Raw genomic sequence first — 128659 nt, forward strand, 5'->3', positions numbered from 1 at the left:
GCTCTCATAATCACGTTTCTACTCCATAAGATTGCAAAGAAAGTGTGAGGATTTTTTTTCCCAGCAAACGGCAACGTGTTCCTTGGTGGGGGCTCTGCTGCCCGGGCTGCTGTTCCCATGTGGGCAGCAGAGCCCCCAGATCCTGTTTATTTTTACTTTCTAACCAGAAAGAGGAGGGTTTTATTTTAGATTGAGAGAAGCAAGAAATCCAATATAATAGCAAAAGTACAAGATACTAGTTCCTCATGTGATTCATCTTGTGACACAAAATAGCGGTTTATTGGTTAATGGCCGTCAATTTTTCGTTTGACAAATATGCTTCGGTCAATTTTTCTTTTGATTATTCATTAATAGGTTGCTAAACTTATCAAAGTTGAGGTTCACAATGATCACTTTTAGTCCATAATCAAAATAAAGGGTCCACAATAATTTCACACACTCTTTCCCCCTTTGTTTCCCACCATTCACTTCTCTTCATTTACATTTGTTTTGGGTAAAAATATATCGATTCCCGCCCTTAATTTTGGAAAAAAATCGGTGACTTCCTTCCCTCCTATTATGATTTTTTTTTGGGGGAATTAGAAATGGGAAAGAAGATCCGGCGACGATATGTTGAATGGTAGATGATCGAGAGATATGAACTTCACTTTTGGAGGGGAAAGAAAGATAAATAGTTTGTGGGTAAAGTGGAGAAGATATAGAGTTGGCGAAGAAGACAAGAAGAAAATATCAATTGAAACATGCTTGTATACAAATTTTGAAACTAGTTAACTTATGTGATGTGGGGTCGACAGATTTTGATTATTGAAAAATGTTGTTAGTTTTGGTTATTCAAAGCTTAAAATTTAATTATTTCTAAGAATGTTGCTAAGTTTGATTATACCATTGTGAGCCATCTTTTGTACAAATATTGTTAACTTTAAAAACAATTGACTTTTGATTATACCACTGTGAATGGCATTATAGATCACTTCATATTAGGGTCTCTGATCCAAATAAGTCCAGCAAATTGATGAGTTGAGTTTTGTTCACCCACCCTCTACTTAAGAGGGTGAACATTACCAAGATCTTCCTATTACTTGAAATAGTGCGGATTCTACCACAAAGTAATTTCATGCTTACCAAAAAGTGTATTGCAAAGGTGTGACCTACACTATTTCAACCAATAAAAAAGAGGATAATGTTAACCCTTCCATTTTTAAGGAGGGTGAACAAAATTGCACTCGCCACAAATTTAAAATGAAAAAAAAAGAGAGGATACATTTGATAATTCTATCATTTTCAAAAATGGAAACATGTTTTAAAATTGGGTAATTTTTCTTGTTTGTTTTCTTTTGCTGAAAAATATTAGTATTTCATCTTCTTGTTTTTTGTCAAAAGTGAGAAGATTGTATTGATAAAAGCTCAAGTGACACTTACAAAATGAGAATCATTACAAAAAATTTGAATAAAACCAAACTAATTGTCTAAAAGTATAAATTAGAGGGTTGTTTAGAACCATAACCAATAGGGCAAGGATTCTCTCCGAACCAAGTTTTTGACAAGACGGAACAATCCTAATCTAGATCATCTCTATCTCTATTATAAAACGAGAAATGCTAGGTGCAAAGAAAATGGGCAAAGAAAATACCCTTAAAGTGTATATGAACGGTTCAGATTCATTGTGCAGTGCATCTGAGCCGTTCATGTACACTTTAAGGGTATTTTCTTTGCCAAATTTTTTTATCCCTAGCACTCCTCTTATAAAACAGAAAGGTGTGGGGACAAATTGTTGGAACGGCTTAGATTCATTTGATCCAAAGGCTGTCGTGCATTCTCCCACTTTTCGGTAAAGTGCCCATGGTTTTCACCTAAATCACACAACTGCCATCACCTTCAAACCGGGATGCGTAGTGCCATAGGCACGTGTTAGCACTAGTATATTGATATAGGAATACTTTATGGGTCGGATTAGCTCAGAATCCCTTACCGGTCATAGTATTTGAGAAAATCTGAATCATTAATTACAACCATAGATATGCGGATTTCATTTAGTTCAAATTCCCGGACCGGGGAAGATCTACTTGCTTTAAGCAAAAATTCCCATTTAAATTTATCCTTTGCTGTAGAACCCCAAAGTGGTGCATCTGAGTTGTCTTAAAATGTTATGGACTGTTCAAATTCAAATGGATGTTTAAAAAAAATTAAAAATACTTTCTTTAAATTTGAACCGTTCAAAACACTTTTGGACTGCTCGGATACATCCAAATGGACAAGTGATCTGGAGCAAATGGACTGGATCCGCTATGTCAAAACGTCCGTAAATCCAAAGGTTTTTCGCAAGAACCGGAGGATGAGACAACAAAGACCAAGAAAGTCAAAATATTCTTTACTTTGTTTTTTGGAACCTTTTGTTTATCTTGGACCCAATGCCCCTCCCACCTGTCCCTCTCTTCAAATAAACGTTTTCACAAAAACAAGGGAGTCCACTTTCCAAAACTCTCATTTAAGAGGGACCATTTTCCAAACAATATGGGATTTTTGTTGGGGCGATAAATTGAATGTTTTGATGATATGGCCCATCTCGTAAAATAAAAAATAAATATTTAAAAAATAAAAATATTAACGGAACGGAGCTTATAAATTAGCTAGAATACACTACCCCACCCTTCAAAACCAACCACAAGTAAATATATCAAATGGGCCAGGGTCTCTCTTTTCTTTTCTTTTTTCTCCTTCAAAACTCTCAAGACAAATCTGCTTTTGGAAATGGTGGCCCAACAGGGAAGTTTCCCAAGGTCCCATGAAAATGAAAATATAAACACAAAAAAATGTAATACTCCTTTTTATGAAGGAAAAACAAATAGAGGAGAGATTATTCAATGCCCTTGGGACATTAAGTGGTGGTGTTCTAAACCTCTCTTCACCACACATTTTTAAAGAATTCTCATACTTAGTCTCGAACTCTAAAAAATGTGTAACCAATGGGAGACCTGAAACATTGAGTGACGGTGTCCTCGGAGCATTGAATAATTTGTCGAGAAGGACCTCTCCCACCCTCTCTGCCTCTGAATCTGAAACAGCCAGACCTAGTTTCAGCACTCCAATAGATAAAAGGGAGTAAAAAAGAAAAGAAAAAAGAAAAAGTGAAGGAAACAGAGAATACGTCACGTGACTGTAACGGCAATCGAAACGGCACGAGCGCCTGCCGTCATCTACCCCTCCCTCCCATACTTTTAGAACTCTGCACCCATCCTAAATATTCTCATTTCTCAATTTGTACTTACACACATTTTAAATCCATAAAATGTCCCCACTGTTTCCTCCAGAGAAACCGAGGAGACAGAAAGCCTTTGCTTTTAAATTGTTTCCGTTATTAAATTTCACGTACACAAAAATTCAAATACAAATTGTATTCAGAATCGTTCGAAAAAAGTAAGTCTTGAACTGCGCACTTGAAAATTCAACAACATCAAACGATTATAGACACAGTAAAATTGTGAGATGAAATGTTTCTGTTTACCCTCACCGAAATCTCACGTTTGGTGATGCTAACTTTACCTACGTTAGTTGCAGTGTCGTGGGTACGGTTTCCTTGAATGAAATCGTTCATTACGGTATGAATTCCGACGTCTCTATCAGTAACAATATTGGATTAACTTTCATTATCGCAACGATGATAGATGCCTAATGTAGATTCTTACATATCCCAGGGGGAAAAAAAAACGGAGAAAAAAGGAATATCGGTTTATCCGAAATCCTGGTTATATATAATTTTTTTATCTTCAAAATATACTCCATTTTTGTACCTCGAAAAAAAAAATCCAAAACTTTTTATTCTCTCTCTCCGAGTAGAGAAGCCAGTCCGGTGACGACCCTGGTTCCTCTCTTCTCACAGCACTTCCGTTCAATCGCCGGAGGCTGCCACGCGTACTTCTTGTCCTTACCTGAATTCTCCACCGCCGACGCAGTCGCGCTCCCGGCGGCGCCGATCTCCACCCACGACGACGTTTTCTCGCTAAAAATGAGTTCCAGATCACCGCATTCACAATCAACGCAACCACAATCACAAGCGACGGTGAAAGTCTTCACCTCCACGACGGCGTCGTTTGGGGGAGCAACGGAGGCGGTTCTGGCGTGGGGGGATAGCCATTTGGACCTCATGTACTCGGCCCGCCTCCACGGCGGAATATGCATTCCTTTCTTCCTCAAGCTCTGCCTGGCCGCCTCCGACACGACCGAAATGATCTGATGCAGCCGGTCGGATCCGCCGACGAAAACGTGCGGCAGGGACTGCAGGATCGATTTGTATCCTCCGGTCGACCGAGCGATCTCGAACTCCGATCGGAAATCGATGTCGATAAGGACTCTCTCTCCTCCTTCCACGATCACGTCTATGTACTCATATTCCCCTGTATAATTAAACAGCCGTATAAATAAAATGGGAGATTGTAACAATTTCCATCAAATTCACCTAAATTAATCCACAAATAATACGCAGAGACAACCTCCGTATTTTTATCAAATTATACACAAATGAATTTCAATCAAAGTAAATAGATTTCCGTTTTAAAGATTTTTCTCGTGAGCGTAATAAAGGCAAGCCGGCCTAACTGTGCAATAACGCAAGTAACTCATCAGAGCTTTAAAACCTAGAGTCAAGCTCTTTCCAATGTCGTTTCGATCCTTCCGGTGATCCCAGAACTCCCTTAAAATGGGATATAAGCCGCATTCTCCGTTCAAATTCTTTTTCAAACTAATCTCCCACCTTAATGCCTTTGGCTTGAATTCCTTCAGCCCGTCTCTCTCCTTCTTCCGTATTATTTTTATCAAATTCAGAATGTAAATAAAAATTGATGCGATCCATTTTTAATAAGCACCGCATCATTTTTTATCGATTTCACAAAAGTTGAGCTAAGAGAGAGGGGATTACCGGCGGGAAAGGAAGGAGATTTCTCCCAACGCGATTTGCAGATTGACGCGTCGTGACCGAGAAGCAAGAGGCCGTCGGTGACGATTTTCCTCACATCATCCTTTCGCTTGCAAGCCTTGTTCTTCTCGACGATCTTCGAAGTGTCTGCCAAGAGGTTTCTCTCGGCCACACTCGCACACGGAATCAAATCCTACAGAAACCAACAGATTTTTTTCAGACTAACCGCAAATAACGTGGATATGAGATGTCAACACAAGCACATCATATTCTAGTCTTCAGATTGTATTCCAAACATTACTCTAGAGAAAGATGCAGATTTTTCAAAATGTTTATCGTGTAGTGCCCGTTATAAATTGATTCACGTCGAGGATTTACCTTGAGCACATCCAGAGAATCGCCAGACGAAGGGGCCGAAACCGAGTCGCCGAAACAACTAGAGACATCGAATTCGTCGTCGGAGCTGTCGTTACTGTTCCCGTTGAAGCAATTGCAGCGGTTACGGCCGCACTTGACGGCCGATTGCTTCTCATTGCTCTCTTCAATGAAATTCTGCACCATCTTCGCCAAGCAAACCGAGCTCGGCTCGAACTCGGTCGCAACAACTCCGTCGTTCCCGTGATCGCCGGCGGCGGAAGTTTTATCCGCCGCCGACGACGAAGTCTTCAGGACCCCGTCGAAGAGCTTCTTCAAGCGCGATTTCAGCACGGGCTTGGCCGCCGCCGCCGCCGAGGCGTCGTTTCGGATGGATTCTCTGTAGGACTGAGGATCGAGAGGTTGAATCTTCATCGGGAAAGGCATTCTTCTACGGCGTCGTTTTCGTGTGCTGTTTTCTTTCAGTCAGTGCCGCTCCATTTGATTCAGAGCTATTAAAAACTCTCTGTTATTTTGTGAAGTCTTCAAAAATCAAAACTGCATGCTTTAATAATTTAAAAAAAAAATGCAAATTCTCTCTCAAAGCCCTCGCTCTGAACAAGATTAAAGCAATTTTCAGTTCTTGGAACAAATCCTCGTGAACAATTAACTAACACGATCTCAAATCACAGAACGATCACCGATTAAGAAAAGGATAAATCCGGTACAGACACCGAATCAAAAATTGCAAAAACTCTCTGCTTTGGAAAAGGATCGAAGAAATTCCTCGAAAAAAAAAGATGGAAATGGAAAAGGATTATTGTGTTTCCGACTGGGACTTTTCGTGGAAGACGTGACGGCGGTGGAGGGAGACGGCGTCATTTCTAGTTCGCAGGGGCGGGATGTTCATTTTCCGGGGGCCGGCGGTGGGGGCAGGTGTGTGTGTGTCTGAGAGAGAGAGAGAGAATATTATGCTATTGGATTTGGCGTGTAGTGTTTAGTTTCTGTGAGGAGTATAAATTATGGATTTGGTTATGGGGAATTTATATAGTAGTAGTAGGGGGAGTCGAATGGATCAGGTGATGACATGGACAGTGATTCCATGTAGTGTATGGCATGGCTAAAATAATTCACAAACAATTACTCCTATTATTATTCTTTTCTTTTCTTTTTTGTCAAGCGGAAATATTATACTCCAACACTAACGAAACCGAGTCATACTAAGGGAAACATATTAAATGTGTAATACGTGTGGGCCCAATGTAAATGTGAATGAATTTGTATAAATGTTTGTTTTACACATAGTTTCGGACATAATTGTATTTCATAAAATTATTTGTTTTACCCATAATTTCGGACATAATTGTATTTCATAAGGCACGGACAAATATTAATACATAGTAAAGCAAAAAGTGTTACGAAGATGAGTCTAGATACATATTAGTCCGAAAATCATTCCAGGTGTGTGAACCCTGTAGTTTATAATATCGCATATATATATATATATATATATATATTATATATATATATATATATCTGAAAACAAAAAAGTTAAGGACCTTAACATTCGTGCACATATCGGGATAAAATGTGTTGGAATCTCTGTTTGAAATGTGTGAACTCTGCGTTTTCTTTGTGAAAACCTTCGATCCAATGGTTTTGGATACGTCCGTGTCCGAATCAGATCTCTCTTAAAGTCTCAGGTGCTGTAACTTTTTGGAGCCAATTCATCCAGAAGTTTTGCTTTGATTTTTCCTTGAACCCCACGAGACAGTGAAATTGGTATTGTCGATTTTAATTGAGGTATGCATTAGTTGATCTGAACACCGACTAAATTATCAAACCAAAAAAATACAGTACATCGCAAGTCTTTTTCATTGCTGGGTGGGTAGCACATGGTGCCCGCTCGACGCACCCAGACAGTCTATTTCGATTTTAAAAGGCATGGATTTGAAGAGAAAAAAATGATAGAGAGAGAGTAGTGGGATGAGAGAAGAGAAAGAGTTTCAACTTGAACCGTCCAACAAACTTTTGAACTATCCGGATGAACTGCTCGGGTGCCACTTGGCACGGTTACGAGGTACCCACATGGTACCCAAAAGTTTCTCCTTGGTGGGACGAGACACGTGTTTCGTGGACCAACCGTTGGAGAAGTTGATTGGATAATTGTCGTTGAAATTACGCAACTACCCTTTAACTGTATTCGGGAGAGCGTCGAAACGAAAACGTTCAGTCTGTTGTGACCGTGGCATCGCCCCAAATTGGAAAGTTAGAAATTTTGGAACGTACTTGGAGTTAGGCCCCGCTTCAAAAAGGGACATGAGTATTTATTTTTTAAGTAGATAATTTCAAGTTTAAAATTTATATAATTATGTAAATAATTTTTCTATTAATATGAAAATTAATTGATAAATCTTATTGAGATATTTTATATGATGCAAAAAAAATTTAAATTTTTTTTATTTTCATTATTTTTAAATTTAAAAATGTGAAATAAGTATATATTTTTTAAGAAAATGTTCAGGAACAGAACCTTAGGACTATATGTAAAAATTTGGGGGCTAACCAAATCGTGCAAGGTAAGATAATCCTAGCCCATTTATATTTTTTCGCTGTTTCTGCAAATTTAGAGGTGGTTTGGCCTAATAATCTTAAGGATCATTTGTCATATAATCCAAAAAAAAAAAATTCGTATTTGTCAATTTTAAATATGTTAAAAGTTCGTGACAAAGAGAGGAATCTAAAATGTAAATAATCTGGGGACCCTGTTACTCTTAGGGGATAGCATGTGTGTTGGTTCCATTCAAACCGTTCATGTTCGGCAATGGAAGGCTCAAATTTTATTTCGGCTGAACGGCTAAGATCAATTAAGCCAAGATGAAATCTAAGTTGTCTATTACCGAGTATGGACAGTTCAGATGAGTATGGACAGTTCGGATGAGGCTAACACCCATGTCGTCTCTTATCCGAGGGTACTAACAAATGAACCAGTGCGAAGATATTTTAAAATTACACACATAAGTACTTTATGTTTTGATCCGAAATTGCAAGTATTTTCGTAGTGGACTATCAAGACCGAGACAGTACGATCTAACTCGAAGGTAAAGTCTGTTTTTTTTTTTTTAACACATTCAATTCATTTCATAACAAAGCCCGAAGGCAACACAGATTTCATCAAAAAATACAAGAATGTGCCAAAACTATTCAGACTTCGACACAGGCACCCCTTGCAGAAGCAAGACCGGCAAAATCGTCAAATGAGAACCAATCAAGGCCTAGATAGAGCACAAATATCATGCCATCGTAAGTTCGTAACATTCAATTTGGGTTTGCAATGACAAGATCTAACATTGGACGGTCTGTTGGAAAACAGTACTACCATTCAAAACAGTGGTGTATTTGTATTACATTTTCATTTTATTACTCCAAAAAGTACTTGTAAATATTAATGACAATAACTTCACATTATGCGAAATGGTCTTGCTATTGTTAGCCCACTAGGTTGACGATAAGCACACTAGAAGACAAGAAAAATATATATTTCTATATACTTTTTATACCCTTTAATACACATTCACATACTCACTATTGTCAGCCTATTAGGCTGATTTTAGAATTTTCCGCATAATAGCTTCAGATTTTGTACAAGTTATCAACCGATTTATTTTCAAAGCACCCAAAAAAAAAATGAATGGGGGATGGAGTTGGGCGCAACACCGTGTTGCGCACCTTCGAGCTGTCAGATCGTGCATCCGATGGCTTAGATCTCATTTCGGCAATGAACGGCTCTTGATCGTTAGTTGCCGATATGAGATCCGAACCGTCGGATGCACGATCCGACAGCTCGAAGGTGCGCACCTCACTGCTCAGCACAAACCCGAAGTCCAAAAAAAAGAGAGGTCAGTGGATAAAATTTTATGAATTGCAAAAACGGATTATTAGTCTTCTGTATAAATGGGTTTTTAATCATTATTTTATTTTTCCCCTTCCGAGGCTATTTTTGGATGGTTGTCTATTGAGTTCGTCTCGATTAATATAGATCTCGCATGATTGATGCGTATCCCGTTATCGCACGCCGTTGATTTTAATTACCATATAGCTTCATATCGAAACAAAACGTCCCAGAACGATCTCTATTAACGTGCCTCAAGTGTAACAAAAAAGTCCCACATTGACATTTTGTCACCTTTAAAATGTCGTATTCCGTTTTCTTTTGATGGACAAAAAAACTGTCGAAATCGCGGTTCGTTGTCTCTTTTAATTCTTCTAAACTTAGCGTAAATCCTGTAATTACGTACGTGAAAAAACGGGCAACCACATTTTTCAGAGTCTTGACTCAGACACTCACTTTTTCTTTGATGCAGAAGTTTCTCTCTTTTTTAGAAATGCTAGGGGTACAGCAGCTAAGTACAGATCTGTTTTGCGTTAGTCTCGGATCTCACAAATATGATTGAAGTCGCTCATTTTGCTCAAAATATGTTGTTTAAAGTCCTTGTAAAAACTCATTTCAATCCGATATCCGTAAGGGTATTTACGAATCATACAATTTTGCTTCAAAATTTCAGGCAAAAATCTTAAGCAAAGATGTATGATTCGTAAATACTCATAACGATATCGGATTGAGATAATTTTTTAAAGAAAGCTTAAACAACATATTATGAATAAAATGAGCGACTTCGATAATCTTTTTGGGATTCGAAATGGGCGCAAAATGAATCTGTACTTGCCTGTTGTACTTGGGCTGCTGTACCCTTTGCATTTCTCTTTAGTTTTCGAGATTTTTCCACACGGCAATCTCTCTCTCTCTTGACTGTTCATTGTCAATAATGCTCTCTCTTGCTTGCAAGCAGTTCCTACCTAGGTCGCGTCCTCTTTCGGAACAGTTGAACGTTTTTTAAAATTTTCGTTCTTAATTTTCAATTTAGAAATGATAATGGACCAGCGCGTACAATCTCTTCTTGAGCCTGTTTTGGGTCTCAAATCAATGATTGAAGTTGCTCATTTTGTTTAAAACGCTCTGTTTGTGATTCTTGCAAAAAAATAAACTCAATTCAGTATCGGTAAAGGCGTTTATGAAACATCTAACTTTGCCTTAGAATCCAAGCCTGAATTTTAAAAAACAGTTGGACGTTTCGTAGACATTCTAACCGATATCGGATTGACCTTATTTTTTTTAGAAACCGTAATAAAAATATTTTAAACAAAATGAGCGATTCCATTCATATTCTTGAGACCCAAAACAGACCCAAAGAGGGTATGTGCACACTGGTACAAATGTCATCTCTGTTTTCAATTTACGTTCTCGTTCTTGTTCGTTCTAAGGTATTTCAGGCTCCGTTCTGCTAAGAAAATAAGTACTTATTTCTTTTGAAATAAATGTGATGTATTATGAGAGAATGACTAAAATGAGAAATAAGTATTTAAAAAACAAAAACCTTAGCAGAACGGCTCTCGATCGTTGATTTTTGAAATGAGATTCGAGTCACCGAATACACGATTCAACAACTCAAAAGTGCGCAATATTTCACAGCACCAACTCAAAGTCCCGGGAAAATCCTAAACATGATCTCAAATAAATTTTATCTATCGATCCCTCCCTCCCTCCCCACTCATTACTTCCTCCCCACTCATTACTTCCCAATAAAAATTCCCAGGCCAGAAAGTTTAGGCAGGGGCCCTTGGTCCTACTCCTAGTAATTGCTACACAGAAGACGACAGTTTAGATAAAGAACCCCCAATCGTCAATTTCACAAAAACTCACATCAACTAATTACTGCACGGCAGATGTCCGTTGGGACCACCAAGGAGTTTGCTTTATGCGTGCGTCACACGTTCGGAGGAGAAAGCTCCATACACAATCGATCAGGATTTGATTGTTTAGACATACCAATTTTTTGGGTAAAAAAGAAAGAGAAATAATCCAAACTGTTCATTTCGGCAGAATTCTAAAACAAAGTTGAATGTATTGTAAACGCCAGTAATGACATCCGATTTAGTTGTTTTTTGCACGAACCCATAAAAAATATTTAAAACAAAACGAGCAACTTGGACCTTTTTTAGGGACTGAAAACTGGTATGTAAGCGTTGGTAAGGATACAAAATTGGTACCTTTATCCTTTTCTGTTGATTTTTGGGGTTATAAGTAGTAAGAACGTATATATTTCCTCTGTTTCAAAATAAATATTCCGCACACAAACATACACATTTAAAAAGATACATTTTTTTCGTTAAAAAAATCGCAAATCAACAGAAATCAATGAGTTCTTTTTTGTTGTGGAAAAAAAATTTGAATCTTTTGACGAAAAAAATAAATATTTTAAAAGTCTAAGATTGCGCACCGAAAATTTATTAGGGAACTAATGGAGTAATTTTTTGTGAATTCACTCGTCCCTGCGTTGATGAATTAACTGTTTTTGACCGGACTTGAAAAGGGATTAGTTGAACTGGCCCGGACACCCATTATAGGGTTAGGTAAGGTGTTTGTGCGTGCGGCTCCTGCACGTGGCGCACGAAAACCAGCAGGGCCAGACGATTCGTCGTCGCCACATATTCTTGACGCTGGGTGATGCTTCTTCCAATGGACTCTCGCCGCGTTTCCGGGGTCCGGTAAAGTTATTCAAACTGGTCCCTCTTTATTAAACCTGTGTTGAGGTCTTAATAATCTTCCTTAGGTCTTAAGTTAATCTGATTAAATTCGATTAGGGATAAGGTTAGTCGGTAAAAAGAGCACCACATTTTTCTACCGTCCTCTTGGGACTTGTTCAATTACGTGATACCAGGGGCAATGCCATCATTTTCGTACGTCGAGAGTAAATGTAGTCCAAGTGTTTTTAGAATCGGATGTACGGGTCAGCTTGCGCATATCTTGACTAATTTCGGGACTCACTCCGAAGGTAACAATTTGGCATAACTCTCAGGGGCCCCAAGATTTAGAATGTTTGACCTCCATGGAAATGGAACATGTGATTTTATCGACAGGGCCGGCACAAGGAATTTGAATGCCCAAGACTCAATTGTAGGGTGGTTCCATACGAATTTTCAAAATAAAACAACAATGATAGAAATATTTTTTGGAAATTAAATTCTACATTCCATTTTTTGACATCTACACTCTCTTTTTTGGATTTTAGTGTTGGAAGTGTATGAATTTTTTTGGTAGAAGACAAAAAAGAAGTGTATGTGTTAAAAAAAGGAGTGTAGAATTCAATTTCCTATTTCTTTATATAACTACTTTAGACTTTATAATGCATGTTAATTGCGTTGTCACTCACGGTTAAAGTGGCTGGCTTGAATTCTACTTGACTTGGTTTTGAAACCTGTCAGTTATAATAGAATTATTTTGGGGGAAATAACATTTCAAAAGAAAAAACTGCCCAAAAAATTCAAACTCAGACAATCCATATAGACTAAAATCAATTTACCACTAAGTTAGCAAAAACATTTGCGTTATACAACTAACAAATAACATACAGTATATACTAATTTACAAATAATACTGAAGTGTTCCTAAAATTAAAAAAAAAAATTGGATGCCCAAGGCCTAAGCCTCTCGAGCCGTGTACCTAGGCACAGTTTTTAATAAATCTTCTCTATCTATATCTCTCCACTCATTACTCTAAAAAAATCCCCCTCAAAACCCTAACCAAATAAAGCCACAATAATTATGCTATTTTATTATATACTCCGTAGTTAAAATTTCTAAAAAGAACTGAAAATTTGAGACGAAGGGCATAGTTTTCATGTTTAATTCAACTGATCATCACTCAGAGCCTCAGACCCTAAAATGCTACTAGTATAAGTATGAGAGTTTAATTGCAAAGCACTGGCGATTACAGCAGGGGAAAGTCTACAAAACACACCCTTTAAAAGGATGTACAATATGCACTTATTTTATGGTTTATTCATAACATTCTAGTATGTTTCATAACCTTTCAGCAGTATGATTCATAAACATTTTCAATATGATTTATATTTTGGTGTATTTTATAACATTTATACGATTCGTAACTTTTTAGCAATACAATTCATAATATTTTCTTTATAATTTATAAAATTTTAAGAGTGCATACGATACACACCCAATAAAAAGTTTATATTATAGTCTTTTCTTGGGACAGTAGATCAATAGATGTGTCTTAAAGAGTAGTACAGTAGTACAAAGGACTTTGACGGTTTAGGGTTTCCATTTTTGCATTAAAATCCAAAGGGTACCCTAGGTGGGGGCACTACTTTTAGGGCAGGGAAAGTTGGATAGCTGCTCATTTATGGTTAGACTGTTCCTTTGCATGCTTATCTTATCATAGTCCTTGACGATTACCCAAGCAAAGGACATTCCCACAGTTGTTTGTCTTTTTCTTGAAAATTATCCCCCACTTGATGGACTACCACAAAATGTCTTGTGAACTAGGTTTCGTTCACGTTAGTTATTAACTTATTAGAGTTAAAAATGCAAAGCGTTTTAAACACATGTAAAATGAATTGTGAAATTATTGACCTCTTTCGCCAACGAAACTGATTTATACGAAATTTTTTTTCTTAAATTAGGATCAAACATATTTTTTTCTTACCATTTTGTTTAGTTTACAAAAAAAAAACACACACACACCCAAAAAATTAAAATTGATCAACCGATAAAAAAAAAAATTTCTTACCATTTTGTTTAGTTTATGATCTACCTTGCACTAATTTTATACATGAAATTTTATTATTTTCTATCTTCCCATAACAAAAGAGAGTTGGGATAGGAAAAATTAGAAAAGATTTCATCTTGCTTCAGAGAGAGAGAGTGCCAATGTTTCAAAAATTGCTTTCCTTTCTTATTTTAAAATCCCGCTCTTTTTTTCGGCAATAAAATTTTATTGCTTTCTATATTTTCATAACAAAAGAGAGTTGAAATAGGAAATGTTAGAGAAGATTGAGAATAGGATTTTTCAACCCTAGGACTCTTCTAAGTCATAGGATTTATGAGGAATAAGTTTGGGCCATTAGATTTATGTACATAGGATTAAAATGCTAAGCGGTTTTATTATATAGATGAGTGAACTACAATTTTTTGATTGTCTTTATTCAATTTTTTTTTTGTGTTTGTTAATTTTACGACAAATTTTTATGTGATATGAGTTCTACTCAACTAGAGAAATCGAGGAAAAAAGTAAAAAAAATTGACTTTAAACAAGTATTTTGGGATATATCTAAGAAAAAGTCAAAAAATTGACTTTTTGAGCTTTTCTTTGTATATTTCCCAAAACACTTGCGTGAAAGTCATAATTTCTTATTTTTTCGATTACTCTCGTCGAGACGAATCAATATCACATAAAAGTTTGGCGTAAAACTAGAAAACGCAAAAAAAATAAAAATGAATAAGGACAAAACCAAAAAATGATGCTACATAAGTTAATCACTAGCGTAAACATCCGGTGCTGTAGTGCACCCCCGCACTACAGGTGTAGTGCAACCGATCGGCTCGGATTGTAATCCGAACAACGAACGGCTCAGATTTATATGAGATGCTCGGATTAAATCCGAACCGTTCGTGCCGTGATGAACGGCCAAATCGGCCACACTACACAACAACATTTCCCATTCCATTGGGCAGTTACATATATAGTAATACCCCAGCCTGCTCTAGTGCAAAAAAATATTATTGTACTTTGCATATGGTTCAAACGTTTTATGCACTACAATTTCTGATATAAACAAAAACAGTTTTTGGCATTAGTAATGCCCTAACTTTTTTAGAATGATTGATTTTCAAAATCAAAATTGTTTTGAAATCGCAACAAAAATCAAGTAAGCAGTTGATGAAAAATGAAAATGCATCAAGTTAATTTAGGCAAAATTTTACTACCATGCCTGTTTTCAAGTGGATCGACAATGGACTCATGGAAAAATCTCAATATTACAAAACAATAAAAATAAGTCAGTATGAGAACTCGCAAAATGTGCTGTGTGATTCTTCATAATTGGATTCATCTTCACCATTGATACAAGTAAATGTCTCATTCTGATTTTTAAAAAAGAAGAAAGAAAGAAAGAAAAGTGAATGGCTTTTTACTAGTTGGCAGGTTTAAAATTATGTTGAATGCACAATTATCAAAATGATGAAAGCCAATCTGTCTTTTTGCCTGCTATCAGTTCACTTTCTTCTTTAACTTAACCAAACGAAAGAAAGGGAAAGGAATTTACTCCTTCTTTTCCCTTACTATGGCCCGCTCTGCTATTTTTTTTTATTTTTTTTGATCGTACTTATTATTTACTGTACGAAGTAAGTCATTCTCTCATAATACAATGCTTTTAATTTAAAAAATAATAAGTACTTATTTTAGTTAATGGAACACATCTTCACCTATCTCCGAAGAGCAAATTCAATTGTTCTGGCCATTTTCTTGAGCTAAATCTATTTTTTAACCTGCTACGATACTACTTGGGCAAAATTTTGACTAAGTTTTTCCAGTGGTGTGGCAGCTATTTAGTAACAATCATATTTCTCATTCAATCACAACCATTGGATCATCGTCAAAATAGCAGAACTATAAAGACCGCCTAATGTACAAAATCAGTAGGTTGTTGCACAGAAAACATAATACAGTAGATTTTTGCACATAGAATTTGATGTGAGCCATTTCCTCAGCCATATTTAGCCAAAACATGGTCGAGGCTGTTAATTATCAATAGCGCATGATTGTAACACATTTATTGATCTTGAAAAAAGTTTCAATCCAACGAGTCAATTTTCTTTCGAGATAATATTGGTGCCCCGAAATAATCGATATCATATGAAGTATGATTTATTACTTGAAGAATGTTCTCGAGAAGCTTCAGAAGCTGAACGATTTTGATCAGTAAAAAAGACTTCAGAATAGCTCAGGAAAGTCTCGTGAACTAAAACCATCCAATCTTTTTATGAACCGGAGAGGATCCAATTTTTTTTTCATTTCTTTCCTTAAAACATTATCGTTGGATGCTTTTTCCACCTCTTTCTTTTGGGTTATGATGAATCATGGAAAGCAAAAGCCTAACAATTAGTGAAACCTAATTACAATCCATAGGTAAAAGATGTGTCGCTAATTTGTGAGTTTGCTTTTTAATTATTTTTACAACTTTAACCGAGACATGACTCTTGATGACACTTTAGTATATTTTCTTTTTCATGATTTTCCTTGGAATTATTGAATTACTTTAGCCAGTACTCATTTTTCACCTCTTTTGAGACTTTTGGGAACATGGGCTCGTTATAGGCTTTTGGTTCACCATGCTAACTTTTTCTGACTTTTAGACAAAGTTGCAGACTTTAAGGATTGCATTAGGGACCCCAGTCCCAACCTTTTCATAATTCGGTTTGGATAAAGGGAATAAATTCTAATCTTAACTTTGTTCTTAGCTGGAGTCAAGCTGAGAAATAAAAAAATTTCTTAGTGAATTTTGTAGTCTCGATGTGGATTTTCTTTAATTGGTTGGACTGGGGAGGAGATTTGTCTAATAACACATTATTTTGGGACTTAATTTCATCAAATAACTTAGCCCTTTGGATTTGTAGAAAAGAGAGTACCGTGTACAAGTTAACCAAATGAAAGATAATTTACCTTACATAATGAGAAAAATCAATAATATTATGTTCGAGCATACGAGATTTATGACCAAATTTGGGTTCGCGACAAAATTCTCAATTCTCTTATTATTCAGTTGATTAGGTGAATTGAAGAGGAAAATCATTGTGCTATAGATAAATGGAAGAAGTGATTAGATAGGTCATAAGGGTCACGTCAAATTTGTGAAAATTCAGGGTCCGTTTGATTAAAGTGAAAATGATAGAAAATACAACAAAGAAAAAAAAACATATAGAAGAAAATAAATTTTCTTGCCATTTTCTTTTCTTTTATTCCACTTTGTTTAATTTTCACTTTATGGCATACATTTCTTTCTAATCAAAAGGACCTGATTTGATTAATACACTTGTGTGGAATTTCCTTCCCTTTTCTCTGTTTTGTTTTTTTTTTTTTTGGGGGTTTTTTTTCTTAGGCAATAATTTGGTCCCTCATGAAGGGGATTTGCTTTGCCTAAATAGTGGTACTCCACTTTTTAATAAAGTTGAGGAAGTTTGGAAATGGATATTGATGGTGGGGCCATCTTCGTGTTTATTGCTGCTCGGCAGATGAGATGTCAAAATCCCAGTGGATAATCCCCACCATAGGGAGTATAATCTATGGGTACCGATTAAACCTGCACCAAGTATGTACAGTTCGCATTGTGAGTTTTTTGGATCTAACATAAATAATTCGAGCTGTTCATCAATTAAAAAATTAGCTCATTGGAGAGTTGCAAGTGTTTGATTGATCCAAGTGTCCAGCTTATGTATTTCAACATCAATGATCCTGAATTTTAAATGAAAAGTTGTATGATTGGATCAAGCATTTACAATTATCCGATCAAGCTGAAATTTCTAACGTATAGGCTAAAAATTATTCTAAAATCAATAAACGGCTTGGATCAATAAGTTTTGTGAAACCCAAGTCCCCCAATGAGATCTGTACACTATCGGTTGATCGATCGATACCGATAGTCGGATTCATAGTGATCCTGCGACTGTTCGAGTTTCCCTACAGAACTAAAAGAGATAAAAGGACTTATTTCTCTTTGTATTTTTTGTGAAAAAAATTAAGCCTTTTTAGTCCATAGGTAAATTCAACGTACTTATTCACGTTTCCCAACAACGTCACATGCTTTGGTCTTTGAATTATTGAGTACTAGAACAGCAATGGATATTAAGAGCAACTTGAATAAAATAGCATAAGGAAAAATTAATAGTGGCAAATGACATTTTTTCCTCACATTTAGTAGTCAATACGTGGGTTTTAGGGGTTTGCTCCCTCAAAGATTTCATGTTTGAAATCTCTCGATGCTACCAAGTCCTTTAGAGTCAGTTTACACAGAGCTTTGCTCTGACTTGAATTAAGTTTTGGTGGTTGTTTCTCTTTCTCTTTCTTTAAAAATTAGCCAATATGCGTGTAAGATGACTCTGACACCAGTAAAACCCTTGTACTTTCCTTGAGGCCTTTCTCTACCTGTAGTATATTCTTCGATGATTCGTTTGTACCATATACAAATGCTCATTTATTATTATGATCATAAAACAAAAGTAGATTATCACCACACTGACTGGACCATTGTGAAAAGTTGCACACCTATATTTGGGTGGTTTTGGTATTGATTCAGAATTGGGTACCCTCATCAACCCTTTAATGAGAATATAATCCTATTGGATAAGTGTGGTGGCCTACCAAAGTCCTTCGTTAGGACTTGTCTAGGGTAGGAACTTTAGACTTTTGGGACCTCAGGACCTATTCCAAAGCCTCATGACTCCATCCTAGTCCTACCTTTGTGAGGTCACTAATGCAACTTTGAGTTGGTTTTCAGTTTAACCTCGCAAAAAGGTCTTATCCCATTTGTCTCAATTTGTTTATCCAATTTCAACATACGTGATCTTCAAAAAATTGTATATATCTCACAATTCATAATGTATTATATAATTTCGAAAATATCATATTATAGACCTAATCGAGATCTATCAAATAAGATTCATATTAACTTGACTTTTTGTTATTCAAAAACAATTTGTATTTGTTCGTTTTGAGTGTATTAGTTTCAGTAAATCAATCTGTAATAGTAACTGGACAACTTGACTTTTTGTTGTCCTTATTCAAAATGTTAATTTATTGAAAATCTAATTGAGTGGTTACTTGAAGATCCTATAATGTATATTATTGGATCTTTCAAGAAAATTATATATTTTGCGAGACTATTCTAATTGATCCATAAAAAAAGAGTAAAATTTTATTTTCCCTCGTATTTGTCAAAAAATTCGAATTATAGTTGGTTTAATATTTTTAATATTAATTTTTTTTTGTGATGGTGACAACATTAATTTGTAGAACCAACAGTTAAAGACTTCGGTGTCAGAGGAATGTGGCCTACCTTTTTTATTTTATTTTATTTTTTCATAAGAATTTAAGATAATGCTATTGTAGTGTTTTTAAAGATAGAAAAAGCCATTTTTCTAAATCACTATAAATCTAACCCAACCATTAGTCCCATTAGGGCGAGAAACGATCCCCAATATTTCACAATCACTATAACACCCACATCAGGTAAGGAGATTCGAACTTTTGACTTTTTAAAGAGATGCAAGAGTCTTGACCGACTAAGTTAGTCCACGTAGGTTATCTTCCATTAATTTATATATCTTACAATAACAGTGTCAGTTCCAGTCCAATTATTTTATGGTCCAATCCGGTCCAATTTTGAGGCCGTAGAGGGGCCAACAACAAAGATTGAAATTGTTCATTTTGTAAAGCTCATCGAGTATGTCATCAACGCAAAAAATTAACTTGATCGAACATCAATAGGTATATAAAGAAAATATATATGTACAGGAAAAAAATGGGCAATTATTAGTTTTAACTTATTTTTTGTCATCTGTTTCGTTCATGTATCTATTGATGTTCGACGGGCTAATTTTTTGCATGAATGACATAATCAACGAGCTTTACAAAATGAACGATTCCAATTGTTGTTGTGAGCCCAAGAGGGACCCACAGTTGCCCAAAACTAAATCGGATTGGACCATAAAATAACTGAACTGGACCTGTACCTTACAATAACGATCACAATCTCATTGTCGTATGCTCCAGTGGGAAATTTATAGTATTAATTATAAACACAAATGAGATTCCTTAACATACAAATAAATATATTAAAGAAGATAATATTAATTGAGAAATTGTAGTGGAGTGTTGTCACCCACAAGAAAATCATGTAATCAATCCTTAATCTCTCCAATCAACCTGTGTGTACTGAATTAGTTCACCGACTAAATCCGAATCCATCTTTTAATTACTACTCCCTCCGTCACAAATTCTTTGTCCGGTCTGCAAAACGGAGTATTAAAAATAATGCAATTTTTTCAAGAAAAAATTCAATTTTTTCACAAATTAAAAATACGGGAAAATGACGATGACGGATATTAATTATCAAAATATATCTTTAGTCGTCATTTTCCCTAAAAATACTTATTGATTTTGGTACTCCTCCTTAGCAGTGCGCTTATCAATTTTGGATGTACCAAAATCACTCCTCTGGATAAAGGGGGAACCCTTTTTAATCTAAGCCGGTCACAATGTCTATCTTATGTACATCTGTTTTTCTTGTTACAATTTTGACCAAAAAAAAAAAAACAAAGAACAAAAAAGTCACAACGTAAAACACGACGAGTAAAATATCATGGGGTCGATTCTCTTCACATAATTTTTAACACAATTTTTGACACTATATCTCAACTATTAAAATGAATGGCTGAGATATTAAAATTGTACAGTCTCCCTTCTATCTTCATCTCACCTAATCTCTCTCTCTCTCCACCCTCACAGACACACCCCTGTTTTCTTACCACTCTGACGACACCATCGCCGGCGAACCCATCTCGGGCGAGCCAATCTCCAGCAACCTCTCTCTCTTTCTCTCTCCCACACACACACAAAAACAAAGAATCGACGAGAAGAAAATCTGGGTAAATTCGAGAGGCCAATGAGAAGAAAACCTAACAAAATTTGGGCAAATCTGTTCTGATTAAAAAAAGCTCGTTAATTTGTTCGCTGTCTTCTCCACAAATTGAAAATAAACAGGTTAATACCTACATGCATGAAAATCAATGGGTTCTTTCCTTTTTCTTCCAGATGCACAATCCACGGAAAACCCCTGCTGGAAACGATAAATACAAGAATATAAAAGAAGAAATTCCACATGAAAATGCGAAATTACAGTCACAATCCACGGAAAACAATGTAATCATGCGTTTTTTTACTGGTTGTGGATCTGTGTTTTTACATTTGTGTGTGTTGGAGAGCCGGGGGGGGGGGGGGGGGGGGGAGAGATAGAGGTCGCAGGAGAAGAAGGAGCCGGCCGGAGTTGGGCCTGGGAAAGGAGATCGGATCCCCTGTCCTACTCCCATCCGGATAGGGTTCTGTCGACTCTTCTCGGCCGTTGATCTCGCAAATCAACGGCTGAGATGAGCCGAACACTTTCTGCAGCAAAACGACGTCAAGTGTTCAGCTCATATCAGCCGTTGATTTGCGAGATCAACGGCCGAAAAGAGTCGGACAGGCCTCTGGCCGGATGAGAGTTGGATAGGGGATCTCCTTCGTTGGGAAAGGTCGGGGTGTGTGGTGGGGAAGGAGGGAGAGATTAGGTGAGGAGATAATGAGGGAGGTGAGAGAATACTCTAATCGGAGCCATTGAAATGAATGACAAAAAATATTGTGTCAAAAATTGTGTTAAAGATTGTGTGAGGAGAACCGACCCCAAATAGGAATCATTGTAGAAACTTAAATTGTCCCGGCATTTTTATTTCAGTGCCAAAACTACATTGCTATCGAACTAACGAACGACAATATAATTTTGAGATCGAATTCGAAATGAATTTCATTCGATCACATAGTTTACACGCATCTAATCGACCGACTTGACTTTTTTAAAAGCATTCAATCTACCCGTTGAGCTCTACAAATTAAATGCTTCGGATCAAAATTTTGAACGCAGGATGAATTTTGTTGTGGGAGCACAAACAAGGCCTGCTCTCTACTTAAATCACAATATTTGAAGAAAGAGGAATTCGAGTTTGTTCTCAAAATCTCTTTTTCTTCCATGGTTTTCAAGAATCTCACTCTTTTTCTCTCGTCTTTTTATCTCTGTCAATATCTATCTTCATTCATTACTTTAAAATTCGTCGTCAAAATCTTTACCAAACAACCTCAATTTCCAAAGGAGATAACAAATGAAGTCTGACCAATGAATTAAAGGGTTTTGTCATTTAATTAGGGGAAATTTCATACCAAGTCAGTTCCACTGCCAAATCTTCTTTCTTCTAGAACTCCCAATTTATAATGCCTACTCATCCGGGTCATCCTTAGGCTAAGTTCCGCTAGGGAATTTTTGTTTTGTTTTGTTTTTTTTTTCTTATTTTGTTTTTGTTTAATTTTTTTCGTATTTGTTAATTTTGTGATTAACTTTTGTTGATTATTGATTCATCTCGTTAGGATGAATCAAAAAAGGAAAAAATTATGACTTTTATTCAAATATTTTTGAAAATATGTAATTCGATAAAGCCAAAAAAATCAGAAAGCCAGCTTTTTGGATCCAAATATTTTCAGAAATATGCAATTAGATACGCCCCCCTCCCAAAAAAAAAACAAAAACCATACTTTTTGCACTTTATCTTGGATATTTTAAAAAATATTTGGGTAAAGGCTGCTGATTTTGTCACTCCATTTTTGTTAATACCACTCTCCTACAAGTGTAATTTTGCACCAAAAATACACCTGCAGGGGAGTGGCGTTAACAAAAAAGAGAGTGGCAAAATCATTTCCCTTGGGTAAAAGGTATAATTTTTAACTTTTCCGATTCGTCTTGATGAAACGAACAATAATCCATAAAAGTTAGGCACAAAATTGATAAATGCAAAAAAAATTTGAATAACAAAAAAGTTCAAAAATCTTAGCAAACCCTTGTTCATAGAAAAAGGTTAAAAGTAAAAACTGTTTCATTCATTACGAGGTGCTACCTTTCACAAAAATAAAAAAATAAAAATTGATGAGGTGCTGATAAATTGTATAGGTTTCTGAATTCAAGAATATAAGGCTTTGTTTGTTTGTATTGGTAACAACAATTAAAGTTGGTGTTTGAGACATTAAAAAGTGTTAAGCATCAAATTAAGAGAATGGCAAAATCAGCGGGCTAAATTAAATGGCAATAATGAGTGATGAGGACATAAAGGTGTTTGATAAGGATAGGTATTGTGAGATGACGGTACTCTTTTAATTCATCTCCCAATCATAAATAATATTATTGTACTATTTTATATTCACATTAATTATTTTACAAGAGAAATAATTTTCACTCCTGACAAATACAAGAAAACGAGTGTGTTTATAAAAAAAAAAAAAAAGAGAGTGTGAAAATAATTACCCTCGGTATGGATTTTGGTCAGCTACAAAACCTCGTGCCATTTCTAAAATAAATAAACAAAGCAAGTCCGTGAAATTATTTTTAAGATCTTTATATTTTATACGATTATACATGGGAGTACTTTATTTTAAAATTCAAAATTTACTTGTGCCATGGGACCAATGCCAGTGTCTTTGTTAACGTTGTTTTTTTCTCATTTGTTTTCTATTCGTGAAGTGTATTGTGGGAGAGATTTTTTAGTGCCGAGCGGATATATCCCACGTGGTGTCCGGTTCGTCACTTTCGAGACGTCCGATGCACTTTTGGATGGCTTAGATTAAAACATTCTGACGCGGCGGAATTCACGAGAGACTAGTTAGCATACTAGTCCAAACGAGATAAACAACTCGTCGCAACGAGCAATTCTTGCGCACAAGAAAGAAAGAGAAAATCTCTGTAATATTATTGATAAAAGTTTAAAAGTCTCTTAATTGAATAGGTTACAGCCCTTTTTATAAGACCCTAACCCTAGAAATCCTACTGTAAAAGAAATAATAAATCATGCCAAAACAAGCGGCATTAAATAAAAGATATTTCCTAATTAATTAAAATAAAATCCTAATTCTTGTAGACCAAGAATCCTAATAAAGGCAGAAATCAAAATCAAACTGAATACGGAAAGTTAATAATTCTAACCTAAATGAAAATATTCCTAGCTAAAATCTTATTCTAAAACAATAAAAATAAAATACAAAAACTCTCCATTTTTGTCCTACATCAGTCTCCTTTTCTTCAAAAGAACTCGCCCTCGAGTTCTCATTAGAAACTTGCCATCTGCCTTTCCAAATAAATAAATATTTGGAATACTTCAACTTCTCGCTCGTCTTCCAATAAAAGTACACTCGCCAAGATAGTTTTTTTGCACACTTCAATTGATTGACAATTTTCACAATACGAGAATTGAGTGAAAACTCAAACTGCTCCAACCCAAGAAAATCAATAAATTGAACGTCATGCAGAAATTCCAATTTCTCTTTATGTTGATCCATAGCAGAATTAATTGGTACATCATGTATGAATGATGTAGCATTAAGAGATCTTGTACCAAATTCACCATTGGGACCACTCATACTTCCGTGTGGCTCACAAGGCTCAATATTAGGGAAGACATCATCATGTCGAGAAATTATAGGTCCTGATTTATGACTTTCCTCTTCCTTTGGTTCTCGTACTTGATACAATGTTGCGATATTTTCATCCTTGCTTGCAATTACCTCATTGGTTGCACCTCCATCTAAATCCAACCGATGTTCGAGCATAGGGGCACTCAAACATTCCTCTTTGCCACCAACTTCTTCATCACCAGCTTCTTCTTCGTCACCAAGTTCAATCCGATCTCCCTCCTCTTTTGCAACTTCTTCAACATCTTTGACAATAATGGTTGTATTCTGTTGCTTTGGCCCATATTTTTCCTTCAGTAATTCCTCATAGTTCCAGGGCAAAAATCTCTCTACCAAAAGTTTTTTAATTCTCGACCATGCATGAATTCGATGCTTGCCCAATCGATCTCTTGACGATTGTAATTTTAACCACCATTGTAGCGCCGGGCCCGTAAGCTTCAATAATAAAAACCTCCACCTTTGTTCAAAAGGAGTTTTCGTATACTCAAAAAAATCATCAATGTCCAATATCCAATCCAAACGATCTTCAAAAAATTTAAGACCACTAAATTTTGGCAACTTATTGTAATACCTGAAATTTGCTTGTCGCTTTATCGACTGATAATCATCATGGCCCTCGAATAACTCGCCTTCAAATTCATTCCTACTATCGTAGTGATAATAAGAATATCCTCCGGAGACGTTTTGGTGAATAGGCTGGTTGCGGGCAAATCCCTCAACGCGGTTCCTATTCTGGTTAGGAGGTTGGCGATGGGCAAATCCCAAAGCGCAATCCTTCTCAACCCTTTCTGGCCTTTGGCGAATTTGTAGAGTCAACCCATGCAGTAAATCACGGATCTCTGCAAACTGAGTGCGAGTATCTTGACGGATTTCGGCTAACTGAGTGCTTCGATCCTGCATTTGTGTTCGGGTATCCTCCATCATCTTCCTTAGGTCAGTAAGCCCACGACCAACGTCAATGGGTGTGTCTTCAACTTTGTTTGGTAACATCGAACCAGGCAAAGCCTTGCTTTGATACCACTTGACGCGGCGGAATTCACGAGAGACTAGTTAGCATACTAGTCCAAACGAGATAAACAACTCGTCGCAACGAGCAATTCTTGCGCACAAGAAAAAAAGTGAAAATCTCTGTAATATTATTGATAAAAGTTTAAAAGTCTCTTAATTGAATAGGTTACAGCCCTTTTTATAAGACCCTAACCCTAGAAATCCTACTGTAAAAGAAATAATAAATCATGCCAAAACAAGCGGCATTAAATAAAAGATATTTCCTAATTAATTAAAATAAAATCCTAATTCTTGTAGACCAAGAATCCTAATAAAGGCAGAAATCAAAATCAAACTGAATACGGAAAGTTAATAATTCTAACCTAAATGAAAATATTCCTAGCTAAAATCTTATTCTAAAACAATAAAAATAAAATACAAAAACTCTCCATTTTTGTCCTACATCACATTCTCCCTCCTCTCATCCCTTCTCTTTCTCTCTCATTTTTTTTCTCTAAATCTGAGCTGTCCAAAATTGCATCGGACGGCTCGAATGTGTCGAGCAGGCACCACGTGGTACTCACCTGGCACTGAAAAATTTCTCGTATTGTGGGTTGAAGAAGTCTAGAGGCTGACGAAATGATGGGCCATGTTTGTGGGCTTTGTAGGTAAAGGGCCCATTGATAGTGATGGGGCACAGTTCATCAGGTGCTAAATCTCTCTCCCATAAATTTTTAAAACGAACGTCAAAAATTGCCGTTTGAGGTTTTCAAAGAAATTAAAACCCTTCTTTTTCGGAAATGCACTGTGTTCCAGGCTTATTTGTGTGTACATCGGACTAATCTCTATAAGCCCTCCTAATTTTACGCGCTTACGGGTGGAATGAGGCAGTCTTAATAGTTACTAATAAGAGTAATCGAACTTGAGACCTTACAAGCCTACCCCTTAGGATTCAAAGAAATTAAATTCACAACTTATTACTAATGCCAAAGGACCATTTATTTATTTGGGTTCGGACCCAATTTCACCAACAGGGTTTGAATTCCTGCCTCTTAATTCTACTCCCTGCGTTTAAGAAAGAATTTTTTTAAAGATTTCCTACCAATCTCATCAAGAATTATTCTAATACAAATTCGCGTTTTAGGGTTCTAACCGAAGAATGCAAAGTGATGATGCAAAGCTAGATTACACTCTTCGTGAAGGCAACAATGTTCGGGACAGTATGAAATAGTTAGGGACTGACCAAGGTACTCCGGTCATCCTCACTATTCCCCGAATTGAGATTGGAAGTAGTTCGCCGTGAATGTGTCGCTTTTGTTTGGGTCTCAGCCCTTTCTTTAGTTTTTGCTTATTTCCAATGTTTCCAACACATATTATGAAGAAAAATAGGAGCGATGTTTTTCCTCACTATTTAATCATCAACCCATATTCTTTTTCCTCACTATTTTTCACATCGAAATGAATACAAAATCAATATTATGATAAAAGCTAAACAAAGTTCACCTCCAATACACCTAGGGGTTGCCCAGTGGTTCGGGCGGATGCCCAGGCTTTGGGAGTACTCTTCAAGATCTCAGGTTTGATTCTCCACTGGGTGAGTACCCTGGGGGGGTGGTGGTTGGTGGTCGTGACTGGTGTTGGCTATGCTAGTTCCCTGGAGGTTTGAATTGCGCAGTTGGATCCTTGGGCCAGGCTGCAGCCTGTTCCTCCGTCCTCCAAAAAAATAAAAATAAATTCACCTCCAACAAAAATAAGTCACTTACAAAAGTATACAAAGTGAATTCAGTCTGGACTCGGAATTTGATATTAATTATTCGGAAAACCTATAGGTACCGACTGAAATGTAGGAAAATCGTACCGACGGCCGCTGCCGGGCCGTCTCCGACCACCGGACTGTCGATCCAAGCTGATCCAGTCCGAGATGGCCCGGCAGCGGTCGTCGGTACGATTTCCCTACATTTCAATCGGTACTGATAGTAGTACTCTTAATTATTAGACTCATAAACAATTTGAACTCTAATGTTTTCTAAGACATGTTTGATTAGAGGTACTTGCCATTCATGAAAATAGGAATTGTTTTTTTGGACTACATAATTAGTTGGTTTGGAAACTTTGGAGAGTAAAATAAAAAAAGAATTTTGCTTATATAAAAGAAATGAGCAAAACATGTTTTTCTCACCCATTAGTTTGAGAAAGTGTCCAAGGTCTACTACTTAATGAGTATTATAAAAGAGATAGTACGAGGTATCTCATGCATGTATGTTAATCGCTAATATTGATGCCGGCCATTACCTATTATCTTGTGAGATTCACAAAAGAGTTGTATCAAAAGTATTAGGACCGACTATATTATTAAGTTAGCATTTGATAAAGCGGACCATGTGGAACTTACACTATTAAACTTAAGATGCAATATCGAATTTAAACTTAAGATGCAATATCGAATTTTGCAAAGACAGTTTATTGGAAGACACAAACATTTAATATAGTGATTATATGAAGAAAGTACGAGACATATATAAAACCTTACAAATATCGTGATAAATCTTAGTCAGTGGCAGAGGCAATAGTCGGTAGCAATATACTAGTAAAATGGACGAACTAAAATATTTGACAAGTTCTTGGATGAACGAAGTACGACAAATACGATGGAAGGGTATGGATAAGATTGACACTTCAAAACATGTGACATAGCGTACGTGAAACTAAAATTTGCAATAAACAGTTGAACAAAAACACTTCAGAATAATGTGGAGGTGACCAACGATACTAGCTGTTGAGAGGGTTGACGACTTTAATATGCAAATATGATGCTTATCAACGATGGTATTGATGTAAATATAACGTAATTATAGTGAAAAAGAACGTATCGCGCGATGCTTAATATACACGTTGTTAGCGATAATTGGAGGTGATGTCGGATTTTAGCTACAACAAAACCATATTAATCTCTCTTTCTCTTGATTGTCAATAACAAAGGCAATGGAGAAGATATGCCAGATATCAATGACAATTAATTAAGGGGTGATTACACATTGGATAGTTTGACATTAATTAATTATCGTATGTATATTATGTGCAATATAAACATACTTCTGATTGTTTTTGTTTATTTAACCATGGTTGGTTTTACTTACGTATGACAACCAGCCTATACTTCCATTTCTTTTCACTTTCCTGGGATCACCCATTCTACGAGGCCTGTACTTCCATTGAAAATAAGGCCCCGTTTCACTAAAGAAAATAAGGTTCCGATTTGTTAAGGTTATTATTTTTTAAGTATTTATTTTTCGTTGTACGAGATAGATCATTCTCTCATAATATATCACCTTTAATTTAAAAAAATAAGCATTCATTTGAAAAATAAGTAGGCCTCATTCCGCTAAATTTTTTAAGTACTTATTTTTCGTTTTATGAGACAGGTCATTCTCTTACAATATATGACCTTTAATTCAAAAAATAACTACTTATTTGAAACCTTTGCGGAACGGGGCCTAAGTTTATAAAGGAAAAGAAAATATTTTTTTATAATTGCACTCCATAATCTATACAAGTTTACTTTAAAAAATATTTGCTTCATTTTAAATACTGAAAGTCAAATTGTAAAATATATATCTAAAAAAATATAGATTGTAAAAGTTATTCCTAAAAAACCCATAAAAGATGGAAAGCAACTGGATATAAAATGTCAAAAAAGTGACATGTCCATTACACTATGGCTGTCTTTATCCCCACCCCACACCAAAACACACTCTATCTTGGAATTATTGTGGTTGGATCATTGCTTGGAAAATGACTTTTTTTTCGTTCAACTTCTTGGAAAATCATTTTAGTAACTCCTTCTTATTCAAATATATATCGGGGCGGTTCCGGAGACCTTTCAACAAACCTTTAAAAAAAACCCCCACAAATCTTAATCTCATAGTTTCCAATCAAATTTTGATGATCCGAGCTGCTTAATGTGTTTAGAAAGTGATTTGAACAGTTTTTTATTGAACCCTTCAATAAAGTTCAATAAAAAACTGTTCGGATGAAGCCATTGTCAGTCATTTTTTTTGCTGATTTCTCGCGGGTACCCTTAAAATCACGTTCTGATTACATTGAGCAGCTCGGATCATCAAAATTCGACCGGGAACTTGAGGGGAGGAGGGGGTTAGAGATTTTTTTAAGAGTCCTCGGAACCGCTCAGTATATATATATATATATATATATATATATATATATATATACACACACACACACATAAAGGATATTCTTGTAATTTAAAACCAATTTCCTTATATATTTTTTTCCTTTGTGTTTTGTTTTCTTATCAATGATGCAATAGTCACTGTTTAATGCATCACACCACTGCTTTTAAGCCTTTTATGGGTGTCAACCAAGACAACAAGATAGTGTAGCATGTCATTCCGCTGCTTGAGGCGAACATGCGGGGCGTGGCTTTTGAGCGTTTCTAGTTTGTTTATTTTATTTCTATTGTATCCAAAAGAAAAAAAGAAAAAAAACTTTAATACATGGGTTGCAGTTGTCCAGATTGACAAACTGGTGGGCCATTTGTGGGCGTTAGGGTACTGCTGGGCCCAATAGGTTGATAATGGACATTTTGAAGATAATCCAGCTCAGATAAAAAAAAAAAGAAAAAAAAGATAATCCAGCTCATGTTTTCGATTAATTATTTAGTTGTGAACGGTCACGTGGTGGCCCAATGCCCTTCTACGTCATGCAATTCTGTAGGGCCCAATATATATATATATATATATATATATATATATATATTATAGATAATTCAGGTCAATTTTCTCGAGTAATCATTCAACGGTATTGGGGCACTGCCACGTGGTGGTCCAACACTCTTCTCCATCACACGTTCATGTTGGGCTTGATTTTTCGACTGTTTGAGAGCACTGACACGTAGTGCCACAACAACCCTTCTTTACCTCAGATTCCTGTGGATCCCAATTCCCCAAGACTGCTGAATAAGTTTTCAGTTTTCAGACCACACACAGATGATTATAAGTAAACATCACTTCCAAATGAATATATCAATTGGAAGTGTAATATATATATAATATATATATATATCCAAAGGCTTTCCCTCAGATTATTATGGCAAAGACTTATGTAATGAAGGGCCCACTGAATTATGAACTTCAACCCATCTTTGTGGCTTTTTGTGATTTTTTTTTTCCTTTCGTTTTCTTGTTTTTTGTTTTTGTGGCGAAAGAGTGTGGTGGTCCAGCTGAGTCATAATCCAAGTTGGGCTGATCATGGACTCATTAATGCCCCCAGACAAGACCCATTTGGAGATAGATTTTTTATCGTTTAGTTTCTTTCTGAGTGCCTTGAAAGATTTTTTTGAGAATGATTTTCGCACTCCTCTTTTCTCTTTCTGTGGTCGTTTCCTTGTAACGCGAAATGACAGCAATGCCATTCATATGTGAAAAGTGAATCAAACAATAAGGATTGTTTGGCAATTTCACGTGAAAAAACAAGAAAAGAAGTGCAAGAGGATGAAAGGGAAGTGCAAAAATAAATTCTCATCCAAATATCAGAGCTTCACGTCATTGTTGTAAGTAGGTAATCGATTCGACGTGTCTTTGACCTATACTAATTTTTTCTTAAAGACGGTAGATATTATTGATGCCAATCGATACAGGAGTCATTGAATTAATTGTAAATTGTCATTGTTTTGATTAACCTTAACGCGGTTTTGTGTAACGAAAAATTAGTCTCTTGACGAATATTAACCTTAATGCGGTTTTGTGTAACGAAAAATTAGCCTCTTGACGAATGGTTCAGGCTATTTTACCTATGTACAATATCTCTCAAATCATGTTTGAAGACCGATTAGTATTCTACCACTGCGAATATTCAAGACGGAAAAACCATAAACTGCGACACTTAAGCCTTAATAACAAACACTCAACTAATCTTCTAAATATCTCAGCTGCTTAATTACCATTTACTATCAATGGTATCTAGCCGTACCCGACAAATCTCCATTGTCCCAATATGCCCCCGTTCACTTGTTCAGTTAAAATGGTCAAGATCTTCCACAAGAAGTCCACAAAATTGGTATCTAGCTATACTTTTTTTTTTTTTTACTTACCAAAAATAAGAAAGAAAGTATACTCTTTTTTATTTTTATTTTTTATGCAGTACTCTCCTAGTATAATAAATATGGCAAATTAAACCACTCAAATGTGTCTTCCTCATACATGTCCTAATCTAATCTTCTAGATTGGACTGATAACCTTATCTGATGACTATACTACCAGCACATAATCGGGACTTCATTTTTTGTAAAATGCTAAGACTTGTGGCTTTCTTAAGAGTCCATTTAAGCTGAATTCAACATCAGGATTTCTTTCTTGTGAATAAAGTCATGACAGGATAAGAATACAAAGTGTAACTTAACAACAACAACAAAAAAAAAAAAAGGAAAGAAAAAAGAATTTAAGAGGATTTAACGCATTGTAAGTTTGACACGTGGTTTTATTACTTCAATATAGAATCATACAGTAATAATGATTTGGTCATTTTCGCACTTCTCTTTTCTCTGCGTTCATTTTCTTGTCTTTGTTCATGTGAAATGGCAATAATGCCCTTACTATGTGAAAAGTGAATTCAGAATAGTTAATTTGGTAATTTCACATGAATATAAAAAAGAAAAATTGAGTGCAAGAGGATAATGAAAATTTTATTTTCCACTCAAAAATAGAGTTCTCACTTCAATGGGGTGCGTAATCGATCCAAGATGTCTTTGACTAGACTCATTTTTTTACTCTTCTTCTATCCCCTTGCACTCAATTTTTTTGTCTTTATTCATGTGAAATGACAATAATGCCCTTCCTATATGAGAAGTGAATTCACAATTAAGAATAGTTTGGTAATTTTACATGAATATAGACAAGAAAATTGAGTGCAAGTGGATAAAAGGGGAGTGAAAAAGTCATTACCCAACCCAAAAATATAAGAGTTTTCAATTCGATGTGGTAAGTAATCGATCCAAGGTGTCTTTGACCTAGGCTCATTTGTTTTTTTATAGACAATAGGTATGATTGACGTCAATCATACCTTCATATGTTGAAGTCATTGGAATCCTAAATTGTCTTTGTTTTGTTTAAGCTTAACGCGGTTTCGAGTGACGAACGTTAACAAAAGGTAGAAATTACTTACATGTACCGTGTCACTCAAAATTGTGCTAAAGCTTAACGCGATTTTGAGTAACGTAACTCTTGACAAAAAGTAGAAGTACTAAAGACTATTTTACCTACGTACTATATCTCTCAAATCATGTTGAAGATCAGTTAGCGTTCTACCACTACGTATATTATACTACTTGAACGATGTAACCCGTACCCCAAGTCACACCAACAGCTGATTATTGAAAACGGAACTCAATTTGAACACAGCCAGTACTCCTATGGGCTTAAATATTCTCAGAGTTACGGGCCGGATTGAATGGGCCGGGCCAACCGCTTCCCTCACCCACACAAACAGGAATCTGCAATACTTAGGGCGTGTTTGATTGCAGATTTCGTTTTGAGGAGATTCGTAATAACGTGGGATTAGGATTGGGATTGAGAATGAGGTGGGATTATTAATGAGAAGATGAATTATTTATTCATGTTTGTTTTGCACGAGATTAGGATTGGGATTCGGATTGAGAATGGGAAGGGATTGTAAATAACATGTTTGTTTTGGTTAGGATTGGGATTGGGATTGGGATTGAAGTGTGTTTTTAAACATGTATTGCTCAATCCCATGGGGATGGGATTACTAGTAACACCACCCCCCCTCCCAATGGTATTGCTAATACCCCATTTTGGGGGATTAACAATCCCATGGGACAACTAGTCCCCCCTCCAAAAACCTAACCAAACGAGGAATTAATAGCCCCATGGGATTATTAATCCAATCATCCCCTCCCAAACCTCCTATCAAACACGCCCTTAAGGTTAAGAAGAGTGCTCCTGCAATGGAAGGTGCTGGGGCACCACGTATTCCACAACTACGCTCTGCTTTGTTTGGGTTGGAGTTTGAAATTTTTTTTGAAAAATAGTAAGAGTAATAAGTGGAGAGAGATAGAGAGAGAAATGTTGGAAGTAGGGAGAATCTAAGGGAAATTTTTTGAAAAATTCTTTTTGAATTGTGAAGAGAACAAAGAATAATCACTCCTATAGAACCTCGCTGTTTCAAGAGTACTTCAAGACCATTGAATAATCACTCCGATTGCATGGACACCATATACGTACTGTATCTTCATCATCTTCACTAAAGTTACTTTAATTTGACTTTTTTTGGCTCCCTTACGTGAGGCAACTTTGATGATTGAAATCGTTTATTCATATACGATTTGTCAGGAATATCAACCATATCTAAATTTATATTGATTGACAATCAGCAAATACATGATTGCAATTGTATTTATATTGACGCAAATGAGTTTTAAGAAAATGTGATTTTTTTTCCAACTAATATACCACTCAACTCTCAAAAATAACTTTCTAAAACCTCAACCAAACAAATAATTATCATCCTTTGATTAACCTAATGGTTACTATCATTGTCAAAAAGATTGTATAATCTGTAAAGCAAGAACTTAAAAAAGAATGCATCTTTTATTTGAAAAAAAAAACATTATTTCCAAATTAGAAGAATCTATATCTATCTTGTAAAAATAATTTGATTAGTTTTTAGAGAACGACAGTATTGTTTTGGAATTTAATTCCTGCTAATCATATTCCTATTTTTAGTCAATAAAATTCTTAATAATTATATTCATAGTAATCATATTTCTATTACTAATGAAAATTTCGGTCATCCAAACATAACCTAAGAATAATGATTTTCTTACTCGACTCCCTTAATTAAAGTACACATAACACAAGTACTAGTATTAAAAAAATAAATTGTAGAATTGCATTTTAAAAAAATGGGGTGCAAAAATCATTTTTCGCAAATTATACATATGTTTTGATCATTCATCGAACTTCCCAAAAAACCTCCCCAATAAATTATCTGAAACTTCACTCCTCGAGATTCTGTGTAATAAGACCTGGTCCGAATTTAGGGTTTTTCCACGGACTCCATCAGCTCCTCCCTTCTCCACCCGCCATCGGGGAACACACCCAGAAGTCCAATCGAATCCAAATCGACGCCGCCGGAAGAAAGCTTCGATCCTTTCCGCACAATAGTTTAATCCAAGGTCCGTTGTTTCTCCATCCAATGTCCTGTTTTATTTCGCCGCATCGCTGATCCGCTTTATAACATTTGTATTTGAGATTCAACCGATCCGTGACATATTTTACGAAGGCATGTGTATGTGCCGGTCTTGAATGCTGTTTAATCGTGTAGGTTTTGAGAGATTATCTGATAAATTTTAGGTGAAGGATGGGGGCATTGATGTCCAAGTTCTGGTTCATGTTGTTTCCTGCAAAGGAGTACAAGATTTGTGTTGTTGGATTGGACAACGCCGGTAAGACGACGACGCTTTACAAATTGCACTTGGGGGAGGTTGTCACTACGCACCCTACGGTTGGGAGCAACGTAGAGGAGCTTGTTTACAAGAATATACGATTCGAGGTGCGAAATAGCGAAACGATTACGTTATTGCTTCAGTGTTATTCTTATTGCTAAAATTGAACTATGCTTGATGAATTGTATCGAAGCCAGCCCGCCCTGCGTGGCCGCTTTAGGCCCCCGAAAATTTACAAATGTTAGGGGGCAGTCCAACAAATAAAAGGCTAGCACTTTTTGGGCATGGATGAGTTCATAGTGTTCGTATTATTTAGGGAAATTGGAAGGCTTTGTTGAAAGAAGAACTGGGTTTGATAGTTCTGAGATTTAATAAAACTAGTTGTTCGGGGGAGTGTAGGGCTGATTCAAGAATGGTTCGGGGTTAGAGGGGGTAGACGAAGACGGGATTTTCGGATTTTAATCCCCCTTCGTTTGCATAGATGGGAGTCGAGGTTTTGTAATCCCATGCTTGATTAATTTTGTTGACGTTATAGATATTCTTGGAGTATAGAGTATAGTATAGTTGGAGTATAGGGGTTCTTCCTATTTTTTTTTAGTATTGTTCTTGTATAGGACCTTTTATCCTTGGTTTTCTTTTTGTCTGGGGTTCTTCCTAATTTTCTTGAAGTGCACGGGTAAGTTTATTCCACTCAAACGTCCTACTGATTGCAATTGCCTCCTTTTGACTTAATTTCTTGGCTCTCTATTTGTATTTTACTGGCTCTGAGAACTTGTGCTATTTTTATTAAGTTATATATTTCATGTTTTGTGGAGGATTTTCAATCGCTGATTTTAGGTTTGCATTCTTACCATTCTTTTTTTCTTGTATCGTTTTGTTGAGATTTGACTCACTAATATAGTTGGGAAATGGGAGGTCCCTTTCTTCTGGGAGTGCACATTGTAGGGATAGTTGCACCATGGTGTTTCAATCTTTTGTGTTCTTTGTACTTTCTTGGTTTGCACCTGCACCTGTATGTTTGAATTTGTTTAGTGTTCCTTGTAACAAAGAAAGAAGTTAGATGGAAACTAATTATGGTGAATGGATAAGAATAGTCCATGCACGGACAGCCTTATGTGATTAGCATGTACTTTGATTCTGATTACTTGCAATTGAATAAATTACAAGAATGCCACAATAAAGTGGTTGTATCACGTGGGGATATTCGTAAAGGCCATTCCACTGTTGAACAGACACTGGTGCAAATTTTATGATGGAGTGTTGGTGATGAAGTATGTAGCTTTGCGAACCTGGAAAGAAGAGTAACTATAGATTTCTTCACAACTGGCCATCCTATCGAAGTAGATAACACATGTGGATGGGTCTATGGCACCCCTACAATAACAACCCTCCCACCGACAGGTCTGCTTATTAGGTCATACACATAATAGTAAGTAATACACATGGATGGCCAGACAGGTCAATGGCTTCAGAATGAGGTCTGCTTATTTTGTGCCCTCTATGCATAACAACCCTTTTATCTTCTGCTATATCCAATTAGATTTGAATAGCTTACAGTGAAATTAGATAGGAATGCAGAGTATATCTCATTCCGGCAAGAAAATTTGTAATATCAAGATATGCGATGTTAGTAGACACTTCAAAATTTTGATAGTAAAAGCCTGAATTAAGTTTCTTTTTGGATAAATGTGTTGCTATTAATGTGTTGGTCCCTTGAACATAATTTTGGATCCACCAGTGCACATAGTTATCTTCACAATTTCAATGACACGAAGTCATTGTGAAAGATTGCAATATCCAGGGGATTTTCTAGGGAAAACAGGAGAAGATTGGACATGGCGTACATATGTCAGGGAGCATTTTTTTTGTACCCCTTCAACCATCTCTTCACCACTCTTCCATGTAAAAGGAAGAAAGAAAGAGATGTTTGTTTGCTGTAGTTTTAAGTTTGACAACTTCTAAAGTCAATAACAAACCTATGTCTCTACATTCGGGGTGCTAATATGTCGTCCAAACAAATTTGGTCCCTGGAATATGATCATAAAGATTCAGATAATTAACCATGTTGCTCCAGTACCTATAGAACTAAAATACTATGTTTCCAAAAACGATCATTGTCTCAAAGTCATAAATTGCCTTTAGAGGCAGACCTTCAATAGAATCAATACTGGTGAAAATTTACACAGTTGGTGGTTGGAAAATTTCTGTTTCCCTCATTCGACTTTTGTGGTTCATTCTGTGTTAATTTGTGCATCAAACTTTGAATTGCTGTTACAAAACATTTTTTTGGAGGAATTTTCGCTTGTGGTTGCTGGATAGCGTTGTTATGTAGCTGACTGTAGCTCAGATGAATCATCTGTGCGTAATTTTGACTGTATCAGTTGGTTTTTATATCCGATGCACCGGCTTGCTGAAATTTTATATCCTCTTTTCTAGGACCATCATGGTCGTAGACTTGTAGGCTTTCCACCTTTTCATCTTTTGTAGAGGTGGAGATCTGGATTCTTAGATATTGAGAGGCCTTTTATGACCGTAAACATTCAGCCACTTAGATTTTATCAAGATGCTGCGCAGTCCTTTGAATGGCAAGTAATGAATGGATACTAAGAGCTTTTGAACTGATGAGTTACATTGTGGCTCAATATACAAGCCTTGTACCTTTTCTCCTGTAGTGAATGGTTGCTACGCAGTCCTTCGGAATTTTTGTTACCGAGTGACGGTAAAAAAGTGTGTCTCCAGAGTGATTCCAACTGCAAATTGACTAAAATGAGTGCGTGTTCTGCAAAAGGCAAGGTTTTGAGTAGTGATACACCCATGCATGTCAATTCCTTATTCTGCTCATTGAATGTTAGGACGCTGTCTAAGCCAATGCTGCATTTCACAAATATATAATGGTTTGAACTCTAGTTCTTTTGGGCATTTTAGTTGGATATAGCTTAATGTAAATGTGGGATGCAGAGTTATGATCCTCCATTTAGAGTTGTACCATGCATAGAAATATAGAAATAAACAAATTAATTTCAATCAAGCTACTCTGGTTCTTGAAACTTTTTTCTTCTTTCATTCAAAATTTTCTGCCCATTTCTTTTCTTATTAGACCAACAACTGAAGAAGTGTTACATTGATCATGTTTAATTTTGAAAGTTGTTCGTCTTGGTTTGGTTTCTGAATCCGTTTCCCTCATTATCTTCTCTCTGGGCGGTACTTGATTTAATCCAACTTTGTAATGTTTCTTCATCAGGTCTGGGATCTTGGTGGACAAGACAGACTTAGGACATCATGGGCGACATACTATCGTGGTACTCACGCTGTCATTGTAGTAATTGACAGCACAGATAGAGCCAGAATCGGCATTATGAAGGATGAACTGTTCCGGCTTCTCCCACACGAGGATCTTCAAAATTCTGTTGTACTTATTTTCGCAAACAAACAAGACATCAAGGACGCGATGACTCCCGCTGAGATAACCGATGCCCTTTCCCTTCATAGCATCAAGAACCAAGATTGGCACATTCAAGCTTGCTGTGCCCTCACCGGAGAGGGGCTTTACGATGGTTTGGGGTGGATCGCTCAGCGAGTCACTGGAAAAACACCGAGCTAGATATGGAAACATAAAAATGTATCTGTGTTTTGTGGATTTGAAGAATTGAAGATTGATGCGTCTTCCGTGTACCATTTAATCGTGTATACATTGGGAGGATCTTGATTCGTGTACATTGCATGTCAAGCGATTTGGCAATTGAGTTTTTATTTTCGGGACATGGCTTCTCAGCCGTCCACTTAAGTGGACTGCAATGTGTAATTGGTCCATTTGTAATTGGTCCATTTTGGGGCCTATCATGTTTTGGAACCGCTCGTCTTCTAGAACTCAGTTGAGAAAAGGAAGGGAAAAAAAAATCTATATTCTGCTCAAAAGGAGGATAACATATAAAATGCAAGAGTCAACCACATTAGGATAATATAACAAGATCTTTCTTTTTTTTTTGGTAATCGAGGAACAACCATGCAGCCGACCACTATTGGACCCGACTGCGCAATCCAAACTTCAGGGGAGACTAGTACAACAACTCACCGCCATGGCTCCCCTCTTAAATCATGGTTTGTTGCTAGCAAGTTATAACATTTCTTCCATTGTCGACTCTTATAAGCAAAGAAAAACTGTAGTTTTCTGCACAAAGGAGCATCATTTTATTTTACATTTGCCAAAAAAACGGTTACCATGTGGAAGCTACCAATACCTTTTGATTTCAACAAATGTGAATGGAAGTTGATTCTTTACCGGAAACCTGTCACAGAATACAGCATCTACAACCCTGCGAATGTTTCGGTCCTTCAAACCATCGATCCCAGGAAGGATCTGTTGGGCCATTTGTTCTGCCATACCAAAAAAAGGAATTCTTTCAGACATCAAAGATTGATGGAAAGGTGTAATTTCACATGAATGCAGATAGTGTGATAGAAGAGAGGACGTACACTGGAAGTAATGGATCTGGTTTTGTTTCGACGACAGCGATGATTCTGCATGCGTAAATTAGATACAATAAGAGAATTCCTAATGGTCCTAGATTCAGTCACACATCATTTTGTAAGTGCAAATGTTTTCAGGTACTTACTCTTTGCACAAAGCTGAGGCAGCCTCTGTTTTTTCAAGTTGTTCCAGCTCTTCCTGTATCAAGGGTTAGGTTAAGGAAAAGGATATCTGAAATTACCACAAACTAAACTTATCTGTGTGCCAGAAAAATCTGTACTGTCTAATCGAAGCATTTCATCGAAAACGCAACTTGATAGTAAGTATAATGGTTACTAATCCAGCAATCATGCTGGGATTAACGTTCTTCAAGAATAATAGTAAGTATAATGGTTACTAATCCAGCAATCATGCTGGGATTAACGTTCTTCAAGAATATAGAGCTGACAGGTTAGTTGGGTACCAAGTTCTCAACAAGACATAATCCAGGATTTTTCACAGTCGACAGTTTACCAGACAAAAAAGAAAATCTCCTCTTTCAGTGGGAAATACAGACTCAAGCCTAGGCCGATGAATTCTATCAAACTTTTGTGCTGATATAGTACTACTGCTAAACTACACTCAACAGGCCTTATCTTTTCATAACCCGTTTCGCAATGGGCTTTCATTACTAGTTGATTTGACTTAACTAGTTTTCCTTGCAGGATATCTGATTCCTATTAGTATTTCATCATGAATGTGCATACATGATCTTAACAGCTATGTCATGTGAACTCCGGTACAACAGATGTTCACGTGTCTGATCTTCCTAAAGTGAAATATCAATGATATGGAGATAAGACTCTAAAAGTTAGGTATGGGTGTGGGTAAACCTTCAGAACACTTGCTTGTAGTGTAATGTTTGTACAATATTTCTTTGATAAAATCGTCATAGATCATTCGAAAATAAGTAATAAAATCCACTAGGATTCTAGGAATAAGGAAAAATAGGAAAATTTATATTCTCCATACAGGTGAGGTTAGAAATGTGTATTTTCTAGCTGATGTGAGTATCTTTTCCTTCACCTATCATCAGTATATAAATCAGACGATGCAAGTGTCTAATGGGGTATGGGTGTTGGACACAAATCTCACACCCTTGTGCAAGCGTGACACAGGTGCTTAAATAGATTTAGAAGAGTCTACATAAAATAGATTCAGAGTTTTCGTGGTAACAACATGGCTTAGTCTTTATTCCTCACTAATGTTGGTGGACCTAATTGTACTGGTGAACATGATTTGCAAACAAAAGGTAACACTAAATCTCACCCAGCATCACAATTCGTTGAATTCAAACCTTCAGAAATAGAGGAAAATAACATTCAAGTAGGTACCATCAAATCGTAACAATTTACCCTCGAAATTTTGGGAGCTTCCAATTAAGATTTCAGCATAAGCTAAACCATTCATAGTAAACTTCCACTGTATACAGATGAGTAAAAAGCTCAATTAGAACTGAACATACAGCTGCGTTGGGGACATTTTTTTCTGATGAAACAATTGGTACAGCCACAAGAATTTACTTCCATTTGGACTTCATTGACTGCGCTTACTAATTTATTTTTGGTCTCTTTCCTAATCGAATTAAGTAGTTTGTCGTCTGGTAATTGTGACTTCTTGGCTATATTAGTCCTATATCTTCCATCAGCCCCTCGTAATTAAGGTTCAAAACCTTTTTAGTAACTGCTATTAGCAAAACCCATGTGAAGTTCCCAAGCCATATTACAAAAGACAACATGCTGCTTCCACAGGACCGCAGCTAAATCTCAACGAGATCCCACGTCTCTGTATCCTTTCAATACTGTCATTTTTTTTCCCCAGTCATTAGCTTCACACCATAATTTCTGCTTTTGTTTTCAAATGTTTCTGTATTTTCCTTCATTAACACTATCCCATGTAACTTTGCTCCTGCAAATTCTATTTTACCAAAAAATTCTATAATGGACAAGTGGCATCATCAGACTTGGAGAACATATGCACCTTTAGCCAAGGGAATGATGGTTTAATGGTGCACAGGCCACGTGCATGACTCAAGATTTATCGGGACCAAGGGGTATAGAATCCCAAACAAGGGGGTTAACAGAGACAACGGCTAACTTATGAAGCACAAAATCATCGGAACAGTAGTCGATGAAGAAGTCACTCTTGCGCCCCCTTAAAATCTCTGTTAAAAAACGAGACCCAATATATTAGGATGGAAAATCCACAAAACATTATAGCCAATCTTCCGATCATCCCTTGGTGTTCGCTAACACCATGGATAAGTTATAAGATTATTCCAAGATTCTAATATTTTTGGGAAGATGCAAGGTTCTAAATTGGCACAAGCAACTGTTGGGCTTGTGAAGCCTGATTCGATTTAGGTCCTGCTTCGCTGAAACCCTAGCTTATAAATAGTTGCTATACGCAACAACCAATGTATCTCGTACTCTTTTCATTTGAATTACGTAATGGAACTAGTGTGAGCCGTGGATTTCCTAAACTACACAGTTGGCAAACCACGTAACAATCTCGGTGTCTTGCGTTCTAGTTTTCTGTTCTTGATTATCTTTGCGCGTTGTGTGTTTGTTGGTTTGGCCGTACTCTCAAGTCTCAACAGCAACTACATCATCCTTATCCACCAATCGGATACAAGTTTTAGAAGCTCTGCATTCCCCCAGACCATTTGAGAGTACGAACATAATTGCTGTCATACTCAACCCTTAATTAGCACAATACATGAATAACCACTGGCCCACTCCTTCCTGTTAAAATATGAGAGAAGAAATGTTTTATTGAATTCGATAACACTATACAACGAGCTCCTCTATTTATAGAGGAGAGGGAGCCTAATTAAGGAAGGAAATCATACCAATTAACTATGGAAGAAAATCATCCTAATTACAATCAAATCTCAATCTCAATATTATGATATGGTCACAATATTATTTATTATATACATTTATTTTAACACTTCCTATCCAAGAGTCAATAAAATACACTGTAATCACAAACCAAACAAAACCAAGCCGTGTTTCCTATTCAACTCGGGTTGGCTACATGGATTCTCTTTCGCAATTCCGCTAACAAATACAAAGCAAATATCAGAAAGAATTGACCGTTCACAAAAAATGCCAACCCACTTCAAGACTCCAACTTTCCCTCCACAATCAATCAAATAGGTAAAAAAAACACATCAAGGCGAAAATCAACATATATTAGAAACCAGAACTTCAAAAAACCCATCAAAGTAGGAGAGCGAATTAACCTCCAAGAACCTAGTTTCCTGCTCAAGTCGCTTCAAATCAGCCGAAATTCGATGCTTCCCTCGTGTATCAGGCGCCGCCGCAGCCCACCGAAGCTGCTGGTTTCCCTGAACGGCTGAATCGGATTGCATGTCCATCTGCATAAACAGACCCACCAATTATATCTATCTATATGTGTCTATACGTGTAGAGATGTGGGTAACAATTAAAAACCAACCCTGGTCTATTGAATCTCCATTCCAAGAGCCAACAGCAAATCTTGTGTGTGTAGTGAGAGTGGGGGAGGGGGGGAATGGGATTCTCACTCTCCCTCTCTCTCTCTCACAGATTTTGGTGGGTATGCAAGATTTTGTAACTCCTGACTAGAGGGGGAAATGTAGAGGAGGGAATCTTGAGGGTGGATAGAGGGGTTGGTGGAAAATTATTCGGTGTCATGTGGCGGTGCCGGTTCTTTTTCTCGGGATCCGGGGTGCTATAGTGCACCCTGCACTACACGTGTCGTGCGGCTACCAATCCGAGCCGTCCGGCCGTCCATTTCGGTAATTGACGGCTCAGATTTTCATCAGAACAATGAACGATTTGAATTTGTAGGAATTCGGATTAAACTTGAGCACTTTATATCGAGATGGACAGTCGGATCTGTCGCACTTCAGCAACTCCCAATCCCTTTTTCTCACGGCACACCGTTGTGACTTGTGAGAGACAAAGACAAATGTGTACACCTCATACTGATATGGGGTTTAAAAAAAAAGGTAAAAATGCTAGGAACACAAATTCAAATACAATACTAGATATAACTTCTCACGTACATATGAGACCCATATGTATTAGTATGTGTGAATCTCATATGTATGTGAAATGTGTTTGGATTATTGAGTATGCAACACTTTTGAAAAAAAAGAGCTTGGGACCTCATTTCGAAATAAAAAGATGGAAATATTAAAAAAAGAGCTTTGGGCCTTTTTTTCACTGCACAATAATTGTCACCATAAATTTAAGCAGTCAACGAAGTAGTGAATTTTACGGCACATCACTCGGCCATATTCAACCACATCACTCTTACATACATGCGAGTTCCATAAATTTGATCATGGAATAGAATTTACACGTATATAAAAGTGATATGATTTGAATGTAGTGGAGTGATGTATCCGTAGCATTATTCATTTTTTTATGGCTACCTCGACATGAGAAATTTTTCAGTGTTGAGTGGGTACCACGTGGTGCTCGCCTGGTGCATCTAGATCGTCCATTTTGGTTTTGGACGACTTGGATTTGGAGAGAGAGAAAGAGAAGAGAGAGTATTTCAATCTGAACCGTTCAATATACTTTTGGACGTTTTGAATGTGTCCGCTTAGGTACCAAATCAGTCAGGTAACGAGGTACCCATCCGGCACCGGAAAATTTCTCCCCCGACATCCCTTCGGGCAGTATATTATTATTCTTACAAAAAGTTGTTATTCTTTCCTCCCCTTTGCTGTGTGCTTTTGTCTCTCTCTCATTCTTTCTGGTTTCTTTTTCCCATGCCTTTGTTCCCCATCAAACCAACACATTTTGTGGAGCGTGAAACACAATCATATACTCCAATATAAAGCCATCTCTCTCTCTGTCTCTGTCTCTGTCTCGAATTTGTGTTGAATTTTGTTTTAGAAAACTTTAAAGAGCAGAAGTAAAAGAAAATTAGTACTCCTCCATAAGACAAAAAACCAAAAGAAAAGAAATTGCTAAAAACCGCCGGACACAACAGGGCAATTGCGAGGTTAGATAATTATGATTAAGTTTTTTTTTTTTTAAATAACAGATAGGAGAGAGATCATTTACATCATATATGAAGGAGTACAAAGTACAAATTAAGACACTATATTTGTAAGAGTTATTGAGATAACAAAACCCAACAATTAAACCAATACAAGAAGTAAGTCTATCATAGTAAAAAATAAATAAAGAAAGAAAGGAATCCTATTTAGATAAGAACACCCACGTATAAATCAGGGCATTCGAACTCTTAACTTTTTTTGTAAGATGCAAAATTACTGCCAAGTTGATTAAATTATTATTAGTTGAGTATAGAACTCTCCACCTTTGGAGAAGATTGGAAGAGTGAATTACACTGCGTGTGGCTCCAACCAGGATTTAGGGGTGGTTGTATCGGGGCAAAATAATATCGTCCCGAGTCCAAAAACTTGATCTGAAACGTTCACTTGAAAGATCTTATCGCATAGTATAGTCTATGACCTTGCAAAAAAATTGAGTCTATTGAACATCGATAACCTAGTGAATGAATCTTTTGTTTAGTTATCAATGTCCAAATATTAAGCCAAAAATTAAGTAAAAAAGAGTGATTGGTTCACTAGTTTATCAATGTTCGATCTACGTACTTAATGTTTTGCAAGAAGCATAGTAAGCAATGAGATCTTTCAAGTGTACATTTCAGATCATGTTTTCGAGTTCGGGACAACATTGTTTTGAGCCCCCCAAATCCTTGTGCTTGTCGTGTGTGCGATTCAAGCTCTACTCTTAAAAATCAAGCTCAGGTTTTCGGTAGTAAATAAATTTTGTGGAAAAATTTATAGCAATCAAGTTGTTAGATATTTTCGATAGTGAATAAAGTTGTTAAGAAATGTCAAGTTATTTTCGGTTGTAAATAAATTGTAGATGAGTTTATGAGTAGAGTTACAGAAGTAAAAGAAAGTTTTTGTTGACAAAATTAGTTAACGTGAACAAGATGATAAAATTCCAAAAACCTATTAATCTGTGTAAACGACATGTTAAAAACTCTACCTTTTTTTCTCAAATTGCTATGGAAACATGGCCTAAAATCAAATTGGAGCCATTGGTTCAGTCGTGGGAGTTCTATCCCCTTGGCTTTTCTATCCTTTGTGCGATGATGAAGGCCTAATTTGATGTAATGGTTATCGATCGCTTTGTTATCAATAAAATCGGAAAATGATATTGCCACTACAATGCAGACATTTTAAAAAATAAAGAAAAGTGATTAGGAAATGACACTGATTTTGAAATATTTGTATTAATTTTTAGAATGGCAATATTATTTTTTATGAAATCTATCCCGAACTTTGGAAAAAAATAAAATAAATACGGCCACGTCCAGTGACGACGATTTCACAAGCGATCACACGTGTCATACAGGTGTCTTCTCCAGGGCACGTGTCATATTTGCAGCAATCTTGACATCTTGTTCTTTCTTGTAATGCTTCTGCTCCGCTCCACCGGCCGCACCAACATATACCCATCCTCTCTCTCCTCTCTCTCTCTCTCTCTCAAATTTTCCACTTTCATGGTGCTACCCAAGAGTCTAGCACGCTTCATCGCCATGTCCACTGCCTCTTCTTCAATCTCGTCAAACCTCAACAACTTCAAAATACCAATCCCATTTCATTCCTCTGCCAAGACCAAGGCCTTCTCACTGCTAAAGATGCCCCAAGCTCGTCAAACCCCCAAACCCATCTCCATTTCAGCCCACTGGGTCCCAAATCACCCGCCAGACCCGCCGGAGTTCCCTTCCCCGCGTCAAATAGATCCTCCTTCAATGCTGCTGGAGGTTCTCGCGCCTCCGAATATTCCGGATTTCGACCCAATTCCGCCGGCTGATCCTCCGCCGGTTTCGCCTGGGCCGAACCCCGGCCCAGATTTTCCGGGCCCACCGATGCCGTCGCCGCCTACTCCAGACGCTCCGCGACCGCCAATTCCCTCACCTCTGGGCCCGGACGTGTATCCCCCTAACCGGCCGGAGATTGGCCCCCCGCTGCCGATACAACCCGATATTCCCCCACCCTTTTAGTGCACAGATGTAGTTTTTCACTCCTTTTCTTTTCTATCTGGTTTATTTATCTTTAGACTTGTTGATATATGTATATATATATATATAGCCCGGCTTTTTTGTTCTTCAGTTACTAGTTAATTACTACTATAAAAGTAGAAGGGATTCTCTCTCTCTTTTTGCCCTTGCCTCTTGGATTGATGAGGTTGATAACTTGACACAGCATGTTCTAGTTTGCAAAGTCATGCATGACAAACCCTAAGGCTGGGTTGTTGTCAACTTTTTTATTTTTTTAAATTTTTTCGTTTTGTGTAGTTTGTTCGTAAATTTTTGTTAAATTTACGTCATATGTTTTGAATTAACTATCCATTTTGACTAGAAAAGTCGAAAAGGTAAGAAATTATGATTAGAAGCAAACAAAATTACGAAAAAAAAGACCAAACAAAAATTCACTTTAAACAAAAATTATTGATTCATATTTTTATATTTTACTAATTTATCTTTTATCTTGTTGAGATGGATGATTAATTTAAAAAATTATTACAAACATAGAACTCAAAAAGTTGCGAAAATGTACAAAAAAAAAGTTGCGAAAAAGTAAAAAAAATACTGAAAAAGTTTACAAGAACCCATCGTAAGGGTTTGGCTGAGTAGTTTTGGAGCATGGGCTTTTGTTGTTGTTGAAGTGGTTAATGTCATATCATCAAGAGATATGGGAGTGAACCAAAATTACTAAAATTTAGGCGCAAGCACCTACTGCAAAAGCAAATCGACGGGAACGTTAGACATTGGGAGTGAACCAAAATTACTAAAATTTAGGCGCAAACACCCATTGCAAAAGCAAACCGACGAAAACGTCCGACATAAGAACGAGTTAGGCGCAAGCACCTACTACAAAAGCAAATCGACGGGAACGTCAGACATTGGGAGTGAACCAAAATTATTAAAATCTAGGCGCAAACACCCATTCGACGGGAACGTCAGACATTGGGTGTGAACCAAAATTATTAAAATCTAGGCGCAAACACCCATTGCAAAAGCAAACCGACGAAAACGTCTGACATAAGAACGAATTGTAGAAAAACGAGTTGCAGAAAAGGTGATAGAGAATCTTACAAGAACATTCAATTCAAATCTTAAATCCTAAGAAAAAGTGATAGAGAATCTTACAAAGAACATCCAATTCAAATCTTAAATCCTAAAATAAGCCCGGATGAAATTTAGAACACGGTTGGAAAATGGATTTTTGCTAATTCATTTAACCAGGAAAATCTCTTTGCTCGCAGTCCCCTCCTTTCAAAAAATGGGTAGGAAAATTTGATTTTTCCCGGTTAACTCGTGATAATTGTGATTTCTTATATATGTCACTGTATTGAGAAAGCAAAAACGTCTCGAGTCTAAGAGCATACTCATTGTAATAAACAAATTGGTGTAGATAAGTAAATTTAACAACAATACTCTAAAAACACACCATATTGTAATAAGCAAAATTAAAAGTCTTTTAGCAAATAATCAAATTTCACTAATTTCATAATCAAACTTGACAATTTTTACCAATAACCAAACTCAAAAACACCATATATTGGAATTGTCTCATCGAGACGAATAATTTGGTGTGGTCAGGTGTGTGATTGGATTGCGATTAGACAAATGTGCATTGTGTATTGTGGGTTTTTTTTTTGTTAGGGATGCAAAAATAACTAATTAATGTGGAGGTAGAGGTTGTTAAGTTTGATTATGGACTAAATGAATAATTAAATGCTGACGTGACACATTTAGATTATTAATTTTGATTATTACCATTGCAAATGCTCTAATTATTTTTCTCACAGTAACTTTTTAATTTCTTATCTGTGTGAATACTCTTTAGCCTCCTCTCTCTTGATGCCGTTGGGTCAAAAGGATCTTGAATTAGGCTTCTTGGCAACTTTTCTTATAACTACATATTGAAATGAGTTCTTTCAGTTATTAATAGTACGGTAACCGTAATCTACAAGTCTAGATCTAAGCAAATTTTAGACCCGTTCTGTTTAATTTTTAGTATTTTTTGTGCGTGGAGATTTTGTTCTTATTCAAACAAAATTCGCGTTTGTTAATTTTGCGCTAAACTTTTGTGGATTATTATCGGAAAAGTAATTTTTTTAACTTATTTCTCAAAATATTTAGATGAAAGTAAAAAAAATTTACTTTGTCAATTCATCTCGTCGAGACAATTCAATATTTCAAAAAAGTTTGCCGCAAAACTAACGAACACAATTTTTTTTTAATAAGGACAAAACCTTCAAAAAAAATTTTTTTGCTTAGGCCCCGTTCCGGTACTCAAAAAAAGCCCTTATTTTTTAAGAAGGCAATTTCAAGTTCAAAAATGAGGGGCTTAGTGAAATCTAAAAATATGCACTATGGATCTTATTTGAAAGATCTCATTGAGATCTTTTATACGATGCAAAAAAAATTTAAAAATTATTTTTCATTTACATTATTTTTGAGTTTGAAAATGTGAAATAAGCTGCTTATTTTTTAAGAAGGTTTCTGGAACGGGGCCTTAGTGGAACTCCTCCACCTTACTTAGATTGTAATTTCTGAAAATATTTGAATAAAAGTAATTTTTATTTTTATTAAATTAATAATTTATAAAAATTAGACGCAAAACTATCCATAGTGATATTTTTTTTTGAATAAATACAAGAAAAAGCAAAAAAAATAAAAAACAAACTGTGGGACAAGGCCTCCCCAAAAACTAAGAGCAGAAAATTCCAAAATTGGTAAGCACACCCAAATGGCCTAATCCTGCCAACACACTCAACTCAAACGTGTGGTAGCAGACTAGCAGTAAGCCAGGAACCCTTCAGCTTCGGGGTGGCACAGAAACAACTCTATTTCCCTCTCGTCCACAACAAATTTTCTCTCAAGTCACTGTCAATCTACTTCTCCCAACCTCCACTTTCACTTCATTCAATTGGCAACTGGTAAGCCTATTTTCCTTCATATATATCCTTTCACTCACCTCACATCAAACTTGCATAGTACTGATCCACTGATATTGTCGAAACCCATCTCAATTTCACTCAATTCTCATGTGGGTTTGCTTCAGATAACAATTCACAGTAATTTCAAGGGGGTTTACTCTATATTTGTCGTTCAATGGCTTCTTCAATGATTAATGGTGCTGAAAATCTCAAACTTACCTGTGGCAAAGCTCCAATTGGGTTAGTTTTTCTAGGTTCTAATTTCCATAGAGGGTGCCTTCCCAATAAGGGTATTGTCTCTTTTGGTAGGATTTCATATGTGAAAACTTTAGCACCCAGATGCAGTTTGACTGCCTCAAGGCCTGCTTCTCAGCCTAGGTTTATACAACACAAGAAAGAGGCATTTTGGTTCTATAGGTTCTTATCCATAGTGTATGATCATGTCATAAACCCTGGGCATTGGACTGAGGATATGCGCGACGAGGCGCTCGAGCCTGCGGATCTCTATGACCGGAAGATGAGAGTGGTTGATGTGGGTGGGGGAACTGGGTTCACTACTCTTGGGATAGTGAAGCATGTTGATGCAAAAAACGTGACGATTCTTGACCAGTCGCCGCACCAGCTTGCCAAAGCAAAGCGGAAGGAGCCTTTGAAAGAATGCAAGATAATTGAGGGTGATGCAGAGGATCTACCATTCCCGACTGATTATGCTGATAGATATATCTCTGCTGGAAGGTAAGGAATACCCTAGAGTTCCTTGTCATGTATGCTCGACATGTTGTGATTGAGTTTTGCAGTCCCTAACAGAGTGCACACCATTTGTTGTGAACTAATTTTGTGTGTTTTTATTTGCTAGGAATGAATCTGACAACTTAAGTAATTAAAACATCAAAGTAGAATGCGTGGGTTAGGGCAGGTGGGCTGTGTTTGAAACCTTGGATGGTTGCTTCGCAGAGGGATTTTCTTGGGGGGAAACCGAGAAGGTAAGGACTAAAGAGATTTTGAAAGAGAAGAAACATGAAATGTTTTCTCTTGGTTGATCCGTTGGTGTTTATTGGTCGACATAAATACAAGTACAATTGGATACAACATTAAATGCCTACCAAGGATGCCTGCACTGAGGCTGGATTTGGCATTTGGGGAAGTGGTTCATAAGAATTGGATTTGGCATTTGGGAAAGTGGTGTTCGTGTAAGGCAAAAAGTATAAATAGGTTATTTACCATGTAAGAATGCTGAATTCTTCCATTTTTCGTTCCATGGATGAGATTTCCTAGGGAAATAGGTTTAACTAAGACTGCTCTCTCATGGTGGGCTCAATAGCTACATCCAGCTCACGCTGTATGATCTTGCACTTTCTTAATTGCCATTTCAGGTTGAATGCTTCATGAATTTTGATGTTTACATCGGAGTTTTGTTTTGACTCTGCTAATGTGACAAATGTTTACAATTTTACTTGTTATATAATATGAGTGTCTACTTCAGCATTGAGTACTGGCCAGATCCACAGCGTGGCATCAAGGAAGCATACAGGGTACTGAAAATAGGTGGAAAAGCCTGTGTAATTGGTCCGGTGTACCCGACTTTTTGGTTGTCTCGTTTTTTTGCTGATATGTGGATGCTTTTCCCAAAGGAGGAAGAGTATATAGCGTGGTTTCAGAAGGCAGGTTTCAAAGATGTTCAACTGAAAAGGATCGGTCCCAAATGGTACCGTGGTGTTCGCCGGCACGGCCTTATTATGGGCTGCTCTGTGACAGGTGTGAAGCCTTTAACGGGGGACTCTCCCCTTCAGGTAATATTTTTGTTACCCAAGAGATTGTACAAGGAAATCTTTTCATAGGTTAAAGCGAACTTTTGTTGTTTTTACTATTAATTTGACAGACACTTGGCTGACACATAGGCATTTTTTTGATTTTGTTACTATTTAACTGCAGTGTGAGTTTTAATGATGGCATTTCTCTTCTGTTGCTCACCATGCATCTGTAGTCGCTATGTTGTTGGGCACTATTGCATTTCTGCTTGTGCGCCTTATTTAGATCTGTAGTATGTACGATTGTATCTAACGCCAGGTGACGGCCAACTAGTGTAGGTTGTTGGACTTATTTTTTTTTTTCCTGGCAATTTAAGATTTTGGGTAACTACAAAAAAAGAAAGTCCATCTCAGATTCATGGTTTTCTGCGTTGAGCTTTATCGTAGTTGAGCTTTATCGTATGATTAGGCTTCTCGTGACCTCGTCTTATATAAACCCTGTCGTCCTAAAAAATATCAGAAACTGTACTTCCGGTTTTATAAGCCCAAAAACCATTTTCAGTAACATAAAACCTTCAAGCAAGTCCAAAAGGATTCACACTCTAATACATAAATCTTAAGATGTCAATGAAGGACCTCCTGTAATGGGAGCTATCATACCTTTTTAGAGCACTACTTGTATGAAAAGCTTAACCTATTGGGAAATCAACAAATAATGTATATCAGGCTATCTAACATGACAGCGGTTTTTCATATGTGATAATCACCTCAAGTGTAATATGGCAGCCAGGTGCTTGAGAATGAGGTGGTTACTAATTTGAGCTCATGAGACTGATAGATAACTTTTTCTTGCCTAAAACTTGTTAGAAATGCTCTCTAAGGGAATAAAGCGCCATTTCCAAATCGTTGCAATGTACTTGAATATAATCTTTTGGTGAGGGCACAAGAAATAGATCTTTGACAATGATGTTGAGAAATTGGCCAAACCACACCACACACAACACGCGAATAACAATCAAGCAAGAATCAAAGAACGCAAGACACAAAGATTTTACATGGTTCCCCAAACGTGCAATTGTGTACATCCACGGCTCCCGCCAGATTTTACTATGTATCTGAAGAGACTAGGGAGTGCAAGAGTTACATCGGTTGCTTTGTATAGCAACTATTTTTAACTTAGGGTTTACATCCCCAATCACCGTAATACTCCTGTCTAGATATCAGGTGCGCTACTCAGGCAGGTCGAACCTCAAAATAGTTAGCGAAGCGCAAGTGAAACAGAATCAGGAACTAACCCAACAACTGGCAACAATAGACTCCCAAAAACCATTGCTGAAAAAAATTGCATTACGTTTCCTCATGGCATAAGTTAGGCATGGTCTTGTGGCTTAAATAGTGCGTGGTTAGATGAAGCGTTTGAAGTGTCATTTTTCTCATGAGCTCCATGTTAGAGTTCTGACTTGCTGTATAGATATATGGGTTTGAAGATAAATTTCTGTGTACATTTTTTCCCGGCTTTGTTTATTCTCTCGAAAGACTGATAAACAGGTAGCTTACAATGAATAAAGAGCATCTTGGTTTTCTCACCAGTGTGGGCTAAAACGTTAACATTGGCCCTCACTTTTCCGTTCCTATTTCTTTTGATATCTCATCCGATAACCTTTTCAGTGGTTTTAGTCCTTACTCATAGTCATTTATGTGTTTGATGAAGTTAAGAAGTTAGGGAGTTGGATTAACTACTTTCAATGCTGTTGGCCGGATCAGTAAATAATAACCAGAAGTGTCCACATAGTATGTCGGAGATTGTGAGATGCGTATTCAATTTAGAAAATTAGAAGTGCCCGGTCTCTTTGGAGTTTGGTTGTGTGGGGAAATTGTGAAGCAATGATGGGAGGCAGCAGCCCTTTCTAGAGTTTGTTTGGCAAAATTGTTACCTGCAGTATAGAGGTTTTCAAGTTCGGATATTCAATACCATAGATTGAGGAGGATTTTTATGGACTTGGTATTTGACCCTTTTTATTTCTCATTTTTATGTGCAGCTTGGTCCAAAGGCAGAAGATGTGGAAAAGCCTGTAAATCCGTTCATGTTCTTCTTGCGCTTCATTCTTGGTGCAATTGCCGCAACTTACTTTGTTATTGTGCCAATTTACATGTGGCTCAAGGATCGAATTGTTCCAAACGGTATGCCTATCTGAAAAAAAAAAAAAAAAGAAAGCTGAAGGAGACCTCTTATTTCATCTCCGTGAGGTAAGCCAGCATCGACATTTCTCACGTGATACCCTCTAAATCGTTGGCAATTTAGAAACCTGTAAAATATGCCAGTAAGATGATTGTATTTTCTCAACTTGTATAACTATAGTCTGAGGCAAAAAGTTGGAATGCTATATTGTGCATGTAAGTAGTCAGGGATCGATAATCGGCATTTTCTAGATATAACAATTTGTCCACTTTAAAAAAAAAAAAAAGATATTACAATTTGTCGAATAGTTTTATGATGACTTGCTCGCATGGGTGGTTACGGAATTACACATGACAAATATGCCTCCATTGAAATACTTCTACGAGGTGCAAATTGTGCAGTAGTTCTCAACTCCTTGTAATGGGTAAAGAACGAGGACAATTTGCAGGGCTCTTTTGATTTCACATCAAATTTTATTGTTTGAGATCCCCATTCTGTTTGGGCTCCCATTTGGACCTCTCTGCGTGTATTGGTAGCTATTCGGCAGTTTGTTGTTTGGGCCAGCTAATTTTAGTAGTCACAGACCTCTCGGTGCATATATGCGTGTGCAAATAATTTTAGTAGTCACAGACTTCTTTTTTAGTCCTCTTAATATTTCTCATGTTGGACCCAATTTAATCCTTTAGTACAGAAACTTGTTGCATTTAGTATGTAGATGTACTACTAATTATGTGGCCTTACTACCAAAAATAGGGCACCCCACCTCAAACTCAAAGGGTGTGTCTGCCCCTGCTCTTAACACCACCATTGAGGTAGAAAATCGCATATGAGAAGTTGTAGGTCATACATCCTCCATAAGGTAAGGTTTCTCATTGGTTGGTGATACGGTAATGTAGCAGGTGACTTGGTGCCCGTAAATGCTTGACATGAGTTATTTTTGGGTGTTGTACATTGTTGGCATGACATCCACTCGTCTCACTCGCCTAACTCTGCCATAATGTGAGATTTCTTATCAGTTGGTGATACAGTAATGTAGTAGGTGCCCGTAAATGCTTGATGACATGAGTTCTTTTGGGTGTTATATGGAGTACATTGTTGGCATGACATCCATCTGTCTCACTTACAAATTACGCCATAATGTTGTTAGATTTCTCATTAGTTGGTGATACGGTAATGTAGTAGGTGCCCTTAAATGGTTGACATAAGTTCTTAGGGTATAATATGTTATAGATTCTTGGCAGGATTTTAAGCATTTCATGCATTAATTATGTCGCATTAGAAGCAAGTCCAACCACCAAAATTATATTATACTCCTTGGACATTGATGAAAGTTGAAGGGGGTGAGGCAGTGGTTGCTCTGGTGACAATAGAAGCTCGAGGTTCCAGCAGGATTATTCATGAAAACTGGTCACTTGCCTTGTTACTGGGACCCCTCCAGAAGGAAACAATGAATAAAACCAGTCTGGAAAAAACTACTCAGAATTCATATGCCAATCAGCACAAACTTGGTGTGCACCTTGTTTAGGCCAATGGTTAGGGCTGGGTTTTCCTAGGGATCTTTTACTACCTAATCTTTGACCGGTCCTATGCCCAACCTGTTGGTCTATTTTTGCAGTGTTTGTCGTTGAGTCTGGCTGGGCATTTAGATTTTAGTACTTTTGGTTCATTCCTGTATCTTGTGTGGAATCTTTGTAATGCCTCCGGACTTTTAAAAGGGAATTGCATCTTGTTCACAAAGGAATAATATCAAGTATTCAATAGAATATAGATGGCTACCATACAGAGTACAATGGAGGGGCGAGGACCTTTTTTCTTTTTTTTTTCTGGTGAGAAAAGCGTTCGGGTTAGGAATGGTAATGGGACGGGTGTGTGCGACCTATGAATCTCGAAAGTCATTTATACTTCCAAACCAGTGGGACCCTTGTCGGGTAATGTTTTGGGCACCCATTATCCGCTTCCCATGGGTTTCGGGTTCGAAAATACTAAGTCCATCGACAGGGGGAGTCGGTGGATGGCCACCGACTGGCGTGTGGGGCCCACTCCGGGTCTCGCACGGATAATCCAAGCCGTTCAATTTTTTTTTTTAAAAATTTGAGTGGCCTAGTGCAAGGATCGGCTCAATTTGATATGTGTAGACGCTCGATCCAAGCTTCCCATTCTTTGAAAAATTCGGAAAAAAGGAAAGAGTAGATTTTTCGATTTTCAAGAATGGGATGCTTGGATCTGGCATCTACACATATTGGATTGAACCGATTCTCACGTAGATCCACTCGGAATTTTTTTTCAAAATTTTTGAACGGCTTAGATCATCTATACGGGGTCCGGAGTAGGCCCGACACGCCCCCGTCGGTGGACGTAGTGTTACTGCTCTTTCGGGTTTCTCCCATCCCAACAATTCCAATTCCCAAAAATCGAAATTAACTTTTTGTTTTCATTTTTATGCACTGTTTGGTTAAAAAAGAATAACAGTAGCATTACATTTTGGCTTAATTGCAAGAACACCCCCTAAACTATCACTTTTTGGCAACTTTACCCCCTTAAGTTTAAATTCGTGCAACTTCACCTCCCTAACTACCAAATTCGAGCAACTTCACCCCCTCTCCCATTTCCCATCCAATTCTGTTAGGAATTTGAATGGAAAATTATAAAATTGGATGGAAAAGTAATTTAACATACCAAAATGCCCTATATACACCCATTATAGACCTCTCTCTCTCTCTCTCTCTCTCTCTCTCTCTCTCTCTCTCTCTCCTACACCTCTCCTCGATTGGAGATGGGAGGTGGGAGATGGGGAGATCGGTTCTAGGGTCTCGGTCGACCTCGACCCATGACGGAGAGAGAGACAGAGATGAAAAGGTGGTGGGAGTGATCAATCGTTCTTTTCTTCCAAGTATAAATAGTGTGTTTTTTTAAAACCTTAGGAGTACATTGGTCTTTTTATTTCAGTCCGTCCAAGAATTGGACGGAAAATGGGGGAGGGGGTGAAATTGCTCGAATTTGGTAGTTAGGAGGGTGAAGTTGCTCAAATTTAAACTTAAGGGGGTGAAGTTGCCAAAAAGTGATAGTTTAGGGGGTGTTCTTGCAATTAAGCCTTACATTTTTTACAACATAAGACTAAGATGAACAGATGCTAACATAGAGACTATTGTGAATTGTCTAGAGAGAATAGAGAGTACACATATCCTTGATATATCTTTGTCTCGTGTTCCTAATCCTTGTTTGCAGGTTTTGTTGATCGTGTCTTCAGCGTTGAAGGAATGCTTGTGTTTCTTTTGGCTCTTGTGAGGGTGTTACGTTTGGCTTTCTATTTGTTTAGTGGGTTTTTGTTTTGATTGTCGGATTGTTTTGGCTAGGGTTTTATGTATATGGTCTTGTTTGTATGAACAAATATGGATGTTCTTTCGTGTGATATAATGGGATGATTTCGTTTGTAAAAATAAAAAATAAAAAATTATCCTTGATATATACTTTTAATATAATTTTTTAAACATAATTACTTGTGAAAGATGGATGGATTCTGGCATACAAACCCCTGAATCCAAACCCATATTTTTTTCTTTCTTTTCTCGGAACTCAATCCTGAATTAAAATTTTATCGGGATCTGCCTCAATGGAGACGAAAGCGGAATAGAACGGGTTAAATTGTCATCCCTGCTTAGAATGAGCAACCAACACAAGAATTTTCTTTGGGCACGACCTCTGGCAGCAAAACCTTTCCAATAGTCCACCTACCCTCATGTTAATTTCCACAAAGAAAAGTCATAAGCCATATTAACTTGAGGCCTTGGACTCGTTTTGTGAATTTTTTCCTGTCATATGTTTCTGGTTTTCCGCGCTTCTTCTAGGGGTTGGAATTCCAATTAGTGGACCATGACCCAGCACAGTTTCTTGCTTCTGTGAATGTGACCTCTGTTTTGTTGCATATGTGACCTCTATTCTCGTTTTTTTAAAATTCGGGGTCAGCTTACGCGTACTTATATGTGACCTCTATTCTCGTTTTTTTTTAGTAACTTAGGGTCAGCTTACGTGCACTTCTACTAATTCTTGAAGACTAATCTTATTGCTTGCTAACAGGGAACCAAAGTAATTCTTTGGGGATTGGCCTGTTATTTGCAAATAAATTAAATCTGAACACATTTTTTAAACTTATAATGGAAAGTTTTTTCAAAACGATTCACTAGTCGGCATGATAGGCTTTATCATGCTCTTTAAAGAAAATCAAGCTACTTGAGTTCAACCTAACGAAAACTCGGTCAGATCGACGCGAGTGATAAACAACTAATCCTAAATATATTTTTCGTTTTGAAGATGATTCAGCTCTCAATTAATCCGAGGATTATACCTCGCAAGTGAGCGTTTCAAGAACTACCCTTTGTCCCCGTTTAAGCGTTGATATTTAAGAGCATCTTCAATCCATCTCTAAAAGTCCAAAATAAAGAATAGATGTGACATATTGGAGGAAAATTTTGTAATTTATTATCACTTTTTGCACTTTAAGAGGAAATTTAGGAGGGATCCATCCTACTTTTTAGATATTTTGGTCTCCAAATTGCCTTTGGTTCTCCAAATATGGAGATCCTACTCTCCCATTTTGGAGACAAAATCTCTAAAAGTACGATGAGTCCCTCCTATATTCTCTCATAAAGTGCAAAAAGTGAAAATAAATTACAAAATCTTCCTCCAATATGTCACATCTATTCTCCATTTTGAACTTTTAGAGATGGGTTGAAGATGCTCAAAGACATTGGTGGATTCACATATTACCCTTAGTGGCAGGAAGAAAAGCCGCGTTTGGACAGCCAAGCACATTTATTGAAGTGTGCCCCTTCTTGGTGGGAGTGTTCAGCTCATGCTTAGGCTGTCTTGATTTGAACTCTGTTTTCAGGAGTTTTTTTTTTACTAAGGTAGGCTGCAGGAATGTTTAACGACGGTGTATTTTTTTTTTTAATCGAAAAATGTGGGTGAATTTTTGAGCTAAAAGGGTTATTGGACTTGTTCAAGCTCATACATCATGTTTTGTGTTCGGAGTAAATAGGAGCGAGACTGGATCAACATAAAATCGGTTGTTCAACAAGAAAAATGAGAATTCGGCAAGGATAGGAGGTCCCTTAGCGTGCGTTGAACATGAATAGATTGGTGACGTAAAGCGAGCATGCCACGTAGTTTCACTGGTAGCGTTAAAATCCGTTTCTCTAACAAGAGAGTGAGAGACCATATTCAAAGAAAAATTGGTCATTTGAAAATTAATTCTACTTGGATCAATAGTAGTGTAGAAGTTTCTTCCAAATGGACACAGTGCGTGGCAGGAGCAAGCTTAATTGGATTTGTAAACAAAGTGGTCAAATGCCTGGAGTCACGTATGGTTTGGTTTCCTTAGTTTTAGCACTAAATTATTATTATTATTATTATTTTTTGGGTCAAACGGAAATTAAATTATGTGACGTTTGCCTGAAGGCAAATATGGAGACTTTACTAGAAGGAAAGGAGGGGTCAAATGTGTAAGATATGAATACAAAAAATGATTATTTTCAGGAGTTTTGCTTGGTTAATTTGGAGTATTTTTTTAGGAGATAATACCTCACAAACCTCAAAATTTAATTAATTAGCAGCCAAACTGTACTTTGCTATTTAAAAAAAAAAACACTTTCTATACTTTATTACTTTCTGAATATTTCTAATTTTGTTGATCTGCATGTTACATGTCTTTCACACTAATTTTTTTTCACCACTCTTTTTTATTGCTTAGTTCCTGTAACTGTTGAAGCACATAACAATGATAGAAACCTCTCTTGACATTTTTTTATATGGCTCCGCTCTCTCCTATTTTTTCTGAAAATCTAAAAACTTTCGCAAAGGTAAGTGAAATTTACCCTAAAGATTGTGTTACAGATTGAATATGTCATAGAATTTTAGCTAAACTGATACTCAGAGTTTGTTATAAACTTGATTTGGGGAGCAAGAACTTCTTTTCTTTTTTTTTTATAAGTAGGGGAGGAGCAAGAACTTGCCGTGGGAGAACCTCATAATGGGTTTGTCACCGGCTCTAGACATAAGCTTTTTTTTTTTTTTGGAATAACTTAGTGTCCGGATCAATTTATGCACACCCTTAGCTTTATTATATGGCATTTCGATTCTAATTACTTGTGTCCATTTCTACTAGCAGTACAATGTGAATCCAGTTCCAACTCATGTGTAATAAGCTTAGTTTGACCCTTCATTCTAATCTTGGTCAAATTAAATAAGGCATTTTGAAAGTATTTCGTATCCCCATGACTACTCCAATAAATACTACTACACCAGCCCAGCTTGGATTGAGCTATACCCACTCTCTCTCTCTCTCTCTCTCTCTCTCTCTCTCTCTAACTTTCAATTTCCATCTTCTCATCCCTCTTTTTAGTCTCAAGCAGAACCATGGCAGATGCATTGAATGAAGAACAGATTGTTGAGTTCCAAGAAGCTTTCAGTCTGTTTGACAAGGATGGAGATGGTACGCATTCTTTCTTTTAATCCTTGCTCATTTTTACATTCCAAAAAATGCACTCAACACACATACAAAGAGACACATTCACGTGTGTTGCTCTGTATATATCGAACTCTCTGTTTCACATTCTAACACTTTCAATGAGTAATTCTACAGACACAGAAACCGGCTACAGAGATTCCGTGCCGCGATGTGTAATTTTACCAATACAGCAACTTGCTACAAAACCCATGTCTAGGAAACCATGTATGTCTGTCAAACGGGTTGTGCCGTACCAGGCTGCCGGCCCAACCCGTTTATTTCCGTGCTTAAGGTGCTTCTTGCCATACCTAGTTCGGTACGTTTATTATCCGTGTCGTGTCCGTCTGTCAATTCCTGTGCCTGTTTCGCGTCATGTCCGTGCCTAATTGGATCTAATAAAGCCAACGAAAATAAAGTTGTGTTTGGTTGAGAGTTTAGTTTAGTTTAGTTTTGGTAGTGGGTGGAGAGAGAAATAGAGTAATGATTGAAGATAGGGGTAATGATTGGAGAGAGATAGAGAGAGATGGGAAAGTAATAATTGAAAAAATAGGGTAATGATTGGAAAAAGAAATAGGGTAATGATTGAAAATAAAACTAAAACTAAAACTAAACCGCGAACCGAACAAAGCCATTGTTTTTCAGTTTATCCATACACACTCTGTGTCTTGTTTTTTGTCCGTAAAACCACTCCTGGCATATGTGGAGGAAAATAAAAGTGTCAGGAATCACGTGACGGTATCCTAACACACTTGAATGAAAGTGTCAGGAATCACGTGACGGTATCTTAGGACACTTGAATAAGTTACTCGTTAACGACTGGTTGAATGGACAGGCTGCATAACAGTGGAGGAACTGGCGACGGTGATCCGGTCGTTGGACCAGAATCCAACGGAAGAGGAGCTTGAAGACATGATAACAGAAGTTGATGCCGATGGCAATGGCACCATAGAGTTCAAAGAGTTTTTGAACCTCATGGCCAATAAAATAAAGGTAAGAATACTAATTAATTGAAATCAATTTTCCACAATACTAGGTAATCTAAATACGAAATCTATCTCTTATTCAAACATGATTTCTTTGATATTATTAGGAGACTGATGCAGAAGAGGAGCTTAAAGAAGCGTTCAAAGTGTTTGACAAGGATCAAAATGGCTACATATCAGCCAATGAGGTAAGCCCACCTAATTAATCCCAAGTAATTTTGCCTATGGCCCACGCTTTTACTAAGTATTTTCTCCATCTACCAATATAAGTTGTTACTAATGCCTGGCGGCCGGTCAAAATGGTTTGTAATGTTTGTATACTTTTACACTCCAGTCTGTAACTAGACAGAATAAACCCATGGCCAGGCGGTCAAGACATGAAATTTAGGAGTTCGGGCCCTCCTAAAGTGTCTTATGCTTGAAAACTCAAAGGTGTTATCAAACCCTTTAAGGTCAGTTCATATGGGATTTTGCTCCGGTTTTAATTGGGCCATCTACTAATGGATGTGAGATTTTTCTTCCAAGATTAGTCAAGATACTGTACACATATGTTAGCCTGGATAGGGCCGACTCTATCATAGTTTGAGACCCGGGGTTCTAAAAATGGGCGTAAGAGTGTGAAATGACTGTAGGAGAGGCTACAAGATTCGTCTAAGGTGTGCGCAAACTGGTCCGACACACTTAGTATTTCCAAAAAAAAAGGTAAGAAATAGGAGTACTTAAAAAAGTAAGTCACAGATGTCCCACTTTGGGTCAATATTTTGAAGATGAGAGAGAGCGAGTTTGACATCACGTCTGTAGTAATGTGAACTAGGTTCCTTGACCTTTGACATTATCAACATTGCCAGGAGGGGTGTTTCTGTATTTTATTTTATAATCATGCACCATCGCATTGGGTGAGGCAAAACAGAGAGGTAAAAAAGTATGTGTATTAAATTAGTGATATCGAAATTAATGACATGTATTAATTCTTAATCAATATTCCTACAGTTGTTCTACAGTTGGACTACATCATAAAACCTGTTTCTAATCCAGTGAACACTGCCCAAAACATGAAACGCAACTGTATTTGGACTTTCTCTAATAGAAAAGAACCTAGAAAAGATTCTGCTTTTTCTTTCATGGATCGCACGTCAATGGTGTAGTGATCTTTCGGTTCTGTTGGTGTCAAACACCGCGATGGACCAACTACGATCCAGACCCTCCCTTGGCAGGCACTGGGGGGGACCAACCGATCATAAGTTTTCACCATCCCATCAAAGGTCAGTGGGACCAGCAAGGTGGTGGTCAGCAACTTGCTGCCTCTAGAACCCAAATCCATTAGAGTGACCTGTTTACCACTAAGCTACCACCCGGGGGTCTAAGAGATTCTAACTTAATTTATTTATTCGAATTTTCGCATTCTTGATTAATTTAATCTTGTGCAGCTGAGGCACGTAATGATCAACCTTGGGGAGAAACTAAGCGATGAAGAGGTGGAGCAGATGATCAAAGAGGCTGATCTGGATGGTGATGGTCAAGTTAATTTTGAAGAATTTGCGAAGATGATGATGAAAGTCTGATCTAAAACTACATAGGAAATTTGTTTACTCTGTTCTTAATTCCTAATTTGTTTGATTTATTCTTGTTGTAACGCAAAAAATGTGGCCATTTGATTTTTGGTAACCATATTTTCGTTTAAAGGAACCTTAGATTTGGGAAGAAACAATATTTTCATATCGATCAATACTTTCCCTGCATTATTTGCTTTATTTTCGTCTTGTGTAGTTTTTCCTGTAACACCCCGATTTTTCGGGAGCAAAATAAAATAATTTTCTTAAGAAAATTTGCTAAATAAATAAAATTTTCTAAATTAAAGTTTTGCTAATACAATCTCAAGAAAATTTACTGATTCAAAATACATTAACTTCAGAGCTGACTCTAGGCTTGATACGAATCCCGAGCATACTCGATCTCCGTTGCTGATATTCTTTTCGTGTCGAACTGCATCATCGTTGAATCCCCTCCATTGAATCCTGCGCCCACTGGCAAATTGATCGCCGAAGTAAACGATTTGTCAGCGTATCCGTGAGTGATAAATCAACCAATAGAATAATCTAACCCAACTACCCATCTTACTTTACAGCTAACAAGTAATCGGATAATAAGGATGCGACAAGTAAAACAGAGATTTTTTCATATAAACCAGTTATTACTATTCATTAACCTAATGTGAAATCTAAGATCTCTCCACGAGATCTTTCCTCCCCCAACCGCTAGCCATGCTCGGTTCCATGAGATCACTTCCCTTTGCTGTCGCAGATACACCTAAGTTATATACCGAGTGTGCACCCCAATAACTATAACAAGGGGAAAGTTTATCATGCCTGAACCACAACTAGGGTTCGCCTATCTTATACACCACTTCACAAATCACTTCACAATCATCATTGGACACACGCCAGTTTATCAATTCATCACTGGACACTCGCCAGTTTCAATCTCATCACATCTCAAAATCACGTCTGCAGGTAATCTAAGAATAAAACTTTCCAATTCATCCATTACCTAGCATCGTCTAGGTGAATTCTATTCGCATACCACCACATCTCTCTATGATCCAATCTAGCATATCAAGCAAGAGTTTGAACAATATGCATATTACCAAAATAATTATTAAAATAAACAAACAACAAGCGAGGCAATCACGTAACTTTTATAAACGGGCCGTTGCCCTTAGTCTTGTATGGTCAAAAGTTAATAACAATACAAGAAACTTTTATAATAAATAAATAAATACTAATTTTATTCAAATATTAGTAAGTCTATGCTTTTATTAGTCGATTTATGAAGTTAGATTACCATATTAGTGATAATATAACAGTGGGTCGAAACTGTACCGTTAACCATCTCGGGTTTAAAATTGCAATTTGTAAATAATGTATCATTAAATTTTGGACCAAAATAATACATTCAATAGCCTAAAGGGGTTAACTGTATTTTTAGGGTTAATTTTCAAAAACAATACGTCCAGGAACAGTGGGTTTTCGAAAAACAGGGGAAAAACGTCGGACTATATGATTTCGATTCGTGGGTTCGATTTTAGCAATTGAAACTTGTTAAAAATCCTCATGTAAAGAGTACATATACTTAGAGAGGAGTAGGAGAAGGATTAATCTACCTTTAATCCGGACAAAACGATTCGGTGGAGTCCGGTGGGTTTTTGTTTGGCGGCGAAAGATCGGTATTCTAGCAGCAACTTTGGACTGGAATAACTTGACCAAACCTCTGCCGTTTTGGGTGATTCTTGTGTCTAACGCGAAGATCTTGAAACGCCCTACAACTTTTGTGAAGAAGTCGAAGCCCGAAAACCATTCGAACTAGGAGAAAAGTGGGGGTTTTCATAAGTCCTGTTTGCTGTCTGGAAACAGAAATCCGAGAATTTCACTGATCTTTGGACAGCGATAATTCTATCAATCCTTGACCGTTTTGGGTAATTCTTGGGTCGAAATCAAAGCTCTCGACGCCCTCTACAACATTCGTGAAGAAACTTAGGCCTAAAAACGACAGAAACTAGGAAGAAACAGGCCGTGAACAGAGGGACGTGATGTGGACGAAAATTAAAAGGGTGTGATCCCTCTTTTCTTGTTTCTGTTTATGTAGTGGACTAGGAGTGTTGTATTGTGAGAGAGGAGTGGGGATTGGGGATAAGTATGGAGGTGGTGGAATGCGGAAGGAGAGAGAGATATAGTTTAGGGAGAGTTTGAAGGAGAGTGGAAGATTGGTTTTGATAGAATTTTGGTTAGATAGGATAAGAGATGAGTATGGATACTTATATATCTAAATTATAAATATACATCCTATATAAGTGTGAAAATAATATCAATTATACTCATAATAATGTATAATTAATAATTCAATCTAATTAGTTATTGAATTAAGAATTTAACATAATAAATTTGTAAAAAAAAAAGACAAAAAAAAAAATTTTCCGGGTCGTTACATTTCCTGTTCGGTTTGGATTTTGAGAGAAGTTTTTGAGAGTAATTAGTAGATAAAGATAAATACAAAAAATTTATTGGAGACCATTCACAGGGGTTTTGAGACCTCAAAACGAACAAGGGTTTACAAATCCATTTGACTAATTACGTAAATATTTGGTGTTGGTTATGAAATTTTCGTAAACTCTAGATACTTCATTGAGTTTTTACAGTTTTGTCCGTAAATTCTTGTATAAAAGTATACGTTCAAATCTTTAGGCTTTAATAACATCTCGTTGTAGTGGATCACGGACACACCATTTTCAAAACTATGACCAATACGTGCCCCTTTTGTAATAAAACCCTGGATTTGCCACTTACGGCTAAGTATGATTTCGAGAACAAATTTCAAGACAAATGTATCAATAGAATTTATAATCAATAAAATTTCATGCACTAAAGACAATTTGACGAGTCCACAAACATTAACTAATGACTATTTTGACGGCGAGATATGACCCAAAATAAAATTGCGCCAGGACCTATTATGCCGCCAGTCCTTAACTTGCCTGGTGCTTCTCTTTAAACTCACAGGTGTCTTTTACCCTTTTTTTTTATTTTTTGAACTTCACTAATTTAGAAAAAAAAAATTACTACAACTAAGCCTTGCTAGCCAAGGCATATTGACTTGAAATTTCATGATTTTTGGGAAAAAATTATTCGATGGGAAAAGATATTTAATGATTTTTGGTTGTTATTCTTGGCTTTGACTAAAAGATGAAGAATGGTTGGGAGTTGGGAGTTGGGAGATTTTGGAATATGAGTAGAAAGGACTTTTTGAATGAAGGAATTGGTCAACCGTTTCCCCTTCCATTGAAAACAGTACCTTAGCTGTCACGGTTTCTTTTCAGAACATTTTCCCTATTTTTATGTTACTTTGGGTAAGGGGTCACTTTAGATTACTTACCTTAATGGCTTTACTCTTTCAGTACCTCTCCACGCTTCTACATCCTAGTAATTTCTAAATTATGAAATACCTAAAACCAAACACAAAGTCTTTGCACACCGCTCAACCTTCACTGTTTCCCCTACCGTTTTCAATTTTACCGTCGAAAAGCATTTTAGACTGTTTGAATTATTGATTGTCGAGACGGACAGTGAAATATGAGCGGTGGGATAGTCATGCTGAAAACCAAAACCAAAACTAAGATAATAAAGTTGACAGTCCCCCTCAGAGTTATGTGTGCAATGACCATATCCTGTAGTATTTCACACGTAGTCAAAAGATTGGTCAGGTGGTTTGAAGAATTCCCTAACAACAGGGGAGGTTTGAAATGTGTACGGTTGTATTAAATAGAGTGAAAAATGTATTATTGATGTTTAGTGGGCTGAGCTGTCAATAGAAAGACCCTTTCCTTAAATTAGTACTTACTACTAGCATGGATCTACTCTTCGACTCTCGTTCCTTCTCGCTTCCATAATTTCTAAACTATGTGAAATATCTAAAACTAAAAGGCTGTTTGGGAGCTGGATTTTCTATTCCCATTATCATTTTTTTTTTCTATTTGGGAGTTCAATTGTGATAATGCATTCTCTCACAATGCATTTTGAAAACTACACTTTAGAGACACAATTCGAGAATTAGCCCCTGCATAATCTATTTTGAGCATCATTCTGCATTTTTAAAACTATACTTTTGAATTATCTTCCCGAATTCATAATATATTTTGAGCATTATTCTCAAAATACCATTCATAATCTATTTTGAGCATTATCTTTCCAAACACTACTCTGTTACAAAAATCTATCCCGCGCATATCTTCCAAACACTTTACCAGATTCATACTCTATTATGGCCGCTATCCGAAACCAATAACACACAATCCAAAATGCAAAAATAATTAGGCTCTCATACACGCCCCAAGTAAAAAAGATAAATTTAATTTGACAGTCCCTGTCAGAGATATGTGTGCAATGACACTTATTATCCTTTAATCTCGAAATAGGGGCAAAAGAAAGAAAGGTCAGGTTTGAACAAGTCCAGAGCCAACGCGGTAGGTTTGGAGTGCAAGCCCCCATAATCACCAACCGACAAGCCAATGTTTTTCCTGTCTCCGCGTAAACTGTATATAGTGCTTGTCAAAAAGTTCTCGTATGTGCTGACAAGCTTATTTGAAAGAAGATGTTTTTTTTTGAGACAACAAAAACTAGCACAACATATGACTTTAGAGGTGCCTCCTCGAAGCATAAGCTGCACACCAAAAGTTCTCGCAAACACGCCCGCTCATATAAGAAGCGTTTAATTAATGACCGGATTGAATCTGAAATGGGTTGGATTCGTGGAACATATGGCCTCGAAGCCAGAGGCGGGGGGACACTCGGGTATTTAAGCGTGGTCGGTTGATCCTGTGTCCTTTCGTTTTTCTAACATGACAATTTTTTGTCTTGTATTCGACATTTATCTACTCTGGCCCTACTTGAAGTCCTTAATTTGCCCCATGTTATTTCAGGGTCAGACATGTGATACTTGAAATTTGTGAGTGATACGTATGGACATCTCTAACTCCCGAATGCTTTCTTCTGGACCCAAATTAGACGCAAAACCCAAATCAGACTGAAAAGGCCCAAATTAGAATACCCATATCTAGCATATAACCCTCAAAATTTTGGAATGAAACACCCTCTTTGTTGTTTTTTAGGAAAATATGTGATTAATTTAGTGCATTATTTTAAAAAATACGAAAAGTCTCTAGGATCAATTGTAAAGAGAAGTAACCAACTGGGACTAGCTCAGTTGGCCAGAACTATTGCATCTCACTAGGAGGTCAGGAGTTCGAGTCTTCCTACCTGCGTGCGGGTGTTCCTTCCTTTGTATTTGTTGGGGTTATTTCTCCCCTTAATGGGGCTTGTAGTTGAGTTGGACTTATAGTGATTGTGGTATCTTTGATGGGCTTATTTATCATGTAGGTTCAATTGTTGGGCTTTGTTATTTCGTGGACTTCCATACAACGTGATTTGTACTTTGTACTGCATACATAATGTAATGATCTGTCCAACCGATTGGGCAAAAAAAAAAAATTGTAAAGAGAAGCTACATTGACCAACATATATACTCCATCGATCAATCTAATTGTTTCTCTTGATTGGCAAATAAGAAACTTAAGTCTCATATTGTTCTAGTTTTTGCCGCTACAATTCGAAATTTCTGACTTCATTCCGTGAAATTATTCAATAGTCTACAAGAATGTATGGTAGTGGAGTGGTCCGGAGAACCACATGGCGGTACTCCCCTCCATTCCTACTCACATCTTTCATTTCTTTAGTGTAGGGAAAGAATTCCTGTGAGGCGTGCAAGTAAAGCCCATTTTTATTGAACGGAAATACAGCACCGAAGCCCACTTTTGCTAAACACAGCCTGTACTCCTGTAGAATAGGCATCTGTAGTTATTTAAGCCCACATTCCTGAGAGGAACTTTTGTTGTGCAGGTATCCTCCCTTATATTTAACTCAAATTGGATTAAACAGCTTTGAATTTCCATTTGTAAATTTCTATTGTTCTCCGGCCGTGACTTCAAAAGATATCGAATGTAAGGTCTAGTGCTATAGTCTCTTTGTTGGCAAATTTCATGACAAAACACACATTTAATTGTATTTCTGTTTTCATGGCAACGTTTTTTAGAAAATTGCTTGAGCTACTCAGATAGGCTTCAGAGAGACTACAAAGTTGCTCGAGCAACTCATACAAATTCTGCAGCTTATAAATATGCTGCCTTTTAGATTTTTGCATCACAGATAGATGACATAGCCACCCCAAAACTTCTCATGAACTCGAAAAACATTGAAGGGGGTCTTTGACTTGAATCTTGGAGTAAAAAGAAGATCGATGGATCATCGAGCAACAAGCATGACTCCAAGAAGTTCTTACAAACTTTGATTCAACTCACCGAAAGTACAATTTTCCGTCCAATTGCCAAGCTCATACAGATTTTAGTCAATCAAACGAACAAACAATGAACACCAAAAGAACAACATGAAAGCAAGGAAAGTAAATTCCTCCCATAGATTCATAATTAGCAAACCTTAAACCACGTACTCATTTCTTTTGCTGCTCTCACCAATGTACTAACCATTGCAAAATGCTTAAAGCTAGCGAGACAAATGAACCAAAAAGTTTTTTAAAGCAAAATTGGAGATGTAAAATGGTACTTACTATTTCGATGAGTGTTTTTTAGTTGATTGCAGCAGCACGACGGATGCAGGCGAAGAGGAAGGGTCGGGGCTTACGCTTCCCACTCCCAATTATCAATGCAACTTCCTTACTTGTTACGGTCCAAGATTCTTCCACCCCTTTGTTTTCACAATCTTGTTTCTTTAGTTTTTCGGCGACATTTCCCTTTTCCTCGTCTGTCACCAAGAAAATCAGAAACGGAGCTCTTGACCTATCCAAATCGCTTCTTTCCACTCCTATGCTTTTGTCTTCTGCTGAAACTGCCTGATCCTGTATCGGGTTTCCAAAGCTGGTAGCACCATTGAGTATTGACAGGCTTCTGGTTCGAGTCTTGTTGTTGTGCAGTAAAGGACTTTGATCAGATTCTTCAAACCTTGCTTTCATTGAGAGATCAAAATTAAATCTTGGCGATGTTCTAAGCTCAGCAACAGCAATATCTACTGCTTCATTACCGGCACTCTGGAAAATTCCAGTGTCCAGTTTTGGTTTTTCTCTTGCTTCTGTGATAATTCCCACTGCCATAAAATTTTCCTTTTTCTCTTCTATTGCTTCGATGATTTTCTCCTCTGTTTGTTCTGTTTGTTCTTCTTCTTCTTCTTCATGGTTGCATTGTGTAGTAGGTAATTCTGTTGGCACTGTTTTCATAATAGGAGTTATTTCAGTTAACTCTCTACTTTCCACGCTTTCCTTTCCATTTCTACTATCATAGCCAACCATCACCAATTCAGATTGAGGAGAATTGACCTCATCGGTATTTGATTCACCAACAGCTTGTTTTGTGTCCTCATTTTCCGACTCACTCTCAATCGTTTCCTTGTTTTCGTTCCCTAGTGCTCTGATACCATTTGTTGCGGAAATAAGGATCAAACCAAAAAACACACAAAGAAACACACACACCCAATTGAACACAGAGACAACGGATTTACGTGGTTCCCCAAAATCGGGTACGTCCACGGGGGGGCAGCCAGATTATATTTAGGAGGAGGAGGATTACAAATCACTCAAACTCACACTCTCTCAAACTGATACAAAATCAGATACGTTTCTGATTTCCCACTCTCTGGTCTCTCACTCAAGAGAGATACTCTTGCAGAAAACCAAAGGCCTTCAATTTATAGGCCATTCAAAGACTTCCTATTCACAAGCCATGCCAGACATGGCAATTACTTTCAAACCCACGCCTGAGATTTTTTTTCTTCAGATTTTAGGCATGCCTTTTGAAGTCTACAAAGGCTGCCATCTTTATCCAATCTTTGACCAATGAGAGAATTGGAGCCACACTTCAGCAGCCCATGTGCTGATTTCAACAATCTCCACCTTGACGACAATTCTCCAAAGGTCTGATGCTGCCCCCAAATACAATCCAAAAACATAACAAACAGACTCTCTACAAACTCGAACAAACAAAGAGAGACAAGAGAGCAAACTATAGAAGCAAACAACAGTGCTCTCAAAACAGAACAAACAAACAGACTGACTGCAGATAACAGATGCTCTTAACAAATTCAGAATACCGGAACAAACCAACAGAAGAGCCAGATTTTTGAAGTCTTCGAGTAAACTTCAGAAAAGATTCAGACAAGTCGTGCGACAACTCAAAAGTCCCGGCAACAGATTCATATACAAATTCAGATGCTTGACCCACATCAAGCCAAATGCTCAACCTCGATTGAGCCCGGCGCCCCAGAGGCGCATGCACCCCGAAGGTGCTTAACATTGAATCAGGTGGACTGAGCTTGAACCACCATCAAACTCACTCCCAATAACTTCAGCGGACAGATCTGCAGTAGATTCAAAAACAAATTCCCCAATAACGGTGGCAGCTCCACCTTCAGCTTTACTCCCTTCAAGGAAGTATAGGTTGTTGCGTCGGATGCCTCTCATCACAACCAGATTCTTTGAACTAATCTCGAGAGCTCCACCTTGCACAGAAATCACTAAACCTGTGGACTCTAAAGCTCCCAAAGAGATGAGATTTTGCTTCAGGTTCGGGACATACCGAACATCAGACAAAACAAATACAGATTCATCATACAAAAACAAGCTGATTTTACCTATCCCCATAGTCTTACAGGCATGGCCATTGCCCATAATAATAGAATCTCCATCCAACTCCTTGAAGCTGGAGAACAAGTCCCTATTGGGACACATATGATAGGTACAACCAGAATCAAATATCCACTTATCAGGATGGATAGCTAGTGATGAACTGACAAGAGCAACATCTTCATCCTCCATAAAAATAAAGTTGGCGTTGGAATCCTCTGTGTCCTTCACTTTCTTTAGTGTTGGACAATCTGCCTTCCAATGCCCTTTCTGACGACAATACGCACATACATCTTTCGGAATGCGAAATTGAGGGGCTCCTCTCGATTGGGGCCGAGAGTTGCCTCTCACAATCAGAGCTTCAGTTGTCGTGTCCCTGTGAGTCTCCTTGTCTTTCCTGCGATACTCATTATTGATCAAAGCATTGGACACGATTTCAAACTTAATCTCTTCTTTACCATACAACAGAGTAGTGATCAGGTGATCATACTCATCAGGAAGAGAATTCAGCAGCAGCAGTGCCTTATCCTCGTCAAGGATATTGGCATCCAGATTCTGTAGATCAGCAAGTATCTTATTGAACTCATTTAAGTGTTCAATCATCGGGGTACCTGCACGGTGCTGGAAACGGAAGAGCTTCTTCTTCAGGTAGAGGCGGTTCTCTACGCTTTTGGTCATGAACTTATCCTCGAGCTTTTTCCATAATTCTTTAGCCCTCGTCTCCTTCATAACAGAATACTTCTGATCTTTTGCAAGACACAAACGGATTGTGCCACAAGCTTGGCGATTCAATCTATCCCAGTCTTTCTCCACCATATCATTGGGCTTATCCTCCAATGCAATATCCAACTCTTGTTGGATCAATACATCCTTCACCTCGCACTGCCACATGCCAAAGTTATTGGTGCCATCGAATTTCTCCACCTCGAACTTGGCATTGGACACCGTTGTCCTCCGCATAGAGCCTATAGAGGGCTCGGTGACAACTTTTTCAGATGCTTCGGCCATCGGGACTCCTTAGGAAAAATCCCCGAAAAAGAACCGTCGCTCAGAAACGCTAATAGCGTTTATAGGCTGCGTTGAACTATAGCAGCAACTTTTGGAGAGGAATCACGCAAAACAAAGTGTACGGTTGGATCTGGGACATCGAGATAGTCAAAAATTAACTACTCACACGCTGAAATCGGAATAAGAATGGCTCTGGAATCGCGAAAACAAAACGTAGTCGGCTGACTAGGTGCGGCTGACTGGACTGATCAAAACTAGCTGGTCAAAAAACGTCGAAGAGTAAATTGACCGGTCAAACGTCTTCTAATGAACCAACAAGCAGGTACAGGAAGCAGATTCAGCTTCTTCTTTAACCTTTGGACAAAGCGTGAACACACGCTAACTAGCCTTACACGCTCCACAATTGAACGGCGCGTGGGAGGTAGTTACTGCTCCGATTGAGATGGGTTTTACACCAATCTCTTCGTATCGACGATACGAACGGGATGAACAGATCAGATCAAGTTTTCAACCAGTTTCGAAAACCTGCAATTTCGGACAGAGAACAAAAATGGCGGTGGTTTCGCAAGTTTTGGTTCCCTAGTGCTCTGATACCATTTGTTGCGGAAATAAGGATCAAACCAAAAAACACACAAAGAAACACACACACCCAATTGAACACAGAGACAACGGATTTACGTGGTTCCCCAAAATCGGGTACGTCCACGGGGGGGCAGCCAGATTATATTTAGGAGGAGGAGGATTACAAATCACTCAAACTCACACTCTCTCAAACTGATACAAAATCAGATACGTTTCTGATTTCCCACTCTCTGGTCTCTCACTCAAGAGAGATACTCTTGCAGAAAACCAAAGGCCTTCAATTTATAGGCCATTCAAAGACTTCCTATTCACAAGCCATGCCAGACATGGCAATTACTTTCAAACCCACGCCTGAGATTTTTTTTCTTCAGATTTTAGGCATGCCTTTTGAAGTCTACAAAGGCTGCCATCTTTATCCAATCTTTGACCAATGAGAGAATTGGAGCCACACTTCAGCAGCCCATGTGCTGATTTCAACATGTCTTGTATTTGAGGAACTTTTTCAACGGTGTTTGATAAAGTTCCCTGATAAATGGCTTCTTCTTCAAGGATTTGTCTTTTATTTGAGGAACCATTCCTACTTAAATTCACCTCAATTGGAATTTCTTGACTGCATTTGCTGTCAAAGCCATTCTCCAACTCATCTTCAGTCCCAGTTTCGCATTGATCCTTGGTGATTCTTGTGCCTAGTAACTTTCCTTGGGATGTTGTTTGGTCGATATTAGCATCCGAAACAGAAGTTTCATCCAGATTTTGATTTTCTTCAGTTCCTAACAAATTTTCGTTGGCCTCTGTTGGACACGAGGGAGACCCCTCATGTCCTTGCAGTAGCTCCATTTGAGCTTCACTATGTTCATCTTGATTGTTGGACTTAGATTCAAGAGGTTCTGCAGTATGTGGCTCGGATTCTGTGGCCAAAGTTGTATTAATTCCCTCTACCTCCTTTGCTGCATGTTTTGAAAATCAAATTCAATGTACGAAATCATGTGGCATATGTTTAACTATGTCACTTCCACATGTCCTAGACCACATTTTGGAAGCAATGATGATGCAAATTTTCGCCTTCAGGTGAACTAGAAGAATAGCACTACACAAAAAAAAGAATCCGAACGCTCAATTCTTTGTTATTCTGCAAATTAGCATCGAGGTAGTGAAGTTTCATTCAACGTCCAAAGAAAATAATGAAATACTGTAAAGAACTAGAAAATTCGCCTTTGTTCAAACACTCATATTAATCTTTTCTTTTTTGTTTCTTTCATCTTCCTCAGTTGACTATCGACAGGTCACATGCAAGAGCGAAAGTGGAACACATCAAGAGTTAGGTGAATAGGGCAAGAGTACTGAAATACTAACCTTCGCCATCCAATGTTTGTTTGGCCACAGGCGGATTTCCACCCTCCGGTGAGTAATCGGAATACAACCCTTCAACTTTTTCATGAAAATCTTTCCCCTCACCTTCTTCATTTATTTGATCTTCTCCACATTCATCGTCTCCTTGATTGGCATGCTGGGATGAATCTTCTTGAGCTTTAACTGCTGTATTATTCTCTTCTTCTGGATCATATACCAACCACAATATGAAAGAAAATACAAGGATATAATACCATGCTTCAAATCACACCAAGATAAATAGAGTGAACAGAAGAATACACATGTCTATGCCTAAGCATCATACCTTTCATTCCAGAAACATTGATGTTGCCCATCTCATTTCCCATGTTCAGCCACTCAATCCCTGCAATATTTGTAAACAAAACCCGATTTACGGAGTCAAATACACTGGCTGCAAAACTCATTGTGCAACAAGTATGATTTTGTTGGAGTTTAGAACTAAAAATCTACCAAGTATAAAAAATTCCATGGTGATAATGATGTTCACTTTAGAGGACAGCTTGAGTTTATTTTGAGATTGCCAGACTGTTGAACACTTGATTAGTACTATTACCACTCTGATATTGTTTTAAGCATAGGCCTCATAAGGGGACACCATTCAGGCAAAATAGATGAACCAATAGAGATAATGGGTGGAACTCAAGGATGGAGCCAGGGGAACAAGTGGCGGCGGTCGCCATCACAACGATTTCAAAAGATGATGTGATTATATATAAAGTTAAAAAATTATCTTCAGATGGTAATAGGACCGTCACCACTAGATTTTTTTCATTACGTCTTTTATGTAGAAAGTCATTAATTAGTTCTTCAAGTTTTGTTTTAATAAAGAAGGACAAAAAAGAATAGTTGATGACCATATTTGACGGCCAGGCGACAAATTATGAAACATGAGGTCTAAAATGCGAATAAAAAAACTTCAAACTTCATTGGTATTAAGATGTTAGGTCAACACAAAAGGAAAGAAACCAAACACCAAACCAAAGAAAGGAAAAAACGTGCTTGATGTCCACAGGCTCTGATATGTATATATGATGACAAACATGGAAAAATCTATGGTATGTACACCACCTTGAAGAATCTTTGTGGCTCATTTTTATGAGTTTTTGTGGCTTAATTTATGAGTTTTTGTGACTCACTTTATGAAAGTGTGTATGGTGCACCCTCACGAATTTTGTGGCTTACTTTTATGAATTTTTGTGGCCCCATATATGAGATGTTGTGGTTGTTTATATATGTATTTTTGTGGTTACAATTATGAATTTTGTGGCTTACTTTTACGATTTTTGTGGTCCTCTTTTATGAATTTTTGTGGTGTTATTTACGATTTTTTGTGGTTCAAAATTCGAATTTTATGACTTATTCTTATGAAATTTTGTGGTTATTTATGAGATTTTGTGGCTCAAAATACAAAGGGCACACCGTACACCCTTTTTGGAGGTGTGTACCGTAGAAAATCTACAAATATTGTTTGTAATATTAGTAGTTTTTAGTATACTATTTTGAGTTTTATCCAAGGTCGATTACTATTCGTATCACAATTAATCTTTTCATTTTTTTAATACAAAAATTCGTTTCCGCTATGATAAAATCCTGGCTCCGTTCTTTAAATTGTATCTTTTTTGACATCATTAAGTGCATAGAGCACATGATATGGGATTTCCTGACCCAAAAAATCCTTGACCCGATAAATATCCTTTGTAAAGATTTGGTGAGATTTTTGCAAGTAGATTTGGTGAAGATAGGTATCCAATATGATCGGTATATATGTGAAGTCAACTACTATTGTAACATTGTTTCGGTGCTTTACCATACGTTGTAGATATGATATATATTTATTATGTGGTACCGATGATCACCCAGTTTTTTTTCTCTCAATGCAAGAGTCTAGTTCTCCAACAATATCGCTCTTTCTTCCTTTTCCTAGATTGGCCAAGTTGAATGACTTCGTCTAGGGGCTCAAACCTCAAGATAAGGGAGCCAGGTCGGGTTGAAGAATCAGTATACAAACCGAAGCCCAAGCCTTATGGAAATAACAAAAAGTACGTGTATTGTTTACACCGGCGGTGTAAAGAATTTATCCAAAATTACACATAACATGCACCAAAAACATGCGTTACCTTGGCGGAGCGCAAAAAAAAAACAGGCGTAACCTTTCGATGAGTGTTTTAGTTGATTACAAGTTTACAACACAACAGACGCAGGTGAAGAGGGAGGGTCGTGGATTACGCTTCCCTTTTCCCTTCGTTAACGCTACTAATTCCTCAATTCTTCCGGTCCAAGATTCGTCCACCCCTTTCTTTTCATAATCTTGTTCCTTTGATTTTATCGCGACATTTCCCTTTTCCTCGTCTTTCATCAAGAAAATCAGGAACGGATCTCCTGACTTATCCAAATCGCTTCTATCCACTTCTATGGTTTTCTCTTCTGCTGAAACCGCCTGATTCTGTACCGCGTTTCCAAAGCTAGCATCACCATCAAGCATCGACAGGCTTCTGGTTCGAGTCTTCTTGTTGTGCAGTGATGGTGCTTTAGACTTTGCTTCCTTCGAGAGATCAAAATTAAATCTCGGAGATATTCTAAGCTCATCAACAGCAATATCTATGGTTTTCTCTTCTGCGAAAACCATCGACAGGCTTCTGGTTCGAGTCTTCTTGTGGTGAAGTAATGGAGCTTGATCAGATTCTTCCGACTTTGCTTTCATTGAGAGATCAGAATTAAATCTCAGCGATTTTCTACGCTCGTCAACAGCAATATCTACTGCTTCATTACCAGCACCTTGAAAAATTCCAGTGTCCAGTTCTGGTTTTTCTATAGCTTCTGTGCTGATTCCCACTGTCGGAAAATTTTCCTTTTCCTCTTTGGTTCCTTCGATGATTTTCTCCTCTGTTTGTTCGGTTTCTTCTTCATTGTTGCATTCTGTGGTAGGTAATTCTGTTGGGACTGTTTCCATGATAGGAGTCATTTCAGTTAACTCTCTATTTTCGAAGTTTTCCTTTCCATTTCCACTGTCAGAACGAACCATCATTAGTTCAGATTGAGAAGAACTGACCCCATCGGTCTTTGATTCATTCACCGCTTGCATGATGTCCTCGTTTCCCGAAATGGTCTCAATTTCAGTCGCTGTCATGGATTTGTCTTGTGTTTGAGGAACTTGTTCAAATGTTTTTGATGAAGTTCCCGGAGAACTGGCTTCTTGTGCTGGTTTTGAGGAAACATTCTTACTGAAATTCACCTCCTCTTTAGTTTCAGTTTCTCGTCGATCATCGTTGATGCTCATGCCTAGTAACTCGGATTCTGTATCAGAAGTTGAATTACTTGCCTCTACCACCTCTTCTGCATGTTCTGGAAAATCAAATTCAATGTACGATAGCTGGTGGTGATCTTTGTATTAGACCAACTTTTAAAAGCAATGATGATGCAAATTTGCCCCAAGGAACTAGGAGAGTAACACTAAACAAACAGAAGAGAATTTAAACATGATGAATGATGTAGTACGTCTTGATTGCGCTGTCTTGACCAGTTGTATCACTGGATTCTACTGGAAGAAATTCTGTAGATTGTGAAGAAAGCTTGAACTCAGTGACATCTTGGTTTGAACAGACAAAACATAGAATAAGGGATCAATTTACTGGCAGACGCAGCGTTGAAGCGCAATATCATTCTAGTAAATGGATGGAATACATAACATTCTAGTGAAGTATTTTGCTAGATCCCGTCATCTTGCTTTGAACAAACAAAAGATCGAATCAATTTCAATTATTTTTGTCTTTATGAAATAATTTAGCTCATCCTAGCTAGGACCAACTGCGCTACACCCCTGAGGGCCATCTTGCTGTCAATGTTGGTAATGAGAATGTGGACGTGCGAACAACAGGAAGGCATAAATAAATAACAAAACAAAAAAGATGAAACAAAGAATATTTTGAAGGAATCTAGTTATAATGACTGGTATTGTTGGAGTTGTGAATGAAAAATGACTAGGTAAAACAGTCTTTTGAGGTTTTGGGCTATACCTTTTAGTCCAGAAACATTGCTGTTGCCCATCTCATATGCCATGTTCAGCCACTCAAACCCTGCAATATTTGTAAAAACCAACACTTCAGAGAGTCAATTACACTGTCTGCAAAATCTATTGTACAACAAGTATGATTTTGTTGGAGTTTAGAACTCAAAAATCTACCTAGTATAAAACTTTCCATGGTGATAATGTTGTTCACATAATCACATGCTATTAGCTCTGAATTTCAGAGAACATTTTGAACTCTGAGATTGCCAGAGTGTTGAACACTCTAATAATTCTTTGAGCATAAATCTCATCTGGGGACACCATTCAGCCAAAATAGATTAACCAGTACCAATAAAGGTGATTGGGTGGACCTTTTGCTTCACATCTTTCTTGACATCATCAACTTCATAGGAGCACAATACAAGATTCTCTCGACATCATCATTAATTTTATAAGAGCAGGATACATGGGGATACGGGATTCTCTCTCTCTTTAGCAACATGAACCTATCGAAACATTTGGAAGATTTTCGCAAGCAAATACGGTATTCGTCATGGAATGATACGCCTCTCGAAAACGATCGGTTTATATATTGAAGCGAATTACTATTGTGTTTGTGTTTTACCATACATTTCGGGCATGACCAATGATGATTGGTGTTGGGTACCACTTGGCACCATAATGTTCGTCATGATACTCATCTCGAATATGATCGGTTTGTATAGTGAATCCAAATGCCCGTTTTACCACAGATTTTGGTTATGACCAATGATGATTGGTGTTTGGCATCACTTGACATGGTCATGTGGTACCAGATGAGAACCTAAATATGTAAGTAGTGTTTTAATATTCCAACAATATCTTTCATGTGACTGAAAATATATAAGAAAGGGTGACATAAATTTTGAAAACAGAGAATTCATAATCTTACTTCCATTGAAGTTAAAGGTCGGCAATATATTGACTAAATTGCCTCAAATCTCAACTAGTTTATTGCGACCTTACGGGGGGGGGGGGGGGGGAAATACAGTCTTGGTAGCTAAATTTACAAGTTCCAATTACCAGAGCCAAAATAAACAAGACACTTTTATCCCCTTAGCTATTCAATTCCGGTCTAATTCATTCTTAATATATCAATCAAGCCTATTGAATCCTTAAACTAGCCTAATTAATGTCTAGTCTGAGAGTCTCCGTGAAGTTAGTAGACGGCAGCTTGTTGATTTGTTTTTGTGGTTGGCAGAATTCGATTTGTCACGGTGAAAGACTGAAAAACCCTAGTTAATACCCAACCAATCACCAAGCAATAAGTAGAAAGTAAGAAAAAATACGATGAACACCAGATATACGTGAAAAACCCTAGATGGGTAAAAAATCATGGGTAGAAATCAAACACTATAAAAAAATATAGTACGGTTACAATCGAACTTACTATACAATTGAGAATCCTCACAATTGACTCAAGAACGATAGCCGAATCCTTGCGCTTGATTGCCGCCACCTCGAATCCTCATGCCATCCGATTACCCTTCCAGAAATCCACCAGAGGCAACTCAACCGTAGAGAGATTGATTGTTGTATGAACGTCTTGGAGATTACTTGAGAGAGTATTGATTAAAGGTAGAACTCATTCTCTGTCTTTGAAAAAATAAGAACCAGGGTAAAGCAGTTTGACTGCTGTGTATGTATCTCGTTACCCCAGCAGCCCACAAAAAAAGGCTACTGTTTATATTAGTAATCAAAACGATTGATTACAAGATCGATCCATCGATCGATCTGTTTGCTCCCAGCTTTCGCACCCGATCAATCCGTTTGGTCCATCGATTCAATCCGTTTGAATTTTGAGTCTCAAACGGGCACGTAGATTCAAGGACGGATCGATGTAGCATTTTAACATTAGGTGGACGAACATTAATTTTTTATTTTTTTAACCACATATTGACGGTACATAATACAAATACAAAGGGAGTACTACAAAAACTTTTATACATATTTTCGAACAACTTATACAATTAAAAACAAATTAACACATATGATTGTAGATGGATACAATCTTGTACCACCATACCCATATCAAAACATAAAATATTAAACTGCGTTAAATTTCATGTGCATAATCTTAGGAGGACGATTTTTTTTTCAAATTCTTGGATGGCCGAGTGTTAGATTTTCTTTAAAAACCTTGGGCAAACTTCAATAATTTGAATGTTTTCAAGAAAAAACTACTATGATTCTAACTAGATTAATCTTCCTTTGATTAGCCCTCCTTATCTCAGTTCGAATTAAGCTCTCGCAAACCTTTTAGGCCACCATGACGCCAAATTGGTTGTTGGTAAAAACTTTCAGGCAGTCATGACAAAGATCTTTGTTGGTCTTTCGTTGGGCCAAAGAAAGATTAATCCTTGTTCATTGAGTTTGTTCTGCTAAGATACTATTGCATTGTTCTAGCATGATCTTTCTGGTATTTGGTAAAAAGATTGGCCTCTAGCTTTGGCCTTTTATTTTATCTGCAACTTCTAATCTAAAATGGCTCAAACCTTGAAAGTACTCTTTCTGCAGTCTATAGTCCTTGAACTTGTAATTGCGCATGCTTTTCAAAATACCATTCATCAAACAAACGATTCGTATCATCGTATACAACAGCATAACCAAACATTACAATCAAAGGCAGCGAAGCAACTGAAAATATGATTTCCTGTTCAGCTGCCCAACTTATACAGATTTTACTCAAACAAACAATGAAAATACCAAAATGATACCATGAAAACGAGGAAAAAGAATTCAACGGGTAGATGCATAATTGGCAAACTTATACTAATTACTAACCATTCCAAAATGCTTAAAGCTAACGAGTAACGAGACGAACCAAAATATCTTTGGAGGAAAATGGAGCTGCAGAAAGTTTCTTAGCATTTCGACGGGCTTTTAGTCGGTTCCAGCTGCACAACAGAGGAATTTCTTCAAGCGGGAAGGCCGGGGCTTTGGCTTACCACTCTCCTCGGCTAATTCAACCTCCTTACTTGTTCCAGTCCAAGATTCCTCCACTCCTTTCTTTTCACAATCTTGTTTCTGAGGTTCTACCGGGACATTTCCCTTCCCGTCATCTTCCTTCAAGAAATTCAGTAGAGTAGCTCTCGACCTATCCGAATCGCTCCTTGCAACTTCAATGGTTTTCTCTTCTGCGGAAACCGCCTCATTCTGTGTCAGGTTTTCTACACCATTAGAGCCATCGAACATCGATAGGCTTTTGGTTCGATTCTTCTTGTGGTGCAGCAATGGAGTTTGAACAGATTCTCCAGGCCTTGCTTCCGTTGAGAGATCAAAATCAAAGCTCGGTGATTTTTTAAGCTCAACAGCACCACTAACTTCTGCTTCATTACCAGCACTTGGGAAAGCTCCAGTGTCATGTTCTTGTTTTTCTATTGCTTCAATTACTTTCTCCTTTATTTCTTCTTCTTCTTCATTGTTGCATTCTGTGGCAGGTAATTCTGTTGGGACTGTTTCCATAACAGGAGTCGTTTCAGTTAACTCTCTATTTTCGACGTTTTCCTTTCCATCACAGCTATCAGAACCAACAATCACTAATCCAGATTGAGAAGAATCGACCTCATCGGTATTGGATTCGTTCACCGCTTGCTTTGCATCCTCGTTCTCGGATATATCCATCTTGTCCTTGTTTTCAGAGAGAGGCATGGATTTGTCTTGTGTATGAGGAGCTTCTTCAATGTTGTTTGATGAAGTTCCCAGAGAACTAGCTTCACTGCATTTGTTGTCAAACCCATTCTCCGCCTCATCTTTAGCTTCGGTTTCTTGTCGATCATCGGTGATGCTCGAGCCTAGTAACTCAGATCCTGTATCAGAAGTTGAATTACTTGCCTCTACAATGCATATGAAATCATGCGTTGTACTTGTCTTAGATCTCATTTTGAAAGCAATGATGATGCGAATTCGGCCCAAGGTAAACTAGAAGAGTAAGGGTCATTCGGGCTAACTTTTTGGCGTCGTATTGTCACGGTCTATTTTGTTGTTTTCTCTTAATTTATTGGGTTTGAGTTAAATTTGTAAGTCACCTTATTTGGCTTGATGAGAAGAATCGATAAAGTAGCCCAAAATTGAAAATAGTTCAAATAAGACTAAAAAAGACAATCTTTTAGTGCTGAGAAAAAAACTAAATTAACACAGTCTTCTAGTGTCTCTAGCGTTGATCTCCAGTAAATTTTTTCACCTCTAGTCTATATTTTTATACTTTACCAATTCCTTTTGTCTAACTGAACAACGTAAAGCAAGGCTTGGATCAGATTGAATGAGACCGATAGTGCTAAAATTTGAACCAAATTTTACAAAAAAAAAAAAAAATTAAGAGAAAAAATAAAGACCGTGCAAAAAAGATACTAAAAAAGTTAGCCGAAAGGGCCACTAACACCGCACAAACAAAAGAAATCAAACCGAAATGATTTACAGAACGACGTGGCAAGTTTTGATTTCATCACTTCAAAGCAAGGTATCAAGTCAATAGAGCCTAAAGCTTTCGTAAACGCCATTGCAATATCATTCTGATTAGGTATTCTCGAGGCGAGAGTAGGCTCTTGGGAAACAAAAAACTCAGTACTTGTCACCATAAGATTCTCCTCCAAATTTGGTTCTGTTTCTTTCTCAAGATGGTTAATTCATACCCGCAGGAGAAGCAGCAGGTTGGATTATGCTGTCTTGACTGGCTGCATCACTGGATTCTATTGGAACTGCTTCCGTAGATTGCGAAGAAAGCTTGAGCTTTGTCTCATCTTGCTCTGGACAAACAAAAGCTAGAATCAGTGACCAAGACAACAAAAAGAACTAGCAAATTCGACTTGTTCGAACATTCGTATCAATCTCTTATTTGTTGTTTCCGATCGCATTCTCTTCCGTTCGACATGATCAATTGGAGTGAAATAGTTTCGGCAGCATACGCCAAGAGTCGAGTGAGATTTACTAGTAAGAGTACTGAAAAACCAACCTTTGTCATCCGATGGTCGTTTGGCCACAGGCGGATCTCCACCCTTCGGTTGCTTATCAGAAGACAACCCTTCAACCTTTTCATGAAGATTTTTCCCCTCGCCTTCTCGATTTATTCGATTACTTCCGCGTACGTCGTCCCCGTGGTTGGCTTGTTGCGATGATTTGTTGTTGCCCATCTCATTTACCATGTTCAGCCACTCAAACCCTGCAATATTTGCAACACAGAACACTTCACAGAGTCAAGTACACTGGCTGCAAAATCTATTTTTCAACAAGAATGGTTTGTAAGACCGAGAAGATGGCTAGTGGTTGTGGCACTCCCTTATCAAGTAAAATGCCTAGGTTCGAGCCTTATCGTTTATCGCTGCGAATAGTAACATCCCTTTCCTCATCCCTCTTTATCGATTGGCAAAAACAACTATGATTTGTGTGGAGTTTAGAACTCACAATCTACCAAGTATAAAATTGCATAATACCCAAAAAAATAGGTGTAAAATTTCGTACCATGGTGATAATGATGTTCACATGCAATTTAGCTTTGAGCTTTAGAGGACAGCTTGAGCCCTTGAGATTGACAGAGTGTTTAAGTACTTGATTAGTGCTAATGCTACTCTGATATTGCTTTAAGCATAAGCCTCAGAAGGGGACACCATTCAGCCAAAATAGATGAACCAAATAAAGATATGGTCCCGCTAATAGGTGCCCTTGGGACATTAGTTTACGGTTTCTTAAATGCTCTAAGTGCAATAAATATTATTAATCCATGAGTTGTGTTTATGGGTACTCATAAATATTTTTTTTCACCACTGTTTTCTAAACTATCCATAAATGTTTGTAATATCATTTTTTTAATGATAATACTACCCGCATTTCCTTTCAGTAAAAATTAGGTAGGTGAAAGGTTTTCAATGCAAATAAAAAGATTACGTTCGATACAAAAGAATTCCTTATTTTTGGTCAGCTACAAGGAGAGGAAAATACTTTTCGATTTGGTGATACGAGAAAGATGCTCGATCAGTTGGGTCAACTACATCAAAACAATGATCGGAAAAAAAAACCTAACCTTGTCCGGACACGTCACGTAGTAATGGTTCAACCACTGTCTAATGGTTTTGAACAAGCCAAGAAGTCAGTAAAATCAATTTTTCACAAATTTACAAGAAGACTTTCGTAATTCGATACGCATATGAGCTTGACATCCACATTACAATGATAGTCTTTTACATTGTTCTTTGGAAGGGTCCATAATTTTCGAAGGCGTCTTTCCAAGTCTCGTCTTTTAACTTCTCCATTTTTTGTGATGAATCGGCCTTTTCGGATGGCAAAACTATTTCTATTGGCATAATTTTTATAAAAAACAACAGCCTCCTCTTCACTGAGAAAACATTGTCCGAGAAAAGGTTGAAAGCCATTTTCCACTAAATTGTTCGTCTCTTCGCTACTTTCACCGGAATTATAAAAGAAAAGAAAGATATGAAAATGAACATAAGAAAAAGTCCTTTGTAATGTCCTTAGGAAAAGAAATGCAATGATCTTGAGAACACAATTTGTAACAACTTGACCTTGAGAACACGGTAATTTTTTTTGGTTTGAAACCGGGGCTCCTAGGCCCACCCACTGCGGCCGGGTAACACCCGGTTTGGCACCAAAGGGAGGGACTAAAGATTGCTCCAATTACCTGCTGTTATAGAGAGAAACTGGCGCCAATTATCCTTCCGAATAACTTTCATATGAAGAGTCATATGTTGAACTAAAATTTCCCTCCAAAACAATAATTGTTTTTCTCACGTTAAAGAGTGAACGAAAATAAATCACATGGTCATTTTTGTCATTTACAATATTGTTTGACTTCTTTTAATGGAGTAGTTTATATTTTCAATGTCATTATTATTAGATGTTGGAATGGGTATTAAAAAATATACTTAAAGCATTTAAATTGCTTCAAACTAGTGCCCCAAACTTATGTCCCATGGGCACCTTGTAGCATTTGCCATAAAGATAAAGGTAATGTGGTGGAACATTCGCTTTACATCTTTCTTGACATCATTAACTTCATAGGAGTACAACACCGGGATATTCTCTGTACCCTAAAATCCTTGACCCCGAAAATATTTTAGAGATATGATCCTATCTAAAGATTTGGAGAGATTTTTTTTTGGCAAATTTGGTATTTCATCATACAAGGATACTCATCCTAAATATGATTGTTTTAAAGAGCGAACGTCGATTACTGTTGTCTTGGTATTTTACGTAAGCTGCGGGTATGACAAATGGTGATTGGTCTTGGATACCTCTTGGGTGCCATGTGGTAACCGATAAGCACCCAAAATTTGTTTTTTTTTTCTAAAGATGCAAGTGTTTTAATATTCGACGATTTGATCATGCGATTTAGAATATATTACAAAGGGATCGAGACATCAATTTTGGGAATAGAGAATACTTGGTCTCACTTAAAGGTCGGCAATATTTCGGCTAAAGTAGCTCGATTTCTTGCCGGCCTTACGGGAAAGACCAGTTAAAGCGAATGACCTCATTTTGGTCAAAAATAGGTTTAAATTGTATGGAAGAGGAATTTGGTAATTAAGTAAATTAAGCTCACAGGTGATTGTATATGATTATGTTTTGCCGGCCTCTTAATTTATCACTATTTTGTAAAGGCTAAAATCAATTTCCGCTAAGGATTGTGATATTAATTCTTTGTTTTGAGGAATATTTCGATTAGAGTGACAATGCCCCTTTTCTGGGCCAGCTATTTTGTAAGCGCGGCGCAGAACATAAGGGCACGGCGTGTTAATTGGTGTGGGACGCCTGTTGTCATGTTTTTTCAGGACATTCCTCCTTTTTCACATGAAACGTGTTGGGACCTGGTAGCCTTTTCTTTTCTTTTCTTTTCTTTTTTTCCCTCTCTCTAATTTTCATTAAGAAAATGATTCTTTTACTCCAGTTTTTTATCATCACGCTTCAAATTTTGTCCTTTAATGTGTGTGAAAAATTATTTTATGCTTATTTTAAACACTAAAAGACAAATATTAAAGTGTAATTATCAAAATATAGAGTGCCAAAATCATTTCCAATGAATATTCAAGAGTTTGCCAAAGGTCCACTAAAAAGAGTAGGGCTGTCCAAGAAAAATCGAGAACCGTGAAACCGGTCCGGACCGATCCGATTCGTGCTTTTTGGATTTTGTCTGTGGATTAATAGTCCGGACACGGATTTGAAAATTAAAAAACCTTGAGATACGGATTAGGATTGGATTTTCATTTCAAAACCGTGGATTAACCGAACCAGACCGTGAGATATTTAAAAAAAATAAAAATATAGATATATGTGTGTAATATATATAAATAATTATAATTTTACTAATTTGCTTGTTTGTTTTGAGAAACTAATTTGCTATTTTTTGTTTGGTTTTTATGGGATGTAATAAGTAGATCATGCTTTACCAGAATTTGTGTATTTTGGACAATGCTTAGTTTTATTTGGTTGCTGCTTCGCTGCCTTTACCATGTTTATTGCCTTAATGCCTTTACTACCTTTACAATTTGGACAATGTTTATGGAAATTAGTGTTTGCATTTTTATTTGGAATATGATCGTGGTAGTAGCATCATTTTATTTTTTTGGAAGGGAATTTGTGGATAAAATCGGGACCGAACTGTAAGACTTTTGGATTAGGATTGGATTGCATTTTCTAAAAACCGTGAGATACGGATTAGGATTGAATTCATACAAATCCGATCCGATCCGAATCGTGTACAGCCCTAAAAAAGAGAGAGAGGATCAGTTAGGGAGTGTTCTTGGGGAAGAATCCTAGACACAGATTATTTTAATGGTTATGCCCTTAAAATGACCCGAGATAGCTTGCACACATCATGGACTAATCTCTACAGTCTTTCCACAACTGTTTCACACGTTTACACGTGGGGGTGAGGTGGTTCCAAAAGTTGTTGGCAAAAAAAATCGAACTTGAGACCTTAAGATGGAGTAAAACACCTAAGTCTCAAGCTAAGAGCACTTGGCCAACCCCTTGGGTTTAGACACAAAGATTGTTTTGCTTGATTAGCCAAACTATTAATGAGATGATATAATAATTTTGGAAGATTTGAAATCTTCCCATCATCTGCACCAGTAATGATATAGTGTAGACTTACAAAATTTACAAACTTCTCTTACTCCTGTGAATTGTCAGGATAACCTGATTCTTGAGGAGTCCATTTCAGAAATGAAAAATGTATTACTAATTCATTTTTCCTTATGCAATGTTGTTGATTAAGAGAAAAACTTTTTTACGAAGGTTCCGTAAAAAAGTTATACGGAGAAGAATCGTGCGCATCCAAAAGTATTTTGAAGGGTACGGATTTTAATAAAAGAACTTTTCTGGGGTAAGAGTTTAAAAGAACTTCTCCGTAAAAGTTTTTTTTTAAAAATCTGGACCGTTGATTACCGAAACGGACGGATGAGATTTGCAGCATCAATGATCAACTTATTCACAATTCCTCCGTGAATAAGTATCTCTCCTTGATTAATTGGAAGCTCTAACATGTGGGGAGGAAAAAGACTAATCACGTCTCACCCATAGCAGACCCGGTGGTATAACCCGCCTCATTTGGACTTCCAATGGACAATATTGGAAAGTATATAATTTTATGAATACTAAAATAATAAACGGGTCTTAATCATGTCAAGTCGAATACGACACGATTTTTAAACACGTCAAAATATCTAAAAATTTGTGTTAATATGTACTATTTTGACATGAATCCGAAATGACACGAAACCTGAAATAATGCGGCACGATACAATACCCACCTCTATTCTTTAGTCAGAAATGATTCGTGCACAGCAAACTGTGCACAATAGTTTGTGTACGTAGCACAGCTCTTCTTTAGTAAATGCGATCGCAGTTTTATGGGTCACACTGGAGAAAGAGTCCAGAAGAAGGAAAACAAGCACTTCGTGACAAAGAAGAACGTCCAATCAAATCTACCTAGTATCATATCTCCTTCGATTCTATATTCTATTATATGTCTTCATGTACAAATATGCCGACGTAGGCATGCATATGCGTATCTTTCATTCAGGATTTAAGTTCCAGATCGGAGGTATTACACGGGTCAGGCCGGCACAGACACAACGCAAATACGACACTTTCAAGAGCGGCACGGCACGGCAAAATTCCAAAGGTGGGCCAGTTTGGGTCGCTGTTTCGGAGCACTGTCGCACGCGAGCAATCAAACAAAAAGTCATCGTAAAAAAATTTCGATCATCTTTGTAGAGGTAGCCAGGGTGGAAATGGGATGGAGAATTAATCTGAGTTTTGGTTAGTCTTTCACACGCACTCTTCTCCTCGGTCTTGCAGGCAAAATCAAGCCAAAAAACGTGATAAAAAAGAGAGTGTGAATATCAAATTTCTCTACAATATTCTTTATCCTATCATAATTAATGGGTGTGAAATTATGGTTTTCATAAGATCTTGCGAACGAGTGGGTCTAGTTCTACAAGTTTGAGTGGTGTTGAAGCTTGAGCTTTCTTGATTAACTGTGGGGGGGGGGAGAAATTTTTTAGTACTGGGTGGGTATTACGTGGTGTCCGTCCGGCGTATCTTAACCATCCATTTCGGTTTTGAACTGCTTAGATTTGAAGAGATAAAAAGGAGAGAGAAAGAGGAGAGAGGGTGGTGGGGTGACAGGAGGGAGAAGAATTCAATTTGAACGGTTCAATACACTTTTAGAAGGTCCGGATGAGCTGCTCAGGCATCCAGTGGTATTCATCCGGCACCAAAAAAAAATTCTCGTGGCTGAGAGATGTTCTTTTTTTCCAATGCTAAGGTCATCATTGATCGTGGCACTGCATTTTCTTTGGAACTTGGACCCTTCCACTGCTCTTTTTCTTTTTCTTTTTCAAAAGGAAAGGTCGTGGAAGTCCACTTTACCCTTTATAGTGGTAAGAACTTTACCCTTTTAGGGCTTCTTCGGTTAAAAAAGCCATTGGCTTTCCCACAAAAAATAAGCCAAACTAATTCACATAAAAACAAAAATAAGTCAATAAGCCACATTTTTCGTCTTTATTCAAAAAATATTGGATTTCGATCAAAATTTTATACTTTTTAGATTCCTCTCATCATAAAGATGCAATAATCTCCAAAAAAATGAGAATAAGCCGAGTGATACGAAAAAAATTTGAATAAAGACAAAAAATAAGCCACTTTGGCTTATTTGTCCGAACATCCAGAGCAAGTTTACTGTTCGTTTGCTAAAAAAACTCTTGAACAGTACACATTTTTTATTTTACATATTTATATTTCTTTTAACACTACACCAACACTATTTATTTAACATATTCTCTATTAAAATACAATTACTTTTAGAGAAAAAGAGTGAGTGAGAGACCATAAATAGTGTTATGAGTGAAAAAGAGGAGAAATAAACTAATTTTTTAATGGGTAGCAAATGAACAGATCTTCGGTAGAAATAGCTCACCACTGTTCACAAATGAGAAATACATGCCCTTTCCCTGAAGCAGCTGCAAGTGGGCTTTTTATACTTTTCTTAGGTAAAATAGCAAAATAGGAATTATAGATGTTCTGGTGTACTTGCTCTTATGGTACGGAGTAGAATTTAGCCCTTCACATGATTACATCAGATTTAAGGGTCATCATCGGGTCAGGCCGGGTCGATCGGGCTTTGTCTTTTTGGCCGGCCGGGTTACCTACCATAAATTGAAACCCAAGCCCGGCCCACGGGCTAACCCAAATGGCGGGGCGGGCCAAAAGCGGGGCGAGCCAACGGGCAGGCTTAAATTTCCTTAGGCAAAACTAAACCAAGGGAAAAAGAAAGGGTTTTGTGCGATTTTGGACTAATAGGCGGGCCCGTTGGTGGGCTTTTGGGCAGGTACCACCGGCGGGCCGAGTAAAAATTCATAGACCCGAGCCCGCCCATTACAAACTACGGGCTGGGCTAGCCCGCCCGTTTTACAGGCTCAGGCAGGATAATAGTCCGGCGGGCCGGGCAAACTTTGGACGAGTCGCGGGCCTTCGAACTAAATGATGACCCTTAATCAGATTGCATATAATAGGGGTTTTCTTTACCAAAATCCTTTCTAATCAAACCCGGATAAATAGAGGTCCAGGAAGAAAACGCTGTTCTTTTGTTATTTCACATGCAAAAAATCTTTTTAAGTTTCAGAATATACATTTTTATTTTTTATTTTTTTTAAACAGACCAAATTTCATACTAACCACTGACAAAATCGCAGTTAAGAGCAGCGGGTAAAGAAAAACATCTAACAAGGGTTAGGAGAGGCCACCAATGAGCGGTATTGTTAGCTTCTCTAGAAACCCAAGATACTTTTAATATCGAATCAAGATTAACCGAGTACTTAATACCGGTGCCGCAGAGAGATGTTTTTAAATCTCGCGTTAAAAACCTCCTCCTTTATTTTAATGTAATGCAATACAGAATGCTTTTCTGCTGCTGGTAAATCTGGACCTGAGCGGAAAGATAATTGCCTCTCTAGCAGCTGGAATTGGGTAAAATGAAATAGAGAGACGAAGCTCAGATGCAAGAGACCTGATATCTTGTATAATCACCCCACATTCCCATGGCGCAACAAGCTCAAAGACACAATGAGATGTAGATGTTTGAATATCTGAGAGTTGCAGAGACTTTGCCGTTGAACGCACTTCATGAAGGGCTAGAGCTTCATAGAGCAAAGCTGAAGGTGCTGAGATGTTTAACTCTTCTGCCATCTAAGAGCATGCTTGTGTGACTGCAAACTACAATTCCTGCAAATCCCATCTGGTAACTCGCCTTCCAAGATGCATCGCAATCTATTTTAACAGAGTTTGATGGATGGGGAGTCCAAGAGATACTGGGGGAGGAGGCCCTGGAACTAGACACTGACGAGGAGCAATCAGGACAGAGGACTCTGGACATCTCCATCCATTGGCTCTCAGCTTGAACTGCCACCGAAGAGGCTGTAGGGGGTGACTTTTGGAAAACCCGATCGTTCTCAGCTCTCCAAATACACCAACAAATGACAGCTAGCTTGCTCAGGCTCTCCATTGAAAACCCAGGAATGCCAGTGCCGATGCTTTGAGCAAAAACCAATGAAAAAATATGGACAAGATACCAAGATCATTCAGGATCTCAGGGGAATACTTCGCCAAACAAGCCGGAATCCATTTACATTCAGGCAACATATGCTCAACGGATTCAGATGCACCCCAAAACTGTTTTTTGCTTTTTCAAAAACACAAATCCACTATAACACATTGTGCACACAAATGCACTTGCAGAATTTCCATATACTGTCCTTGGATCTATAATTACAGGGTCGAGGCTAAAAACTTGTGTGTCTGTACACGCCTCAAATAATTCATCAGAGGTGGACAGAGAATCTTTAGAACAGAACATTGATATGTTTAGAGATTTATAAAAAGGGTTGAAGTTTCTCCAAAATGGGTGCAATACATGATTGAAGCAGCAAACCAATCTAAGCAGGCACCGGTTCAGGAACTTTGCCATTCATACTGGAAGCCACACTATCATAGTAATCCACCAAAACTTTCCAACCGCCGGGGCACATAAATCCATCCGGAGGATTCTCCCTGTTCTTAGCAAGCGTTCGCATCTGCAAAAGCAACCAATCAATCAGATGAGTCACAACTCACATGCTTGAATTATGACCATAATTGTAGTGCAGGTGTTTCAATTTCAGTCGTGTCAATAAAGGAAAAAGAAAAAAGTAGAGAATTTCCTCGTTCATAGTTTTCTTTCTTTGTCTTTCTTTTTTTAACAATTTTAGCTTAGTCTATCTGGCTTAAGAAAAGTTTGCAATACTTAGAGAAAATATATTTTACCTTGGTGCCCGAAATGAAGAGAAAATCATTAGGCCTAGAGGGATCAAAGAATGCCATCTTACTCTGAGTCTTATCATAAGCTGCCACCTGCAGTTGAACAAAATAGTATCAACAATGAACAATTTGGGTCTTAACCAATTTGGAGAATGAGTGATTATAAGGGCATGTAACTGTAAAATTGTAAGCATTACTCTTTTGTCTACCAGGTAAATTTACATAATTAGGCTTATTGGAGTTCTATCTGATGAATTTTCTATTTAGTTATCCTTCTACATTATGACAGGTCCTGGATTCAAGTGTCTGTTTGCAGTTTTCTCTAGTGTATTATGCTTATCTTATATCTCCAAAGCAAACAGGGTTGTGCACGTGAGGGAGACTATCAGATAGTTACAATATCGGGCCTATTTCCTAACAACTAAAGTTTAAAAAGTTATTGATGATCGAAAAGTATCAGCTAGAATGGTGTGTATACCCTGAATGGCAGGATATTTAGCCTCTCCAATCCAGGAGCCATGCTCAGCACCTTCTTTCCATGATCAGCATCATACAAGTCTCTTTTCTCAACCGGATGGCTCATGCCAGCTGGGTCTCGACCCACAATGTAAAAGTTGGCCCCAGCATTAATCCGAGCCTTCGCGTGCCACTGCACCTCAGTAGGGCCAGCATAGTGCATTGGTGATGGGAATATAGAAACCACCGTAGTCTCTGGATCAAGAACCCCATCTTCAAGTACCTGAGGAAAGAGTCCAATTATTAAGAAAAATCAATACTCATTGTATTAATTCTTGACCAAACAGTTTGTGACCAAAATTGGAACGTCTTTTCAGCGGTTTTCTACAAAATGCATAGTTTTCTAAAAAGTTGCCTGAAAAACAAGTTTTGAAACTTGCTCACCAGCAAGTTTCCTATGTTAATAAAACAGAAAACAGACAGGTTTCCTATGTTTTTTTTTTGCTCGGACAGGTTTCCTATGTTGTAGAACAGAAAAACTAAAACTAAAACTAAACCAAACAGGCTTCTGAGTTTTCCAAAACGCATAACGGGTGATGGGTCCCTACTAGGATATCCAAACCTCTAACTGGATTACACTATGCCATTCACCGAATTGAACCTTAGAAAAAACACCCATATTCTGATTCTTGCATCTCCACCCCTGGTGATGCGTGTTTAATTGCGCATCCAAACCAGGAAAAATGACCTAACTGTTGAAACCGTGAAAGAAAAATGTTGACATGGGTTTGTAAGCCAAGGTTAACCCTTGGCCCCCTAGTATTCTGTTTCTTGGATCTCCACCCTGGATTTCTCAAGTTAACTGAATCCAAACATGGACAAATGTGGTGATTGACGAAAGGTAGAGAAGTTACACAAACCTTTTCATGCTGCTGCATCCGCCAACTAAGTGGAACATCATCTGCCTTGGTGTATCCTCCCAAGGGATGAAGCAAGAGGACGGGGTTCTTATATCCCATCTCAAGAAGCCGGCGACGCGTGTCTGTCATCAACAAAGCATGACCATTGTGCACTGGATTCCGGAGCTGGAAAGCAAACACGGCATCAGCATTGCGCCTTGTAAATTCCTCGCGGAGTTCTGAAGGGGAGAGCCGGTATCGATCGAGACCATCGTTGTACTTGATTGGCTCTATAACCTCCAAATCACCCCCAATCAACCAGTTTCCAGCATTGGTTATGGCTTCCTCGACATAAGGTAAACCAGGGGCAGTAGTGCCCCAAGTTCTTGCTATTCGTTCTTCTTTGTTATGCTTGTAAATCTCTATACTGCAACAATTCATTGTGTAAAATGGGAACATATAAGAAACTCTAGGCAATCCATTGATTTAGGAGTTATAAACTAAATAAGACCTCGCACATATTGCAAAAAAGTTCATTAAAAAGCGGTGAAACCAAGGATTTGACAATTAATGACAGGTAAACACTGGCAATTTAGTTGAAAATGCCATAAATCATAGAAATCAACAGGACATATCAATCTAGTCACACAGTTATGGCACCCAACTAGTGAATCAGCTATGTGATTTATCCTGCCAATGAGCAATAGCTACATGTCTGATTAGACTGGAAGCGGATTCGACTGCCAATGCATCGTAACCAACGGGCTATAACCATAAAACTAAATCTGCTTAATATGAAATAAACACCAACTTCAGTGCTAAAAATATCTGGAGGAAAACTCAATCCTAGAGCTTGAGAAAGTCTTTGGAGTTCCAAGATTCATTCTTTATCAGCTTGTAAATTCTTCTCTTTGTAGAAAACCCAAAGCATAGTGAGCAACTGAGCATCAAAGACACATCCCAGCGTCAATGGATGGGGCGAGGACATTGTTTTCAGCAAACCAAGAAAACATGAAATTTCACATCTTGAACGAACTCATTTTAGAAAGTGAATCATACATCAAAAAGGTTTCAGAACAGAATCAAAACGTTGTGCTACCTTACATGTTCTCTTGTCATCAAGTATCTCTTGGGAGTGCACAATAACCAAGATAGGAATCTCTCCTAACAAATGAAATTGAAGAAAGCAACCAAAAACGCGAACTGGTGAAAGTTGCTCTTTTTGTAAAACAAGTTGCATGTTAAGTGAAAGATATTTGACATTCTAAACTAGGAATTTCCATATGGACTATGGTTTCCGAGGCCAAACTCAAACAAATGCAGAATACATGTTACATACTAACCAAACTTACCATACAGTACAGAATAAAATGACATCAAATCAATATCACACTTGTTCAAAGATAAAACTTAACTCTAAAAACTTAACTGCAAACTGACCGTTCTATGTCTCATTGGACCCATACCATCAAACAGAAGCTTAATTATTCCAGAAGCAAAACAAGGATCATTAGAAAAGTAAAAGCAACATCCACCTTACAGATACTCAGCGAAGGCAAAACCAAATGTACATCAAGGCATGTACGTCAAGTCATTAGAAGGTCATATTAAGCAATGGAGTCTAACACTTCTAGATGCTCAACTCAAACGTGTCTGGATTTGTCATGCTTTCACTGGTAGATGGATCATGTAGAATTTCATAGCTTTTGCATTAAAGCACTTCTCAATATTCTTGATATTCATGACTAATCCTACAGCTCAAGAAAATTTTGAACGGAGTAGAAATCTCATGAACTATTTCTAATTTATAACTTAAGCTCCAAAACCTACATTGAAAAAAAACAGTTCTTAACAACCTAACCTAAGAACTAAATGACCTTCATTGAGTATCAATCAAAACTTTCACTCAACCAGGTTGGTCTAGTGGGAGCAATACACCAAGTAAGGGTTATACTCGCAGATTCAACTCCCACCATTAGCAAAAAAAAAAACCCTTGTGGTCACTGGAGATTTGCTCTTAAAGTCACGACTGGGGATAAATTGTTAAATTACCAGTGCTTCCAAAAGCTTAAGCTGTTAGAAAATAGGCCCAACAATCTATATCAAGCCATCTAACACCCTCTCTCAGGTGCAACCCCTGTCTTGCACGTAGAGATGGAAATTCTCATAGATAGATCGAAACAGAATATGAAAGGGAGAAGCAAAATGCAAACGGGAAACAAATGCAAACAGATAAACTTGAACCCAAGACCTCACCCAGCCATAGCTCTGATACCATGAAAGTTACCAAAACTCCCAAAATCTTAAGTCGTTAGGGAATGGACCCAACAATCTATATCAAGCTATCTAACGTAAATAAGGGCAAAACTTAAAAAAACACAAATATGTACGTGCTCACAAACACTCTAAGGACCCACACACACTATGTAGTAGGCCGAATATGACGGTTCGGTCAAGGTCACTATGCTCTGCAAATGGCCGGGTCCAACCCCTTAATCCTGCCTAGAAGGGTCAAACAGGGTTCGACCACAGCAGAATTCAGACCGACGGTTGAGGGCTATTGATTCGTACAAAAAGAAGACTTGACCCTCTACGGGTCAGCCCAGTGTTCGGCCGAACACTACTGGGCATGGCCATGTTTCCCTTGGCAGCTTGTCCTGGTGCTCGTAACTAACTTATCCAGAGTGACGGGGATGACGTCACTCGAAGCGGTTATCATTGACGTCAAGCGTGACGTAGGCCAAGGGCGGTTACCTAAGCGTGCTTGGCACACGCCCCAGCTTGGGGAGCAAGTCTGGAGACCCTATATAAAGGAAAAGATGCAACCCTAAGAGGTCCACTCTCTGCCACCCACAAACCCTAGTACTTTCCTACTCCTCTCTGCACTTTCTGACTTGCTCCTCGGAGGGCCGTCCCGGTAGCCGGCCAGCGTGGTCTCTTAGACGTGCTTCGTTGTGCAAGTCAAGCGAGGAACCTAGGTGCGAACCACAGCTGAACTCGAGGCTAGACACAGGTGACCTAATCCAGATCTAGAGCCCCACACACTACACTTGCAAACACTTGGACTCGCATTGTTGTCAAACGGGTACACACATTGTTGTCAAACGGGTGTATGTAAGCTAGGCCGAACGCCGGATTATCACACATTCCACTTTGTCAACTCAATATACTCCGCAAGTCATCATGACATCATTAGAGAGTAAAAAAAAACATCATGGGTACCCAAAACCATCACATACCCATTACTATTTCAGACATGCATGCCCAAGTAGAATATCAAACCAAACTAATTCCAAATAGAAAGTGACCAAAATGCCCTTACTTGTTAAGAATCGCCACCGTGACGCCACTGGAATCCACAAGAGCCACCGCACTCGACTCCCCAATCCTTCCCTTCTGCGCGTCATTGACAGCCAAAACGATCGGCACTGACATGTTCACAACGCCGCCCTCAACTCGGAGCGAGTTGAAATGAAGAGTTTGGAGGAACTCCGACTCTCTCATGAACCCACGGAGCGGGCTGGCCCACCCCTCGCTTAGCACGTGGACCCACTCCAGGTCGATCCGGGTCAGCTCAATCTTGGGCATGGAATGGGCTTTCCTCCTCTTCTCGTACCTGTGGGGCTCCTTCACTATGAGGTTTACGAGCTTTCCCCCATCTGGGTCGATCAGCCCGCATGAGATTCTTTGGTGTTTTCTTGGGTCTGGGTTGGGAGAGAAGGAGATTTTGGTGGGTTTGGTGTATTGGGGTTTGTGGGTTTTGTGGGAGGAGAGAGATGGGGTTTGGGTGAAAAGAGCGGCCATTGATGCCATTGGAGGTGGGAAATGCTGAAGCTGTTTCTGGGTTTTGTTAATACTTAATTGGTTAAGTGTAATTCCAATTGGGTGAAGGGTATGAAATCTTTGATGAAATTTTGAATTTGTCCAGTTTAGACCGTATAGTTATGGTGAAGGTGGGAAGGGTGGGGATTTATAATGGAGTATTTATGTAGGTGATTGGATTGGATTCGGGTAGAGAAAGAATTAGACATTCTCTTCTCTTCCGTGCATTTGGGAGGATGAACCTGGACAATACGATGAATCTCCAAGTAATTATTCTAAGCTCCGGGCACCACATAGCGGTGTCCAAACTCATGCTAATTTGTTTGGGTTTCCTAAGTCAAAATTTTTGTGTACGGTTTTTAATAATTTTTTTTACCTATATCTCTTTATTTATTACTTTAAAAAATCTCCTTTAAAATCTAAACAGAACAGGGCAGGCCATTTTTAGATTTGTAGACGATTCACACACTTTATGATGAAGACCACACATATGTTTGGTAGAGAATTAGTTTGGAAAATCACGTGGCTGTTGTACCTAAAGCACTGAATAATCTTTCCCTGTCTGCCGTGCTGTTTTGATTTAGTATTTTTTTTTAGAAAATCATACAGTAGTGCTGTAGTTCAACAGTAGTCCACATGGTTCACGCACGACTCCAGCTCGTAAGTCGTGACGCCATAACCATTAACCAATGGTTCACGCATTTGTTAATTTTGCTTTTAAAATTTTTATTGATTATTATTGTTTCGTCTTGAAAAATTTTAAAAAAAATTATTTTTACCTAAATATTTTTAAAAATATCTAAGATAAAGCTAGAAAAGCTGAATACTCTTAGGTCAAATTGCATTTTCCAACACCAAGTTCAACAAATACCAGAGGAGGATAAAATCGTCTTTTCACTTAGGCTCCGTTTGTTGCGATGTAAAATATTTTACAATGTAGTAAAAAAATTTCTATGTAAAATATTTTTTCAGAAAACAAATTTTAAACTTTTATTTTTTGATGTTTTGTTGGCACTTAAAAAATATTTTTAGAAATCAACAAAATAGTATAGGAAGAGGGGGGTATTGAATAGTGGAGAGATCTGAGAATATTGGAATTGAACGTTAGTCATGACTGAAGATCGAGAAAACTTAGCAGTGTAAAACATTTTTCATTAATTAGATGAAAATGACTCATCCTTAAATATTTCGTAAGTTATTTTCTGAAATGAACCTGTTGCCTTCTATTGCAATTCATGTAAAATATTTTTCTCATTTTTTATACAACTAAACACCAAAAAATACATAAAACATTTTACTGGAAAATATTTTATGCCCAAACAAACTGAGCCTTAAAAAAAGAGCTCCATTAGCTTAATTTTCTAGTGCCGTATAAATAAATAAAAAAGAGTTCTGCGTGTGATAAAGCATTGCCCCGCATCACTACCATCTATAGAGGATTTCATCGCACTTATATCAGGACTCGAGACAGAAGTTAAGGTCCCAAAATGTTTGGATGATGCTGGGATCCATCTACCTCGGTTTATTATGACAAGTGAAAAGTTGTGTGGACCTATTATTACGTAAGAATAATTTGTCTCATGAAATAAAAAATAAGTATTTTTTATTATATAGGAACCTTGGCAAAACATAGCCGGTCTGTGCGAAACTTCCAAGAAACTTCCTTGCAAAGGAGGAGAAAGAGAGACCTCGACAGCTTGTTTTGCGACCTCCAGAGGCTGTACTTCTGAATCTGGCCCATGTATTGGGTAATGTTCGGATTTGGACACAGATCAAAGTGAGGCACATGCGCTAAATTCTGTCGTCAAGATCAAAAGTAATTTTCCTCCCCTTCCAATGAGCAGATGACAGGTAGATCACGACAGGGACAGCTGGGTGAAGAAGCCGAAGGAGGAAAAACAAAGGAAAATTGCCACTTTCCAAATTGGCGGCGAGGGTGGTCAAAGTGGGCCAGTCGAAGCAAAAGCAATTGTAAATTAATTAGTGACGTGTGCAAGCACGCACAAGTGCAAGCCGGTGGATTTGTTTATACTATTGTTTTTCCAGTTCCGACGAGTTTGGGATTGACGGAGCGTCGACCAAATATAAGGGAAGGAAGCTTGTAGATTGCTTTATTGTTTTTCATTTTTTGTTTTTTAATGGAGTTGTTTCTCCCTGTTTCTTGTTTTTTTCACTCGATTGGACTTGTTACCTCTATCCTGGATCATAGTTTTCTCACATCTGGTATTCATACACTTTCCTCAGATATCAATGCAAATTTTACCTATTATCCTACACCTTTTGGATGGAGGTTAGAATAATTCTTTGGCAAATAATGGTTTCGGTGTTGGTTCATGAGTTTGGTGTTGATGTTGGTTCACCGGAGTGGATCCAGTGTCTGTTTGCAAAATCAAAATTGTGAGGTTCTAGCGTTAGATCTTGGGAAGCGGATCCGGGGGTGCTGTAGTGCACCCCCGTTTAGTGCACCGTGCACGTGTAGCTGTCGATCTCATCAATTACTAGTCCACATTAAAAATCATATCTCAACTATTCATTATCAAGATCGATGGCCCGTGGGTGCATTGCAGGATGCCTTACAGGATCTTGCACTACAAAATTTCCCTTTACGAGTGATAACTGTCTTTTTTATCTATTCGTTTATTCCGTATGATTCGCAATGAAACCTTCTATCATTTTGATATTAAGAAAAGTACGCACATGTGGAATGTATAAATCATACTCCCTCCGTCCCGATTTGTTTGTCTCTTTTCACTATTTTGAACTTCTTATAAAATTGTCTATATGTTTCAATTTATAATATTTTTTATATGCAATATGGATCATGTTTGATAGATCTTAATTATATCTAAAATATGATGTTTTCGAAATTATGTAAAACATTATAGATTGTGAAATATAGATAATTTTTAAAAGGCACGTATGTCGAAATTGGACAAACAAACTGGGACGGAGGGAGTAATTAACTTGTATGCATATTTTCCAATGATTTCAAATCTGTCATCTGTCCAAACTGTGTTACGTAGGGTGTGTTTAGGGCCGTAAACAAGTCGAACCCTGTTAAGTTCGGCTTGGGATCATTAAGGTACTAGTTTGGCTAGACTTCGGCTTGAGTTCTATTCAAATCTGAACAACTTGGTTCGAATTCGGTTCGTTAAAATTTTCCAAAGCTCAGGTTTGGCTCAATTGGGTTCATTAAATTCTGTTAAGATCAAAGTAAGTACTAACACAAGTAAGTACTACGACCTCCGTTCCACAATGACAGTCTCACTTTCTCTCTTACCTCTTTTCAAATCAAAAAATTAACTATTTTTGTGCATAATTTTTCAAATTTTTTTGCACCGTATTAAAAATCTCGATTAGTACTTTAATTTGGTGCGAAAAAATTCAAAAAATATTATTCACGGAAGTAATTGATTTTTTTAATTGAAAAATGACACTACTTTTCATGATGGACCCTTAATATGGAACGGATGAAATACTTGTTTTTTGAATTAAAGATAATGTATGGTAAGTGAATGACCTGTCTTATAAAGTAAAAAATAAGAATATTAGCGAAGCGATGTCTTATCTCGTAGCAATTAGGATTTCAACATTTCTATGGGTACTGACCCATTTTTGCACCGATGGTGCACAGATCGACCCGTTGAGTCCACTTTTCTTATTCCGTACAAAGGATCCGAATAGTTCATTAATATAAAAAAAAATTAGAATGACTTTGTGAAATATCAACTCATTTCAATAATAGTAAGTGTTTGATCCAATATCTCAATTTTTTTTTGTTCAAAACCCAGGATCTTATATTTTGAAATGAAATATTGGTACGTTAGATCAAGGACTCGCAATTATCCAATTAAGCTTATTTTTATTAAGTATGTCAATTTTTTTTTAAATTAATGAACAATTTGGATCATTTGTGCAGGATCCAAAATAGGCCCCGCGAGTTGATCTGTGCACCGATGGGTCGGTACCCGTAGGCGGGTTCTTAGGGCTAAATGTGCTCCTACTACCCACCCATGGTGGTACAGTATAGCTTTGGTCGACATAGGTGCAATGGGATCCCCTACAGATGGTGTGATGTGATGGGGCAATATTTCCTGACGGGAGTGACGGGTAAGTGGGCTAAATGGGCTAGTTTCAGTAGGCCAGAAGGTAGAGTGGCCCATGGCTTTTTAATCACAAAAGTCAGTGGCCAATTCGGAGGTGTGTCAAATTTGGGCTTATTTCTAGTTGGGCTTGGTACCAAAAAAAACTTGTGCTCTAAATGGGCTAGTTTCAGTAGGCCAGACACTAGTGGCCCATGACTTTTTAATCACCAAAGTCAGCGGCCCATTGGGAGTTGTGTCAACTTTGGGCTTATTTCAAGTTGGGCTTGCTTGGCTATTTGAGGGATGTCAATTTTGTCAAATTGGTGATATCTGTGTGCCAAGCAAATTAAGGATGGCAAAATTTCGCAACCCGATTTAACCCTAATTGGAAGCGCTTGAGATAGCATATATAAAAGGACTAATGCGAGGTGCACGTAAATTGATCCGGATACTTCTTACTGTCAAACCAAAAAAAGAAAAGAAAAGAAAGGACTAATGAATTGCCTTCGCCAATAAGGCACATTTCAAAATCTAGTTTCAGAACCTAGACCACGGACATTGCCCTACCCTAACTCCCCAACAGAATTTGCCTGGGTCGGGTATGAAGAAGATTGACCTTGCACGATGTATTAGCTAAATGCCCTTGGCATTCCATTGCAGATTACCTCTTATGAAGTGAGGATGTCATCGAGAAGAGCTACACTGATCCTCACATCTTTCGTGCTTTATCATTAGTTGATCTTGTCACAGATATATGTTTTCTGAATGTACTTTCACCTATTTTATCAATAAAGTTTCTATACTTTTCCAAAAAAAAAAAATTAAATAAACAAGAAGAGCCCATGCACCTCAAGCCTCTTTCATAATTACATTCCATACTTTTTAGGCGTAGTAAGCATTTAATCATTTTGAATCAACTGAGGCTAGTTTAGTTGGCTAAAACTCTTCCATCTCACTAGCCTAGGAACTGCTTAGTAGGAAGTCAAGAGTTCAAATCTAGCTACCTGAATATGGGTGTTCTTTCCTTATAGTGACTTTTTCTTTCTTTCTTTCTATGACGGGCTTGTCTCTTGTATTGGTTGAGTTATTGGGCTCGGTTATTTTGTGGACTCTCACAATTAATATAGTGTACCGAGTTAATACTTGGGGACCGATAATGCCACGAACGATAGTGTTAGTGCCACGAAACTTTACCACAAATGACTCTCTTTGCCCTCATTCTTCCTGACACGTTTTCTGGTTTTTCCTTGCAACTCTCTTTCCTGGTTCTCTCATCTTTCGTGTTTCTTTTCCAATGTCTCTTCTGTTTTACCCTTGCGTGGATTAACCACACTTTCCTTCATTCCCACCGTCACCTTCCGCCGCCACGGCACCACCAACGCCACCTGTACAATATCCAAACTTGGATTATATGCGACCGATTTCGTACAACACCCTTTGTAAATCTCTCCATCACAAACTATGAAGCAACCCAAAATGGGTACCCACTACATGGGGGCATGTGAGTTATTCGCAGCTTATAAATCTACAATTTCCAATTGGAATTCATTTTCATTCATGTGATTTCGGATAACCATTACAGCAAATGGGATTTTCGAATTGGCTAGGGTTTGGAACTTTGGATCTGTAATCCATTGTTATGAGGGTCAAAAGGAGAGGGGTTTGTTCATTTAAAAGAACAAAGAGTCCAAATGGGTTGGAGAGGAACCAAATCAAGGGTTTGAAATCGGCGGGTTTCTCATATTTTTCTTCATCTTGTTCGGATGTGATGAGGAATTGAAGATTGTGGCGTGGCAGGAGTCTTGAGAAACTAGTGACAGTGACCCCAAGGGCGGTGGAGATGGCAAAGGTGCTTGTCAACGAGGTTGGTTGCAAGAAATTGCTCGTCATGTCAATGCTTACCAGGTTGGCCATCCACATGGTGATGGTGGTGAACTTGGTGGCAAGTGGCGAGGTCTTCGGGATAAAGAAAAGAAAAGAAGGCAGGAGGAGAGACAGAAGGAGATCAGAAACAGAGGAACGAAAGCAAGAAAGAGAGAACATTTGTCAACTTTAGAGGGCAAGAGTGTCAATTCGGTTTAATCTCTCGTGGCAGTAAAAGAACTAGTTGTGGCATTAGCAGCCTCCTAATACTTTGTAATTCATACATGAATGATATCTCCTAGCGATCGAAAAAGAAAAAGCATTTAATCATTTTGAATTACTATACATTAATAAGCACAAACCAAAGAAGTACCATGATTCATTGATTATCAATTGCTACACTAGTGGTCTAAATAATAATTGGAACCACCTTGGGGTTAAAGAGTGAAACTCAACCTTTTAATGATGAGATGGTAGAGTACTATCTTCTTTAATTGGATGTAACATACCTCAAAATCAATCTTTTCTTACAGGAAAGTTGGTCTAATCAAGTTCTCTAGTCTCTACCTATCAAATTGCTTTAATCAATTAGGTACTAGCCAAGCAATGATCAAACAGATGAATAAGACATAAAATCATGATGATCCTATGATTTTCTCTGTTTAAAGTTGGAAATTATGTCCTTTTATTCCTCTTTTACCATTCTTTTTCTTGTCTTTAATCTCTTTCTAACTTTTGTAGGGCTTTTTTAGTTTTGGGAGGGAAAAAAAAGTTAATAGGACAAATATTGGAAAAGAAAAAACTACTGTAATGTACCCTTTTTGCCCTTTTCCAGTTTGCTTTCGAAAAGTTGAGATGAAAATATATATACTACTTTTTGTATATGAATTCTTGCAAATAACAAGAATAAGTGAAATCAATCGTTTGGCTGCTATGTAGGGATATGTAAATGATTTTTACACCCTCCTTATTATTAAATTATATCCGTATTTCTGCTTTTCAAGGGATTATTATCACTAGGTACAGAAAATAAAAAGTATTTTTCATTAAGGTAAGATAGAATATTTAATTACCACTAGGTCCATTTTTTATAAAATATATTTATCATTCACTACAAGAAAAAGTATGTTTAGTGACGAAAAAGTGGCGACAAAATTTAATTTCGTCGCTAAATGAGTATATTTGGCGACAAAAAAATAAATTTGTCACTGTTTTGATAACTTTCTTGACGAAATTATTTTGTCACTAATTATAACTATTTAGTGACGAAAAAGATATTTTTGTCACCAAAGGCACCTATTTGGCGACGAAATAAAATTTTCGTCACCAAAAGAGTAAAAAAGGAGACGAAATTATTTTTTGTCACCAAAGATAACCATTCGGTGACGGAAAAAATATTTTGTCTCCAAATGAACCAATTTGGTGACGAAAAATATTTTCGTCTTCTTTTTACGTTTTCAGTGACGAAAAATTTATCTTTTGGTGACGAAATTTATGAATTACGCTTTGTCACCAAGTATATTTTGGGCATAACTCTTTGCTCAGAACTCCGATTGAGATAATCTAAATTGGGTTTGAACAATAACATAAAGAGCTACGACTTTCATGTTTATTAAAATTGCTAAATTTTAATGTTTAATAGTTCAAAATGGCGTTCAAAATATATTTTAATGTTCAATGTATGTGTTATATATTAGATATTTCAAACATACGTTGCAAAGTTTGTGTAGTGTAGTTGGTTAAAGCATGCGTGCAAAACGTAGGAGACTCGGGTTTGAAACCCCGCAGGAGCAAGAAAGTGAGATTTTTTTCACATATAAGAATGTCTTTCGTGACGAAAAATTTCGTCACCAATGGGTCAACCTTTGACGAGCCAAAGGGAATAATTTGTGACGAAATTTTTTGTCATCAAAAAAGCACAATAGGTGACGAAGAAAATTTCGTCACCAAGTCATTTTTCCGTGACGAAATTTTTCGTCACCAAAAGGCACTATAGGTGACGAAAAATAGATTTCGTCACCAGGTAGGAATCCTCGACAACCTTTAGTCGATAATTTTTTTTTCGTCACCTATATTATTTGTGACGAAAAACATACAATTTGCGACGATTTTCATTCGTCACCCAATGCAATTTTTCTTGTAGTGATTAATGGAAGAGCCACCCTAGGACACCCTAGGGTTTTAGGGTACCCTAAAACCTTAGGGTACCTTAGGATTTTAGGATACCCTAGAATATTAGGGTATTCTAGGGTTTTAGGGTGCCCTAGGATTTTAGGGTTTAGGATATCCTAGAATTTAAGTTTATGCACTTTCATATAGCCTTAGGGTTTGGGTTTAGATTTACGCACTTTCATAGGAGTTTTAGGTTGTACTTTTCTATCATAGGGTTTTAGCGATTTAGGCATTTTCATAGGTACCTTATGGTTTAGACAATTTCATAGGATATCTTATGGTTTAGGCACTTTTGTAGGGTACCTTACGGTTTGGGCACTTTCACAGAGTACCCTAGGGTATATGCACTTTCAGAGTTTAGGATTTTAGGTACTTTCATAGGGTTTTGGTGTTTCATTAATTGGAGGTGACTTGGTAGAAAATACTTTCTATTTTCTGTACCTAGTGGTAAAAAGCCCGATTTTTAATTCATCACAGGGCAATGTTGTAAATTCACATGCATAAAATAAAAAAGGAGTGCAAGCAGTAATACGTAAAAAAAAATAAGTGCGAGAATCAATTACATGAAAACAAACATTATCAACCATTATTTGAATTGGAGAATAAATTATATACACTGGCGAACATTTGTTTCCTCTAAATCAGTTACATTGCCCAACGTCGTCAAACCAGTGGTCCCAAATCGGAAATCCTAATTGCAAGGAAGATTTACAGGGAAACACGCAAGGAAAAACTCGTTTGGGTCCATTTCGGGTCTCACTCAGTTCGCCCTTACGAATCCATAAATAATACTTACCGATGTCCATTGGAGCTGATTTTTTACAAGGCCCCATAAGATAATATTCAAAAATTTATGAATATTTTTCTAAATTTTTGTGAGACCCAAAATGGACCCAAATACGTTTTTCCTTGCGTGGTTTCCTGCAAATCTTCTTTGCAAATAGCAAACGCCCAATAAAACATGACGACGTGACGCAATATAATTGATTTAAAAAAAATAAATATTTACACCGACGGTGTAAATAATTTATTCCCTATTTGAATCTTCCTTGAGGCCAAGAAGAACAAAGTTATAGCTGCCTTGTTAACTTTTACAGAAAGTAGACCTGAAAAGGTGTGGATTAAGTTAATTACCCAAAAAAAGTTAAGGTGTGGATTAATTACCTTTATAAATGGAGCCCAAATAGCTAGATACAGTTTATAATGGAGCCCAAATAGCTCAAGCATGCCATTGTATGGGGAAGAGCTGGGTAATCCAAACCATTTCAAAATTTGAAAACCATCAGAATTCATTTTATTTTCTAAACTACATTTTCAAACTGCTGGTCAAAGAAACAGATGAATATTTATAATTCTTACAGAGTGTGGAACCTTGTAGTACTGTATAATCCACCTAATTTTTTTTCCTCTTTGTAGACCTGTAACCTTTGAAATATATATACACAAATCACGGTGTCAGTCATCTTTGTAGTATCTTTAAGATTCTTCTTCTTCATGTTGAAAGAAACTAACAGCGATTTATGTGTTCTTTGGTTTCGTCAACTACGCAAATCTTGTATTCTTGCGTGATTGTTTTTAATTTTTTGATATGTTTTTGTATCCGTATTCCTAACTCATGCTTTTCAATTTCACGTGCTTCCCAAAATTATAGTAACCATGAAAATGTACACATGCATAAAAATTAATTATTATTATTGCATTGTATCAGGGTGCGTTCCACTAACTAAAACAAATATTTTATTTTTTAAATTAAAAGTGATGTATTGTGAGAAATGGCATGTCTCGTTAAGCGAAAAATAAGTACTTAAAAAAAAGAATCTAAGCGGAACGAAGCTTGATCAGAAGATAATTAATGGACACAAATGCAAAAAAAAGTATTACCGGTCAAAAAGGAAAAGGATAACGTTGGTCGTACTTGTCAAACTCCATATGCATAGTCCCATTATGCATGGTCCCAAGAAACAAAGCGCTTTTGTCATCTCCAATGGAAATGTAAAGTGAAAGTAAAACCCTTTTTCAAGTTTTATAAGCACACACTTTTGACGCAGATGATATGAACAACTCACCTCCATGATTGAGAGTTGGATTGGAAGCTAGTACTAGTAGCAAATGCTTTTTCACAAACCCTAGAGCCAAAAGCTCCATTTCTTTTTCTTTTCCTTTTTTTGGAAAATTAGTAACTTGATTTGTCCCTGTCAACAAGTATTGATAGCATATATAAACTAGCATGCGTGCGGGCAGATAGGAATGGCACAAGGGAGATGGGTTTTGTTGTACCCCGATCCGAAAATTATCTTCCAGTTCCAATAGGATAATTTTTTGGTGCTACCGTTCACATCTTAGTTGGAGAACGGGTTTACCTGCCCAGGTAAACCCCACCCCCACCCGTAAGAGCATGTATGCCAATATTAGGTAAAATACCTACTCAAAAGGTACAATTTCTATTTTACCTACCACTTTTTTACATCCACACCACAACAGCCTCTCTACACTTTCCTCTCTATCTAGTATTAAATATTAAAAAATACGGAGCAATACAAATTACTGTAGAAAGAAAGAGAGAAAGGAGGGGAAGAGAGAGAAAGAAACATAAAAAAAGATTTGCATGTGAACAATGCATCGCTAAAAATTGAGAGGTTTTTTCACAAATGTATTTTACCTTCTATTTTACCTCTTCTGGTGCATGCCTGTTTTTGTTCTTTTCCTCTCCAAACTAGAGAAAAAGCTTTTTTACCTCATCTCATGTACATGCTCTAAGAAATGAGAAAAAAGTTATTAACCTAAAGTAAAATGAAGGACATTAGTTAAAGTAAAATGAAGGACATTAGTTATATAATTGTGAAAATATAAGGGTAAGAATATACTATAAGTTTTTTTAGTATAACGATAATAATATTAAAATATAGAAATTTCGTCTTCTCCCGCTTTCTTTTAATCTTTGTAACTCCGATTCTTTGATTAATAAAATTTTCTTTGCTGATAAAAAAATATAAAAATTTGAATATCATGATAATTATGTTAAGGTAAAAATACTCCCTTCGTCCCAATTTATTAGTCCCTTTTGAAAATTCTAAGGAAGCATCATATATATTAAACATATATAGATATGTACACATGTGTATCACGTTGTGCTTGTCATATTTTTTTCTTTTATTTTTATCCTTCAAAACATCATCGATCATTGAATGTACATAATTTCCAAAAGTTTGGGTAAAGGAGTAAACTCATCACTTTTTGCCCATAACTTTTCAATTGGGACAATCTTTTTAGTACAGTAAAAAGTGCTAACTAGGATAACAAATTCGGTATAGAGTAAGTATAATTTTACATAGAAAAATATTTTGGATCAACTAATGGGGTGGGGTACTATCAACTCGAACCCTACTTTACCCCGATTGGGTTTTCATAATTTTTTCCTGAACTTGCCCAGGTACCTCGAAATTCGACGAAAATAAACCAACTGCCAGGTCGTAACCATTAATTTTTTTGTTAGTGAGGTCAGAAAGTAGATCCATGCGCAAGATATTTTTTCAATTTACTAAATTAAAAATAACTGAATAAAGAGGTTAATTACAAGGTAAATAAATACATGGGTAAGTGTAAGTTTGCTCCATAATTAGTCCCAAAGACATATTATATTTCACCTTATAACCTCATTCGTGATACTATCAAATCTTGAAAGAGGGAGAATGCATGTGGTTTCTATGCATTTGAAATAAGTAGGAGCAATTTACAAATTCTTTTGTGGGGGTCAAAATAGTAAAACTTTACTGCAAACTATCCAACACCCTTGTGAGAAATCCAATTGAGTGGGGTCAAGTCAATGGCGGAGCTAGAATTTTGGCCAGATGGGAGTCGACTTAAGAGGAGTATTATGCAAAAATGTATTCATTATATGGTTTAGCATTCATAGTAGTACATTAATATACCGTCTAGGACATTCTTTTGTTTTATTGTCGATAATTGCAACGCACTTGTGTGATTATTTTCGTCTATGAAAGCAATTGGAAAAAGTTTACATCACAATGTAGAATAACTTCAATTTTTGACTAGATGAAATCAAAATCATTTAGATTATCAAAGATTGCTATATTAATTATATAATTATTAATCATATTATGGGTAATGTTAGTAAAGTGCTTTAAATTTCGCAAGTGACCCCACTTGCGAAAGGACAAGGTGTGCATGTTGAGAGCCTTTTTTTGGTAAAAAATACATGGGCCCCCATTTGAAACATCATTGGCCCATGGATTTTGAAGGGGCGGTGGGCCTAATAAAGCATCTGAAAGTTGATATAAAGCGTGAGATTAAAATAATCGGGAAATTTCTGGCCGATCTTTTTGCTTGGAGTTCCATGCAAATCCCTTTTTTAAAGCTATCCCATCTAGCCCATTTTTAAAGATATTTTAACTATTTTACTCTTGTCACTTTTCAACACTCCTAAAATTCACACCCCTCACATCCACAGAATTCACACATCACAGAATTTACACCAATTTGCAGAATTCACACCACTTTACAGAATTCACATCTCATTTTTACTATCCATTCCCCTTTGCAGAATTCACACTCATTTGCAAGAATTCACACCTCTGAATTAACACTCCTTTGCAAGAATTCACACCTCTTTGCATTATTCACGCCCTCAAATTTTGGGTAAATTATTGGTGTGAATTCTTGAGTATATGAATTTGACCTCAGTACATCATTTGCGAAATTCACACACCTTTACAGAATTCATGTCCTTAAAATTCACATATTAATTTACACCGAAAAATACACAAGTCACACCTGTAAATCAACCTGATATTTAATAAAAAGCTAAAAATGACAACAAAAAAAGAAAAGAAAAGAGGAGAAGTACAACATTCTTGGGGACTGTATTGAGCTTTCTAAGAACTTAATCCAGAATTTACGTTGTTTTTTTTTTTTTTCTTTCCTGATCGGCTATTCGTATTTCCTACCAAGGTTTGCGTGTGAAATGTTGGTGTGAATTTTGGGTGGATTCTTGGTGTGAATTGTAGGTAAATTGTTAGTGTAAATTCTAGGTGTGAATTCTTTGGTATGTGAATTTACACCTCCAGAATTCACATCTATTTGCAAAATTTCACACCCTAAAACAGCCCGATCTACATAGTCATAACTCTAAAACCAAAATTTATACATGCATATGCATAATTCACACCCCCAAATTACACAAACAACATCCAACCTCAATCATATGAGCAGAATAACTATCACTAAAATGATTCAAAAAAACCCCTATAATTCACCACATATATCAATAAACAAACATAAAAAAAAATGACATAAATCAATAAACAGACAAACAAAATCAAACTCAAAACAAAGATTAGGGCTGCAACTGATTGGGGCTTCGTACGTACTCCTCCACCCAATTCAGCGGCTCCGATTGAGTTATGTCGAAGTACCACTCGGGAGATTCCGACGGGGAATTGAAGTTCCACCGGCGGCGTTGCTCCAAAACTCGAACCACCTCGGGGTCCTACCTGTGACAAAAATTGAGTAGGGGTGAAGATGAGTGATGGGTTGATTGAGGATGCGACGGAGCCCGGAGGAGGTGCAACGAAGGTGAAGAGTTTGGAAGAAGAACGTGAACAGAGAACAGAAGATGAGACAAGTATGAGTGACGAAGAGGCGGGGGTATTTTCAGAAGTTTACTTAAAACGGGGCTTGTGCGGAATGGGCTTGACAAGTGGTGGGTTTGGACGGGAATCCTATGACAAAATGGGGCCAGCCAGTCAGAACCCAACGTAACTTCTTTGGTCTTCTAGGGCCGTTTACGCACATCTTACACTAACCAATACCGTCTCTCCCACAGCCTTTTCATGTGCTTGCGCGGACTAAGACTCCGTTTCAGATTACCCCCTTAAAAAATAAGTACTTATTTGTAATTTTCAAACTTAAAAATAATAGAGTTACTGAAATAAAAAAATATGCAATATGGATCTAGTTATCAAACTCTGTAAAAAAAATTGAAAAATTATTTTCGTAAACCTATTATTTTTAAGTTTGAAAATAGGTTCTTATTTTTTATGTACTTACTCCCTCCGTCCGGATTTAATAGTCATTTTTTAGAGTTCATGTCATTTTTCAATCGATTATATCTTGTAATTTATAATATTTTATGTAATTTTAAAAACATTGTCTTATAAAACTAATTGAGATTTATCAAATAAATTTCATATTCGATATAAAATTCATTACTAATTTAAAGATAGAACTCATTTTTTATCCGGTTAGAATTGAATTAAAGACTATTAAATCCGGACGGAGGGAGTACTTTGGAATGTGGAACGGGGCCTCTTAACGGAATTTTGTAGATGTTTAACCGTTTTGCTTTTGGGTCAAATGAAAGTGCTTTGTTTTGGTGCCTTTTTGATGCAGACGTGTGTAATAATGTGATAAAAGTTGGAAAAGATTAGGGTTAGAAGAAGACAAAAAATTTGCCCATGAAAGTTGAAATGACTTATAGGGGTGTTCAAAAGAAAACGATTGGAAGCACCAATTTGTTTATTTTATGTTTCATTGAGCAGTATATTAAAAAAGAAAAATTACAGACTGAACGAGTAAAACAAATGAATAAGTTAAAATTTTAACTCTATTAATTCTGTTTTAATGACTTTAGATTCTAAAATGATGGGCTCGAAATAGGGCCGTAAATGAACCGAGTAGCTCGTGAGTTCGGCTCAGTTGGGCTTGTTAACGCTCGGCTCGATCAGCTCGTTTACTAGCCGAGTTGGAGTTTTCGGCTCCTTTAGTGGAGCTCGACTTGTTTAACAAAATTCTCGACTCGATTAAAGAGTCTCATTCAGTAAATAACTAGCTCGGCTCATTACGGCTCGAGCCGAACTCGAGCTCAAGTTTTTGGCTCGTTTACGGCCCTGGCTCGTATTAAACTCTAACGATAGGAAGAAGTACTTATAAAAAGGTATTACCACGTAGAGCGCTGATCGGGTATTGCCGCCGATCCATTCATATTTGGTCGTGTGTGTCTGACGCGGGTTCCGAGATCGAGCCAGCAGTTCTAAGCGGTTGACAAGCTCGGTCTCATGTTCACACAATCACACGTAACGTCAATGGATTAATCACACCGCATCAATGCACGCCACGTGATGTCACCGTTTGACGATGTCACCGCTTGACGAGTCCTTTCCTCTCAGGACATAACCCTATAGTGCTGCAGGATCTGAGCAGGATCCCAAATTGACATATTGGAGTGGTTAAGATTCGCAAACCTCAGTTACATTTATGTTTGAAGAGACCTAAAGCCACTGGATTTTTCTACCCAAAGCCGAGCCCTGTCTTCCGTATACCATCTCTCTTACCTTTTCAGTTTCACTATTGGCAGGAGAAACGACACTTACCAAACACCAAAATATTTGCCACTTCTGGAAATTTTCTCCATCTTCGAATAGTGTATTTTACCAAAAATGAAAGAATGTAAAAACAGACAAGATTTGCATGCACGGGGTAGGCCAGTCAATGGGTTGGATCCGATTGGGATCCGACAGATCCGAATCCAATCTGGATCCGATAAGACCCAAATCCGATCCGGATCGGATAATATTTGAATCTGATAGTGGTAATTCGGATCCGAATGTGAAAACTTCGGATCCGATCCGAAAATCCGAATCCGATCCGAAAACTTTTTTTACTTCAAAAATTTTAGCAAAAATTTTATTTTTTAATATTTTCCGAAAAAAATTTAAAATAAAAAGTAAAAATAAAAATACAACTTCTTAAACATTTTTTTTTCAAAATTAAAAATTTACTGTGTTTTTTAAAAAAATTTAAAAATTTTAAAAAATAAAGTTCGGATTCGGATTGATAACGGATTTAATCCGAATCCGATCCGTATTTGAATTACCGGATTTCGAATTATCGGATTTCGGATTGACATTATCGGATTCGGATCTGGATCGGATCGAATTTTTCGGATCGGATCCGGTCCATTGACAGGCCTACATGAGGGGGGGGCGCACCGCAGAAAATTTGATCCCAATGGTTCATCTTCCGAAGCGCAACGACTAGATCATGGGTGCAGAAAGTCAAGTATGTAGATATTCAATAACTAGAAGTTAGAGTAAATTGGTTTTTTGAAAAAAAATGGACACCAAATATGATTTGGAGAACGTAGTTCAAAACAAATTTTGGTCGATCATTTATGATTACTGATATACAATCGACTTGCTTATTGATACAGATAGATGGTTTTGCACAACGAATTCTACGAGATGGACATTATGGGTCAAATTTATAGACTCGAATTAAATATCTCGACGGCGTAACAAGGCCGGCAGGCTACATCATCATCATCATCATCATCATAATCTTCTTCGCACCAAATGACAATGAAAGTCCTCTATATTTGGCTAGATTTACAAGGAAATGTCCTAACATCTTCCTTAACACTATTTGCTTTATTGACAAAAGTTTTCCAACTTGATCCCCACCTGCCAAGAGAATCCACCCAAACCTGAGAGTTGTTAAACAATAAATTTTAAATTTTAAAGAAATTTGACTGACAGATAAGAAGTCAAGCAACAAGCCATCGGAGCACATCTGTCGGCAAAAATTTAGTCTGAGCTAAAATTTGTGTTGCTGCTGCTTTGAACCTTCATTTTTTTTTGAATTTTAGACACTCCTTCCACTTTTTTTTATTCCTTATAACAGTTTAACAAAAAGGCCTCATTTTATACGTTTCGCTTTAAGCTCTTGAAAAGTAAGGGCCGACTCTGTTCAACACAAATGTGAGTGTGTGTATTGTGCTTGCGTTTATTTTGTAAATGTGTAAACATGTGGATGTAGAAGAGTTGCCTCCATCAGTTGAAGCCAAAATTTCAGCTAGTATTCCCTTTTTGAGCAATAAGGAATCAGCTAGTATCCCTGCAAAAGCGGGTGCATAGCGGTCGTTCCAACCGCTCATCTCGGCAATCGACGGTTTAGATATCAACCGAGCAATAGACAATTCAAATTTGTATGTGCTCAAATTCAATCCGAGCCGTCGGTGCCGAGATGAACGGCCGCATCGACCGCTCGGCACCTGCTTTGAAGGGGGTGCTCGACAGCATCCCCTGTCCGGGATCAGCTATACCTCCCAGCCGGTATGGAGTGGGTGAACGACTATGTTTTTGTGGGCGTGCCAGGATCTAAACGTGAATTTGAACGTAAGATCCAAATGTTGATTTAAACGTGAATTTGAACGTAAGATCCAAATGCTGATTTCTAACGAGGTACTACTATACTACAAATTATGGATAAGGCTAGCTGCAGCGTTGGTTTGTACTTTTCCCTTGCTTGGAAATTAAGTACTTATACTTAACAATTTGGTGAAGAAGCTAAAAATAATGAAAATTAACTAGATACCAAAATGTTCTATTTTGGAAAATGAAAAGGAATGAACACAACTGAAGAAATTGCTTGTTCAATTGCTGGACAAAAGGAGCCTCATTCTTCCGGTAGTACTGTCATAGTCAAAAGTAATTTCTGGGAGTAAATAAAACGGGGTACGTGGTGTGTAAGTTTAGTAGTGGTCAAAGTTTTGATGATGACAGAATGACCCTGCAAGATCAAGAATTATCAAGAAGCGAGCATATTTAACACTCCAATATCTAGGAAAAATGACTATAATGACCCTAATTTTTTTTTTTTTTGACACGATAACGGGAATTCTCATTAGAAACAAATCAACCATTTATATCTTTTTCCAGCAAAAAACCCACCTCGGGTGGAATACAACCTGAGTAATTAACAAGATTTTTCTTAAGGCATAAATCAGCAAGACAATGAGCCACTTTGTTCTGTTCCCTACAACACCAAAGAAAAGACCAACATCTATCTTTTGCCCAATATTTGATATCTGCAATTATCGTGCTAATCTCCCATGGGCCAGAATTTTTCGCATCTAAGACAGCGTTAATCACTTCCAAGCAATCTGATTCAAAGATTGGTCGGGGAATAGAATGACACTTTGTTACATACATCAGGGACTAAAAAAGAAAATACGCCAAAAATTTGTTGACTACACCTGTGTGCCCATAGTGCAGTAAACACGTTTGACCTTAAAGTAAGGGGCAACTATTCGCAGTCCCGTATTTTCTCCCTTAATTCATTATATTTCGGTAAAGAGTTGTTGAAAATCATACATAACATTTCGGTAAATAGCTGTTGAAAACAAGATTATATTTCGGTAACTACATGTCGAAAATATGTTTAACCTTCGATAAACAATTGCCGAACATACATTTTCGGTAAATAGCTGTTGAAAAAAATATTATATTTCAGTAATTGTATACTGAAAATGTATCTCAATTTCGATAACTAACTGTCGAGTATAATTGAAAATTTTTAACAGGCTAAGGGAAAAAATACGGGGCCGCGAATAGTCGCCCGTTAAAGTAATTTAAGAAGAGCAAAATGCTTACACACGTGCAATTGAGAAGTCATTTAAATAGAAGAGCAAAAGAAAGGGATAATCACATCACATGATCCTTCCTCCAAGGTTTTGTCAATTTCATCGAACTCCTTATAGTTTATGGTAATATACTGCATTCTCCTGCTTTTTCTTAGTGTTATAACCACTTTGCATCTCCTCTCCTTCAAGTTGTTGTCGATTGTCTGGTCCGGATGGACAACAGGACACGGTTGACATTTATATCAAAAGAATTTATGAGACCATCAATTTCTTAAGAACATTTCAGCATGAGGAAAAGAAGGAAAACTACCAAGTTCGAAGTATATATTTCAAATTTTCATGAGAGAATGTCAAATAAAATAGCATAGAACTCAAGTAGAAAAGATGTAGTTTAACAAATTCTAGGGGCGAACCGTATATTTTTTTGAAACATCAAGGTCCATGTATAGTACTAATACCTAAAACATAAACAACCGACACAATCGAGATTAGTGCTAATCTCATTTGTCTATTTTCGTTGTGATGATCGTTTGGTGTTAACCAGGAGTTTGGCCAAGTGGGTATGAGAAAGCTAATAAGTGCTCATTTTTCATGAAGTCGCATGTTCGAATCTCACGGTGGCCAAACATTTCAAACCTCAGTGCCATTGAAAAGTTTGTCCAATAATTTTTTTTTTTTGTCATACGGTATACATCAACAACGCGTTAGCGGAATTTTAGTATGTCAATCAACGGGGGGTTCAGAAGCTATCCATAGCCTTAAATCCCAAACCTGCTCTCCATGGGACTCGAACTCAGGTCATCACTGGAGAGAGAAATGAGACAACCAACTTGACCCCGAAATTAATAGAGGTACAAACAAACTGATCCGAACTTCTGATTATTAAATAAATAATCATATGATTTTGTGTTTCATGATGGGGGAGAATTCCACATGCACTTTATTTAATTGCACTTTATTTAATTCATTCAACCACACGGCCCATACCCCTACAACTCTCTTGACTTAACTTTTACTCGTATATATATTATGACCCCTTCTCATCCTTCCCAGCATTCCATATTATTAATATAATTCCTCAATAATAGTGTACATTAATCACACTAAGAAAGAGAATCATAATTAAAATGAGCTCTACGCTTGCTATTTTCATAAGTTCCTAGGAGGGAAACTTTAGCCGCCCCACATGGGTTACACATACGATTGCTCATTAGAGCAAATTATCAAATCGAAAACTCTAAGGGAACCGACGGCCAAAGCACCGACGGGGATGCGGGCTCCACTTTGGGTCCCGCATAGAAGATTCGAGCTGTTCAATAATTTTTTTTAAAAAAAAATTTTGAATGGGCCTCATGAGAAATCAGCTCAATTCGAAATATATAGGTGCTTGATTCAATCTTCCACCCAGAGTGAATCCCGTGTGCCCATCGTTATGTAGTGTGTCGGTACCTATAGTGGGGTTCTTTTCAAATTGAGATAGTAATTCATATGCATTATTAACTAAAAAGGATTAGGACCATTCCGCAATGAAGATTTGCAAAGAACCACGCAAGGAAAAACTAGTTTGGGTCCATTTCGGATTCCACAAAAATCTAGGCTTGGGTTCGCCCCTACGAATCCAAAAGTAATACTTATCAATGTCTATTGGAGCTGATTTTTTTACAGGGCTCCATAAAATAATATTCAAAAATTTATGAATATTTTTCTAGATTTTTGCGGGACTCGAAATGGATCTAAATAAGTTTTTCCCTACGTGGTTCTCAGCAAATCTTCCTTGCAAATAGCAAAGCCCTTCTGCTTGGCCCTTCCCGAGTCCAACATAGGCGTGATCCGAAATTATATCAAAAGATATCCGGTCAACCTATTTTCTTAGCATATTGTTTAATATTCTTGACATGTTCTAAAAAATTAACAATTTTGATCCTTGGAACTCCATTCCATGATCGACTGGATCGTGTGGACCACTTTGATATATGGCCTGAGTTGAAAACAAATTTAAACAATTCAACATGTTACCACTGAGCCAAAAAAATGGAACATGTTACAGGAATTATGCCCCTAAACTCTAACGTAGTCTAATCAACTAAAACTTTTACTTGGGTAACCTACTCGAGGAAGGTTCATCTAGGGTTTGGATACGTGCTCTATATTTGTCGATTCATGTATTTTTCTATGTGAAACAGATAGTGGCTCCTATACAGGCATGGCTTATGCTATGTAATGGCTCCATATTGGAGTATTCAATTACGCTTTGGAGTTCGACGGAGTTGTCTCATATTTGGAACGGCGTATGTTTTTTGTTCCTTTGTTTTAGTTGGTTATCAGTTGTCGTTGTATGACTTGCTCTGTAATTGGATTATCTGTAGATGCCGTATGACAGATATTAATGAATTTGTTTGGTGTTTCGATTGACAAAAAAAAAAAGGGAAAATGACGGCTAACGTATTTTGATAATTAATACCCGCTAAAAATATGCTGAGAACATTTGTTAATGCTGAAAATGTCTTTGACGAGTATTAATTATAAAACACGTCCTTGGCCGTCATTTTCCAAAAAACAACCTACTCGAGGAGACAAAGAAAATAATAATTTGGATCAAATAATCGAATTCAAAGTGGGCCTGATAATGAGCTCACAGCACGTTAATCGTGCCCACAGACCCTTTTCTTTTCTTTCGGTTATCTATATCTAGCCATCTATTAAAAGAAGCTTATGTGATCTATTTCTTTTATTGCCCCTTTTTTTTTCTTCCTCAATTCAATATTTGATATCTAGCTGGTCGGGATAGCAACAGTGCAGTTCAGTTTGGTTCAATGGCGGAGCCAGGATTTGGATTTCGGAGGGTGTCCTTAGTAAAGATATATTTTTTATCGGAACGTGTACTTATTATATTATAAAGTTTTTTTTGGTACCAATATATTTTATTTGTACATTGAAATTATTCTATGTTAAAGTATACCAATCATTTTGTGCTTTTCTTTGGACTACTTCAACTGTCACATGTTTATTTTTTATTTATGAAAGAAATTGAGAAATGAGAATATGAATAACCAGTTTTTTTTATCATCAAACCAAAATTATTAAGATTATAAGTAATTATACACGAATAATTAGTAATAATATTCAAAATCAAGTATATAGTACAAAATAAAAAATTTAAAACTCAGGAGTTCGGGGTGCCGGGGCCAGGGGAGCCAACATAGCTCCGCCCCTAGTTTGGTTATTAGCAAAACCAAAATCAAAACCGAAACATATACCTAACGGTCTTTCTATTGTCAGCCCAGTGGGTTGACAATAAGCACACAAGAGAATAAGGAAAACACATATTTTTATATTTTTTTTTACACTTTTTAATATACATTCACATTTCTTATTGTCAGTCCAGTGGGCTGATTTCAGATTTTTCCTATACCTAAAATCAAAATCAAAACCAAAACCATAACCAAAACTACGGTTATCGGTTCGGTTCGGTTCTTCACGGAAACCGGTAGAGTGTACTTAAGTGAAACGAAATATCTTGGAAACGAACTAGTCAGGAGGTAATTCTACTTAAGGGAGAAATAGAAGCAAATAGAAGATGAACAACAGTAGAGTATACTCAAATTTGATCCCTAAAAACTGGTCATCTGTTTAGTTTCTTTTCTCGTGCATTCTTATTACAGCTGCTAATACATACGAGGCCCAAGAGTGCCAAAAATAAGAGGATTAAGATATTCCAAAAGCAGCAGCAAAAATAGGACCGACTTTCTGAGATATTATAATGTAGAAACATCTTATTAAAGGGTGTATATACAAGGGTATTTATGTTATTATATTCCGGTTCGGTTTGGCTATCACATAAACCGAAAGTGTAACCGAACTAGCGGATTTTTTAAAATCAATAACCAAAACCAAAATCATAGATAAAAATTTCGTTAAATTAAAACCGCACCAATCCGTACGGTTCGGTTAAACCAACAGTTCAGGCGAGATTGTCATCCCTTTCTGTCACTCTATCTTCAAGAGGCTAGGGAAATGCGCCCTGTTGACTATTTTAACTAGCAGCAGTAAATTTTTTCTTCTCCAACACGATATATAGCCATTTTGCCTATTTGAATTTGCCTAGGTAGCTAGTAAGATGAAACTAGGTAATAATCTTTTCCACTGTACCAACAAAAAAAAAAAAAAACCAATTAAGACAAAGAATGTGGTCTCCTCTTAATTTTGAATATTATTGCCTAATGTCTATGTTCATCTCAACCTAAGGAGTGAGGATATATATTTCATATCATTTTGTTCTATTTGTCTCCTACTCTATCAACTAAAGTCTATGGCCTAATATGACAAGGAAGTCGCCACTTTTATATATATGTGTGTGTATGTAGAGAGAGAGAGAGAGAGAGAGAGAGAAATATAACCACACATGTGAATTTTTTAGGAAATTGATTTTTAAACTCCCCTAATTGATGCAAATACTCCTTTTTTCGTATTTTAGCGGGTGGAACAGTCCTTGAAATTTGTAAATGGTATATGCATGCAAGGACTGTTTTGTAAATTCACTCGCTAAAAGAAGGAAAAGAGAATATTTGCATTGATTAAGAGAGTGTAGAAATCAATTTTCATTTGTTATTGTTAAGCTATGCCAAATAAAACAAAGTTTCTTCACGGGAAATGAGGGGGTGTTTCCACCAACAAAAAATACCAAAAACTTAACACATTTTATCATCCCATTTTTGCTAACAAAAAAATTTCAACATTTCACTATTTCGTTTCCACTAAGAGCATCCGCAATGGGAATAATCAAAATCGATAACCAAAATGTGTCACGTCAGCATTTGATTATCCATTTAGTTCATAATCAAACTTAACAAACTTGACCTCCACATTGGTTATTTTTGTATCCCTATAAAAAAAAAACCCCACAATACGCAATGCACTTATGTCCAATTGCAAACGAGTTCCAATCACGCACCCGACCACACCAAATTATTCGTCTCGATGAGACGATTCTAATGTGAGGTGTTTTTTAATTTTTTAGTTTTGAATTTGGTTATTGGTAAAAGTTGTTAAGTTTGGTTATGGAATGGGTGGAATTTGATTATTTGCTAAAAGACTTGTAACTTTGCCTGTGAGGTATTTTTTTAGCATTGTTGTTAAATTTGCTTATTCATACCAATTTGCTTATTACAATGTGGATGCTCTAACAAAAAAGTTGTCAACATTTTTTTTTTGCTATAGTAAGTCTACTTACAAACCCATCAACAACTTATTCACTGCCGGAAACACCTTAACATTTCTCAACAACTTATTAACTACCGAAAACACCTAATAACTTTTCAATCACAAATAAAAATTTTAAAAAATTTCACTATCGAAAACACATCTCAGGGAAATAACCCCTACAGGCTACCACTTTGGCTCACACACAAAAAAAGAAAGAAAGAAAGAAACACAGATAGTGGTCGACATATAGGCATGTTCCAAACGGCACTTCATAGGGAAAAACACCATAAATATACACAAAATGTCCCCCCCCCCCCCCAATAATTGGAATCACCCAATTATATTGACACAGGTGGGCATCGTCCCGACGATTGATGGAGCATTTAATTCAAAAATGTTTATGTTGGTTGTCTACCTCGATGCGGCAACTCAAATTAATGCCTGATAATGAGAGCGTCTGGCTATAACATAATAATACGCGTGCGGGGTACGAGCACAAACGCAAGCGTGAATTGAAAGCAGTTTTTCGAGAATATCTGAGACTAAAAATTGTATATGAGAGCGATGATAATTGAGAACGGAAGAAGAAGGCCGGATATTGAAAAATTATACTCCAAGCTATATGTATATGTCCCGACTATTTTGTTGGGTACGCATGTAATCTCAACAAATCCAAAGAGTAACAATCTCAAAGGAACACGAGGAGCAAAAATATTCGTTATTGCACCATATTGGAGAGTTAAGATGGGAGAAGTCGATCTAAAATAAATTTGCAAGTTGTTATTGGGTTGAGTAGGTTCATCGATTATGATACAACTTTACACGTATATACTTCTCCCATCATGTGCGAGTCTCATACCACACTATGATACATACCCTTGTGAAAAAATGTGTTCGCAAGTGGGTGGATTAAGTTATTCTCCAGATTTCATTAATTCTCCTTTCTTCTCTAAACAACTCCTTCTTTTTGGGCACGTTCAAACCCGCATTAATGATTTAAACTAGCTAGCCAGTTACTTCGAATATTCCGAAGGGAATAACATTTACAAGAAAATTCAACACGTTCAAACATCTTAAGTAAATAACTCGTATCTCTGTCCGTAAAATGAATAAACCTCCATTTTTTTTTTAATGTAAAATCCCCTTAATTCATTTTTAATCTTCTTCAATGGAGTTTTTAACGGGATGGTGTAATGATATTATTGTGTATATGACATTTTTTTTTGGGTGCTTCGAAAATGGATTTGGAGTATTGTCATAGGACCCGGTTTCTCTGCAGTCCAACTGCAGAGAGCTCATGCAGTTGTATCACAGCCGTTCATCTTTGCATTCAACGATTCAGATTTTAAAAAACTTTTCTGGGGCAACTTTTCAACTTTTCCCCGGAAAAGTTTTTTTTTTTTTAATCTCGACCGTTAAAAACACCATTCGACAGTTGAGAAAACACTTCAACCCCTTTTGCAGTCCAAAACATGGACTTCAGACAAGCCTTGTGCATTGTCATATACACATGGTTTTGCTGTTAGAGACAGATGCACATGCCAACGGGCTTGTAGCCCAACGGAGTCTCCTGTTCCTTTCTTTGTGGGAGGACAGGGTTCGAGCCCTATGAAAAGCGTTGTGTGGTCGAGGGCTATAGAGAGCCTTTGAACTCGTTGTGGTCTAGTTGCTACTAACAACTAACTTCTCCCTAATCTCGTTGATGTATACCGATTTTTTGGGAAAAATCACTTTGTTTGGTTTAAGTCTTAGAAAATTATTTTTGAGAGTTGAGTGGTGATGAGTGGAGAGAGAGACAGAGAGAGAGATTTATTGAAAACTGTGCCGAGAGTTAAAAATTACTCCCAAAGTTGAGAACCAAGCGGAGACGGATACAAATGTAGTGTTTGAGGGGTGGGACCCACCACACGCACTCTCCTCTCGTGGGGAAGCGTTTGCGTGGGGGGAGTCCCCATCCCGATACCCCACTAACCTCAAATATCCCTCTGGTTTGTCATCAACCACAATATGTGCCCTAGTCCTGCCCCACCCACATCCACATTATTTTATACCCCTGTCCATGGAGAAATAAATTCCAAAAACCTCATTACAAAACAAAGAAAGCTCCATTTTTTTTTTTATGATTGGATGTTCGGGTCGGTATGTGCACACTTTGACTAATTTCATGGCGTTGAAGTTAACGGACGGGACAACCTTCGCTGGCCTCCAAAATTTGGAATATTTTGACTTTTGCGAGATTCGAACTTGCAATCTTTTAGGAAGTAAGTATTTTAGTTGGTTTTTCATGCCCAGTTGCCCAGACCTTGAGTAAAAGAAAGCCCATCTTATAACTGGGTATGTAACACCACCTCACTTATTTTAACCTATGAGGCTATGATGAATATATGACATATTGACATACCAGATGTAGTGGAATGATAAATCTCCAAAAAAAAAAAGAAAAAGAAAAGTAAAGAAACCCCAGGACCAAAACAAAACAAGCCCGTCCATGTCCCTCCCCCCTCCCTACTTCTTTTCTCTCTCGAAATGGTGAGAGCAAGTGTACCGTTGGTAGCAAAATTATATTGTCAAAGTTATTTTTGAGAAAATTTACTACTTTGTGTCGAAAGATTCAAAACTTAGATTTTTTATTGTTTATTTTGTTATTAAAAAGGGTAACTTAGTCAATACAAAACACTTTTAACTAATTTTATCACGTGTTCGGTTGCACAGTTGTTGGTAAAATGAATAGGGTTTATACTTTATAGTCATTTTCTCATATGTTATTGAGTACTTGTCATTAAGACAAAACTTAGGAAGTGTCAATGAAATTTACCCTTATTTTTTTCATAATACAATGTCTTTGCGAAAGAAAAGATAGTGTTGGCTTGGCAAATTTTGCAATCGACAAGTTTATTGACAAGTTTTGTCAAATGACTTTACAAAAATTCGACACAAAGTTGAAGAGACGATTTTGCCAATATTCTTAATGTTGAATTTTCTTGGCATAGCATTTGGCATAAGACTTCAAAGTTGCAAAGTGTAACAAGAAAAATGTAATGATGATATTCATAGAAGACTTGAGGGGTAAAAGGAAATTATAAAAATATGACAAATGCAATAATAAAGTTTTTCTAAGATAGTTGCGAAATAGGTTGGCATCCATAACTAAAGTGGCTTGAAAACCCAATTACCAAAATGTCAAGATATTACTATCAGAGTTCAAAATAATATAGATTTTTTCAACAATTCTATAGCCACACAAACTTACACATACAATCACACAAATGCACTCACATCAAGCACGAGACCCACACACACTACACACATTGTGTGTATGGGCCCCATGTCTGATGTGAGTGAATTTGTGTGATGGTATGTCTAATTGTAGCATAATTGATACTACCTCATTGTTCAATATTTTTTTTGTCTCTTTTGTATCTATTACCTATATCTTTCAATGTGAATCTCAAAACATATATAATATGAGTCTTATTTGATAAATTTTAATTTGTTCTATAACACAAAGTTGTCCAAATCATGAAAAACATTATCAATTAAAAGATATAGGTAATAGACACAAAAGAGACAAAATAAATAATAGACAATGAAAATGAAACGGAAGGAGTAATAGATTTTAGAGCACTGGGCCCATTCCAGTTTTCCCCCTTAAAAAATAAATATTTATTTATAATTTTAAAACTTAAAAATAATATGCTTACTAAAATTAAAAAATAATGCAATATGAATATTGTTAGATCTATAAAACCCTGTAAGATTATTATTTTTTATACTTATTATTTTTAAGTTTGAAAATAAATTATTAATTTTTAAGTACTCATTCGAGACGGTAGAACGGGGAAATAATTTCCCCTGAGCTATATCTGAGTGGGTGTAATGATTTGGTGCATTAAATGCATTGATGGAGTTTTGTGGGCATATTCACAAGTGGGTAGTAAGTAGTAGTAGGTACATTTTTAATTTTATTGTGTACTATGGGACCATATAATAAACAGTCATTGGCTTGGTGCATCAGACCAGAGATCTTTCTAATGATTTCGGAACATCTTGGCGTACGCTGGGGATTTTTCTCTCAAAAAACACTTGACTAAAAAGTGGCCCTCCCTCTCAATGTACTCCACCATCTCAAAAAGTTCGACACTTTTGAAATGCTGCGTCATTTTCAATCGCATATATTATTTGATGTGAATGTTAAAAAAATGTGTAAGATGGGTCTTGATATCTTTTTTGATAGATTTTACCAATTAATTCTATTAAATAAAGTTTTTAAAATCACATAAAATTTTATAAAATTGAAAAATATAAGCGACCTAAAATGACACGTAGCCCCGAAAGTGTTTAACTTTTTGGAACGGAGGGAGTACTGCTTTGATTATCAATTCAACCTCATTAATTCACTTGATAATATTTCTCCAATTATATTTTATGGCCGGAACATGGGTGCTGTAGTGCACGGTCGATCCGACTGTTCATTCGCCATGGACGGGTCCTACGAATTTGAACAGTTCATGGTTCAGTTTAAAATTCGAGTCGTTCATTGCCGAAATGGACGGTCGAATCGGCTGCACTACAGCACTCTGCATCTATTGATGGCCTTGGGAATTCAACTCGGACAGGATGCTTCGGCCTTCCATGGTTTGGATTTGGACCCAAATATTTTGTAATATACTCTCTTGTACTGATATTTTAGTCTTTTTCGAGTTAGTTATGTTTTTCAATTGATTATACTTTATAATCTATCATGTTTTAAGTGATTCTTAAATATATTGTTTAATAAAACTAATTAAGATTTATCCAATGAGATCATATTGCATATAGTATTATCAATTGAAAAATATAACAAAAAAGTGGGGATGAATGAAGTAATGAAAATGAATTGACAAGATGGAAAAGATTATCTGATGTTTCGATCCACCATGTCTTTTAATTTATTGTCACACGGTACAAAACAAGAAAATACTTTTGTTCGGCTTTGAAATGGCTCAAGGACTAAGCGGGCGTGCCAAGACTTGTCACGTCTAACGTAAAGGGCTGAGCGTCTCTTTTCTAACTTCTTAACTGTGAGGGCGATAGTGCTGCAAACCTAAGGGCTGGATTGCAGTGTTGGTTCGTGGTTTTGCCTCTACGAGCGAGGACTTAATAATTTTCTAACCGTGTAGGAAAAGAAGTAGCAACGTAGAATGACTTTATTATATCGTAATAATAAGGTCGGAGATACAAGAGAGATATGAATAACTTTATTATGTCGTAATAATAAAGTTGGGATACAAGAGAGATAGAAAGCTCGAACTACTTGGTGAAGTAATTGAGTAAATGAGAGAGAAGTGAGAGAATTGCTTCATTGGGAAGGCTTTGATTTTTTAAGCGTTGAGCTTGATTGGTGTGGGAGCCCTTTTTTTCTTCTTATCTTCTAATATTTATAAGCCAAGAGTCTTCGAATTTTCTGCATGTAAGGAGCTTGTTGTCCTCTTCTCGTGATGACACGTGTCCCATGTCTCCCGATTCTCTTCCCATGATGCAACGGTTGTGGAATGTTTGCTGGAAGTGAAAAACTAATTACCCACATGTTAATTCTTGATCATGGGTAGTTGAGAGAATAATGGGCCATGTATTTCTCCTCCACTCCCTATTTCCGTGGGTAATGGCCAAGTAGCGAGCCACCTCATCCCTTTTTCCGTGGGTTTCTTGGATAATGGGCCACTTAATAAAATTAAATGGTCTTCTAATATATTCAACCCATAAAAACACCTATCGAATTTAAATAAGTCATGGGCCGACTGAATTCTTTTTGCAAATAGACCCACGACTTTCAAACTTGAGCCCAATTCGAACTAAAATTAATTAGGCCCAATTATCCCTGTCTTGGCCCATTAATTTTAATCCAATACATATCTATTTTTTGGCCCAATTTAATTAAAAAATAATTAAATGGCCTTTCAACTCTTATCCAGGATTGGGTGCCAAAACGGGTGTAAACAATTTCCGACACAATCAACTTCTCACGAAGTAAAAAATCTTCATCAAGACGATGACAAAGTGGGACATGTTATCCCACTTTATTCAATGTCATCGGTTGGTGATTACTTGAGTTCGATTTTATTTAGAGTGACTTTATGTGATATTTGTTGTGTATTAATCACGATTTCTTTATACGTGTCCTAAAGAGATTGGTTTTACCGATGATTCTTAATTGTACTGCGAATTTCAGATTGAACCATGATAACATCTGTAGGGGCCACCACACGCAAACACAACCCTATGCTCCAAAAAGCAGTCAACAGATAATGATCCCTAAAGCACTAACCAATCACAACAGCCAAATCATAATCAATGGTTTTACCCTCTTAAGCCCTATTAATTTCTCACTTTATAAACCCAGTTTTAGAGGGACCCACCTAATCCTTAGTCCACAAGAGAAATGCTAGGTGTAAAGAAAATAGGCGAAAAAAAGATCCTTAAAGTATACATGAACGGTTCAGATTCACTGTACATTGAATCTGAATTCACTGTACATTGAATCTGAACCGTTCATGTATACTTTAAGGTTATTTTCTTTGTTCATTTTCTTTGTCCCTTGCACTCCTCAGTCCACAATGTTACTACTCACAACGCACCAAATCTCTGTTGTGTCTCTCCCCCATCACTTATGATTTTGGACCCATCATTTTTCAAGTATTTTGGGCAACTTATGCGCACTTTCGATTAATTTTGGGATTCAATTTCACTTGTGTGGAACCTAATTAAAGGCAGAGAAAAAGCTATGTACATATCAAGATTTTGAATCCCGTACTGTATCGGCTGGTTAGTACCCATATTGACCAAATACGATATTCTCCTTCTATAATTTCATTCTGGCTAAAACAGTGTTGTACCGGTCCATAACGCACGATACTGGTCAATACCAAACAGTACCGGATCACGTCTAAATTTTATTTTCTTCTAGTATCAGGCGGTACCAGAATACTTTTAAATAAATTTATTCATTATACTAAATTATTTGATGCGCAAAAAAGAAAAGTTATGGCGATACATCCTAACGGTATCCGGTATTTCACCGGTACCGATACGTACTGTGTTAGTGGGATAACCGGTACGGAATGACTTCCACTGAGTTGATAGCACTTAGAAGTTTTAAAAATTAAAAATTTTAAGAGAGAGCAAACCTTCTAAAATTTTGGGTCTTGTCCACATGCCAAGTCCTGGGTGACCCACCTGTGAACCAGTTTTAGTAGGACCCACCTAACCCTTAGTCCACATTGTTACCATACACCATCACTACTTCAAAACCCACCTAATCTCTGCTGTTTCTCTCCCATCACTGTGATGATTTTGGACCCATACTGTCCAAAGACTCCAAACTAAAAACATATCTCGCGCACATCAGATCAGATATGATAGCACACCATCAGCTCGGTAGTACGCGAAACATATGATCGTCATCAAACCATTCCGGCCCTGTTTGTTGAGTGATTACTGTCACACATCCACGGGGTGTTTCGGTAATGAATAAGTCGTTGAAAAAATAAAAAAATAATATTGACACTTTAAAAATTAATGCAAACAATTTAAAATCAGTGTAACTCCAAAGTCACTTTCTTTTGTTTTTTGGAGTGCCTGCATCAATTTTTGGAGTGTCAATATCATTTCTAGAAAAATATCAAGTTATTTTCGGTTGTGAATAAATTGTAGATGAGTTTTGTGGCTAGAGTTATTGTAACAATTTTTATTTTTGGTTGACAAGTTAGAGTAAGGTGGTAAAATGTCAAAACTTGTTGATTTGTGTAAATAATATACTAAAAACGCTTGTGTTTTTTCCGGCAAATTGCTACTGTAAACATG

At 37.2% G+C, this 128659-nt stretch overlaps 9 protein-coding genes across 18 annotated transcripts; 4 read left to right on the forward strand and 5 right to left on the reverse strand.

The window, feature by feature from the left end:
* Positions 1-3615: 3615 nt before the first annotated feature.
* LOC131324222 (uncharacterized) lies at positions 3616-6283 on the reverse strand. Its single transcript, XM_058356098.1, has 3 exons — positions 5288-6283; positions 4913-5102; positions 3616-4391 (listed from the first exon to the last, which is right to left on the reverse strand). The coding sequence occupies exons 1-3, from the start codon at positions 5708-5710 to the stop codon at positions 3814-3816; spliced, it is 1191 nt and encodes a 396-aa protein (XP_058212081.1). The 5' UTR covers positions 5711-6283; the 3' UTR covers positions 3616-3813.
* Positions 6284-34355: 28072 nt separating this feature from the next.
* On the forward strand, positions 34356-38665 carry LOC131324223 (uncharacterized). Of its 3 annotated transcripts, none has more exons than XM_058356099.1 (3): positions 34356-34636; positions 34786-35013; positions 38148-38665. In XM_058356099.1, exons 2-3 carry the CDS (start codon positions 34822-34824, stop codon positions 38505-38507), a joined length of 552 nt encoding a protein of 183 aa, XP_058212082.1. In that variant the 5' UTR covers positions 34356-34636; positions 34786-34821; the 3' UTR covers positions 38508-38665. The 3 variants fall into 3 exon arrangements, with proteins under 3 accessions (XP_058212082.1, XP_058212083.1, XP_058212084.1); XM_058356100.1 differs by having other exon boundaries at positions 34399-34636; positions 34815-35013; XM_058356101.1 differs by having other exon boundaries at positions 34427-34643; positions 34821-35013.
* A 147-nt stretch (positions 38666-38812) lies between these two features.
* On the reverse strand, positions 38813-43085 carry LOC131324224 (guanine nucleotide-binding protein subunit gamma 2-like). Of its 4 annotated transcripts, XM_058356105.1 has the most exons (6): positions 42876-43085; positions 42661-42795; positions 39520-39572; positions 39380-39424; positions 39186-39280; positions 38813-39074 (listed from the first exon to the last, which is right to left on the reverse strand). In XM_058356105.1, the coding sequence occupies exons 2-5, from the start codon at positions 42793-42795 to the stop codon at positions 39196-39198; spliced, it is 318 nt and encodes a 105-aa protein (XP_058212088.1). In that variant the 5' UTR covers positions 42876-43085; the 3' UTR covers positions 38813-39074; positions 39186-39195. The 4 variants fall into 4 exon arrangements, with proteins under 4 accessions (XP_058212088.1, XP_058212087.1, XP_058212086.1 ...); XM_058356104.1 differs by having other exon boundaries at positions 38813-39280; XM_058356103.1 differs by having other exon boundaries at positions 42661-43047.
* Positions 43086-45956: 2871 nt separating this feature from the next.
* On the forward strand, positions 45957-46460 carry LOC131323999 (vegetative cell wall protein gp1-like). The gene has a single exon (XM_058355831.1). The coding sequence runs from the start codon at positions 45957-45959 to the stop codon at positions 46458-46460; it is 504 nt and encodes a 167-aa protein (XP_058211814.1).
* Positions 46461-49257: 2797 nt separating this feature from the next.
* LOC131324225 (2-methyl-6-phytyl-1,4-hydroquinone methyltransferase, chloroplastic-like) lies at positions 49258-53648 on the forward strand. The gene is made up of 3 exons (XM_058356106.1): positions 49258-50140; positions 50889-51195; positions 53193-53648. The coding sequence occupies exons 1-3, from the start codon at positions 49581-49583 to the stop codon at positions 53346-53348; spliced, it is 1023 nt and encodes a 340-aa protein (XP_058212089.1). The 5' UTR covers positions 49258-49580; the 3' UTR covers positions 53349-53648.
* A 5973-nt stretch (positions 53649-59621) lies between these two features.
* Positions 59622-62543, forward strand: LOC131324226 (calmodulin-like protein 11). The gene is made up of 4 exons (XM_058356107.1): positions 59622-59819; positions 60667-60824; positions 60925-61005; positions 62245-62543. Exons 1-4 carry the CDS (start codon positions 59744-59746, stop codon positions 62377-62379), a joined length of 450 nt encoding a protein of 149 aa, XP_058212090.1. The 5' UTR covers positions 59622-59743; the 3' UTR covers positions 62380-62543.
* Positions 62544-68683: 6140 nt separating this feature from the next.
* LOC131324227 (uncharacterized) lies at positions 68684-74874 on the reverse strand. 2 transcript variants are annotated; one of them, XM_058356109.1, is made up of 5 exons: positions 74483-74874; positions 74316-74375; positions 73994-74194; positions 73119-73587; positions 68684-69839 (listed from the first exon to the last, which is right to left on the reverse strand). In XM_058356109.1, the coding sequence occupies exons 1-5, from the start codon at positions 74499-74501 to the stop codon at positions 69005-69007; spliced, it is 1584 nt and encodes a 527-aa protein (XP_058212092.1). In that variant the 5' UTR covers positions 74502-74874; the 3' UTR covers positions 68684-69004. The 2 variants fall into 2 exon arrangements, with proteins under 2 accessions (XP_058212092.1, XP_058212091.1); XM_058356108.1 differs by lacking the exon at positions 74483-74874 and having other exon boundaries at positions 74316-74467.
* A 1185-nt stretch (positions 74875-76059) lies between these two features.
* Positions 76060-83698, reverse strand: LOC131324228 (uncharacterized). 4 transcript variants are annotated; one of them, XM_058356110.1, is made up of 4 exons: positions 83535-83698; positions 83029-83235; positions 82709-82822; positions 76060-77362 (listed from the first exon to the last, which is right to left on the reverse strand). In XM_058356110.1, exons 2-4 carry the CDS (start codon positions 83216-83218, stop codon positions 76206-76208), a joined length of 1461 nt encoding a protein of 486 aa, XP_058212093.1. In that variant the 5' UTR covers positions 83219-83235; positions 83535-83698; the 3' UTR covers positions 76060-76205. The 4 variants fall into 4 exon arrangements, with proteins under 4 accessions (XP_058212093.1, XP_058212094.1, XP_058212096.1 ...); XM_058356113.1 differs by lacking the exon at positions 76060-77362 and adding an exon at positions 80645-81886 and having other exon boundaries at positions 83535-83690; XM_058356111.1 differs by lacking the exons at positions 82709-82822; positions 83029-83235; positions 83535-83698 and adding exons at positions 78046-78105; positions 78213-78314 and having other exon boundaries at positions 76060-77374.
* Positions 83699-91185: 7487 nt separating this feature from the next.
* On the reverse strand, positions 91186-97299 carry LOC131324230 (ATP sulfurylase 1, chloroplastic-like). The gene is made up of 5 exons (XM_058356114.1): positions 96561-97299; positions 93260-93665; positions 92362-92622; positions 91890-91976; positions 91186-91660 (listed from the first exon to the last, which is right to left on the reverse strand). The coding sequence occupies exons 1-5, from the start codon at positions 97049-97051 to the stop codon at positions 91523-91525; spliced, it is 1383 nt and encodes a 460-aa protein (XP_058212097.1). The 5' UTR covers positions 97052-97299; the 3' UTR covers positions 91186-91522.
* Between the last annotated feature and the right edge of the window lie 31360 nt (positions 97300-128659).

This window comes from Rhododendron vialii, chromosome 4a (assembly GCF_030253575.1).
Source record: "Rhododendron vialii isolate Sample 1 chromosome 4a, ASM3025357v1".
Classification (NCBI taxonomy): domain Eukaryota; kingdom Viridiplantae; phylum Streptophyta; class Magnoliopsida; order Ericales; family Ericaceae; genus Rhododendron; species Rhododendron vialii.

Excerpts from the sequence above, each read along its gene's own strand:
- LOC131324223 (XM_058356099.1), top strand. The coding sequence starts at position 34,822 with ATGGGGGCATTGATGTCCAAGTTCTGGTTCATGTTGTTTCCTGCAAAG. Across the intron at positions 35,014-38,147 it reads ACAAGAATATACGATTCGAG|GTCTGGGATCTTGGTGGACA; the intron begins GTGCGAAATAGC and ends TTTCTTCATCAG.
- LOC131324225 (XM_058356106.1), top strand. The coding sequence starts at position 49,581 with ATGGCTTCTTCAATGATTAATGGTGCTGAAAATCTCAAACTTACCTGT. Across the intron at positions 50,141-50,888 it reads AGATATATCTCTGCTGGAAG|CATTGAGTACTGGCCAGATC; the intron begins GTAAGGAATACC and ends TGTCTACTTCAG. Across the intron at positions 51,196-53,192 it reads CGGGGGACTCTCCCCTTCAG|CTTGGTCCAAAGGCAGAAGA; the intron begins GTAATATTTTTG and ends TTTTATGTGCAG.
- LOC131323999 (XM_058355831.1), top strand. The coding sequence starts at position 45,957 with ATGGTGCTACCCAAGAGTCTAGCACGCTTCATCGCCATGTCCACTGCC.
- LOC131324224 (XM_058356103.1), bottom strand. The coding sequence starts at position 42,801 with ATGCAGATGGACATGCAATCCGATTCAGCCGTTCAGGGAAACCAGCAG. Across the intron at positions 39,573-42,660 it reads AGGAAACTAGGTTCTTGGAG|GAAGAGCTGGAACAACTTGA; the intron begins GTTAATTCGCTC and ends CCCTTGATACAG. Across the intron at positions 39,281-39,379 it reads CCAGATCCATTACTTCCAGT|AACAAATGGCCCAACAGATC; the intron begins GTACGTCCTCTC and ends TTGGTATGGCAG.
- LOC131324227 (XM_058356108.1), bottom strand. The coding sequence starts at position 74,436 with ATGAGTTTTGCAGCCAGTGTATTTGACTCCGTAAATCGGGTTTTGTTT. Across the intron at positions 74,195-74,315 it reads CAATGTTTCTGGAATGAAAG|AAGAAGAGAATAATACAGCA; the intron begins GTATGATGCTTA and ends TATATGATCCAG. Across the intron at positions 73,588-73,993 it reads ACAAACATTGGATGGCGAAG|CAAAGGAGGTAGAGGGAATT; the intron begins GTTAGTATTTCA and ends CAAAACATGCAG.
- LOC131324226 (XM_058356107.1), top strand. The coding sequence starts at position 59,744 with ATGGCAGATGCATTGAATGAAGAACAGATTGTTGAGTTCCAAGAAGCT. Across the intron at positions 59,820-60,666 it reads GTTTGACAAGGATGGAGATG|GCTGCATAACAGTGGAGGAA; the intron begins GTACGCATTCTT and ends TTGAATGGACAG. Across the intron at positions 61,006-62,244 it reads GCTACATATCAGCCAATGAG|CTGAGGCACGTAATGATCAA; the intron begins GTAAGCCCACCT and ends AATCTTGTGCAG.
- LOC131324230 (XM_058356114.1), bottom strand. The coding sequence starts at position 97,051 with ATGGCATCAATGGCCGCTCTTTTCACCCAAACCCCATCTCTCTCCTCC. Across the intron at positions 92,623-93,259 it reads GGATGCAGCAGCATGAAAAG|GTACTTGAAGATGGGGTTCT; the intron begins GTTTGTGTAACT and ends CTCTTTCCTCAG. Across the intron at positions 91,977-92,361 it reads TAAATATCCTGCCATTCAGG|GTGGCAGCTTATGATAAGAC; the intron begins GTATACACACCA and ends GTTCAACTGCAG.
- LOC131324222 (XM_058356098.1), bottom strand. The coding sequence starts at position 5,710 with ATGCCTTTCCCGATGAAGATTCAACCTCTCGATCCTCAGTCCTACAGA. Across the intron at positions 5,103-5,287 it reads ATTCTCTGGATGTGCTCAAG|GATTTGATTCCGTGTGCGAG; the intron begins GTAAATCCTCGA and ends TGGTTTCTGTAG. Across the intron at positions 4,392-4,912 it reads ATCTCCTTCCTTTCCCGCCG|GGGAATATGAGTACATAGAC; the intron begins GTAATCCCCTCT and ends TTAATTATACAG.
- LOC131324228 (XM_058356110.1), bottom strand. The coding sequence starts at position 83,218 with ATGGTAAATGAGATGGGCAACAACAAATCATCGCAACAAGCCAACCAC. Across the intron at positions 82,823-83,028 it reads ACGACCATCGGATGACAAAG|AGCAAGATGAGACAAAGCTC; the intron begins GTTGGTTTTTCA and ends TTGTTTGTCCAG. Across the intron at positions 77,363-82,708 it reads ACCTGCTGCTTCTCCTGCGG|AGGTGGTAGAGGCAAGTAAT; the intron begins GTATGAATTAAC and ends AACATGCAGAAG.